General features: G+C 39.5%; 2 protein-coding genes across 3 annotated transcripts; one reads left to right on the top strand and one right to left on the bottom strand.

Moving 5' to 3' along the window:
* Window positions 1–2,361: 2,361 nt before the first annotated feature.
* rab17 (RAB17, member RAS oncogene family) lies at window positions 2,362–18,639 on the top strand. The gene is made up of 6 exons (XM_008114594.3): window positions 2,362–2,838; window positions 7,515–7,692; window positions 9,520–9,671; window positions 11,876–12,001; window positions 13,399–13,492; window positions 17,004–18,639. Exons 2-6 carry the CDS (start codon window positions 7,518–7,520, stop codon window positions 17,123–17,125), a joined length of 669 nt encoding a protein of 222 aa, XP_008112801.1. The 5' UTR covers window positions 2,362–2,838; window positions 7,515–7,517; the 3' UTR covers window positions 17,126–18,639.
* A 13,427-nt stretch (window positions 18,640–32,066) lies between these two features.
* Window positions 32,067–118,660, bottom strand: mlph (melanophilin). Of its 2 annotated transcripts, XM_008114600.3 has the most exons (17): window positions 118,410–118,660; window positions 105,710–105,837; window positions 89,139–89,360; window positions 87,309–87,448; window positions 79,410–79,448; window positions 76,257–76,351; window positions 74,721–74,846; window positions 72,949–73,150; window positions 68,759–68,922; window positions 58,223–58,306; window positions 54,313–54,504; window positions 43,436–43,588; window positions 42,929–43,021; window positions 38,187–38,279; window positions 37,042–37,099; window positions 35,202–35,299; window positions 32,067–34,166 (listed from the first exon to the last, which is right to left on the bottom strand). In XM_008114600.3, exons 2-17 carry the CDS (start codon window positions 105,817–105,819, stop codon window positions 34,140–34,142), a joined length of 1,896 nt encoding a protein of 631 aa, XP_008112807.1. In that variant the 5' UTR covers window positions 105,820–105,837; window positions 118,410–118,660; the 3' UTR covers window positions 32,067–34,139. The 2 variants fall into 2 exon arrangements, with proteins under 2 accessions (XP_008112807.1, XP_008112816.1); XM_008114609.3 differs by lacking the exon at window positions 58,223–58,306.
* Between the last annotated feature and the right edge of the window lie 13,100 nt (window positions 118,661–131,760).

Raw genomic sequence — 131,760 nt, forward strand, 5'->3', positions numbered from 1 at the left:
TGACATTGATTTTTAAATTTTTAATTGACATTTTATTCAAAAAGGGAGCTAGTGCCCAAGTGATAAAAAGTTATCCTTTTGAGAACCAAAGACATGATATAATTGGCTACGTCTCATGTTGCTTCATAATAATTTTGTGAGATTTGGATTCTGGACTTTGTGATTTTGGCCCAACTCTTTCTAAAGGTTACGGAAAGGAAGGACTAGGACTTTTGTAAACGGGACATTAGATCATGCAAATAGGGGCATTTTTTTCCATCGCCCCCAGCCTGGATTTTGCCAGATTTGAGAAGCGGCAGGAGGCTTTTCAACGTGTGTTACTAACAAATTTTGAGCTGTTCAACGAGTCGGTGTAAAAGGGGAATTGAGTAAGTTTAACACTGCAGCAGGACTGGAGTGGAAGATTGCATTGCAGCAAGTGGATACACGATTGTTAAATCGTTTGCGGAAAGGAAAAGAAAAAGATGCGGAGAAGAAAGATTTTGTTGGATTTCAAGACAGATGAGTGTGTTGTCAAAGGCACAGCCTCTGAGGAGGCCTGCCTTGGATGTGGGCGAAACGACTAGAGAGAGTGCTTCAAGAGCCATACAGCCTGGAAGGATGAGTATTTCCCTCCCCTTCTTTTCCCTCTCATTGTTTTTTGCTACAGGTCCTGAACTCCTGTATGGGATAAACCCAGAAGTCTATGAGACATGTTTATTGAGAGGCCTGGGAGGGCCTATAGGTGTTGCTGAGTGCTAAGGCTGTGATGGAGTGTGGCATCAGGCTGGAGGCTGTAAGGGCTGACCAACTCAACAACATACAATTTTCTATTTTGACCCAACTCTCCTGGATAGGACCTTTTGTAATGGGACATTGCAAATAATTCGGATTTTTGACGGATTTGAGAGACAATGAGGGACTTTTTCATATGCCATCTAACAACCTTGCTTTTTAAGCCAAAAGGAGGATATAGCACGGAGGCAATGTGACAAAGAATAAAATAAGTTAACCATTGCAGCAGGACCAGAGTAAAAAGGATTACTGCAGATCGCGAAAGAAGGCCCATGGAGGAATCATTTCTCAAGAGGCCATGGAGGGGTCGTTTGGGAGCTGAATAGTGGCCTACCTGCCCCACCCGTGGAGAGACAAGGGATTTCAACAAGATTGGCTGAGACAAAAGTGATGCCGAACAGGATGATCGACAGATGGGTAATCCGTTCCCCCTCCCCCATTCTCTCTCACTGTCTTCCTGCTTTCTTTTTCAGCTTTTTTTTTTTTTTTGGACTCCTGTTCCTAAATTGGAGATCCATAAGGCATTGTTACTGAGAGGCCTGTTTTCCAAAAATGGAGATCCATAAGGCATTATTACTGGAAGGCCTGTTTTGGAATCCAAAACAGTTTAAGTCTACCCCACCCACACGCTGGGTATACTAAGTATGACAGCTAAAGCCCTGTAAGAGATGGGAATTTTCTTTACAGACTTTTTCTTTACACAGAGACAATTCTTAGAGACTAGAGACTTGATTGGACAAAGAGACTTTCTTCAAATTAACTGAACATTATTCCTTTGATCAAGGAAGAGGAAACACATCCCCAGTTTGACTTTATGCCAAAGACTGAAAAGACCTGAAAGTTGGACATGTATGTGAATGGCCACCTCTGGCCATAGCAACAAATCCATCATCGGAAGAAGCCAAATGACTGGGCTAGATCAGAATTCTACTGTGGACTATGTCCTTTCTAAAACCTGATTAATATTTTTAATCCTCATGTGTTGTTTACCTCTGGTGATGAAACTATGTACAAATGCTATTCTGCGCTCATTTTCCACTGAAAAGATAGCTTGGCTGCAAGCTAGAAGGGATTGGAGGGACCCATAAGTCTGCTCATTTAGTTTGCTTCAGCTTTTGTATACACGCTTCGCAAAAAAAAAAAATGGGGGAATAAGGCAGGAATGAAGGGGTAGGAGGAAATGGCCATATAAGGAGGTACGAGCAGGCCAGGAACACAGCCGATGGGTTAACACATGGTTTCCCTGAAATCATGTGTTTTGAGAGAAACGAAAGTAATGAAATGTAATACTGCACCACAAATATGCACCAATGGTTTGATATGTGGGCGGTCGTAAACTGAACCCACTGAATTGTATAAATAGACACTCGACCCTGTCTGCGGGGTTCTCCCTTTTCAGCATCTAGTTGTGCGTGGGATGAACCTCTGCAGCTGCAGGAAACTTTTAGTAAACTGCTTTCTTTGGAAAAAACCTCCAGTTGTCTGTCTCCTACTTCCACTGCGTCCGCACAGACACACAAGCCGAGAAGAGGGGAAGTCTGGTTTCCGCTACAACCCTGCATAGATTCCTTTCAAATATTTAGGCTAAGCAGTGATATCAGTATCAGTGAAAAACAAATGCTAAAGGTGCTCTACACATAACTGTATTTTAAAAAAGATAGGATTGTGAGGCAGTGCCTAGGACGAGTATGAAAAGGAACAGGAGTTTTTCTCTGCTGTGTAGTACCTGTGTTATTTTAGGAGAAGAAACACCCACCCCTTCTGTCAATCTCAGTTCAGTCTTAATCCCTGTGTTTTATGGTTCTCCATTCTTTGCAGCACAATTTGAAAAGTGATTGTCCAAGAGGGAAATAAGTGGACCTTGAACTGCAGATCGACTTCCTGATTTTTTAAATAGGTTGAGTTGGTCTGGAAAGCTGCAAGAAGGCTCTTCCTTGATGGGAGGGGAGACAGATGCCTCACTTGCATTGTATTGTCTCTGTGCCCTTCCTTGCTTACTACTTAATAAATAAACCGTAGCCAATTTCTTCTGAAGAAGAGAGGACAACAGAAACATTTCAAAAGGTAAGATCTTTAGTAGAAGAAACAGTAAAAACTGCTGTACAGTGACCCATGTTAGGAGAGGAATTGGCTAATATTTAACTTAGAAAACCACTGCCAGAACCCATGGGTGAGTGTGCAGTTGGAGAAAAACAGCCTTGCTTTAGTGCTCGCTTAAGATAGCTTTACAAAACAGCAAAAGTACATAATATATCCAGGCCTTATAGAATCACAGTGATTTTGTGATATGAGCGATTGTTTTAAAACTGCTGGTTTGCCACTAATGGAAGTATTGGCCAGAGTCTTATCCAATTCCATTTATTTCCTACTGAAATCAATGGAATTTATTTACATCAGTGTTTGGCTCCCCATTTAACAAATAAATCAACTCTGAGTCTACCAATCGAATTCAAACCATTTTTTCTATAAGGTGTATTGAGGCTCAAGATCTAGCAAAGCAATTACAGTACAGTCTCACTTATCCAAGCTAAACGGGCCAACAGAAGCTTGGATAAGCGAATATCTTGGATAATGAGGGATTAAGGAAAAGCCTATTAAACATCAAATTAGGTTATGATTTTACAAATTAAGCACCAAAACATCATGTTATACAACAAATTTGTCAGAAAAAGTAATTCAATACACAGTGATGTTATGTTGTAATTACTGTATTTATGAATTTAGCACCAAAATATCATGATATATTGAAAACATTGACTACAAAAATGGCTTGGATAATCCAGAGGCTTGGATAAGCGAGGCTTGGATAAGTGAGACTCTACTGTACTTGTTTTTGGTTAGTTAACTATTATACTGCATTGAACTGGTGTTTTCAAAACCAAAGATGCAAGAAGATGGTGTAGGGCTAGGGACCAGCATTTAATGTAGCAGTATAGCCAGTGTTGTGTGTTTTCCGGGCTGTATGGCCATATTCCAGAAACATTCTCTCCTGACGTTTCGCTCACATCTGTGGCAGACATCCTCAGAGGTTGTGAGATACCTCATAACCTCTGAGGATGCCTGCCACAGATGTGGGCAAAACGTCAGAAGAGAATGCTTCTGGAACATGGCCATACAGACCGGAAAACACACAACAACCCTGTGATTCCGTCCATGAAAGCCTTTGACAGCAGTATAGCCAGTGCTAGTAGACCCTTTCCTCCAAAGAAAGTACCCCACAACCCTCCATGGGACACTGAACACGGTTGCAGCAACTGAAATAAGCTCAAAACAAATAGGGAAAGTGTAAATGTTAAAACAGGCCTTCCTTTAAATATTTCTGGCCTTGTTTCCCAATTGAGACTAAGAAGCCAGGAGATTATAAGTTACCGAAGTTTATTGCTGCAGCACAAAACTAACAGGTGCTCTCTGAAACAGCCAGATGTACCATACACAGAGAAAAGAAAATTGTTGCAATTTATAGCTCACAGACAGTGACACAGAAACAAATTGACATACTTTTTTTATTAGGCCCATCTCTCAGCTCCTCCCAGTTCCACCTCCTGGTCTTATCCCTCCTAGTTGATGCACTGAGCATGACCAAGATTCTTCAGCCTGAGCCCTAATGTCTATTCAGAGTTTGCAACTATTTTATCTTTATCTGTTACTTTCCCAAGTCGAATTTAGTATCTTTGTTTGTAAAGCAGACGTCTCATTCTTAATTTTTCCTCCTCCCTTCTACTTGAATGAGCCCTGAATCACATTTCAAAATGGCAATTAATACAGAAATTATCCTTCTAACAATTAATAAAAATTATATTTCAGTCAGGTGACTTCAAAAGGAGGTAAGGGAAACTGAGGATGTTTTAAAAGCAGCTGAAAAAGTTATTTGGCAGATGAGTAATGAGGGCTGTTAGAGGGACAACCGAAATGTAAACTATACATATTAAAATATCATAAAACATTGAACATTGCATCAGTCCCATAGTCATTGTTCGTCCACTTCATTTGTACGTGTATCATGATAAAATAGATTGGGTAAAGGTAAAGGTTTTCCCCTGACACTAAGTCTAGTCGTGTCTGACTCTGGGGGTTGCTGCACATCTCCATTTCTAAGCTGAAGAGCCAGTGTTGTCTGTAGACACCTCCATGGTCATGTGGCCGGCATGACTGCATGGAGCACCGTTACCTTCCCACCAGAGCGGTACCTATTGATCTACTCACATTTGCATGTTTTTGAACTGCTAGGTTGGCAGAAGCTGGGGCTAACAGTGCGCACTCTCTTCACTCACCAGATTTGAACTGCCGACCTTTCTGTCGGCAAGTTCAGCAGCTCAGCGGTTTAACCCACTGCGCCACCACGACTTAGATGCACCCTAATGCAATATATTTAGTGATCAAGTGAACTATGAAAATCAAAGTAGGCATCTTCTGTCCCCCACGTTGTTCAGGTTATTCCTATCCTATTTCTCTTTTTTCAGCTTTCCCAGCAAAGAGTCTGTTTTCATACAAAAAGAGATCAGAGATTTTCTTACAGTTGCAGTACAGAAGACGTAAAGTGCAAAAGAGCTGTTCCTGGTTTCTGTTTCCTTGACCCCTTCTACACTGCCATATAACTCAGATTATTAGATCAGATAATCAACATTATCTGCTTTGAACTGGATTATATGAGTCTACACCACCATATAATCCAGGGCCCTTCCACATTGCCTCTATAGCCCAGGATCTGATCTCAGCATATCTATTTATCCCAGTTTATCTGATAGTGGGGACTCATTTCTTTCAATTTAAAGCAGATAATCTGGGATCAGATCCTGGGATAAAGGGCTGTGTGGAAGGGCCCTTAGTTCAAAGCAGATAATGTTGTAACTCAGCTGCAGCGGCCTGTATCACAGCAGGAGTTGGAGCCTGATTCAGAGTCTGATTCGGATTTTGGGCCCATCCAGGACTTGGATCAAAGCCCAATGCCTTTGCAGGTGCCTGAATGAATGGCGCCAGAGAATCCACTAATTGGCGAGCATTCCGATCCTCAGTCAAGGTTGGTTTTGCCAGATGTTGTTGATGCAGGGGAGGATGCTGCTTTTAATGGGAGATAATCTTTTGCGAAGGAAAGGAGTCAAAAGGAGGGTGTGAGACGGAGTCGACATTTGGCTCTCAGGCGCACTAATGACTAACTTTCCCATGTGAAGTTCTATGCGCCCCAACTCTCATTGACTTGTAGCCTTGAAAACTCTTTAAAGGTGCTTCACTCCCTGCTTTGGTTGCGGTGTCAACTTTGCCATTCTTGGAAGAAGAATCTATGTTCCTGCCTCTTGCTCCTTGCCTTGTTCCCATGCCTGGTTTTGGAATTTCCAGGCTGCGTTCGTGCTCAGTGACTCTCAAGCATATCTTGCTTTGTTAACCTCAAATCCATGACTCCTTGGTGATTACTTCCCTTGTGGATTACAGTTTGTGGGTCTGCAGCGTCTTGTTCTTGTACCTTGCAACTTCTGGCTGACCCAGTTTGGATGGGGTTACGGACTAACTCCAGCTTCTTGGCGGAGCTATCAAGTTCCCTTTGTGGATTGCAATATTGAAAGACTTTACTGGACTTGTGTTGAACAGTTATAGACTTTATATTGTGGACTAATTCCTTTATTGACTTTATGCTTTCTGCTTATATCTCCTTCAATAAACTGCTCTGCTTATGATTCTGGCTCCAGTGCGGTTTTCAGGGTGCTCTCGCTACCTTGGGGTGTAACAGATAATTCGGGTTTTATATGGTAGTGTAGAAAGGGCTCTTGGAGCAAGATATACCGAACCCACTCCCCATGTCAACAGAGGTATTGGAGGGAACCAAGGACAGAAGGGAGCAGTGCTGGGCAGTGGAGGTTACTGCATGGAAACAAACAGAGCATTATCCCATGACAGTTTATACTAAAACATTATAATTTTACAATTTTAAAAAGAAAAAAAATGAATTATTGGGGGAGAAACAGAAGATGACCTGAACGTATGTTACATAGCAGTAGCAAATGCATTCCTTTTATCATAACCCAGTAGAGCAGGGGTTCTCAAACTTTTTCAGCCTCAGAGACCTTTTTGCAGCACAAGTTTCTTGTGGAACCCTAAGAAATGTTATTATATTATATATTAAATTATATACAATGTGTGTGTATATATATTAGGCATGGGCAAATCTTTGAAGAACAATTTTGACCAACATAAACTTAACAGTATTTCAGTGGAGGACCCCAGGTGCCAACTAGTCCAACCCCCTTCTGCTATGCAGGAAAAGCACAATCAAAGCACTCCCAACAGATGTCCATCTAGCTTTTGTAATAATAATAATAATAATAATAATAATAATAATAATAATAATAATAATAATGCATTGTTTAAAATAATCTCTACTATAAACCAGCGGTCATATGGTAAATTGAGTAGAAATGCAGGTATATATAGCAATGAAGTGATTTGCACAAAAAATGTAAAAGCTAGCACATTTCTACAAGTGTATTTTAAGAGTGGAAGGTCTCTATTGTTAAACCATTTCAAAAAGAGGAACTCTTCCTCCTCTTGGGATAAGGTTTATTGCAAAGCTTCTTTATACTATAGTATAGTTTGATTCCTTTTATGTACACTTAAATTTAGTGAAATGTTTCCTTTTGCAACTACCTTCTCTTTGCTTCAGGTAACGTGAAATGCTGTCATCATAACATGATGAATATCATCAAATCATCCCTCTTTCCCTCCTCCACCCAATGTCTCTTTCTTTCTAGAAAATGACGCAGAGAAGAGTGCAGAATATGGAAGTCACTACCTGCCTGGATGCTCACAGCTCCAAAGACTCTTATGTTTTTAAAATAGTTCTTCTGGGTAGTTCCTCTGTAGGAAAATCAAGCTTAGCCTACCGTTATGTGAAAAAAGACTTCCGGGACTCTCTTCCTACAGTGGGATGTAAGTGAATTGACAATGTTGTATTAAAGGAAACATTTTGGCCCATGTCTGCATGATATAAAATGACCTAGAACCATTTTGCTTTTTCTGTCTTACCTAAATGATTTCCATGACGACCATACAGAATTTGCCCCTGGGACATGGGCACTGTTGCCTTTGTAAAAACTGTAGCAACAGAGTGACATCCAATGATACAGCCAATACAGTGCACACCTAAAACAGGGTCAGTGGAGGGCTGGGAGTGAGCCAGGACCAATCTATATGTGCCCCTACACAGGCTGTTGACAGGCAGCAGCTGGGTAGTCAAAGAATGGCATAAGGTACTCAAAAAGTCTCTGAAACACTTGTATAGGGTAAATGGTGAGTGGTATCTGGTCACACTCCTCAGTAGTTAACCACTAATGGTTCAAGATAATGGAAATCAGCAAGAATTGAATATGACAGGCATCTCAGGCTTGAACTAAAAGAAAAAAAATGGGTTTAAGATTGCAAGACATGTCAAGGCAACAAAGGAAAGCATGAAGAGCTTGTTAAAAGGACTTTGTTATACGGCTTATAGGGAAGAATGAAATAGCTAGAAGCCAAAACTGGGATGTCAGTGTCGACTTCCTCTACCCTATGAGTGAGATAGTCAATGTATGGAAAATTGAGAATCAGAGGTTTATAATAGAATTTACATTTTCAGAGGACTTTTCTTCAGCACATTATTTACGACCAATACAGTAGAGTCTCACTTATCCAACATAAACGGGCCGGCAGAATGTTGGACAAGCGAATATGTTGGATAATAAGGAGGGATTAAGGAAAAGCCTATTAAACATCAAATTAGGTTATGATTTTATAAATTAAGCACCAAAACATCATGTTATACAACAAATTTGACAGAAAAAGTAGTTGAATATGCAGTAATGCTATGTAGTAATTACTGTATTTACAAATTTAGCACCAAAATATCACGATGTATTGAAAACATTGACTACAAAAATGAGTTGGATAATCCAGAATGTTGGATAAGCGAGTGTTGGATAAGTGAGACTCTACTGTATATAGTATTGTTGTTTGAATGCTGGACTAGATATAAGCTTCAAAATTCTCTGGTCCACCACACTAGGTGACTTTGGGCAGATCACATCCTCGACATGTTGTTGTTTGCCTTCAAGTTATTTTGAATTTATGGTGTTCCTAAGGCAAACCTTTTATAGGTTTCTTTTGTTCAGAGTGGGTTTGCTGTTGCCTTCCCCTGTGAATGAAGCAGTGCAATTTGCCCAGGATCACCCAGTGGGTTTCCATGGCTATTCAGTGATTCAAAGCCCGGTCTCCAGAATTGTAGTGCAATCTTATTCTAAGTGTCAGAGGAAGACACTGTTAAACCTTCATTAAAGATTTTTTGCCAGGCAAAAAACTCTGGTAGCATATCTTGGAGTTAATGGCACATAACAAAAACATGTTCAACAGTTTTAAAAGAATATTTATTAAGTTCTGTAATTTAGCTATAATAATGTTTCTTAATATTTATATAGTGCTTCCAAATTATAAAAGCATAATCATGCTTTTATAATTGCAGCAACCTTTCAAAGATCACTACTATGTATTACAGATGTAGAGCTGAGGTTAAGAGAGACCAATAAAGAACCAGGGGAGAACCAGGGAATTTCTGATGCCGAGCTTCGTTTTCTAGCCCCCTTGTTATACCAGTGTAGTGTCCCACCTACGTCACCAGATATTTCCATAATGGTTCTTACTATGAGGCTGAATCAGCCTGAATTGTTGAATAGATGAAGACATCTTGTCTCTATTTGCTTACAGTTTGTAATCTCTTGCTTTTAGGTTCCTTCTTCACACAGACTCTAAGATTAGATAATTCTACCATTAAGTTGGAGATCTGGGACACCGCAGGACAAGAGAAGTACCATAGTGTTTGCCATCTGTATTACAGAGGTGCTAATGCTGCTATTCTGGTTTATGATATTACCAAGAAGGTAAGGTACAGATGTTCAGTATATGCTTTCACATAATTTTCCTTCCTTCTAAATGTTTACTATCTCTAAATGTGTTACTGTCTAAAATGTATTTTAGAATGTATTTTTCAAAAGGTCTTATTTTTACTCTTTTATTTATTTAATTTTTATGTGAATTTTATGCAATGTCTCCCAAAAATAGATTAAACCAAGTCAACCTGTAGTTCTGCAAGAAGTTATACTAACAGTACTTAACATACTAGATTGTCTATACTGACATATGGATTTGTTATCCCACTTGCTGCTGTCATCAACATTGAATCCTGATACATTTCCACAGCTGCCTGATGATGGCCTGTCCCATTCTCAACCTTACTGAGATCTCCATCTTGGCACTGTTGGCCATTGTATTAGATCACTACCTCAGACTGAAGATACTCTTAGGGCCTTTCCACACAGCCATATAACCCAGAATATTAAGGCAGATAATCGACAATATCTGCCTTGAACTGGATTATATGGCAGTGTGGACTCAGATAACCCAGTCAAAGCAAATATTGTGGATTATCTGCCTTGAAATTCTGGATTATATGGCAGAGTGGAAGGGCTCTTAGACTCCCTTACCTTGCCTTGATGCAAATCAAGGATGCACTGATAAAAAAAAGGGGGGGGCTCTTCTGATTATCTAGAGCAGTGGTTCCCAACTTTTTTTTTTACCAAGGACCACTTGACCAGGGACCACTTTGGCCAGGGACCACTTTCTATTGTTATGACCAAAAGAGTTACGAATCTGTTTTTGGTCAACTTTAGATTTGGTTTGGTTATTTGGGGTGGTGATTCAGAAAACTGTATTGGATAGACTGCATTAGATCTAGTTTCTGATACAGAGCATATGCCATCCAGTAGTCACCATCTGTTTGCCCATAGGAAACCATATTTAGTAATTATTTAGTTCTTGGGGACCACTGGTGGTCCATGGGCCATTGGTTGGGAACCAGTGGTCTAGGGATACCTCTTTCATAAAACTTAGGGTGACTCTACATTGGCAGATAAATCCAGCCACACACACCTGACCAAACATACTATGGTACCGCATTGGCATCCATACAGTCCAGCTGTGCAGTCACCGCATTGGCACCACTGGATTGTCACGTCATCTTCTGTACCACTGTTGCTGATGTAGGTCATGTGAGGGAATTGTGAGTGCTCTGTTATAACATCAGCAGAAGTACCTACACAAATAGGAAAGTTCTACCACCTTCTTCTGATAACGTGGCATCTCTATTGGGTACGCAAAATGATCAGAGAAGCTCACATGTAAGCTGGAAGGTGTCCAGAGGAGGGCAACTAAAATGATCAAAGTTCTGGAGACCAGGCCCTATGAGGAGCATCTTAAAGAACTTAAAGAAGGGCATGTTTAGCCTGCAAACGAGAAGGTTAAGAAGAGACATGATACCTATGTATAAATATGTGAAAGGGTATCATAAGGAAGAGGGAGCAGACTTGTTTTCTGCTGCCCTTGAAACAAGAACTCGGACCAATAGGTTTAAATTACAGGAAAGGAGATTCCACCTGAACATTAGGAAAACCTTCTTGACTGTATGAGCTGTTCAACAGTGGAACTTTTTGCCTCGGAGTGTGGCAGATGCTCCTTTCTTGGAAACTTTTAAACAGAGGCTGGATGGCCATCTGTCAGGGATACTTTGATTGTGCTTTCCTGCATGGCAGGGGGTTGGACTAGATGGCCCATGTGGTCTCTTCCAATTCTATTATTCTGTGATTCTATGTAGCCCTGAGGCCATTTTGGAGTAGTGACATGTTGGGCATGATCAATCTCTGAACACAGGAAAGAGTGATGTTGGAGCCATCCTATTGGGCTGTGAACCAGTTGGAATTAGACAAGCTGTTCAGACTTCTCTGAAGCCATGGGAAACTCTGGAGCTTCAACCAAACTCCACAAGATCCCCCAACTTTGTCTGAAGTGGAGCAAAGCTGAATTAATTCAGGATACTCACTGGAAGTAAATAAATGGCATGGGTACAGCCAGGAGTCAGTTCAATGTGAATCCAAGCTTTCATTCTTATGTAGACCACCTTTGAATACTCTGATTTTTTTAATCCTATGTGAGCATAAGAAGACAGCCTATCTATCTGTTAAATTCAGAAATCATACTTATATGATTCATCAAGTATACTAATAATTTTATATGCAATTTGCCTTTTCAGGAAAGTTTAGAGAAAGCAAAGGTATGGCTAAGGGAACTGGAAAAGGAATTCCTCCAGGATGAAATAATAATAGTTTTGGTTGGCAATAAGGTAGATCTTTCACCAGAAAGAGAGGTCACACTACAGGTAGGGGGTTGTTCTGTTTCTAAACGAATGCCTGATTTCTGTAAATATGTATCTATATGTATCTATGTTGACCAATGGGTGGTTTTGAAAATTTTTGTCTCTCGAAATGAACAATTCAAACAAAGGCTTTTAAATCCATTTGCCCCTATTGTTGGCTATAAGCCTATATAATATAACCTACTTATCTACAGTGGATAGGTTCCAAGACACCAACCCTATGGATATCTGAAACTGTGGATAATAGCAAACCCTGTATACTATGTTTGGGCTGAAAGCAAGCTATAGCATTACACAGATACTTCCCAGGGAGGGGGAAAAGTTTTTTGGAGTATGGTTAAAGAAAACCATGGACATCAAATCTGAGGATAAGGGGATTATACTATATTTTGTTTATAAACATATTTTCTCCTATGTGGAATAAAAAGTCAGTTGTTCAAAGAGTTTGAATAACGTTGTTGAAGGCTTTCATGGCCAGAATCACTGGGTTGTTGTGAGTTTTTCGGGCTGTATGGACATGTTTCAGAAGCATTCTCTCCTGGCATTTTGCCCACATCTATGGCAACCTCACAACCTCTGAGGATGCGTGCCATAGATGTGGGCAAAACGTCAGGAGAGAATGCTTCTGGAACATGGCCATACAGCCAGAAAAACTCACAACAACCCAGTTTGAACAGCATTAATTTGATAAAAAGGGTTTTAATAAACTAATAAAAACATACATTTAAAAATAAATAAAAATAAGAAAAATACAAACAAAAGGAAATAAAGGGAACAGGATTGAGTAGAGGACAAAGAAATTCAATCCCATGCAACGTTTAGAAGATTGGAAGGAAACAGTAAGACTACAAGGGATTGTTGATTAGTTTGTGTCTTTACCAAAATTATCTTGGAAAAATAATAAGTATTTGCCTTATTACAGCATTCATCTAATGCAGCCATAATCAATAATCATTTCAAAAGCGAACTAGCATAGTTTTTATCAGCTGCCTTGACAGGGATATTTAAATTACGAAAACGTATATGCCAACTACTTTGCTAACATAGCATTGTTTTACATATTAAAAACAAAAATACATATCTTACAGGGAAACAAGTTTTGTAATATGGAGCTAATACTTGGTCTTCCCAACTAGTGGCCTGCACATGTCAAGTAGAACACACTGCAGAAAGTTTATTTTCACCCTGGATTTGCTTTCTAAAAAACAAGGGATGGGACAGTTTCTAGAGGAGGAGGCATCTTGCAGCATGTGCCTTGTCTGAAAGACTTTGAGCCACAACAATTCCTACTTTGTACAACTGAATCGTCATAGATTTTTTTGCCAATTAAGATGTAACTGCATTATAATTTTCCTATATTATTCTAAAATCTTTAATGCCAACTTTTGCACTCTTGCCAGGAAGCAGAAGACTTTGCAAACACAAAAAGCATGTTGTATATGGAAACATCAGCAAAAACCAATCACCAAGTGACAGAACTCTTCACAGCCTTAGGTAAGTTTAACCCACACAGTTAAAAGTAAAATTAAGGTTATTATTTTGTTGATGTGTTAAGATAAACTGGAATAATCTACGATGGCCTGCCAGCCAGAATGCAGAATGGTACTTTTTTCCAAGGCTGGGCACTGGTAGTGAGTCAAAGCAGTGACAAGGTTTGGATGAGTTGGCATTGGGAGGAGAAGATTTCCAGCCCAGTCTGTCCTAATTCTCCAGTGTCTGGCTCCTGGTTGGCTTCTTACAGCCAGGGTGCTTTGAAATGGCTGGCTTGCTCCATAGGTTCAGTTGTTCTCAGCCAACCTTCCAAGATCATTCTGGCTCAGAGGACCGACCCAGAAACTGGGCATCCTGCTGCTAACTATGAAAGTAACATAGCCTCTGCAGTTGTGTCCGTTTCCTTCTGCTGTATGGTTCTGCCATGGCCTATAGCTGTGTAAGCTCCTCTGGCATAGTATACCAATACGATTTTGGCTTAGGACTCCACTTCTATGTATACTTACTAGGCCTGTGCGATCAATGAAAAAAAAAAATCAATATTCAATACTAAATTCGAAGGGGGACGGACAATGATTCATTTCTAAAGTGTTTCTAAAATAGCGTTAGAGGTTTGTATCATAACTATAATGATACAACTAATTTTAGTTACTTTTTCTTTAAGTAATTGCCGGGGGGGGGGGGGAGTTTCCAGGACTCCTTTCTCCCTCCTTTTTAGAGCTATCGGGATGAAATGTGTTACAATGGTATAGCACATTTACCACTGTTGCCCCCCCCCCCCCCCAGTTTCAGAACATTTAACTCATCTACTGATTTGGGGGAATTTAAAAAAGTTTTTATGAACAAAACTTTTATTTAAAAAACCAGTAGAGCTATTGATACAACATAACCGTCATTCCCCCCAAGTTTCAGAAAGATTTGCACATCCACTGATTTTTAGGGAATTTTAACCAACATAAACTTAGTAGTACTATTTCACTGGAATACCCCAGGGACCCAGTCAAATCACCCTCAATAGATGCCAAACCAGCCTTTAACTAATAATAATAATAAAAAAACAATAATATGAAACCTACTAGCTAAACTGGAGTTACTGCCTCTCGATTTTGCCTATCTCACAGGGTTGATTCAACTCCTAACAATCCCCTTTTATCTCAGAATCCCTTTAGAGAATGGACACTGGTTTTTTTCCCAACAAAACTTTCAGAGAGGAGGAGAAGGCACAAGGCAGTAAGCAGAATTCTAGGAAATATAGTTTGGGAAGGTGAGGAACTCTGTGGGAGAGAATTCAAAAGTCTCCGTTCTCAACTTCATTTCTCAGTGTGGTCTCTGCCTCTCCCTCTGGGCTGGCCATGTGCTGGAGGGGCTTCTTCCTTGCCTGGCCCTCCAGCCAGGCATTCCTCCCTCTCCTTTGTCACCCACTTTGGGGAAAGAGCAGGGCTTCTCCCTCAACTCCGGCCTCACCATCCTCCTCAAGGCCATTTGGGGAAACCAAACCCAGCTCTTTTGGGGCCACGATGGAGACTTGGAGCCATTTACGAGACTCACATAACTCTTCCAAAAGTCATCGTTCAGTGTTCTAAATCTTAAGTTTTTTGCGTGGCCACCCCGGCGTTTCTTAATATTGCTTTGAATCTTACGATCTGTGCAGTGGATACTAGAATAGGGCACTTACGCCAAACTATGATCATGTTGTTAGTTGCATTTGCACAATGACCCCAGAGATGTAGGAATGTTGCAATTCATCTTTAAATAAATATGTTTATGATGGTGTAAATACATAGACACAGAAGTGGAATCATACAGCATCCCCATCAAGGAGCTATCGGCCTCATTTATATGACACCCAGAAGGAAGTCCACAACTTTCCCAGACAATTGGTTCCATTATCAAAACAATCTTATTGGCAAACCACTATTTTTAAATGTTCAATCAAAATTTGCCCTCATGTAACATCAAGCCATTATACTTGAACAGGGTTATATGTCACATCTCAGTATTCTCTTGATCAGTTCTCTCAACCTCTCCTCATATGTTTTGTTCTCTATTGCTCTTATCATACTTGTTGCCTTTCTCTGAGTCTCCTCCAATATGTTTATATCCTTCTAATAGGGTACATAGAACTGAATGCAGCAGTTCAGATTAGGTTAGATCAATGCAGAATATAGTGGGACTATTACTTCTCTCAACTTGGACATTGTGCTTCTGTTAATGTAGGATAAAAGAGTGTTCCCCTTGTTTGCCACAGTATGCCTAACAGGGGTCAGCCTATCTATATATATAAAAGAGTGATGGCATCAGGGCAGCGGACAAAACAACAAAACTACAGGCCCCCCAACCTCGAAATTTGACAACACAACCCATCATCCATGCCTCTAGGTTGATACAACAAGAAGAAAAGAAAAATAAAGTCCTAATTAGAGAGAGAGGAGTAATTGCTTTTATCCAATTGCTGCCAGTTAGAAGGCTAAGCTCCTCCAACTTGGTCTCCTAGCAAAATAATAAAAACACTAAAAATTAATACAATAAAATACTATAATAACAGAAAATAACTAAAAATAATACAAGAAAATAATAAAATATAATAAATAAAAATATAACTTACAATAAAATTAATAAAAAAAATGCAAATAAAGTCAAATAAAAATTACACAACAATTTTCAACCAATACTACCACCACTTTGCCACAGCAACGCGTGGCCGGGCACAGCTAGTATTCTTATAAATCAGTGTCCCTACTTTGAGGAGGCCCTTATATCAGCCCCACCTCCTCCAGGGGCACATTTCCTAGAGATATGAGAAAGAGTTTTCTTGGTGGCTGTTTGCAGGCTGTGGAAGACATATGTATCCTATAGCTTCATTTATTTAGTGACATCTCCTGCAAGATGTGCTGTGACAGGCATCTGAAGGGCAAGTCCCTGCAGATGATATCATTGCAGTGCTCCCAGCTACAGGAAAATAGCTGATCCCCAGCTTTCGTACAACATGAAAATGTCTAAATTTGGATGTGTGTGTGTGTATGACACACACAGGTGGGTTTTTGGTCACTGCCTATTTGGAACAGAGTTCTATCCTCTATAATGAGCAAAAACATGAATTGCAATAGCCTAAACTCAATGTAATTCGCTAGTAGGTTTCCAGACCTAATTTTATTCCGACAAGGCATGTTACTTTAGCTGGGCTGTTGCGGGAGGGATTTAACAGGATGGGTGCTTTTATAATTTTTATGATTGTGTTTTTATTTTGCTTTAATTGTGTTTTAATTACAATTTTATTTCTGATTTTTAATTAGTGTTATAAGTGCCAGATTAATTAATAAGTTTTACAAATCCTGGAAACAAATTAATAGCCAGAAAAGGTGAGGTGGTAGGGATGGCAATAGGCCAGTGACAAGCTATCATCGCAGATAAGGGGTAGCTTGCACTTTGAATAGGAACTCAAATAATTTAACAAAATGGACTTAATCTGTTTTCAAAAAATGCAGAGAGATAACAGTTTTCCTCTTTTACAAAGCTCATGAACTGTTAAAACAAAGGCAACAGAAAGAGAAGTCCTTACATGCAACACACAGGAAGAAATCAAGCATTGATCTACAAGAGTCAACATTTAACAGCATAAAATGCTGTCAGAAATAAAGCCAAGCATTCTAACATGAGATGGTAAGCACTATTGGAGCTGCTGTGAAAATATAACATTTTTATTTAGATAATTAAGGCTTCCACCTGTAGAAGCATGTTACAGCCTAAATTCTGTTTGTTAGTCCCAACTGCAGTAATCCTGTCAAATCTAATTGTTGAATGTCATGTCAGCATGTAGGTAAATGCCATTAATTCAGTGGGTTCTCTATAATTGGGACTACCAATAAGCTCCAGGCTCCTATCATTTTCCTGTGCTCTTTGTAATATTAGATAGAGCATATTTAGCAATGGTAATGGACTGAGTTAGTACTTGTGTCAGGTTTTCCAATAGTCTAACTATTTGCTTCAAAGAAGAGTTTTATTATTCTCCAAATAGTACTTTATTTGTTAACAAATATTCATGACCTTCTTTGTCGGAACTAAATGATGTCTACAGAATAATCCTTACAAAAGGTCTGGCATACTGAGCTGTTCATAGATTTATCACCCATACCCGTAGCCTTTTATTTTATGTGAGAAGATTCAGTCTCCCAGTTTCATTTAAACCTAGGCATAAACACACTTTTATTACTTCCTCATTTTCCTGATTTCCCTTTGATATTCCCAGCCAAATAGTCTACTATAAACCTTATATATTTCAATATAGTATATATACAATGGTTGTGTGTCCCATATTGACATTTTTGGCATGACTTCAAAGTAGTCGCAATGACTTCTGAATCATCCATTAGTTATTCAGATGCATTATAATTTTTCAGAAAGAAACTGTAGAAAAAAAATGTATTATTTCCTAAGTATGTTTGGACTCATCAGTTCAGAGAAATCTAGTCCGTTAGGCTGCCTCAACATCTGATGCTGCGAAAACAGGCCAAGGGGAGTGTAATGGATCTTGTCTACCGTAAAGGGTTGGTGAGTGGCCTACCTTGCAGGGCTGGTGTGTGGCCATTTGCAGGCCTTGCTTGCAAAAGCTCAGCCAAGCAAGGGGGAGGAGCGATCATGCAGCCATTATTGCAAGTGCAGTCTGATTGGCTGATGCAAATGGGGAGAGTTGCTTAGCAACCAGAGATGGGCGGAGCCAAAGTGACAGTTGGAGCTAGGCAGTCAAGAGAATTGTTCTGTTCAGCTTGGAATCCAGTCAGAGAATTGGTTTTTGAAGTATGGAGATAGATATAAGTTTTGGGAACTGTGTTTTTTAAAGGAACCTCTTTGAGAAATATAGTTAAAAGCCTTCAGGAAAGGAAGGGCAGAGAACTATATTGTGACTCTATAGTCTAGAGTATTGGTGTTAAATCCCAGGAGAAGTGGATTTAAGAGTTTAAATTGCCCTGTTTCTGTTTCCTTTATGAAGGAACATATTTCACAGAATCCATGTTATAAAACCATCCTTTGTAAGAGAAGAGCCTAACTTGTTATTGAAACCACTATGCATCTTTACTGTTCAATGTTAATGAAACCGCTATGTTTCTTTACTATTCAAATACAAATAAACAACAACTTCTTGTTTTTCCTCACATGTGTCTCGTGTGACTCTCTCAATATTCTAACATAGAAGAGGCTCCTGAATAAAACATCGGTGGCAGCATTAATAGAGGTAGTGAGTTCAAATCCTCCATATTTTTGATGGCAGCAGAAATCAAAGCCTACGCAATTTTGGCAATTCTGAAAAATCCTCTAAAATTCATATATATTTGAAAGCAAATCCTTGATAGAGAGCATGGCCTGGATAAGGGAATTGATCAGCACCTTGTTATAGCAAGGCAGGGTACCCACGGCACTGAAAAAAGCAGTGGTCAGACCCCTGTTCAAAAAACAATCCCTTAAATCTACCAATCTGGACAACTATAGGCCAGTGGCAAATTTACCAGTTATTTGTAAGATCCTGGAACAAGTGGTGGCCAAACAACTCCAAGGATTTTTGGAGAACACTGACTTTCTAGACCAATTTCAATGGGATGAAAACAGCTTGGTCAACTTGTTAGATGATCTACCAAGACAGGAGGAGTGTGACCCTGCTGATCCTCCTAGACCTCTCAGTGGATTTCGATACCATCAACCATGGTACTCTTCTGGAGCGACTGGCAGGGATGGGATTAAGGGGCACTGTGTTGCAGTGGTTCTGGTCCTTCTTTACGGGCCGCCTCCAGAAGGTGGTGTTGGGGGAGTCCTGCTCGGCCCCATGGCCTGTGAATTGCAGGGCTCATCTTTATCCCCAGTGTTAACATCTATATGAAATCGCTGGGAGAAATCATCCAGAGTTTTGGAGTTCTGTACCATCTCTACACGGATGATGCCCAGCTCTACTACTCATTTACATCTGAGGCCAAGGAAGCAATTCTGCACCTAAACCGATATCTGAAGGTGGTAATGGACTGGATGAGGGCAAACAAATTGAAACCTAACCCAGATAAGATGGAGGTACTGCTGGTCTTACATAAGATCAATCTGGGAATACGGTCACAACTTGAGTTAGAAGGGGTTACACTCCCCCTGAAATCTCAGGTATACAGTTTGGGTGTGATTCTGGACTCAGCTTTAAGCCTGGAAGCTCAGGTGACAGCAGTGACCAGGACTGCCTTCGTACAATTAAAACTTGTGCGCCAGCTGTGTCCGTTCCTGGCCTAGTCACAGAGGTACATGCACTGTTTACATCCTGTTTGGACTACTGCAGTGTGCTCTACATAGGACTGCCCTTGAAAAATGTCGAGATACTTCAATTTGTTCAAAGAATGGCAGCCAGACTTCTCACCGGAGCTGATTCCAGGGAGCATACCACCCCTCTGCTGGTTTTAACCTATGAAGCCTTACATGGTTTTGGTCCAGGCTATTTGAGACACCATGTTCTACAATACTGACCGGGCAGACCACTTAGATCTAGAAAGGAGACTCTCATTTCCACTCAGCCCAGTAATACGTACGTTATGGTTAAAAATCTCTAGAGAAGGCACTTTTTTCCAGAGCAGCTCCGAAGTTATGGAATGAGCTGCTGGAAGAAATCAGATCAGCTCCCTCCCTGATGTCCTTTAGGAAAGGAGTGAAGACTTTCCTGTTCACAAAAGCTTTTAACTGATTTTTATTGAGTCCTGCATTTATGGGAATTGAGGTATTTTAATTTAATTGAATTTCAATTGGCTATAAGATGAATGATACTATGAAACATCCTTGTAACTTTTTATGGTTTTATGTTTGTTACAGTGCTTATTTTAATGATGTTGTGAGCCACATTGGGTCCATATGGAGAAAGGCAGCATAGAAATTCCTGAAGTAAATACATAAATATCCATTTCACTTTTTTAAAAAGGCATCAGAGGTCTCTTAACATCTAGAAGATCTAGAAGAGTTAAGCACAAGAGATCCACTGAAAGTGTTAGATCTGACCTCTGAGGATCCAGCTCTGTCCCTCTGTTGTTTCTACCATTGCCAATTCAGGTTTGTCTCAGGCCTTGAAGTTTCCAGGCTAAAACCTGAGACCGAGGGGTCAGCTCCTAGCAATGTGATTAAGGATATTAAATACCAACCACAGTGGCTTACAATTTGTCATTCAAACACACACATACCATATTTTCCTTTATGGAAATTGACAAAAATCCTACCTGAAGGGAATGTTCCCAGATCAAGATAAAATGAGAAGATTATTCCTCCTCACTTAGTGAAACAGGAAACAATACATTTTATCTAGTCTATTTGCTTCCAGTCCAAAGGTGGATACAGAATAAAGTGGAAGGTCTTCACAATACCTAGAAAATCCAATGGATTCTTTGCAAGTTGCAACAACCTTGCAGAGCTGAGGTTTTCTGAGATAAGCTGGAAATGTGCACACAGCCCTTTCTTCTTGCCCACAGATGGGTCTACCAAAAGTGGAGAATTTGTATCTTTGCCTTCCATCTTGAAATGATCCATGGAAACTGACAGGTCTAGTTGTTTCTCAGTGATGTTCGCTGCATGTCCTTTGATTAGCCTGACAGCTTCCCAACCTCAGTTATTTTCTTGGTTCCCTTCTCCCTGTAATGGCCTTTCAGCATCATTAATGTAAGAGGAGGGAAGCTCAACCTGCAGCCATCCTTAGACCCTACACTGCAGGCGACACTCAGCTTGATTACTTCTATGCAACACTAATGCCTGAGGAGCTGTAGTGCATAATGTTTCAGTTACAAGGCATGAGATGGAAGGAGGTAATCCACCCAGGAAAAATGAAGGCAGACAATCTGTGCAGCATGATTGATGAAGTATTGCTGCAGTTTGGATAAAGAAGTGAGAACAACAATCGAAAATGAAGTCCGATAAAGCCACAAACACAGAAAGGATGAGCTGTGTAGAGGTGGCTCTGAGTATCCCCAGTTGTGTGTCTTTGCTAATAGATAATATTATTAGGCAATGCTTCACATGCCTATAGTTCAAAAACAGGAAATGATTAGACCAAAAAAAGCCACACCCTCTCCCCTCTCCATTGCCAGAAAGGTCATGTGTTGAAGCTAGCTAATAGAGATAAGATGAACTCTAAAACCATTATTCTTAAGTACAAGATAGGTTCTTGGCATTCGTATGCATATGCTGTTCAGTGTTTTTGCTTTTATTAATATTTTTGCTTCTCTGTAAGCCCAAATAAATTATTTTTCTCTTGATCCAAGCAACACCTCTGTCAGTTTTTTGTTTTTGTTTTTTGCTGCCCTTGAATTTGGAGACTGCTTTCAATGCCAGATGGAAAAGAGAAGCGCCTTTGGTAATCAGAGAAAATTCTGAATGAACTTTTGCAGGTGATGTTTTAACATTTGTTTCAACTTGGACTCCATTTCTGAAACCAGACCAGAGGTAAAAGATGTTGTGTCATTGTCCATGAGGATGTGTTCAGACTCCAACAGCATTGACTGACTTCTTGGAAAATTGAAAGCGAACATGTGTAAATTTGAGCCTTTGCGCAGCTTGCCTACTTGCCTAATGGAATCTCAAGATTAGTTTGTGCCTTTCAGAAGAAACCCATATTGAAGAAAACTGATTATGATTTGGATCTATCCTTTCCCAGTTTTGAAATGGAAACTGTTTCTGTCTCCTTGGTGAATTCCCTGAATCTCTCAGTGACTATCAGTACTATCATCCACAATATAATTCTTGTTAGGATGTGTATGTCATACTACACATTTTTGTCTGAAAGCCCTGATCCGTAAGTCTTTGTCCTCTCTATAGAGGACTTTATCATACAAGGTATGATAATAGCAGTCATAACAACATATTTAAGTTAAACGTATCACATGACCCTGCTCCTTTCCCAGTTGGAGACATCCTGGAAAGTGTTTCTTTTACAAACACAAATAATCCACCGATGACTTCCTTTTGCAAAAGAAAGCCCCCCCCCTCCCGCCAACAGTCTTCTCCTGTTACAATTGTGATTCACCTGACTTATATGATCAGGTCTTCAGCCTAGCTTCCTGTGCCATCAGAGTTTTGGACTGAAACCCATACATCATTTGCTTTCAAGTTGATAGTTCGGGTTCTAGCCTTCAACTCTGGACGGTTTAGGACCAGGTTACCTTAGGGATCATGTGTTCTGGTTTAGGTCTCCCCCCAAATTAAGACCATGGACAGTATTTTTGTTTATGAGGCCAAGTTAGCACACGAGGCAATACTTTTTCTGTGGTAGTGCCATCTATTTTCCAGTTGAAATCTGCCAGCATGTCATTTTGAATGTCCTTCACTGGATGCTGAAGACAATTTTATTTCTATGAGCTTTTATGATGCAACTTTTAATTTTATTGCTGATATTTTAATATATAAAATATTTTGCTATTGTTGTTGTGTATGATTTGCTTTGTTATTACTGCATTTAGAAATTATTTGTTGTCTTTATTTATTAATGATGTTATATCATTGTATGGTTAAGTTATTCATGGTTCTGGATACTTTTAGCATAAGAGAGGTATATAAAACAAGAAGAAGAAAGAGAAGAAATTAGATTTCTGTAGACTTTCACCAAGTTCACATTCCATGACCCAAGTTAAAATTTACCCATTCTGACATATCCTCAGATTCAGATATAACACAAGTAGGATAACCCTCCAAGTGTTCTTGGACTGTATTTCCCAGAATTCTCCATCATTGGCTATGCTGGTTAAAGCTCCTGGGAGTTGCAGTCCAGCAATATTACTTTACCCAATTATATATATAACAAAAAGGAAATAATGTATAGGAGATGTAGGAGAAATGTGCTCAAAGGTCTATCTTGCAACAATGCCATATATGTAACTGAAAATATGCATATCTATTTACAACTGTTTACCCTTTTCCAAGTGTTTATACTTCCTAGCCTTTCTCTGTTGTCCCAGCTGTACCAGATTGTAGACTGGAATGAATCTTGTTACAACAGGGACCATTTATGTTTTGTAAAATGACACGTATGCACACTGGTAGAAATATAAATAATTAAAGAAATGAAAGGAATACGCCGAGAGAACATGAGTGATTTAATATATAAAGGAGGGCAAAAGGATATAAGATCTAATGGAATCTGTCAGTCAAACACTGTTCCTTTCTTTTGGTTTTAGCCATAAAAGAAAGAATGCAGCAAGGGACAGTGTTTTATTTGACTTCAAGGGGGACTAGAATAGTGTGTTTATGATGTTATTTCATGTCACCATGGCAAATGATTCATACATGTAGCGTATCAACCATCTTGGAGAGCAACATTATACTCTTCTATTGGGAAGCAAGCATGCAGGTGCCTATGGACAGATTTCTGGATGGTCTCTCCAGCTGCTCTTCTCCTTCCAAACCGTCCCACAGGTCGGATCCCCCGCCCAGTGTACCAGGAAGGATCAATGTCAGGATCTGGAAGGCAAGGCCCAGAAGAGATAATGAGGAGGCATTGTTTTTATTCCAGACATGGCTCTACTGCAGTCTAAAGCATGGATGGAGTCACTGAGGAAAGGCACATTTTAGTGAGTCAGCATTCGACCCTTTCAATAAGCACACATCCGTCACTTTTTGACAATTATTGTCTTGGGAGTAATCTGTCTTTCTGGTTAATTCCACAAAATTACCATTGGTGATGATACGATAACACTGGTGGTGATGATGGCTATGGTGTCAATGATTATAAGTGATGGCAAAAAAGTAACTAGTGAAGACAGAAGCTCAAATACATACTAGCAATTGGCACCTATGGCTATGGGAGGCAAGAAATTACGAGAGGCATAAAACAGCCTAAGATCTAAACTACATCCTACAAGTTTTGGAAGATCAGTAGGAATTCCCACAGTTGGGAGTGGGCCTCTGATAAAATGCCAAACTCTTGTCTTCAATTTTGTCTTGTCCTTCAATTCAATTTTGTTCATTCAGACCCTTTAACCTCCTCAAAAATGAATGTTACATGTGAGTTAGCTGAATTCCAGAGAAAACTGTTATTCTATGTTGTGTGGATTTGTACCCCACATGCTAGAAATTTTCATCAGAAATCAATCTAAAAGACATGGCTCGACTGTTCCATAGTAAGTACTGTACCTTAACTCTTATCAAAAAAGGAACCTTTGCCATCTCTGAGTAGAGCGACAAAAGGTAAAAGGATTGTCCTCGAAGAACTTAAAAGAAGCACCAGTCTCCTCTTCTCTCTTTGCCATGGCATCACTTCTGGACCTCTTGAAAGGGTGGCAGTGGCCGAGAGCAGTTGCCTTTCAGAGATAGCATTGGTGCCTATCTCTCTCCATGAAATGACCCTTGACTTCTCCACGGCTCATATCAAAAGCCATAATTTTGCCCCTAAAACCTGCCCTTGAATTATACATGAGTATATATGGTACTCTAAAGATCCAGAAAGCACACAGGCTCTACAGGTATATCTCCCCAATAATAGTAATAATTCCAGATACAGCATAACTGGCAGCATGCTTCGTCTTGCATACCTTCTAGCTTAGTCTACATAAAAGGAGAAATTACATTTCTGCAATTGCATCACTATTCTACTTTTATGAAAGATCTTATCCAGGTACTGTAATGGATGGAAAGTGTACATTTATTCTTGGATCATTTATTCTGGAAGACTTTTGAGGCAAATTCAGCCTCAGCACCGATCCCTTAAAGTCTGCATGGTGAGCCATAGGCCTGAAGGCAAAATCCTTCCCTCCAGGAGTCTCATCCTGTTTTTTTGGGGGGGAGTTCTCTAGAAGTCCATGCCCTCTTCTCAATTTCTGTGCTTTCCCCTCATATTCTAAAAATGCCTCTCCCAAGTTTTGTTACAATAAAAAAGCTTTGAACCCATATATACTGGACTTTTTTATCTCACTTCTGATAACAAAATTCATGCAATTTGCCCTCTCCCCATCCAATATCTTTAAAAAACCCTAAATTTGTCCCTATAACTGAAATAGGTGCCTAACCCTTGCCTTGAACTCTGCCTAAGACTCTGAAGGCACCATATTCTATTGGATCTTGGAAGCTCAGCAGAGTCATGGGAGGTTAGTATTTGATTGGGGACTGTCAAGGAATATCAGGTGCTGTAGGCTATATTTCAATGGAAAGCAATAGTAAAGCTCTCCTGAGCATGTCTTGCTTAGGGAAACAGCAAAATTCATGGAGTCAACAGGGATTTGCATGTGGCCAAGCAACATCAGACTGTGGTCAAGATGGCAAAAACAACTGATGAGCAAGAACAGTGTGCTTTTGCCTGAGCCTAATAGGGAAGGGCAAGATCCTATCCTTCTCCTCTCCCTGACCCCACATAGCACCCTGAGTAAATTGAGTGCAAGCTTCTTATGCACTTTGAACTAATTTTACATGAACCAAAGTAAACTGAGGACAAAGGAGGAAAGTGGGACGGGGATAGAGAAACTAGGCACTGAAAAAGTGGGATGATAGAAGATTGATGTGTTGACAGACCGTGCACAAAGAATCTGCAAACCTCACCTCCTCCAAGGTGAACTAAACCACCTAAACTGGGTTCTACAGGCCAATGGATACCCCATCATAGACATCAGAAGAGCTGCAAGGCCAAGAACAAGCCAGGAGAGTCAAGACAAAGATCCACCCAGAGGAAAGGTGTTCTTACCATACATCAAGGGAACCACTGACCGCATAGGCAAACTGATGAAGAAGCACAACCTACAAACTATCTACAGAACCACAAAGAAAATCCAACAAATGCTACGGTCAGCGAAGGACAAGAGGGATCCTCTCTCCTCTGCAGGAGTCTACCGGATACCATGCAGCTGTGGACAAGTATACATAGGGACCACCAAACGCAGCCCCCAAACACGAGTCAAAGAACATGAAAGGCACTGCAGACTAATTCAACCAGAGAAATCAGCCATAGCAGAGCACTTGATGAACCAGCCTGGACACAATATATTATTTGAGAACACAGAAATGCTAGACCACTCCAACAACTATCATGTCAGACTACACAGAGCAGCCATTGAAATCCACAAGCATGTGGACAACTTCAACAGAAAGGAAGAAACCATGAAAATGAACAAAATCTGGCTACCAGTATTAAAAAACTCTAAAATCAAAACAGTAGATGGGAACCAACACTCTGAGGGCAGAAGACAGCTAATGACTGAACAAAGGATGCCCCCAGGCAAGAGACAAAACCTTTCCAATGCTAATAGGGTGATTAACTGAAACATTAATACTGGCTTCCCAGTAACAAAGGACTCTTGCCACACCCTGGACTCTCCACAGATATATATTCTTTCCTTTCCTTTCCTTTCCGTAGTTTATCCATACCTCACAACCTCCGAGGATGCCTGCCATAGATGTGGGCGAAACGTCAGGAGAGAATACTTCTGGAAAATGGCCACACAGCCCGAAAGACATACAACAACCCTATGATAGAAGATTCATTAAGACTGTCCTTGTCCAATCAGGAGATTGACCTGAAAGTACAAGGCTGTGCCACATTTAGCTTTCCAACACTGTAAACACACACATGTTTTGTTCAACAGTAACCTAACCCCGTGTTATTTCTTGATCACTTTTAAGACACATGTTTTGTTTACACCCTAGCATGGAATGCTTGACCAATAGGAACATACTTCTAATTTCAGTGGATTCATCCAGGTTTCGACTTTCAGTGTCCGGGAATACTAGGTGGTCCAGCAGCAAGCACAGGAGGCAGACAATGAGCAGCCTCATTCCTTTCAAGTTCTTTCCCTCCTCAAATGTCTTGTGGCTTATGACCAAAGGAAGTGGACACTTAGCTGTAGGTACAGGGATAAAAAGAAGGAAAGAGTTTTTAGTAAAGGTCAGCAGCCACAATCAAAAATAAAATTAAAAATGTCACCTCTACAGAAATACAAGAAATGTGTAAGATTATTTTTAAGAAATGAATGGAAGATGTGAAAGATGCATTTCAAGAAATGTTAGGTTTCCTGAAAAATTACACTAATAGTCAAACCTAGATTTTATCATTACAATCATACAGATCCTTCTTATATTGGTTAATGAAGCTGATAACCATCTGAATTACCAGTGTCAGTATAAACAAAATAAATTACTATCAATTTTTCTTCTGTGGAATTATTTGTGGATCTTTCAGTTTAAATGCTCAGCCTAGGAGCAGGTAGATACAACTAATTGGTTTTAAAAATTGCATTGGTGCATCATACACTTAAAACATCATACACTGCTACTAATACTACATTCTAGGAATAATACTGTACCTATATTATAACTATAAATGGAGCCCCCAGTGGCACAACAGATTAAACCATTAAGCTCCTGAACTTGCTGACCAAAAAGTCAGCAGTTCAAATCTGGGAAGTGGGATGAGCTCCCGTTGTTAGCCCCAGCTTCTGCCAACCTAGCAGTTCGAAAACATGCAAATGTGAGTAGATCAATAGGTAATGCTCCGGCGGGAAGGTAATGGTGCTCTAGACAGTCATGCCAACTTTGGAGGTGTCTACAGACAATGCCGGCTCTTCGGCTTAGGCACTATTTGTATTACACATAACAAGGGTACCAACTCTACAAAGAAGGTTGTTTTGCCTTCTCTACTGGGGCATCACCAAACTACCTTCATAGCATTGAGCAGTTAATGTGGTGTCACACTGCATTAATTCTACAGTGTAGATGCACCCAGAATCAAAGAAACCAGGACCTTGAGTTGCTGTGCATCATTTGGGCTGTATGGCCATGTTCCAGAAGCTTTCTCTCCTGACGTTTCACCCACATCTGTGGCAGGCATCCTCAGAGGTACCTCACAACCTCTGAAGATACCTGCCACAGATGTGGGTGAAACATCAGAAGAGAAAACTTCTGGAACATGGACATACAGCCTGAAAAACACGCAGCAACCCAGTGATTCCGGTCATGAAAGCCTTTGACAATACCAGGACTTTGAGTTTGCAAGATTTTAATCGGGCTGTTATTAACTGGGTGCCTTAGAGTTTTCTTATTCATAAAGTTGCTATAAGTTGAAACTAACTTGACAACATGTAATAAGAACAGCAAAATATGCACTTACCATACGAATGTACTTTTATAGGACTGTTTTGTATAAACTGGAATCCCAAAAAGATAGGTTTCTCAATTGTGCGAAAAAAGCTCTGGGACAAGCAGGTATGTACGTCTGCATGTATGTATATATTGTACAGTTATTTTATATGCCTCCTACTTTCAATATCATCATCATCATCATCATCATCATCAACAACAACAACAACAACAGAAGAGCAGTATATAAATTAATTAATAAAATAAATAAACAGCAACCAGGCTTCTCAGTGCCAATCCTGAAAACAATTATGATGTAATTGAAAACATAGCTAAGTCTCACCTACAGAATTAGAGGCAAATCAAGCCATAACTTAGCTAGCTGCTGTTTTCCAGCAGTCCAATAAATGGATAACTAGCAAAATGGTCATCTATCTTAATCTTTTGCACTGTGGATGCTCATCGATATCTATAGTTAAAACGATGGTATATAATCCTAAATGATTTTTCATTTGGGAATCCTGCAGTTTTCTGCAGGTGCTGGACAATTAAAAGTTCCCTTGCTTTCCTGGCATAAACACAAATTTGTTTCAAAAATAAGTTCTCTGAACATTGACCAAAATGCTCAAATAACTACTTAGGAAATCTTTTGACTTGCATTACTTTAGCAAACCATGGTCAGCATACATTAAACAGCTGCAGACACAAAAATGGGAAAACTCATGCATGCACACAAACAGCCAATTTGATGCAAATTGATCTGGAAATGGAATAGGCTCTGCTTTAGAAAGGTCCCAATATTACTTGGATGAGGCTAGAGGTGCCATGCATACTAGGTGCTCTATTCAGCCTTGCTTGCACCCACTTATAGAAAGATGGACAGAACTAATAGAGTGAACTGAAGAAAAATACTTACTTTTTTTCTGTGCGGGAGAACAGGAGAGTGACACGGTTTTCTGTCCTTTCAGTGAGAGGACTCAGTCTGAGTTCTTTGCCTTTTTATCCCTTGCCTTTGTCCCTGTACGGTCGCCCATGACATCAGCAGTGGGACATGGCACCTCAACAGCATTATATCCCCTCCCATTACGAATTAACACTCACTTGTATCACCTCAAGCAAGGAGATTTTCATGACTCAGTGTATTTTCTTGCTTTGAGCAAATTAGATTGCTTGGAACTAGACTGGCCATTTTCCTTATTATTTTGCACTTTTCCATATCATTCCTACATATTGTAAAAATATAAACTTGAAAATGGTTTTAATCAGTTACAAGTTCAGATTTTTAATTCCTGCCTGTTTCTTCACACTGACACTGCTTCCATTCCAATAATCTCACATAATATATTTCATTCACGTGCCTTTTTATCTATCTATCTATGAATGATCTATCTATTTATCAATCAATTGATCGATCTATCTCTTACCTGCCTGTTGACATCAATCTATTGACGATTGCTGGTTTGCAAATATGTATATTTTCCTATTTGTGACTGTTGCAATTTCATTTTTCTATTTCTCATCTATCTATCTATCATCTATCTATTTCTGTGGTTTATTCATTCAGTCACTTCTGACTCTTCGTGACCTCATGGATCAGCCCATGCCAGAGCCCCCTGTTGGCTGTCCCCACCCCCAGTTCCTTCAAAGTCAAGCCAGTCCTTTCAAGGATACTATCCATCCACCTTGCCCTTGGTAGGCCCCTCTTCCCATTTCCTTCCATTTCCCCCAGCATCATGCTCTTTTCCAAGCTTTCCTGTCTTCTCATTATGTGGCCAAAGTACTTCATGTTTACCTCTATTGTCCTTCCCTCCATTGAGCAGTCAGGCTTTATTTCCTGGAGCTTGAACTGGTTGGATCTTCTTGCGGTCCAAGGCACTCTCAGGATTTTCCTCCAGCACCAGAGTTCAAAAGCGTCTATCTTCCTTCACTCACCCTTCCTTATGGTCCAGCTCTCGCATCCATAGGTTACTACGGGGAATACCACTGCTTTAACTATGGGGACCTTCGTTGCCAGTGTGATGTCTCTGCTCTTCACTATTTTATCAAGATTGGTCATTGCTCTCCTCCCAAGAAGTAATGTCTTCTGATTTCCTGGCTGCAGTAATCTTTGTGCCTAGAAATATAAAGTCTGTCACTGCCTCCATGTTATCTCCCTCGATTTGCCAGTTATCAATCAGTCTGGTTGCTATAATCTTGGTTTTCTTGATGTTTAACTACAACCCAGCTTTTGCATTTTCTTCTTTCACCTTGGTTATAAGGCTCCTCAGCTCCTCCTTGCTTTAATCTATCTCTATCTATGAATAAATATAGAGAACAAACTGGCAGATATTAATAATTTTTCACTAGAATAAGTTAAGTAATTTTGGACACTATATTTGTGTGTACCATTCTTACAGCTGTTTCAGAATGTACAGCTTTCCCTCCCAGTGGAGTTGTGCTTCACCAGGGAGCTAATAAATCCACGTACATTTTTTTTAAAGAATTAGCAAAAATGCCTTCATGGGAAATGTTTTGGGGCATGGAAAGAGGGATGCTTTACTTGTGACTATCCATCACTAAGCAGTTGTTAGACTAGATATTTGAGTACAATAGGACTCCCTTATACATGGAGTGGTATCCAGTTTCCATTAATCATGTGTCCCCCCCCCCCCCCCCAAAAACTCGGTAATTAAATATTATAGCATTTGTTGTTAGGACACTGAAACCATGTATACAAAGCCACTTTACGCCTCGTCCAGAACTGCTGACTTAGACAGCCGCTTTCAAAGTTCCCAGCTGAGATTTTGCCACAAGCTTTGTCTCTGAATTGTGACAACATGAGCACTGAAGACCTGATTCATGCAATGTAGACACTCCTTAATCATGTTTTAAACGATTTACATTAATTAAGAATGTAAAGTGATTTTTTTTGTTTTCTTCTATAACTATACAAAATATCTCTCTGTGAAGAGAGCATGTGAGCTGTGTATTGGGGGTTATCCTTGGCTTTGTGTATATGTGTGATGCAGCAGCAAAGAACATAAATGTGGCGTTTGTTTCCAAAAGGTACCAAATTAAAAAAAGGAAATATGAGTGGCACATTGTTGTCTAGGATATAATATTATGTACTGATCAAAACTATCAAAATGTATCAGATCATTTCAGTACAGGGCGTGGGAAATTGAATTTTATAGCAAAGAAATGTATATCCTCAGCACGTTTTCCCTTGATTCCTATAGGCTATGGATCTCCTTCCAACTCTTATGATTTTATGGTTCAATGGGCCTATTCTATTGAGAATACCATAATTCATAATGTTAGCAATTTAGGCGTGGGTGCATTACTGTAAATACTTGTCAAAAATAGAAGCATGAAATAGAAATTGGCTTCTGTTAGTAACAACCTTGAAGTCAGATTTCTAAATATTTCCTAAATGTGAATATTTTAGTAAGTTGTGTATTTACCAAAAACAGAAATATAGTAACAATGTCTGAAAATCATTTTTAAAAGAATATAATTTAGAAATATGGCAATTAGTCAGATGTAGAATTTAATGAATTTTATTGCAGTTCTAGATCTAAACATACATACATACGTGCATACATATACATACATACATATATACATTAGGATAGAAAGCAACAGTGCTATTTGATGCATGGTACAATTTTTGAGGAGACAAAATTGCACCTTTATACTCTGTTCATAATCATTAGTCAGTCTATTTAAGTTGAAGACACCTGAGCGAGAATATGGTGAACTAATTCCAACTAAGGCAGACTCACGTTGCCCGTGTGCAAGCTAGAGAGGGCTTTTCTACTTGTAAAGATTATGTAGACGAGGGCATTTCAGCAGTTATAACTGGTTACGTTACATGGCAAACAACACTTGCTGAAATCCACTTTTCCACACAACCATTAAAGTTATAGTTTTCAGTTTGGCAACTTTAAAGCAGGCTTACTGAATAAACAGAACATACATAAATCTTTCAGTGGGTCTACTCCTGCTGGGACTTACAACTGGATTTTGACCAAGGGTTCTATTACTGATTTGACATAGTGATTAGCTCATGAATACTGCCTATTTTCATGGCTAAAATATGCCTTATTATTCTGCATGGTGTGCTAACCCGATAGGGGAGGAGACTCCACCTTGCTATGTGACCACAGTTATAGCGTTATGCTCCCAATTTTATTTCCTATGGTTCCATCCTATGGAGTCCTGGAAGTTTAAGGGATGGTTCTTTAGAATCCTCAGTCAGAAAATTCTCCTCTGGGACCACCAAACCCTAGCATTGGAGAAGCTGCTCTTCCCTACCCAACATCTTCTGAATACATGATACTATAAATTAGAAGGAAGTACTAGATCAGTGTTTCTCAACCTGTGTGTCCCCAGATGTTTCGGCCTTCAACTCCCAGAAATCCTAATAGCTGGTAAACTGGCTGGGATTTCTGGGAGTTGTAGGCCAAAAACATCTGGGGACCCACAGGTTGAGAACCACTGTACTAGATAAAAGAAATCCACCAAGGTTGCTTAGAGTGAGGTCAGTAACAGCTAGGAACATAAGAAACTCCCTTGTCAAACTAAACCAGTTTTTCTTGTAGTCCATTATTGGGGCTGTGACTGTTCACGTTTGCCAAGGAAGAGCTGAGTGGTTCCCATCACATGTATTTTATTTTTAACGAAATGCCAGAGGTTTTATTTATGTTTATCCACTGAACTATGGTCCTTATAGAACTGTTATCTTCTTCTTTACCTCTCATTTAGTCATCACTATCTTTGCAAAATAGTTTTTACTATTTTGAGGTGAATTCTGAGAAGGTGTCTTCTCTCAGAACATGTGTATAAAACTACTTCCTGTTTCCTGGCATATCCCAAAGCAACAAAGAGTTTTGTAAAAGTCTACCGGGTTAGGATACTATGTTTACTGCAGCGTAAGCTTTCATGGTCTAGAATCCAGGATCCCATGTATTGGGAGCACTTAACAAAAATTGTACTATAATAATATTTTAATCTTCAGGATGTCATAGAACTCTTTTTCCAATTAAAATATGTGGTTTTAATTAATGGGAAAACACAGAGGATATTTAAACCCACGAAGAACTGAAAAGCAGCTATACCTACAAGTGATTGTTTTGTTTCTTAGTTCAGTGTACTAAACTAACAGATACCCTCACCCGCTCCAGCATCTGCCTGGCCATTGCAGATCAGCATTAAATTCTGGACTGTTCAAAGCAGTGCAAATAGCAGAAACAACACATTGGACCAACTGGTCTACATAATATGACTTCAATCCACTTGTCCAGATAAATCATAATATGGACACATAGCACATGAAAAAAACACTTTAGCTACAACTCCTATTTAACAGATGTGGGTCAGTAAGTTTGACCCTAAAGAAGAAATTTCTTATAACTATGCTGGGTTCTGATGTGGTTGTAAAAAAATGGGATCAAAACCTCCAATAAACATTGCTTAGGGAATTATTTTCAAGAGTAGTTTGCTTCTTTTCTCTGTTTCTTGGTGTAGATCGGGAAGCAGAGTGGAGGCAAGAAAAAGGGGATGAAACCTTCAGAGTGAAGCCTATTTCATTAAACTTGGAAGACCTTTACTGTTTTCAAGACCGATGGGTCATCACAGGTTTCTGTAAAGTATCAAACATCAATATGAGTCTTTTTGCAATCAAAACAGAAGTATCATACTAAAATTAACTCCTCCACCCCACATTTCCCCATACTCATCATAGCGTACGGTGCTAAGATTATAAATTTTCAGGGAAGAGTGAACATGGTGACAAAAACCAGGTTTCTGTGTGATGTTCCCATGCCTAATTTAGTGTCATAACTCTCAAGGATTCGTAAGCATGTGACTAGGACGTTTAGCCTCAAATCAATTGACTCAAAAATACTAGTCCTCAAGACAGCTAGAAGGGCTGCAAATGGCAGCAAGACAAAACAGTTGATATTGATAAAATGTAGATTTGGAAACTCTCTCCATGATCAATTTCATAATGAACATTAAACACTGAACACCTTAAAACATTCAAATGTTATCATTTCCACACCAATCTTTACTCCCACATGGACAGCATCCTCATCACCTTTTCCTTCACCGATCACCGAACTGAAGGATCATCCCCATGTTGCCACTCATTGCCCCTTGCTAAATACCAAGCTTCCTCCAAACATCTGGACATTGTGATCATGTCTGTGGAGATCACAAGAAGGCTCCAATGTAATCCGCAAGAAGAAGGGTGTCTCTGGACTACCTCCTTCCTGCTCATAAGGGAATCTGTTTATGACCTCAGCAGACTCAACAAGGAAAGGCCAGGCAATCGCAAGGAGCTTTGTGGCTGATGAGGCATGGCAGCAACAACACACAGGTTTTACAGTTTTAGCCTGGCTGGACATCTGACATGCTTCAGACAGGACCTTACCAATTTTGAACTGTCTACATGTTTATGGGTGACTATAAAATTTTAAAAACCCTACCAAACCTTCTTCTTCCTTCTAGTCATATTAGGGCACTTAGAGGCTTGTGATTTTTTTATGAACTACACTAACTTTCATTATTTGGACTGTTATTTTCTGCTTATGAAAGACACTGATTTATTTCTTGTCTATCTGCCATTCTGTTCTTAGTCAGCATAAAAATAAAGATTGGCTTTTGGAATACTTGCCGAAAAGATGCGATCAGCTTTTCTGTTTCTTCCATTGGGGTTTCGTTGTGTCAGAGACCCTCTGTAATAGGAGTTCCGAGCAAAAGATTCAGCATTATCTGATAAAATGAACAACAAAGACATTTATTATGACAGGATATATTCATGGATCTTAATTACTTCAGAAGTGTTCCTCCAACTCTCTCAACCATCCCTTTGCTCCAGACTCTGTTTGACAAAGTTTAGTATTCTTGCAAAAGCCCAAAATAGAGCCCACAAGCCTAAAGATTGCCCATCCTTGGAGTAAAAAAGGTGCTTCTTTTAACATACCAACAGGTATTCATGAACCTTTTATGTTGCCACAGAATACTAAATAACAGTCTTCCTAGGTTCAACATTTTTGTCTCTTTCATAGAATCATAGAGTTGGAAGAAACCTCATGGGCCATCCAGTCCAAGCCCCTGCCAAGAAGCAGGAAAATCCCCAACAGATGGCCATCCAGCCTCTGCTTAAAACCCTCCAAAGAAGGAGCCTCCACCACACTCCAAGGCAGATAGTTCCACTGCTGAACAGCTCTCACAGTTTGGAAGTTCTTCCTAATGTTCAGGTGGAATCTCCTGATCTCTTGTTTCTCAGAGCTCCTTAGTACTTCTCCCGCACCAAGGAAAGGGTGACAAAAGAAATGTCCCCAGATTATTACAATTTTATCCTCTTGTCATTAGACATTGAAAAGTCCACTCCAGCCCAGGCCCCACTATTTTATGTTCTTTTAAAGCATAGGATGGTTTATTCTTTGGCCAAATAGAAAAGAGATCTTGAAAAACCTAGATCCAAAAATGAGCCCTTCATCAATTATATCAAATGGGAGGATGACTGCTTTCCCCTATTTTCCACTATCAGTTGCAATACAAATAGTTTATAAATAGTTTAACTGGTCTTCAGCCACCTATGGACACACCCCAAAGACAACAGAGATGGAAGACAATCGTCCTCGAACTACGAGGGATCGCCTAGGTAAGTAAATGTTATTTAATCATACTTGGCACAAGCATTTTAAGTGTTCAACTTTCTTAATGTAAAGGGATCTTGTTCATCTGCTGATGGAGATTTCAGTCTATGAAAGCTTCTGCTTCCAGTTCAAAGATGGTATATACTTATATTCCACACTAACACAGTCTTTTAAGAAATGTGAGGAAATATTGTTTACTACATTTCTTTATGTGGTTATGATCTGTAGTACTGGTGGTCCCTGTTTCTTCACAGACCAACAACAGACTCTAGCCCAGGGGTCCTCAAACCTTTTCAGCCGTGTAATCCGTTTTGAAACAAAAGTTTCTCGTGGAACCCCAAGAAATGTTTACATATTATATTATATATAATGCATATATATCACGCATGAGCTGGGTCAGTGGCAGACAGATGGAGTGTGTTTGTGTGAACCACGTCACACAGTGCGCTCTCTCTCTCTCTTTATACAGACACACACACACACACAATATTTAAAATGAAGAACAATTTTAACCAACATAAACTTATCAGTATTTCAGTGGAAGATCCCCAGGCCCATCTAGTTCAAACCCCTTCTGTGATGCAGGAAAAATACAAACACCCTCAACATAATAATAATAATAATAATAATAATAATAATAATAATAATAATAATAATAATAGCAGAAACCCCAGAGGAAGTGGGGTGTGGGGTACCTGCAGGGCCCCTAAGCACCTCTCACGGCGCCCCAAGGGTTTCCTGGAGTACAATTTGAGAACCACTGCTCTAACCCAACCCAATTGTATGAGTGAACAGAAAGCTTTCTCCAAAATACAATACTTTCTCCAATACATAAAGGAGCATGTGCTTTACTTGAAATTTCAAGCGAAGAGGTGAATTTTCTTCTCAACACATGTGGCATAGCCATTACCTGAAAGGAGAAAAAAAGTGGTATATGTATATATCAATATACAAAAAAGATTAATCCCATCATTCCTTCAGCATGATTTATTTGATATACATACTGGCCACAGCTTCAAATTTTCATTCATGAATCTGCCTCTCCATCTCACCAAATATTTACTTATATAAGAATAAACATCACTGAAATATGAACATAATTAGAAATGTTTAAAAGACTCATTGTTCTCCCCACTCCTCTTTACTGTTTATCCCCAAATGTTTTCAAAATGTTACAAGACTTAAAAAAGTACAACTAGCATGCTGGCACTGAGTCTAGCTTTGATAATTAGTAATAAATGATGAAACAGCAGGTTGTAGCCATAAGAATTGTATTAGCAATTCTTCAACACATTTTGTTCTGTGGAACTTTTTCATGCTGCTTTTCACTGCCTGTGGTCCACAGTTCCAATATGCAAAGCATAGTCGAGAGGACAGTACAGAAACATTTGAGCTAATTAAGCAAAAACATGCATACGATTTCAACATTCATTTCGATTCATGTAGTAAAGATTTTGAACCATAATTTTGCATCTGTTTCGTTCATGACTCATTGTCAAAATTATGGCAGCAGTTAGCAATAGGCCTAAATCTGTGTTGACTGTGATTAACTTAAATAATGCTTGTATGTAAGTTGACTGCATCTATAAGTTGCGGGAAGGTTTGGATAAGTTAGAGGTTATGAAATGGAGAGAAGGGAAAATGCAAGCACTGAATCATGGGGCCAGATGTTCCTGGCCATTGCACCCATCCAACAATTAAAAAAAAAATGAAATGGCAAAGATGAATCAATTGTGTATTTTCATTCATGGTGGAAGAAAGGTTCTTGTTTGTTAAGTGGTTCCTAATTAGATTTCAGAAGAAAGAAAACATTAGCTTAGAAGACTAAACCACATAGAGAGGAATTAGTCATTTCCTTCTAAATGATCCTGGTCTAAAATATGCTCACATCTTTGTACTACATTTCAACTAGAAGCCAATAAAGAAACCAGAAATGCTTCTCGTCTTCACAACACTCTGGACTTGGCATATCCCCCCTCACATGTCTACGCACTCACTTTGAAGTCATCAGATGAAGCTGTAACCGGAGAGTCTGAGCTCTGATCATCTGGAGAGTTATAAGAATTCCTGGTAGGCTGGAGTGTAAACACCTTGGGGGTGGAATAAAGAAAAAACATTGGTCTGGTTGGCTGTCCTGAAAACCACTAACAAGGAGATGCTGAAATGTTACAGCACATCTGCTTCCCACAGCCCAAATTATATGAAGATGTTCTGTGCCTTCCAGAGAGTCCATAGCTAGGCTATGGAGTCTCTTCTATGGAGTATCCATAGCTTCTAGTCCGTAACATCCATCCATAGCATGCAAAAGTAATAAACTATGCCATTAAAAATGGGAAAGGCTGAACTAAAATGATGAAATGAACTATTTTAGTTTAGATAAGCCAATCATTATAGTATATGATGTGGGGAAAGGGATGAGTCTCCTCCTTTGGAGGCTTTGAAACAGTTTAGACAGCTAACTTTAAGCTGTGTTTGGAAGTAGTGATGCGTTGGCTGTGAGCGAGTAGACTAAAAGTGAATCCCGCAAAAACTGAAATACTCTGGCCCGGCCAGCCACCAGAGTTAATCCAGTCACTGCCTGATTTTGATGGGGAAGTTCTGGTTCTGTCTGCTACTGTTAAAAGCCTTGGGGTTGTGTTGGACTCATCGCTGACAATGGAGTCCCAGATCACTGCCATAAGTAAGCAGGCCTTTTTTCATCTTCGCCAGGCAAGGAAATTGGCATCCTACCTTTCGACAGAAGCATTGGCAACAGTAATCCATGCAACAGTCACCATTAGGTTGGATTATTGTAACACCTTATATGCTGGCCTTCCGAAGACAAAAACCCAGAAGATCCGAATGGTCCAAAATGCGGTGGCCAGGCTGCTAGAAGGATAATCTATAAGATCCCATATTACACCGATTCTGAAACAACTGCATTGGCTACCAATAGAACATCGGATCTCTTACAAGATACTGATCCTGACATTTAAAGCTCAAAATGGCCAAGGACCATTATATCTTAGGGACCGCCTCATTCCTTTTCTCCATCAGTAGTCACCTCGATCCTCCCAGGAAAATCTCCTATACATACCGGGCCCTAGGGAGGTACACCTGGAAGCTGCAAGGCGTAGAGCCTTTTCGGCCTATGCTCCAATTCTGTGGAACTCATTGCCTCCATATGTTAGAGCAGGGGTCCCCAAACTTTTTAAACTGAGGGCCAGTTCACGGTCCCTCAGACAGTTGAAGGGCTAGATCAGGGGTCCCCAAACCTTTTAAACAGGGGGCCAGTTCACAATTCTTCGGACCGTTGGAGGGCTGGACTATAGTTGGCCACCAAGCAATAATAATAATAATAATAATAATAATAATAATAATAATAATAATAATAATAATAATAATAATACATCACACGGTCCTAGACACTTGGGAAGTATTCGACTTGTGATTTTGTTATATGAAATCCAACATATCTATCTTGTTTGCTGTTTCATACAATAAAATAATAATAATAATAATAATGAATAATAAAAACAACAACAATAATAATAAGAAAAAAGAGGGTTGGAAGAGACCCCTTGGGCCATTGAGTCCAATCCCCTTCTGCCTTTGTGCACTAAAAGCACAAGCAAAGCACCCCTGACAGATGGCCACCCAGCCTCAATGTTAATAATAATAATAATAATAATAATAATAATAATAATAATAATAATAATAATAATAATAATAATAATGGTTGTAAGAGAAGAAGAGGCCCCTTGGGTCATTTAGTCTAACCCCCTTCTGCCCTTGTGCCGTGGGGGCCGGATAAATAGCTTCAATGGGCCGCATCCGGCCCCTGGGCCTTAGTTTGGGGACCCCTGTGTTAGAGCAATGTCAGAGTTGCGACCTTTTGTAAAAGCGCTCAAGACTTGGCTGTTTGGTTGTGTATTTAAGTAATCAGATCTAATTTGCCAAATAGTCACTGTTGAATGTTTTTATGCTGAATGTTTTTATATTGTAGAATGATATTTTAAATTGTAAGTCACTCGGAGCACTCTGGTGGAGAGCGACTAATTAAGAAATAAAGTGAAGTGAAGTGAACTTTCACAGTGCTTGACTGGGTATTCCTGTATGGCAGAAAGGAGTTGGAATGGATGGCCCTTGTTGTTTCTTCCAACTCCATGATTCTTTTGAAAGTGTTATAGAATATCCACTCTCTACTGCATGTACACGTCTATGCTACTCTTTTAATAGATCATTCCTAGAATGAACTCATGGGAATCCTGATCTCTGAACAACATTTTAAATGCTTTAAAAGCAATGGGTCAGAAGTATCAATATTTATGGCTTTCACTTCTGTTTTCCAATCCTGGACCCCAAAACCTCGTGAAATCTCCACATACTCTCAGAGGTAGTATGGTGTGTATTACAATTTAAAGTAGATGTATTATGACCAGAATCCTGTATGAAATTTGCACATACATAAGAACTATAACTATGGTGCAATGCAATGAATTCCAGCTCAAACACCACCCCTCTCTGCTTATTATGGAAGTAGCCATTGTGATGGGTGGAGGCCAGTTCTTGTCACTCAGGAAAGAACTGACTTCTGAATTCACCCTGTCCTATGAGTGGTCTCCAATGTAACACGCAGAAAGACTCTTATCAGTTGTCCTCATAACAGAGATTAATGTTGAGTGGGACCATCAGCCAGTTGCTTCCCGGACAATGGGAACAGACTCCTTCTAGGTTGTAGCAACTGTTCCCCAATAAAATGGAGACTAGAGGATTATTATTATTATTTGCTTATTATGTTTATTTATTTACCACTTTTTCTCTCCACAAGGAGACTCAAAGGTCCTTATATAGCCACTAAAATATGGGGCTATGTAGGGACTGTGACTACAGCTAGTCACAAGGGTGTAGCTCCAGGTTATGCATTCATTATCAGTTCTTGGAAGTTTTCAGATACAAAGCAGGCTCACACAGGCAAATCCTTGGAAAGATTTTATTGATCCTTCTTACCAAGTAGAAAAAGAAGCTAGTTCCGACTAAATCCCGGCAAAACACTATTACAGTAGAGTCTCACTTATCCAACACTCGCTTATCCAACGTTCTGGATTATCCAACGCATTTTTGTAGTCAATGTTTTGAATATATCATGATATTTTGGTGCTAAATTCATAAATACAGTAATTACTACATAACATTATTGAACTACTTTTTCTGCCAAATTTGTTGTCTAACATGATGTTTTGGTGCTTAATTTGCAAAATCATAACCTAATTTGATGTTTAATAGGCTTTTCCTTAATGCCTCCTTATTATCCAACATATTCGCTTATCCAACATTCTGCCGGCCCGTTTATGTTGGATAAGTGAGACTCTACTGTATATCAAAACCACCACCACACCCTTCCACTCTATACCTAATGGCTAACATTCCATTCCCAGACAGAGCAAGCAACAAATCATGGTTTCCCTCCCAGACCAGATGGTCCTTAGCAGTAAAGCCCATTTCAATTTACTCCCATTTCAATTAACTGGCATGGTGTGAACAGTTCAGCTTGTTGGGAATAGCTGAGACGGGCACATCCTGACATTCATAGCTGCTATAAAGGGTTCTGTTCAAAAGTTTTAAAAAACCCAGAAGGTAAAGTGCAGTTTACCGAGATCCAGTGTAGGCCATGTGAAAGCCCTGACTCTCAAGCAGTTGCCCATGTATAATCTAAAACAATACATTCTTTCTCCCTGAGTCTCTATTTCCCTCCCTCCTACCCACCCTTCCTTCATTCCCTTTTTTCATCCCTCCCATCAACCCTTCCTTTCCTCCCTTTAATTTCCACAACATTTTTTTTCTAGATTTTTCTTTCTGTTACTGCATTAAGGTATCATCTAAAAGCATTAAATGGTCAGAAATAGCACATTAGTCTTAACAAACTCAGTTGGAATTTACACCAAATTCAAAGGGATTTCCTGCCTAATAAATTGTATGCTCTTAACTGCAAACATACAAAGTACCAATGAATAAAACGTCTAGAAGGAGTTCTACACTAACTGATAATGAAAGGCTGATCTGGCGTCCTGGATCAAGATTGACCCTGCCTGGTAGTCTAATTGGGACTTCCAGAACTAAGTCAGAGGTGACGGAGAATTCCAACTGTCCAGCTGTTCCACAGGAATATGTGGCTGGACAGCCATCCTATGGGGCCCTCCTACCATTTGTGTAGGCTAGGGAAAAGCCACTCCCTCTTTCCCCCATTCCATTCAGTGAGCAGATGATCCAGCTGACACGAGAAACAGTGTCAACAGGGAACTGTCATCCTGCATTCCCAGACAACCTGAGCCTGAGGAACACAGGATGGCAATGAAGACAACTCCTGCCAGTTCCACATAGAAACCAGCCCAGTTCTCTTGACTGCCCTTAACTAGGGGGAGAACCTAAATCCTTGAGCAGGATTCAAATTTCTCCATGAATTAACATAACTAAGGATATATCCATGTTAAGGCAGCCTTGTCCTGATGTTAAGCTACATCGGCCTTGTTTAGCCTACACAGGGCTGATTTGGATACATACTGATCTATGTAGTCAGTGTGAATGTGCCCCCAGCTTCCTCAGTTGAAGTCTACTAAAGTTATTCTACCAACTTCATTCTCTTGGTTGCTAAGATGCAACAAGATGACTGCAAAATAGGTATGGGAAGCTTCTATTCACTACAATTCCTAGTTTTCATGAATAATCATGACTGTTACTTGTAAAATCTCTGTTTACTCACCTGGCTGCTTGATTTCTTCTTGGACTTTTCTACTGGTTTAACGGTCAGACCAGCAGCACTAAGAGCTGCTATTCGGGTTTCTATATCAGACACCTTGAGAACAAAAAACTCATGTCATTCCTTGATAAAGGAAATTATGCTAGCATAATGGCAATATAGAGACAAAATTCATGGCCTGATTCTTTAGCCATTGAAATAAAAACAGCAACGAGTGTCGTAGCAGCAAAAGAAGCATTCTGTAACCAGTGAGTGGGGTAAACATGCTAGGCTTTGCCTACTAACCCTAGTCTCTAGACATTCTGAAAGCCTCCCCTCTTTAAATGAACTGAATCCAAATTTTAAATGGTTGTAGGCTGGAAGCTGGAACACAATCCTGAACATGTAGGCACTTTCTGATTCTCCCTTTACCTCTCCCCAGTCTTGGAAGCAACAAGTCATTGTTGTAATTTTTGAGTCCCTACATTTCTAGTAAAAAAATAATTTTGTCAGAAAAAAAATAAGGATTACCTCACTCTCAGTGTGTTGTACGTCAGCCATTGCGGAAGCCACTTTGTCTTCCAGTTCAGACAGCTCTGAATCGGTGGTTATACTGTGGCGAGTATGGTCCAGTGCTCTCAGCTTCTTCTCTAGCTCATATGTCTTTTCAGGAAGAAAATACACCTAAAAGGAATAGTGCAAGTCATCTTCCAGCTCATGGGATTCCATAGCACCCTTTCAAAGCTTGTCTTTTTCTTCCAAGTATGAGCAGAATAAAGAAGATTTCTGGTGATAAGATATCAGGGTTTTTTTTAGAGTACACCTTAAGGTTGAAACTTTCTAAGTAATAGCTGGATGGTTTACTACTCGACATAGCCAGAGGTAATTTAAAGAAGTTCCCCAAAACTTGGGAATCAGCTGTGCGAGCAACTAGAAGAAGTATGGCAACAAATGAGAACTTCAACAATTAAAAAGACACCTCTTGGAGTTTTTAGATAACTTAAAAATAAAAAATATCAAAAATATTTGAAAAACCATTATTTTTTAGTGCTGTGAAATCCTAGTGAGAAGAATCTTGGACTGATGGGAACCTCTATGCAAAAATCATATGGGGCTGTTTTGCAAGAAAATAAAAATTTCTGAACAGGAATTAACATTTCTGCATTGAAATGTTTTCCATCAACAAAATGTTTTTTCTGCAGAAAACAATCACATGCAAATATTGTGCTGCTGAGTTGTGAATTGCCAACTGTCTTCAAAAACTATGTGTTTTGGAAGATTTTCTCACACTAGGATTAAAATGGCTGAAATTACTCATTGCTGCTTTTATGAAAAAAATTAGTGAAGAATTACATCAATGCAAACCGCAATTACCAAAATAAACCAGTAATTTGGAACCACAGTCTATCATGTACTACAGTGACTTAATTTGTTGTCTAGACATCTTATTGACTTCTTTGTAAAAGGTCTTCCCAATGTCTTTTTTTCCACTGTGAAAGATGTTTCATTAATACAGATACCATTTCCCCCCAAAAAATTCCACAGTTGATAACAGCCCGGACCAAGTTCCTAAAAGGCAAGTTAACAACTTTAGAATAGAGAAATGTGCTTCCACAGTAGCAACAAAAGAAGAAATCATCTGTAGTCTTGCTTTGGGACCTGCATTGCATGGAGAAGACGTGAGGCTCTTGGTCAAACTTTTGAACTCTAGAAGATTCTTAAGCTCTACAGGCACAGAATCCAGACATGCGGTGTACAGAAACCATAAACAATCATAAAAATGAGTAGAGAAAGAGAATTTTAAACACAGAATAACACACAGCAACAGAACAATTAAAAAGTCATAATCATAAAGTGGACTTATAGAGCTGTGGGGCTAAACAGCATTTTTAAACTACTTAAGGCAGTGGTTCTTAACCTGGGGTTCCCAGATGTTTTTGGCCTACAACTCCCAGAAATCCCAGTCAGTTTATCAGCTGTTAGGATTTCTGGGATTTGAAAGCCAAAAACATCTGGGGACCACAGCTTGAGAACCACTGACTTAAGGAAAGGCAAAGATTCAGCTAGTTCAACCTTCCTAGAGACTGGGTTCTCCAAATACAATGTTGCATATGGGAAAGAAGAAATCCTATGTTATGAATTGTGAAGGATGAGGTGATCTCCCATTATTTTGGTACCAAGCAGTATGGTATTGTTTAGGCAAGAATGGCTATTTTGAATCAAGCTCAGAAACTCAAAAGAAGAAGGCATATTTGCGTCTCCATTTCCTTGAGTTTGTCTTCAAAAAACTGAATTACTAACCGAAGAAACATCAGCAATAATTACAGAAATTGATCTACTGTAATAACTAGCTTCAAAAAGTAAATTTGCAGATTTTTTATTTCGTGCCAAAAGGTAGCGATCAGGAGGACCTATTACTGCACAGACACAAGATCTTTTTCAAATCTATCACCTCCACTGGCTGCTGATTAGCTAGCTACCGAGCATGATTCAAAGTGCTGACTTTAGCCTATAAAGCTCTAAACGGTTCCGGCCCAGCTTACTTGTCCGAACGTGTCTCCTGCTATGACCTACCACATAATTTAAGATCTTCAGGGGAGGCCCTGCTTTCAGTCCCACCAGTCTCACTGGTGCGGTTGGCAGGGACGAGAGACAGGGCCTTCTCAGCGGTAGCTCCTCGGCTGTGGAACTCCCTCCCTAGTGTCATCCGGCAGGTTCCATCCCTTTTGAGTTTTAGAAAGAAAGTGAAGACCTGGCTATGCAAGCAAATGTTCAAAGAATAAGGTTTGTTGGCTTCGACTTGGTCTGGACTAAGGTTTATGTACAATGTTTTTTAGATGAATGGCTCAAGTATTTGGTATTGTTTTAAATCTGTATTTAACTGCTTATGTTTTCTTTTGTATTGTTGTGTATTGGCATCGAATTCTGCCAGTTTTGTAAGCTGCCCTGGGTCCCTTCAGGTGAGAAGGGTGGGATAGAAATGATGGAAATAAATAAATAAATAAATAAATAAATAAATAAATAAATCTCACAAGGTTGCAGAGTGATGTAGAGAGTATTTCAAAATGGATTGGGAGGAACCAATCTTCCATGGTGTGATGAGTGGTGTGCAGCCTTTTCCAAATATAAGTATCATAGTAATAAGGTGCGATGGGAACAGTATGCATCCCATCTGAAAGCACTATGCATTCAGTCATTAAAAAAAACAAAGGCTGCATACTGATTGAAACAGGAGTATTTCCTAATGTGATAAGATCCTTAGTGCTTCACATGCAAATGAACAGATAGATCACCAAATTTGTAGGGAATGTTTGATATAATTGGACTTTAAATACAAGCCATGTGGCATACATACAATTCACTGGGCATGAAGAGAGCACCCCAATTATTTTTTCTATTTATGAATATAGAATATTATGATTCATATAGAATAGTGTGATTGCTCCTTCAGTGTGAGGAACTTTATGGCGCCCAGTGAGACAAGCACACATCTTCCAATGTGGCAAAAACTGAACTATCATTGATAATGGTTAATCATTCAGCTGAATAAACTGAACGATCATTGATGATGGTTCAGCTGAACAACTCAGTCTCTAAACAGTAGTTCAGTGTAAATTTTACAAAACATATATTTTCTATGCTACTCCTTAAAAGGAGTGAAATCCCTGCAGTGCTCCCTTGGACATTTCTTTCTCAAGGAAACACAAAGCATGAGCCATAATAATGCACTGCACCAGGACCAAAAGCACCACATTGCAAGGATTTAAATCACTTCACATATATTATCTTCCAGTAGCCACATGAAGAAAGGTAACAATATTGTGTCCATGTAATGAAGGGTGAGGTAGCTGCCAAGGGTTCCATAAGATCACCTAACAAGTTAGTGACTGGAGTAATATTAGAACTCCAAACTTTCTATCTTAGCCTCTGCAGAATTATTGTCTCCTCCTTTTCTCTCTTGCTTAGTTCTATCCTATGGTAAGACTGTCACTAAAATGAATTGGGTGGCTATAATTCTTGAACCATTTAGATGCAATATTTGCTTTCATTCATGGAAGATCAAGGCAGCTTGCAATGGGAGGGGGAGCTGAATGACACCTTTATTTTGTTGATAGATCAAAGATGTAATTTAAATGGAAACTAGGGAGTTCTTTTTCAAACACCCTGTACTTCCAAGACATATGCTGCTTGCTAGTACTTCACAGGTTCTGGGCAACTTCTTCCTGTTTTTCAAGTGCCAAGGTGACCAAATCATCACCTTAATGCCATTTTCAATGAGTCCTGTAGGTGTCTCTATTGGTGTTAATGGCTCTTCAAGGACTTAGCCAGTGATGCCACAATGAGCATTAGCGAGTGACCTCAGCATGACAAAGAACATTTTAATTTGTGTGCAGTGCACTGAAAATGGGGGGGGGGGGGCATGCAGGGAAGGATTGGGGGCGCAGAAGCCATAATTAAGGAGCCTTCATTGTCCACAGAAGAATTTTAGACTCAAAGAGGACAAACTTTGATCCTGGACAATGCTTCACAGAATATACATGTGACACAAAGGCACCATCTCAAAATACAAGTGAAGAGCTCTCATTATACAGTGTCTTCTGCACAGCGACATGAGAACCTTTTCATGCCATTTCACGTTAATGGGATCACTTTTATTTGGGTCAGTTCTCAAATCCATTCACAAGAACACTAGACTGGGTGCAAGGAAACAAGGCAGGCATAGGGAGAACAGAGTTTGAGTAAAATGGGTTGTATTGTCATGTGTATCCATACATTTCAAATACATATTCAACATGTCATCATAATGTTCAAATATTGAATTTTTCTATATACTTCTGTGTTAAAAATGTCATATTTTGATTTTAAGATAAGAACCGCATCGGGTCTGTTTGAGATCGGCCTCTCTTCCTTTTTCCTTCCATTCTCCCCAGCATCATTATCTTCTCCAAGCTTTCCTGTCTTCTCATTATGTGGCCAAAGTACTTCATCTTTGCCTTCAGTGAGCAGTCGAGCTTTATTTCCTGGAGTATGGACTGGTTGGATCTTCTTTGGGTCCAAGGCACTCTCAGAATTTTCCTCCAACACTACAGTTCAAAAGCATCTATCTTCCTTCGCTCAGCCTTCCTTATGGTCCAGCTCTTGCATCCATAGGTTACTATGGGGAATACCACTGCTTTAACTATGTGTACTTTGTTGTCAGTGTGATGTCTTTACTCTTCACTATTTCATCGAGATTGGTCATTGCTCTCCTCCCAAGAAATAAACGTCTTCTGATTTCCTGGCTGCAGTCTCTGTCTGCAGTAATCTTTGCGTCTAGAAATACAAAGTCTGTCACTGCCTCCACATTTTTCCCTTTATTTGCCAGTTATCAATCAGTCTGGTTACCATAATCTTGGTTTTCTTGATGTTTAACTGAAACCCAGATTTTCTGAAACTCCCTACCTTTCTCCATTATCCAGTGGATATTGGCAATGTGGTCTCTCATTCCTCTGCCTTTTCTAAACCCAACTTGTTCACAATAGGAATATGAAATTTATTTTCTGTGCAGAAATGTTATGTTTGGCACAGAAAAGTCTGGGTTCATATGAAGGAAATGTATGCAAAAATGTTATTGAAATCCTCCCCACAGCTATAAGTACAAAGTACAAAGATTCTCATATTTCTAGGATTTTCTGAAAACTTGGGAATCCAGTTCTGACTATTTTGGAATATTTTCCAATTTCACTGCAATTCTAACCCTCACTTGCATTTGAACTCTGTACAGTGGGTATGAATTCTGAATTTGAATTCAAAATTGAAGTAAAGTATCAGTGATGGAAAAAGGTGAGGGATGAACCATGCATGCCTCCCCTTTGCTCTCTTTCCTAAACTGGACCAACCCAAAGCTTATAAAAGTTGATCATTTTTGCTGCTCTTTCACAACTTCTTCAGCATGAAACTTTTTCATTGACAGTGGTCGTTCATGCCATATGCATTCTCTGCACCACGGATTTGCATGTGGGGAGAGTACAAAAAGCTAAGCATCACCCATTCTGTATCTCTGCATTTCATTTTTTCTGCTTAAGTGTAGTATCTTACATTTGTCCTTGTTGATATTCATTTTGTTAGTCTTGGCCCAGTTCTCTAATCTGTTAAGGTCATTTTTAATTCTGATCCCTCTTAATTTGATGTCATCTGCAAACTTGATCAGCCCTCTAAATCTTCATCTAAGTCATTAAAAAAGGGTTTGACAGCACCAGACCTTGCAGCAATCCACTAGTGACTTTTTTCCAGGATGAAGTGGAACCATTGGTGAGCACCCTTTGGGTTTGATCACTCAATAAATTATAGATCCACCTAATGGTAGCATTGCCTAACCCATATTTGACTAGTTTGCTTGCAAGGTCATGGGGGACTCTGTTGAAGGCCTTACTGAAATCAAGATGTGCTATATCCACAGCATTCGCTGCATCTACCAAGCTTGTAACTCTATCGAAAAAAGAGATCTGATTAGTCTGGAATGACTTGGTTTTGAGAAATCCATGTTGCCCTTTAGTAATCACAGCATTTCTTTCTAAGTGATTGCAGACTACCTCCTTAATTATCTTTCCTGGTATTGATGTCAGGCTGACTGGACGGTAATTATTTGGGTCCTTTTTTTCCTCTTCTTGAAGATAGGGACAACATTTGCCCTCCTCCAGTCTGCTGGGATTTCTCCCGTTCTCCAAAAATTCTCAAAGATTATCATCAGCAGTTCTGAAATGTCTTCTGCTAGTTCCTTCAATACTCTTGGATATAGTTCCTCTGGCCCTGAAGACTTGAATTCATTTAGAGTAGCCAGGTATTTCTGGAATACTTCTTTACCTATTTTGGGTTGTATTTTCCCTATTACCTCATCCACTCTGTATTGCTCAGGTTGAACACCAATCTCCTTTTGGGAGAAGACAGAGGCAAAGAAGGCATTGAGTAGCTCTGCCTTTTCCCTATCCCGTTAGCATTTTACCACCTTCTCCACACAGAGGCCCTACCGTTTCCTTTTTCTTCCTTTTTCTACTGATATAGCTAAAGAACCCCTTTTTATTGGTTTTAATCTGAGCTCATTTTGTACCTTAGCCTTATGAACCTTTTCCCTACATATGTTGGTTATTTGTTAGAATTCCTATTCGATGATTTCCCCCCTTTTCCATTTCTTGTGCAAGTCTCTTTTAAATCTTAGCTCAGTTAAAAGTTCTTTGGACTATCATGTCAGATTACACAGAGAAGCCATTGAAATCCACAAGCATGTGGACAACTTCAACAGAAAGGAGGAAACCATGAAAATGAACAAAATCTGGCTACCAGTATTAAAAAACTCTAAAACCAAAACAGTAGATGGGAAGCAACACTCTGAGGGCAGAGGAGCCCCAAGGACGGCTAATGATTGAACAAAGGATGCCCCCCCCAGGCAAGAGACAAACCTTTCCCATGCTAATTAGGGTGATTAACTGAAACATTAACGCTGGCTTCCAACTGACAAGGGACTCTTGTCACACCCTGGACTCTACAGATATATATTTCTTCCTTTCCTTGCCTAGTTTATCCATGCCTCACAACCTCTGAGGATGCCTGCCATAGATGTGGGCAAAACATCAGGAGAGAATACTTCTGGAACATGGCCACACAGCCCAAAAGACATACAACAACCCTGTGATCCCGGCCATGAAAGCCTTCGTCAACACATCCATTCTAATTGTTTTACACGTCTCCTATTTTTTTTCTTAGCTGGGACTGTTTGCAATTGTGCCTTCAGTATCTCACTTTTAAGAAACTCCAATACATCCTTAACTCTCTTCTTTTTAGTACTCCTGTCCATGGAATCAAACTCAATATTTCCTTAAAATTTTCTGAAGCCAGCTCTCCTAAAAGTCTAGAATGTGTGTTTGACTTCTCTTAGTTTCACCCTTCCTTTGTATCACAAACTCCAGGAGCACATGGCCAACTCCCACCTAAGGATCCCACCACTCCCACTGGATTGACCAGATCCTCACTGTTGGTTAGGATCAGATCCAGAATAGCTGATCTCCCTTGTTGGCTCTTCTACCTTCTGGACAATAAAATTTTCTGTAAGACAAGTGAGGAATTTGTTGGATTTTGTATTTTTGGCAAAGTTTGTTTTCCAACAAATATCAGTGTAGTTGAAATCCCACATTACTACTATAGCTCTTCTTTCTGCATGTTTGGTCATCTGGTCTAAGAAGACTTCAGCCTTAAACCCAAGCCTCAAGCAGAGAGATCAGTTCCTTAGACACCAGAACAACCCCAAAGCCCTAGCAACACACTCACCACCTTATAAACAAGTACCAAGCCTTTGAACAACAATAGACAAACAGACATTCAGCTTTTTACTGCACTTTAAAAGAGAAAGATGGCTCCCTGCTTACTTCTTCTCTGGCCGCTGGCTCCGCCTCCAGAAAGGATCTTTTTTGGTCAGTTGTTGCCAAGTCAATTTTTATCACAACAGACTTGACATTAAGATTCTCCTTCCCCTACAACAGGTATCACTTTAGACTTGCTTGCACTGGACTATATCTGCCATTTCAAATGTCATGCAGCTGGGAGAAATCCTTTTGGCATTCTTTGTAATCTATATCTGTTTCATTCATACTGAAAATCCAGAGAAGACTAAGACATTTGCTAACAAATAGCAAAATACGTTAAAATGTGAAGAAAATTAGATTCTGGTTCTTGTGGATCCCTTTGGATCATGTTTCAGTTATCCAGAATTCTGCACAAAATTTGATATATCTTACACTTGTGGGAAACTAGACTTGTGATCTAGGTATCCAGGCCCTGAAGATGATATGCTGACTAGCCTCCCTCAATACATTTTGTGGAAGAAGCCATGGTGGGGAAGTGGCAGCACATCACCCTGGCATCTTTAGACAGACAGAGCAGGATATAAATATTCTAATAAGTCAGTCAATCAATCTATCTATCAATCAATACTTAGTTCGGATGGTCAATTCTGTTCACCTGAGTCATTTTGGTCCTGGGAGTTGTATGCGTGTGTGCATTGTGGTCAGAAACATTTTTGAAACATGTAGGTTCTCGAAGATCTCTTACCTCCGTCCCCACAAATGTGGACAAATAATGAAAAAAACCTTAATGAGGGCAATGCATCTACTATCCTTTAAATGAAGATGAAAGTAACTTTTCACACACTGAGATAAGCAACCTAGTTCAAGATCTGCTCTTGAACACTAAAGCTTCAAAAGAGGCTTCAGGATGTTCAGTCAGAAGAATAAAATAAAAGATTTACAAAGAGGCCATTAGAAACTCGAAGGAATGCAAATCTCACTATTTCATATTCAGAGAAACTAAAAGGTGCTCTCAGTAAACAAGGCACAAGCTCTTCTGTTCTTTTATATTTGAATCTTTTATGAAAGAGATCAGCCAAAACACATGTCCACTGATTCTTGGAATCAGGAGTGGAAATGCCCCATTAATCAATGCTCAAAGAGTGTGTTCTTTGTAATGGAAAGTTACATTTGTTTTGCAAAGGGTTTAAAGATGAAGAAAATGATTTTCCCATTTAAGCTAATGGATTTGGCAAGGCTTAAAATATAGAACTCCTTTCACTGACTATCCAGCCTTTTTTATAAGCCATGCTGGAAGAATGAATAATTTAAGATCAATGTATCATTTCTTTTGTTCTTCATTTTGAGAAAGTCGATAATACAGACCCGCACAAACACACATATAATTGGATGCATATTTTTTCAGCAGGCCCATTGAGTGCAATTACTGTCAAATAAGTGGGTTTACAATTAGATTCTCACCTCTTTTACTGACATAGGGAAGAAAGTTTGAAGACCCGTGCATGAGAGCATTCTGATATGAAACTGGTTGAGAAGCAGCTTTATCGCAGATCTCACCTGTTTTCTCTATATTAATATTCATGATTTGCTTGGAAAATAGTTTTGGTACATGCATTGCAACACTTACTGATTCTGCTCCTTGAAATTTAACAACAAGGAGGTCTGGATCCAATAAAGATCTAAGTGCTAGAGCATGTGTGTTCAATATTTTTTCTTCATTCTGTTTCTACAATGAAAAGATTCCCTTTTCTCTGCTGCTTTTTTACTTTACATGTGTTTGAAGCAAAAAGCTTGCATGGGGCAATTTTTTCAAGGAAAAAAACAGTATTTTTGAAAATTAAATAGACATATCCCAGTCCCATGGAACTTGATTCTCTCTGCTCCTTGGCACAAAGTTGTTGTTATCTCAAAGCTACCTAGCATTACATCTTGACATATGAGTGGATTCTTATGGCATATTATTCACAATCTCCATATTTCATTGTACACAAACAACTGTATGGATAATTTCACCAATGAAAGAAGAGATAGGTAGCCAGGAGGAAACTATTCCAGGCATTTGCTCCAGGCTACCCTCTCACCTTTAGAAAAAGGCGAGAGTGGGAAGGATCCATGAGAACCAGTTAAGAGAGGACCTCTTCTGAGCATGCTCCAGCTGAAATGTTCCTCACTTCTGTCATTCGCCCTTCCATCAACAAGTGTTCTTAAGTTGTCCTTCTCCATAGTGGCTTTTATTAATATTTAACTCTTATCCCCAAACGGTAATAAACAAAAACAAACATACAAATATTATTGCCTTCAAGGGACCACATTAAGGGTATATAAATACACTCCAAAGAAAACAGTAACATTGCTAGCTGAGTTAATATAGGCATACAGCACTACAGATTATGAAAGCTTGAACAGACTTTCTGTAATGTAAGCAAAATCTCTGCATAATCTCTGCATGGCCTGCATAAATAGGGGTATAGCATCTAGATCCAGGGAAGTCATGCTACCCCTCTATTCTACCTTGATCAGACCACACCTGGAATACTGTGTCCAATTCTGGGCACCACAGTTGAAGGGAGATGTTGACAAGCTGGAATGTGTCCAGAGGAGAGCAACTAAAATGATCAAAGGTCTGGAGAACAAGCCCTATGAGGAGCGGCTTAAAGAACTAGGCATGTTTAGCCTGCAGAAGAGAAGGCTAAGAGGAGACATGATAGCCATGTACAAATATGTGAGGGGAAGTCATAGGGAGGAGGCAGCAAGCTTGTTTTCTGCTGCCCTGCAGACTAGGACGCGGAACAATGGCTTCAAACTACAGGAAAGGAGATTCCACCTGAACATCAGGAAGAACTTCCTCACCGTGAGAGAGAGCTGTTCAACAGTGGAACTCTCTCCCCCGGACTGTGGTTGAGGCTCCTTCTCTGGAGGCTTTTAAACAGAGGCTGGATGGCCATCTGTCAGTGGTGCTTTGAATGCAATTTCCTGCTTCTTGGCAGGGGGTTGGACTGGATGGCCCCATGAGGTCTCTTCCAACTCTACTATTATATGATTCTATTATTCTAAATGCAAGAAAGCCAATACCTTCTTTGTACCAGTAGGCTGGTCATCACTGGATGAACTCATAACCTGTTTGTGTTGTTCAGTCTTCTTTTCTTCTTCATCCTCATCAGAAGAAATGCCTTTGTCACTAATATTTCTTGCCAGTTGTTCCAGTTTTCTCTTCAGCTCCTTCTCTTCTACACTAGGATCAGTATGAGAGTCAGAACCCTCAGGCTAACAGAATAAAAGCAAGAATTAGGTACTCATACGATCAAGTTTGTTTCATCTAAGTATTTGAATATTTCAGTGGGTGCATTCATATGTATCTCTTCATTTTTTTTTTGCCTAATTGGTACTCATCCTAATTCAAAACCATGAAATAACTAACTAGCACACTCTAAAGTTGTTTAGAATTGATAATCCACCAACCTGGATTTCACCAATTTTCTTTCTGAATCCCAGCAATTCATTCAAGTGGAAACCAGAAAATGAGTGTATAAACATGGATATCTTTTAAAAGCTAACTCTGTTACAAGGCGAAGAATGGAAGCAATGGGATCATTCCTATCCCTGTTCATGTAGGCATGGACTTCTAGACAGAAACAGGATGACACATGTTCAAGTTGGTGCAAGTCATTAAGCAATCCCCATGATCTGCTCATATCTTACATAGACTGTGGGCATAAGGGTTGTGTTCTTCTTAGTAAAGGTCTCACTGTTATCACAATCTCCTTCGAGCATGTAAGAACATTTCCCATAAAGAAACGTTCACCTCTCCCAATGCCAATTCATCTCTGGTTGCTGATGACCTTGGATGGATGAGGGTCAGGTACATATGCAACTAGCCTCCCCTCTCTAAGAATATTTGAGATGCGCAAATATAATTGAATGAGCAGGTGTTGGAGATATTTCAATTGCCACAATTCTGTCCTTGGCATTTAGGCTGGACTAAATAGGAGCAATCACATCGGTAAAGAACATCTAAACTAATTACTGCAGACTAGTGAGGATTTCCCTTCCCAAACTACTCAAAACAGCTTTACCGGCTGACAAATGTAATCATCAGGTCTTGTTGCCAACATCCTTATAACAGAAAAGGTTTTCATATCTCTACATTACATTCAAAGATGTCCATCACCCATCTTCGTCATTATTACCACTGCAGGCATATTCCCAGCTCTAGAGAATCAAAGAATCACTGCAGCTCCATGTCTAAGAAGGGGATATTCAGGAGCAAACATGGCAACTATTCACATTCACAAGGTAGAACTGGGTTTCAACATGTTTGCAAGGTTTTTTGTTTTTGTTTTGTTACAGCAGAATGCCTTCATGAGCAATCCCAAAACATCTGGATCTATCAGTCTATCCAACAGCTCCTTCGCACACAACATAAAAGTTCAGCAGCAACCCTGCAGTCAAAAGTGTCATACAAAGAAATATCTGTGCTTGTCTGGGGGTGGGGGATCTCATCTGAATGGTTTTTAGTAGATGAAATGCAAAAGCTGGATAATACCACACACACACACACACACACACACACACACACACACACACACAAATAATCTAAAGAGCCACTGCAGATAAGTGTTCAAAATTCATTATTCCAAATATACATGAGGATAAATTCAAAGGCACCAGTTAGCAAAAATTATATCCTGTAGTTAGAGGAAGTATTTTTTCTCTAAGGAATACCCCTAACATTATAGTGTCATCAGTATACATAGATCCTAAAAGCCTGCTCAGAGAGCAACCGAAACACAGTGATATTTTCCGTTCCTTTACCGTTATCTGGATCACTTGTGACCCCTTTCCACCCAAAAATTTTTATGTGACCCTAGGCTTACAGGCATATAAAATAGGCACAAAACCAAAACATTTACTGATAATAAATCAGCATTTCCAAGGGTTGCTAAACAGGCTGATTTTTCTTTTTGTGGAGTACAATTCAAGCATTGTCTGCAAGAATTACTGTAAATACTGCACATTTTAAATGTGTGACACTCAGAAACCTTTTACAGTTAGCAATTTTTTGTGACCCCAATATTGAGCTAAAGAGACCCCATTTGATATCGGGGCCCATAGCTTAAGAAGAAATTATCTAGATCACCTCAAAAGCTTATCTGGAGAGTTGAAGTAATTATGTCTAGATTGCCAATACTTGTGCTTTAGCAGAGAAAGAGGAAAAGTAGAAGCAGTGAAAGAAGCAACAGTAATAGAAGTTTTGGAGATCATTTTCTTTTCTTTTCTTTTCTTCTCCCCTCTCCCCGCCCACCTGCATTGCTTCCAGAACAGAAAGGCAGAGATGCCCTTCCAGCCAGTTAGCAAAGGAAAATTACAACATCTTAACTGTTGATGGCCAAACTGGCCATTGCATCTCACTCTGAGGCTCACTTACATATTAAGGGAGTTGAGGAACCATAAACAGTTTGAGAAATATTGCCTTTTATCAACCCTATCTAGAAATAGAGAAAACTGATCACATAGAGCTTTGTATCTATGCTCACACAGCTAAAGCTCATTTGTACACCTTCCCTGCCAACATGAGGACGTTGGTAGTGAGCTGGGACTTGGAATATAGTATACAACAACAACACCTGAATAGGGATATTATCTATTTTCCAATTACTGTACTGGATTCTATTTCTATTTTAAGGAAAACAGAACAAAATGTCTGGTTAAAACAGCTGTACCGGTTTTGTAGTCAGGCTTTTCCTCTGATATACATGTTTTCATATTTGTCCTTCTGTTCCCTGCCCAGAAATCCTCCAAGTAATTTTATAAGATGCTTGTGCAGACTGAAGATGCACTGAAATTGGTCCCAATCTTTCACTGCTCTGTATTTCAAAATCCTCTATGTACGTAAGTATGGGGGAGCTATGAGCACACGCTTTCCAGTGCTTATTGGAAGGAAACCTCCAGTTCACAGAAAGGATGAGGTCCAAGCTGTGAAGATCTCCCCCCTATGTTCTGCTTCACTCTCCTCATTTTATATAAATAAGGAGGATTCTGGAGCATTTTAGCTGATGTACCATTTCAATATACTGTACATTCACTTCAGTAGCTCTAAATATTTTTCTCTCTCTCATACACACATTTATGTATTCTATGATTACATCATATTTAATTCTTATACTTTGTCTAACTGTTGTGATTTTAGACTGCATACAGTGATGATTGTTCTTATATTCATTTGCTTACATTCACTATATATTTCTGTATTTTTATATACATTGCTTTTTTACAAACTGGATTCAAGTCAATTAGACAGTCTAAAGAAAATGTGTCAGCTCTTTTAAAAAGCCTTAATTAAACTGGGACCCATACAAAGCAAATAGAAAGAAAAGAGAAGGTTCTGTATGCCTATATGTTTTCCTTTCTTTCTTCTTTTTCAATTTTCCAAGATGTTCTTATATTGCCCCAGTACTAAATAATGTCTGGTCATGCCTCTTAAGTCCAGTTCTTATATTATTCTTATACTAGATGAAAGCAGGACAAAATTAGATTCCTTAGTTATGGTATGCATATTCCACTGAAATGCTTCTTCACAGAGTAGGAACTGCAAATATTAAAGTGCAAGGGAAAATCTTGGAAATAAATTCTTTTCTCATGTTTCCCCATCACGTGAAACTGACGTATTGATGTCAACATCTGGTCCCTGCAGTGTGCCATGAGGTTAACCCATGCTTTCTATGGAATAGACCGAAGGCAGACAAATGGGACAGGAAAATCATTTGGCACAAGGACCTGAGGTCCCTTGCGTTTTTACAATGTTAGATAATCATGACCAGCATATAGTGATGAGCTTTTGGTAATAAAATGTAGCTCCCTTTCAGCATCAACAGCGTATGTCTTCTTATCTGATGGTCACAGCATTCAAAACACATCACAGTATTTCCCTTTATATAATAATCGGACTGGCAATCTCTGAAAATGTCTGCATTCCTGATATTACCTCTTCTGAGTGAACCAGGATCTTTTCCTCAAGACGGTTCAGCATGCGTTCAATAGCAGACATACGTTTGTTGAGGTCAAGTATCTATGAGAGAGGAAAGAAGACAGCATAGAACAGAGCCTGCCACCATAGGTTTCTCAGACGTTAAGGAAAATGTTCAGAAAAAGTTCCCATCACCATTACCATTGCAATAAGCAGACCCCCAATTTCAACCCAGCAACAAAAGCAGCTGCATGCTAATTTTAAATTATTAGGAAATAGTAAAACAAGTCTCACAAGATTAATGGAATAGCAGATTAAAAAGAAAAAGATTTGAATTTTGTTTTGTTTTTTGTATCTTTTAAATATTCTACCCCCAGCACAATTGCTCATATGAACTAACAGGTAGTCTTTTCAACAAATTCAAATTCTAGTTTGGCAGTGAATGCTCATATTTTAGGGATATAATTCCCCATTTGGGAGATGGGAGAAGCAATGCTGGCTTTCTGATACAACTACATGTCACAAATAGTAAAACACCCAATACTGTAAATGCACAAATGAAATTACTGGTTTCATTAATACCAAATTATTCTGAAACAATAATTTCAACCTCTTAACATGGTGGTCAGAAACTTAATTCTTACCACACCACTGGGAAATAGTAAAAAAAGGACTACTATTTATCCCTTGGGGACTTTTCAATTGTATAAGTTCATTTTGATTACCTACCTGGTGTCCATATTATAGACGACTGATGAACCTGATTAGGAAATTGGTCATTTACAGTGTTTTATGGAAATGTTTAAGAGAGAACATACTAGCAACTTAGGAATAGTATGCGTAAATATGATATAGATATAGATTTCTGTTTCAGAATACGTATAAATATTTTGTGTCATAGTAAGTGCAGAGCAGCATATATTTAAAAGTGATTAAGGGGAGAACAAGTTAATGGACTTGTGCCACCAGAATGTTAACAATAAAGTTATTTATTTTCAAGGACTGAATTCACAGGCTATACAAATGTAACTATATTTCTGATATTTTATGAAGTATTGGTTATATGTAAATCAGAATGCATCTCTTTCTCAGAATGTAGACAACAGATATCAAATCAAATTGTAAATTATGAAGGCAAAATCCAATAAAATGGCAACTGGCACCAGTTTAGTAAATTGCTGATACCAACACCAATTCCATTAAGTTGAGATGTTCAACTATATTTTAACATGGTAATCATTAACATTTCTAAGTCCACAGTCATTCAAGATCTGAGGCTAATCTCTTTTTCAGATCTTCTTACACAGGATCTTGAACATTTTGGATAAACAAAGTAAGTGCAGAAGTAGGTTGATGACAGCAAACACTAATAGCTCTAAATTGAACTACATAAACAGAAAAAGAACAAACTTCTTTGCAAAGGCTTTGCTGCCCTGCTAAGTGAAACAACAAAAATAAATAAATTCCAGATTGTTGGTATTATGGTTCATGACAGTCAGATAACATTGTTGTGGTGCCATAAATACTGCAGACATCATCCTGGCAAAATAATCTTTAAAAATGCCATAAAATGTAAAACATGCTAACCAATAAATTGAACAATACTCATGTATTCGAGCAGAATTCAAAACAATCTTAACAGACTAGAGAGATGGGCCGAAACTAACAAAATGAAGTTCAACAGGGACAAATGCATGATACTTCACTTCGGCAGGAAAAATGGAATGCAAAGATACAGAATGGGGGACGATGCCTGGCTCGACAGCAGTACGTGTGAAAAAGACCTTGGAATCCTTGTGGACAACAAGTTAAACGTGAGCGAACAATGTCATGCAATGGCTTAAAAAGCTAATGGAATTTTGGCCTGCATAAATAGGAGTCTAGTGTCTAGATGCAGGGAAGTCATGCTACCCCTCTATTCTGCCTTGGACAGACCACACCTGGAGTACTGTGCCCAATTCAAGGGAGATGTTGACAAGCTGGAATAAGTCCAGAGGAGGGAGACTAAAATGATCAAGGATCTGGAGAACAAGCCCTATGAGGAGCGGCTTAAAGAACTGGGCATGTTTAGCCTGCAGAAGAGAAGGCTGAGAGGAGACATGATAACCATGTATAAATACGTGAGGGGAAGTCATAAGGAGGAGGGAGCAAGCTTGTTTTCTGCTGCCCTGGAGACTAGGATGCGGAACAATGGCTTCAAACTACAGGGCAGGAGATTCCACCTGAATATTAGGAAGAACTTCCTCACTGTGAGAGCTGTTCAGCAGTGGAACTCTCTCCCCCGGGCCGTGGTGGAGGCTCCTTCTTTGGAGGCTTTTAAGCAGAGGCTGGATGGCCATCTGTCAGGGGTGCTTTGAATGCAATTTCCTGCTTCTTGGCAGGGGGTTGGCCTGGATGGTCTGTGAGGTCTCTTTCAACTCTACTATTATATGATTCTATTATTCTATGTGCTATAAAAATAAGTTATCTGAGAGGCTATTGGCTAAATTTTATTTTGACAAATATTTCACTGAACTTGCTGAAACTATGGCTATTTTCTCAATTTTTTCTAAATATTAAATATATCAATATTTATCAATATTTTGTCAGACTACTTACATAGATACCAGTCAGTTTTAATCATTGATTTTAAACTTGTGTCTTGTAATAATTGTTCTGTGTATTTTAATATATGTATTTGGCAGAAATACATTTTACAGTAGAGTTTCACTTATCCAACACTCGCTTATCCAACATTCTGGATTATCCAACGCATTTTTGGAGTCAATGTTTTCAGTATATCGTGATATTTTGGTGCTAAATTCATAAATACAGTAATTACTACATAGCATTACTGCGTATTGAACTACTTTTCCTGCCAAATTTGTTGTCTAACATGATGTTTTGGTGCTTCATTTGTACAATCATAACTTAATTTGATGTTTAATAGGCTTTTCCTTAATGCCTCCTTATTATCCAACGTATTCGCTTATCCAACATTCTGCCGGCCCATTTATGTTGGATAAGTGAGACTCTACTGTAATATGTGTCTTTTATATAATGAGTATGAGTTTTTAACTGCCTCGAGCCACAAGGAGAGGTGGGTAAGAAATAAAATTGTTGTTGTTGTTATTATTATTTGTATGTGTGTATATATAAATGTAGCTTAGTTCTAGTGTACAGGGTGTATCTGTGTAGCTTTGATACTTTTATATATCTAAAATGTCTGTGTTTTTTATTTTGTGTTTTTCTAGAATGAATTTTTTTCTTTTATCTGGACTGTGATACTTTGCATAAAGCTCTGGCTTCTTCCCCTATTTTTCTTTGAAATAAAAATTGTAGCACAGTGGAATTTCCTGTGGCATTAAAATCCTGCTCTGAACACTGATCTAAACCATGCAGGAAACCAACTCTGAGGCTCTTTTTCCATGCAAAACTGGAAAATCTTCCTTCGGTCAAGGGGGTTATATGGACACCCAGTGCCAAATACCGCCCCAAGTGCTTTAGCTAGACTATGAGTGTGGTGGCAATAATACAGTTACCCACACTAAATGTCAATAAAAACTGCAAAGGCAGAGCCACTTCTATTGCAAGAGTAACTGGATTACCACTTTACCTCTGCCCAATTCATTAGACCTTCATATCTGTATTTCTGTAGCTAAAACAGGGTTGGTTCTTCCCTCATAAACTCCAATTATGAGGCTTAATGAGTACATGACGAAAACTGGCTAAAGCATACAGGCAAAAGCCTTTTCTTTCTTGACATTTACAACATGGATACAAGGCTCACACGAACCCTAATGGAAAATGCCACATCCTTGCTTTAGAAGCATTCACTAGAATGTTAATGGTGAAAACACAACCTATTAACTTTGTTTGTTCTTTTTTGCCTAAATAACTTTTAAAATGTAGTCTCATATCTGGATGCTGTGAGTCATTGCCATAACTTCTTGCGGAAGAAATCTGGACACATCTATTTTTAACTATTAGAAGGATGCCCAATGGCTTCTAGAATGGAGCTTCAGAAGAGGTGCTCGCTCTTTTGTTTTTCCTGAGTTAACTTTTTGGTGTCATCAGTTGTTTTCAAAAGTCTCTGGAGTTTCATGACAGCCCCCCTGCCCAGACCATACAGAAGTCTTTGCACACTTAGTGTGTTGTATTTGTGGGGATGGGGCCATGTACTCTAATGAACATCAGAACCTGTTCTGTATTGAAATACTGTACTAGGTTAGCCAGGGCAGGGGCAGTCTAGTTGAAAGCAAAGAAGATAGAAAATCAATAAACCGAATAAATGGGTTTTGGATGACAATTGTTTATATTTGTCATTGCTGCAGCATAACCCTCAAGACTATTTTAATTGCTATGCAATTTATACATGCAGATAATGTGGAGGAGGCCCACAGGAATATGGACATATCTATCAGGGGGCTTTGCTTGCTGAATTTATTTATATACTTCCTTCACCAACTGGAAGGTACTTCCAGTACAACAGAAATTTTATTTGAGGAAGCTTTTTTATCAGAGAAAATTACAGCAAAAATACAGCAACATCCACTATGTATGCCTCTGCATCTCATTTTAGGGCCTGGGTGCAGGTGGGCTTTCAATAAACATGGTCCTGAGCAATTCGGAATGCAGTCCCACACTGCCCCTGGTGGTGCAGTGGGTTAAACCACTGAGCTGCTGAACTTACTGACCGAAAGGTTGGCGGTTCGAATCCAGGGAGCGGGGTGAGCTCCTGCTGTTAGCTCCAGCTTCTGCCAACCTAGCAGTTCGAAAATATACGAATGTGAGTAGATCAATGGGTACCGCTCCGGTGGGAAGGTAATGGCGCTGCATGCAGTCATGCCGGCCACATGTCTTAGGAGGTGTCTACGGACAACTCCCAGAGTAGGACACAACTAGACTTAACATCAGGGGAAATCCTTTACCTTTACCTACTTTAATTTGCCCTGGAAATGCAATGACAATGTTATTCTATCTAGGCATCTCAGGGGAAAAAGGTATGGTTGATGGTATTGTAGGCTGCTGTACAAAAAAAACCTCAAGAAGGTTGCACTTCCCTGTTCCTGTCGCAATTCATTTCCCAGTTGTTTGCATGCCAAAACCAGGCCACAAACCAGATTGGATAAAATCCAGAAGTAATTTTAAAATGGACAAATAATTGTTCATTTTTCATTACAAATGCTACGTTTGGAAGATAAACAGGTACGTTATGCTGAATCAATGATTTTTTTCTAAGAGGCTCCAAACCTGTGTATAAAGAGTTAATTGATTGATATTTATTTTGCTATAGAGTGGCTAGGAAAAATCATTTCATTCAGCAGGTGAATGAATAGTTAGTGACAGGCAGGTCCGTAGCCAGAAAAAAATGGGGGGGGGGGGTGAACCCCTAACCCCCGCCCCAGGCTACAGGCCTGTCAATATCTGCTTGAGATAGTGCCTGGAGGGACTCTTAATTTTTTGCATCTCATAGACTTAGCATGGGGATTTGGTTAACCAGTTAAAATTCATGAGTAAACCAGGTTTTTTTTAACCTGAAAATTTTCGGGGGGGGGGGGGGAATTGGATGGATCATGTTTATATTGCAATTATTGCTGCTCCCAGCAGGTCACAGAGCTCCATATGAACTCCTGGCTGACTCATACAATCACAGAGTTGAAAGACACCTCAGTGGACATTTAGTCCAACCCCCTGCCAAGAAGCAGGAAAATTGCATTCAAAGCATCCTCGACAGATGGCCATCCAGCCTCTGTTTAAAAGCCTCCAAAGAAGGAGCTTCCACTACAGTCTGGGGCAGAGAGTTCCATTGCTGAACAGCTCTCACAGTTAGGAAGTTCTTCCTAATATTCAGGTGATATCTCCTTTCCAATACTCTTGGATGTAGTTGGGGACTTGAATTTGTTTAGAGCAGCCAGGTATTCCTGGACTTCTTTCTCTATTTGGAGTTGGATTTCCCCTAATCCTTCATCCACTTCATTTTGCTGAGGTTGAGGATGGCTTTCTTTTTGTGAGAAGACCGAGGCAAAGAAGGTATTTAGTAGTTCTGCCCTTTTTCTATCCCCTGTCAGCATTGCTCCATCTTCTCCTCTCAGAGGCCCTATTGCCTCTTTGTTCTTTCTTTTTCTACCGAAGTAAGAAGCCATTTTGGAATTTAGCCTTGCAAACCTTTTCTCTACAGGAGTTGGTTATTCTTTGGTGATTTCTCCCCTTTTCCACTTCTTGTGCATGTCTCTTCTGAGTGTGAGCCCAATTAAATGTTCTTGGGACATCCATTCTGGCTTCTTTGCACTTGTCTTATTTTTTCTCTTAGTTGACACTGTTTGCAATTATGCCTTGAATATTTCACTCTTGAAAAACTCCCATCCATCTGTAACTCCCTTGTCTTTTAGTATCCACGGAATGCCGCCCAGTATTTTCTTCATTTTTCAGAAGTCAGCTCTCCTGAAGTCCAGGATGAGAATTTGACTTGACTTAGTTTCGGCCTTCTTTTGTATAGCAAACCACTGGAGCACATGGTCACTTGCCCCTAAGGATTCGACCACTTTTACTGCATTAATCAGATCCTCCATATTTGTTAGGATGAGATTGAGAGTAACCGATCTCCTTGTTGCTTCTTCTACCTTCTAGACCATAAAACTGTCTGCAAGGCAAGCAAGGAATTTGTTGGACTTTGTACTCTTGGCCGAGTTTGTTTTCCAGCAAATATCGGGATAGCTGTAATCACCCATGACTACTATATATCTTCTTTGTGCCTGTATGGTCAATTGTTAACAGAAGGCTTTGTCAAGTTCTTCAGACTGGCTCGTAGGTCTGTAATAGACACTCATGACGAGATCTTTTTGAGTCCCTGCTCCCTGGAATCTTATCCAGATGCTTTCAAGCTGGTTTCCCAGATTGCAGTCTTGCATCTCTTCTGCAGCGTAACTATTTATAGTCATGCTTCTTTGTAGTCATGCAGGCTCTTCTGCTAATGTCTGAATGGGGAACTCATGATGACCAGAAGTTCACATGGAGCTCTGCAGGCTGTTGGGAACTGTTTGGTAACTGCAAAACACAGGAGACGAGGTGATGGATTTGGTTTCAGTCCGGCAAGACTGTGTAGATACCATCCCACCACTGCAGTGGATCTGGAAAGGTGTGTGAGGCAACCTGCATGACCATTTGGAGAATTTTGCTCCAGAGTGGCACTGGATTTACCAGCCAGTATAGACTCGCCCTGTGAACGAATCCTGGTATTACTGAGAGACTTGAGGAGGGAACGTATGAAGAAAGAGATATTTCATTAATTAATTAATTAATTAATTAATTAATTTTTGGGTAAAGCTCAGAAACTTGAAAATATTTTATAATCTGAGACGCAAGGCGTTCATTTTGAGATGCCTTGTTATGTGGCACAGAGATAACTAAGGGAAGCCAAAAGAAAGACTGTAAAACGATAGGCTTCTGGAAAGATGGGAGGGTCTGTAAATGAATGAAAGGTGGTTAAAAAGGAGTGCCAAAGAAGTAAAATTTGAAAGCTACAGAGAGTTTCTCAGTTATAAAGGGAAAATGCTCTTTTTGTTCAGTTTTTGCTGGTACAAAAAAAAATCAGTTTGAAAGTAACCGATGGTTGTGTGCTCCATTCCTGGCAAAAGAGAAGCAGAAGTACAGAACAGGATTTCTGTTCCACAAATGAATTTATAGCCAAAGAAGGATATATTATATGGGATACACAAGTTTGGTCAATTTCCTTTCAAATAAAACTCCAAAGAGGAAAAAGGGATTAGAACTGGGATCATGGCATAACAAGTGTTCCCATATCACAGTCCAGATGAAACTCCATACCCTCAGCTTTCATTAGCCCCAGCTGGGAAACTCTGTTTGACACTAAGTTGAAGACTGAATTTTCCTTTCCATTTTTTGACCTCAGAATAGGGTTTGTCTTTATTGTCTTTCTAAATCAAAATAACAGGAATTTCCCATGGAAATTAAAGAGATCATAAGACAATAAGAAAATCCCTAGGGCATGGAGATGCCTTGTTTTAATGTGTTTGTGGGGGTGTGACATTTCCAAAGCCCCCTTCCCCCCCAAATAGAAATGTATACTCACTTTTGAGTTTAAAAGAAGCATGAAACAATTACATTTTGAAACCCTCAGTGGGTTTGAAGGGTAAGAAGAACTGGTCTCAAGATCCCAATAGTTTGCCTATGCCTTCCCCATTTGAAAACAACTGTGGGAAAGTATTAGACTGTGCTAGTGTCAGAGGCCAACAAATAAATATTGTACGAAACCTTATACAGATCCTAATTCTGAGATTTCACTCATACTTGTGTTGTAGACAACAAATCCATTACACTACTTTTGAAAGACAACCAAACTTGTCCATGAAGGCTCACTTATGATGATGATGTATTAGTTGTACATCTGAGTTTTTAAAAGAGACAATTTGATCCTTTTCCCCCAAAGGAGAAAAAAAACAATTTGAATAACTTTAAGGAAAATATTGTTTATCAAATCTAAATAGTGATAGTTCTATGATAAACACTGTTGGTGTATCTGCAGCTAGACAGCAACTGCACAGAACACTATCTGCAGGACTGGCAAAGACATAGCTGAGCCATAGTGTTCTAAGTCTGTGATGTTGCAACATTCTGGGACTTGACATTAGGACCCTGGAATTAGTTCTCTTTGCTTCAAAGTCAACCATCACCAAACACTTGGAGATTAGCAAAGCAGTGCTGGCCTTATACTCTCTACTGGTTCAAACTGTAAGGTGCAACTGAAACTGTTGGTTCGATGAGTAATACATCAAGGTCCAGACTGCCATATATGGTCAGTGAATACTCATATAATGCAGTTTATATATATGTATATATCTATAAAAGGGTAATAAAATTTCGGCCTAGGACAAAACAACAAAACTACACATCCCAGAAACACTAAACTTGGCAGCACAACCCCTCATCCATGCCTCTACGTTCATACAACAAAAAGAAAAGAAAAATAAAGTCCTAATTAGAGGGAAAGGAATACAGTAGAGTTTCACTTATCCAACACTCGCTTATCCAACGTTCTGGATTATCCAACGCATTTTTGTAGTCAATGTTTTCAATATGTTGTGATATTTTGGTGCTAAATTCGTAAATACAGTAAATACTACATAGCATTACTATGTATTGAACTACTTTTTCTGTCAAATGTGTTGTATAACATGATGTTTTGGTGCTTAATTTGTAAAATCATAACTTAATTTGAAGTTTAATAGGCTTTTCCTTAACCCCTCCTTATTATCCAACATATCTGCTTATGCAACATTCTGCTGGCCCATTTATGTTGGATAAGTGAGACTCTACTGTAATTGTTTTTATCCAGTTGCTGCCAGTTAGAAGGCTAAGCTCCGTCAGGGGAAAACCTTTACCCTTTACTTTAACTACCACCAATACCTCAATACTTTATTTCCCATACCACCATACTTCGCCACAGCAACGCGTGGCCGGGCATAGCTAGTACTTATATATATGTTTGTGCTGACTGTTAGTTAGGAGAGAAGCCTGAAATTGTATTTTTTCCTATGTAGTTAGGCACTAGATACTTTGCTATTAAGGATGCAGCTGAAGTAAATAAAGAAGTTATTTTTAAAATGAGTGCCCTGTTTAAAGTATCACAGAAATGATTTGCTAGTCCTAGATGGTTCAAGGAGAGTCAGTGCACCTTTGGGGGGGGGGGGGGGGGACTTCAGAGGGGCAATCCATAAAATTCATAAAATTGGGAAGCAGGTTTGAGACCTACCAAAATGGCATAGAAAATTGGTGCATGTCATCCTAGGACCACATTTTACTTATGTGGTGTAAACTAAACATTTCTTATCAAGACACGAGACCTAACCAAAAAGACATCCCTAACATAGCAATTACTTGTATTGGTTTGTCTTAGACTGGATGTACACTGTCATATAATCCAGTATCAGATTCCAGATTATCTGCTTTGAACTGGATTGTATGAGTCTACACTGCAGTATAATCCAGTTCAAAGCAGACAATCTGGGATCAGAGAGATATTGGATTATATGACTGTGCAGAAGGAGCTTTAGGCTACCTAATTTGTGTTATCTGCAACCTCATTTCCCCAGCGTGACTGGGACTGGTGCCTTATAAGTGCTCCTTCTGCACTTATACAACAGTTTCTTGTTTTCATGGAAACCTGCAAGAGGCCAGCACCACAGAGCATTGCTTTGACTAAACACTGGCCTGGACTGCATGAGTGAAACATCTAGAGCAGAGTTTTCCAAACTGTGTATAGTGACATGTTAGTGTTTGGGCTGCAGTGTGTAGGCATGTTGCATGACGTGACAAGAAACCTCAGAGTTTATGTGAAATAAGCAATAAATCGCATATTTTAAAATATAAATGAAAGATTTTCATTTCTCCCAATATATTTTGTTATTAGAACGTATGTATGTGTCTCTTAACTCCTATAAGGGGTTGGTTTGATCTCCAGTGTCCTAATAAGAAAGCTCTGATCTTGAGTTTACTCACTAGGAAATTACAAGAGTGGCCCCACATCAGTAGTAGGATGCCTGGTCTTTGGTCTACCTGACTTCCAGAGTGATTTAGGTTCTCCTGGGATGAGGCCCGGCTCCTGCGTTTTGTGTGGTGTGGAGGATAGGCAAGGGACTTGTGGGCTCCTTTCACATCTTCATCAGAGGTGTCCATATCACCAGAGTACTGGGATGGCTGCTGCTCATTCCATGGGTTGCCTTTGGGAACAAAAAGGATTGATCAAAATTCACAGCAGTGTTTGCAGGCTTCAAAACTAATAGCACATATTTCAGGACAACTTGAGGGAATGAAACAGAATGGAATAAAATGTTTTGGCAATTAGAGAAACCACTGAAACATATTGTTCAGCCAATTGCTGAGCTTCATATGAGATGTGAAACAATGTTGAAGAAGTGTCGCAACTCACTTTGAATTTTTTAAAAAGGGCTTTTTAAGCAAAACAAAAAAACACACACATACAAAACCCCAAGACAAAGCATGTAGAACCAAAAGGAACTGATTCAATACAACTAAGGGTGCATCTACACTGTAGAATTGAATAGGTGTTGACATCACTTTAACTGAATGGCTTAATGCCATTGGAACTGTAATTTGGAGAGGCACTAACACTCTTTGGCCTAAGTCTGTGAAAGCTTTGATTCCATAGCATTGAGCTATGGCAGTTAAAGTGGGTGTCAAGCTGCATTAATTTTACAGTGTAGATGCACTCTAAGACTTTGCTCCTTTTTCAGTCCAGAAGGAAATCTAAATGGGGCAATGGAAAGCCATGATTTTTAAATGTATCTAAGGAGGAATTACAAGGTTCGCTTCAGGCTCAGCATTATTTATTTATTTATTTATTTATTTATTTATTTATTTATTTAACTTAGGTAAAGGTAAAGGTTTTCCCCTGGCATTAAGTCTACTTGTGTCTGACTCTGTGGGTTGGTGCTCATCTCCCTTTCTAAGCCAAAGAGCTGACATTATCCATAGACACCTCCATGGTCATGTGGTCGACATGACTGCATGGAGTGCCGTTACCTTCCTGCCGGAGTGGTACCTATTGATCTACTCACAGTTGCATGTTTTCAAACTACTAGGTTGGCAGAAGCTGGGACTAACAGCGGGAGCTCATTTTGCTCCTCAAATTCGAACTGCCGACCTTTCGGTCAGCAAGTTCAGCAGCTTAGCGGTTTAACCAGCTGCACCACCGGGCTATATTGCACTTCCATCCCACTTTTCTGACCCCTGGGGGGACTCCTAAATGGTTACCAACATAATCAGTGAGAATGCTGCACTGAGGGAAGGGAGTAAGAAAAACTGCTCCCTCCTCACCACCAACTGTAGTTTCCTCAAATAAGAAACTCTAATATGCATTTCATAGTAAATAAAGTGTGTGTTCTAGGATAGTAGATGGCTTTCAATGAGAAAGCAGTTGAATCGCCTCTCCCAGTGCCATAGTCCCAATCTGAATGAGAAATCCCACCATGCTTTAAGAGAAATGTTTACAGATGTGACATCTAATTGCAGATCTCTGTCATCACATCTACAATTGACACTCCACATTTGCTAGTGTTAAAAGTACAGAACCTCTGCAAAAGTGGAAAAATGCAAATTTAAAAATCTGCTAACACTTAGTCCCCTGGGGATATAGGGCGGGACACAAAGAAATTATTATTATTATTATTATTATTATTATTATTATTATTATTATTATTATTATTATTTCTCTAGAAATCCCTAGATTTGTGTGCCTAAATCATGCTGGCTCTTCTGTTATTATTTATCACCTTGAAATTGTCCTGTGTTGGGTAGGACATAATTTAAATAAATAAATGAAAATAACATAGATGAAATTGTTTTAAATCCATTTCTGTGATCAGCCCATTCAATTACTTTGGGCCACTGTTATAATCCCTTGATAATACCTTTAGCCAATTCACTTAATTACTCTCCTATGGTACTTTACATATCTTGAGGGATTCAGATATTACAGTTTTGATGTACTGTAGTAATCCAGGCAAAAATTACAGACATGACTGGAAAGGATGTTCTCCATAGAGGTATGACTCTAGAAATGTGGAATAATCAAACCTGTGTTTGATCCATTGCTTGTTAAGTACTTTGATCACCAGGTCTGGAGCTTTGTCTATATTTGTCTAGCCACTGTTTAAAATCTGCCAGAATCATTAGCATCTTGCTAAAAAAAACTAAGAACATACTGAACAAAATTTGAGGCATTTCAGGTACTGTACCTAATCTTTGCATCCTGCACTTTCCAGTTTCATTACCTTGTTGAGAGAAAGCACATTAGGGATAATGTTGTTTCCAGTAATCCCATTAGCTAGATATTTATAGAATCTGCAAGATACTGAACCCTATGACACACTGCAAACTTCTGGGGAAATTGGACTTGAATTCATTGGATAAGAAGTATTGGCAGAAAAGATAACAACGAAAAGGTCACCAAAACCCATACCTCTGGCAAATAATGTAAAAATAAGGACAAGAGAGGGGTATCTTTGTTGTAACACACGATGCACGACATCTAATCCAATTGTCTATATCACTGCTCCCAAATTGGCTCCCCTTAGCATTTCTGATCATCCATTTACATGGATCTGTTAGCAACAATGTGCAGCATTTACAACAGAACCTGCTGAAAATCCTTAAACTGTGCTCCCACAAAAATTAAAATCCATCTGTTTAGCAAATGTTATGATTCAGATATTAGTGCTGGAAATGTGAAGTTCATGACGGGTCTTATTACCATATGTGGTGGACCTGTAAAATGGTCAAAAATATCTGGATATAAATTAATGGGGTAAATCAACATCAAGACAGAACTTACATTGTTAGGATTATTGAATGTTAAAAAGGGAACCCAGGAGATGAATGTAGGAAATATGAAGAGCAGCAAAAAATTTATATGTTCAAAAGTAAAAAAATTACAGAGTTATCAACTGTAGATAACCAGACAGTCAAAATGTGGAAAATAATAGGAATGGACAAATTAAGAATGTTGTTGAAACTTTTTTTTATATTGTCAGAAGTGACTTGAGAACATACTGCAAGTTGCTTCTGGTGTGAAAGAATTGGCCATCTACAGAGGTGTTGCCCAGGGGATGCCCGGATGTGGTAGCTGGGAGGCTTCTCTCATGTCCTCGCAAGCTAGAGCTGACAGACAGGAGCTCACCCTGTCTAGCGGATTCGAACCAGCAACCTTCAGGTCAGCAACCCAACCTTCAGGTTATCAATTCAGCCAGCACAAGGGTTTAACCCATTGCACCACTGCGGCTCCTATCCTGTGGCAACATAAGAATGGAAACCATTTTATCCATATATGTTGGAGAGAAAGGGAAAGACTTTACGTACAGCTTTGGAGACATAAAATGTTGGGACATCCACTTGTAAATGTTAAAACCAGTAGAAGTAAATAATTTACTGAATATAAAATGGAAGAAAAAACATTAAATTTATTGAGAAACCAACAAAAGAGAAGCTGGAAAACCACTATTGTATGTATTTATGTATATGTCGGTAGTTTTAGAGTTGTTGGTAGAGATGTATGTTGGGCAGTTGTTGCCTACATATTATCTATGTTTATGTATTTATAAACATTTTTTTTCTTTCTTTCTGTGTGCTTTTTGTTGTTAAAGGTCTTAATTAAAAATATTCAAAAAAAGGGTTTAGATGCCAAGAAATGATAAGGTAGAGGCAGGTTCCCAAACGCAACAGCAAGGGGATGGGTAGAGCTAGTGCAATTTGAACAAGTCTAAGGAATGCTAAGGAAGGAAGAAACAAATGTTGGGGTTTCTCAGATAGGGCCAAGTTTGTGATACACTGTGGAACCTCGATTTAAGAGCATCCCAACCTAAGACCAAATGGGCCAACCATCGCTTGGCCCATTTCGCTTTGACATAAAAGAAGCATTTTGAGTTAAGAGCTAACACCAGGGGGAGTGCTGGCACAAGAGTACAGGGCTTTAGGACTTCAAGGGAGCAGCCTCCGTGCCACATGCTCTTGTCCACTTTTATGTGGTTTTATGTTTTTAATGCACTGTTTTTGGAAGCCACCCGAGGTCCCGCTCTGGGAGAAAAGTGGCATAACATAAAATAAAATGTAACATATAATAATAAAATAAAATATAAAATTAAAATAAATTATTCTGAGAAAATACAGATGAAAGTGTTCCTTTGATTGTTTTGCTAAATATGAACTGTAATCAGGTCAGGGCAACCTACCAGCCTTGGAGGTCCTTTCCAGATTTTTAGTATGTGAGTTCACTGTAAATCGGACCTCTGTAGTGAATTCCTGCTCAGGTGCAGATGTCTTCTGCCCCTGTTCCTGCAAGATGTGGTGGAACATGGAAGCCAGGTCAGCTTCAGCAACCATTGACTCCTTCTGTGTTGCCTCTTCCTCAGCCCCTGGAAATTCTTCAAAGGTCTAAGAAGGGAGAAGATCTGTCAGCATTGGTAAGCAAGTCGTTCATTAACTCACTTGCTCTCATCCTCTTCATAAAAACATCCACAGACTTTTTAATGGAAGTACCAAGATGTCAGCCACAGATGCAAAAGTACCAAGATGCCAGCCACAGATAAAGGAGAAACATCAGGGGAAAATACTGCTAGAACACGGAAATATAGCCCGGAAACCACACAGCATGCCAGTGATCCTGGCCGTGAAAACCTTTGACAATACAAAAGTACCAACAGCTTTCCAGACTCATTAATAATTTTTTTCTAGAGTGAATTTTATTTTAAACAGTTGTGGAAAAGTACATCAATAGCGGAACATCATGTTTTCTCACACTGCATGATTGCAACCATGTTAAATTCTGTGGTTTGGTACGTAAACACACTTGCTAGACATTAAGCTTCTTATGTCATAATTGTTACATTTTGCAGGAGGGCATTGGCACTGGACCCAACCTTTGTTGACATTAGGGATGAGATAGGGAACAGGTTGGTTTACAAATCTGAGCTTCCTCAACAAATATGTAAATAGAAAAACAAAAAACTAGATATACTTATCTACTCAAAGTATCTGCCAATATTTTCTGCCATCAAAATTGTGTACAGTGTGTGCTTTTTAGAAAACATCCACATAAAATATAATACATATTAATGAAAATAAATGGCAAAAAAATGCATTGTTATAGAAAAAACTCTGAAATGGGTATATTAGGCCATACTGTGCATAAAAATCCATATATTAAGAGGAATGTCTACAACGTATAAACATTTTGTTTCTTTTTTAAAAAAAATGTAAACTCATGCAAAAAAAAAAAAGGTAAAATCAATTCAAAAAAGGAAAAATGAGATACGGAGGGTAAATCTGCCTTGTAGAATTAGTAAAGTTTGACCACACTTTAACTGCCATAGCTCAGTGCTATGGAATCCTGGGAGGTCCCTTCTACACTGCCATATAAAATCCTGATTATCTGCTTTGAACAGGATTATATGGCAGTGTAGAAGGGGACGGATTTCTAGTTTTGGAAATGAACCAGCAGTCTCTGCCAGAGAAACCTTGTAAGACTACAGTTCCCAGTATTCCATAACACTGATCCATTTCACTTAAAGTGGGGTCAAAGTGCACTAACTCCACACCATCAGAAAAACTGAAACTTCTAGATTCATCAGTCCTTTCATACAATCTTGATTCAGATTTAGCTCTGAAAATTTAACACCCTTGAAAATTCTGGATATTTTTACTGTTTTCAGTGAAATGTGGATGTATAACTGGAGCAGTGTTATCCACAAATCAAATGGAATAAATTGAGGAAAAGGCAGAAAGTAATAAGGTACAAACAATAATTGTCTATATTAATTAATGGTACCCTTGTTCTCTCACTAGCTGGACTCTTTCTTAGCTTTTGTTAATATATTCATGAAGGGTCAAACATTCTTGCGCAACAAAGTAAGCTAGCAAATGCCAAGCTCTGAAAAGAAAAAGCAAAGGAGAAGAAGTGCGAAGGCTTAAATAAAGCTGCAGAAGGAAACACCACCAGCAATACCTCGAGGCCTTCGTTCCCAGAGCCCGGAGAGAGCTGCACAGACTGACGGCGCGATTGAGCAGAATATTCTGAGTCCAGTTCAAAATCAAAGGGATGGACAGACAGCAGACGCTTTGTCCTGCGCATCTTTGAAAGCACAGAGTGTAAGAAAAGCATCCAGATTTCATGATAAATACAACTGGCTGCAAACATTTTCAGAAAGTGTTCAAAATTATGGCATCAAGTTAGATACAGTAGAGTCTCACTTATCTAACCTTCGCTCATCCAACATTCAGTGTTATCTAACGCAGACTGCCTCCTATCCAGATCCACAGCTGTTTCTCTAGGCAGGCAAGGATCACAGATTATTTAAAAACCTTCACAGGACTGAACTTTTTACAGATTTAACTTCCGACAATATTGTTATTGTAAGTTCATTTTATGCAATTATATCTTTATTTGTAGTCAATTTTTAGTAGTCAATGTTTTCAATACATTGTGATGTTTTGGTTTTAAATTCGTAAATACAGTAATTATTACATAACGTTGCCATGTATTGAACTGCTTTTTCTGTTGATTTGTTGTAAAACATTATGTTTTGGTGCTTAATTTGTAAAATCATATCGTAATTTGATGTTTAATAAGCTTTCCCCTAATCCCTCCGTTTTATCCAACATTTTCACTTATACAATGTTCTGCCGGCCCGTTTATGTTGGATAAGCAAGACTCTTCTGTATTTGCTGTTTTTCTCATTCATGAACCACTATAACAGCTGAGAAGCATTGTATATGCATTTACATCGAAAATATACAAGCGCGACGATGAAAATAATTTAGCTCCTAGTTGCCACACAAAAACTGAAACAAAAGGGAGCAACAAGAATTCTGGTTCAGAATTTAACATTTCAAGTTTGAAACAACAACTTATTCAAATTTCAGTCTCCTGATATAAAAAGTGAAAGGTAGGGTTGAAGTTCAAGATATCAATTTCTGGTTGTTAAAATTTTTACGCTCAGGGTTTTTTTTTTCTTTCTTTTTGCTCTTTTAACCTTCCAACATTTCAAAAATCTTATATAGTGTCCTTATATTGTATGAGTCTGGATATCCATTGGTATACTACTCAAAGTTTTCAAACTTGGGCAGTACAGTAATTCCATGAATGAATGAATCAGAGAGTTTAAGGTATCAGTGAGAAATTTCGTTTTTAAACTAAAGACCATGTTCTAAGCCATCTAATTACAGTACTTATTATGCTTCTGATAAAATGACTCAATGGGAAACAAGATGTATATCCAAAACCAACATTCAATAAAATACCTCTTTGCAGATGTAGAGAAAATAGTGCTTTATCGTAACGCAGCATGATTCAATGATATGTATCTACATTCATCAACCTATCAATTGGCCCACCACTTTTATGGCTTTTGCTTTCATGTTCTGGATTATTCATAAACTTGTCCTTAGCTAGCTTGACTTCTGCAAATGTGGGGGGGGGGGGGCAACTGTATAGATGTATCATTAATATATAGGAAAAAATATTTTTGGTCAGCATGCTTACTCTAGCACAGCGCTCAGCTTCAGCACTATCTAGGACATCATTGGCCTCATCAGCCCCACTGTCTTCTTCTTCTTCATTGTAGAGATGGCAGTCATCTGAAAGACACATGCACTTATGAATGACTAATATTTTTAACTTTTTTTTAAAAAACCAAAGACTTCTTGCACATACTAATGTTGCACCAGAAATGTGTTTCTGGAAATGAAGGTGGGGAAGCTGAAAGAAAAACATTTACCTACACAAAATCCATGATTTTTGTACAATGCCCCTCCCATATACATTTGTTCCAAACCATTTCCTAAAATGCTCTGAAATGTGTCCAAACATAGTGCAAAATTCTTAACTCTGTGTTAATTCCTGACCAGATTTCCCAAGTGGAAGCCCATTTTTCAGATGGGAAAAGGCTGTTTAACAGTCAATATTATTTCCATCCCTACATGTACTATAACAACAACAACAACAGCAACAACTTTATTTATATACTGCTCTATCTCCTCGAGAGGACTCAGGGCGGTTTCCAACATGTATGCAAAAACAGTCAATTGTCAAAACAACATAGAACAACTTACACAGCAAACATAATAAACACATCATAACAAGGCAAAACAATTAAAATAGACATAGTTACAGTCAGAACATTTCATCAAGGGATCGGGAACCAGTAGTCAGGGTGAGGATGACCATACAGCCATACATGAGGAATGGCTAGGAAGCAGAAGTCAGGAACAAAAAAATAGAAATTGTAGAAGGAAAAAAGCAGTAGAATTTTTCAAGGCACCCAAGTAGAATTAAGGAAGTAAATGCTCACACAGTTTACTTTTTCAGTTTTATTAGATGAAATTATAAATGATTATTTTAAATTATTTTTCTTATTTTGGGTCTCCCCATCTCAAGTTGTTTTGAGAAAAAACACAGAACGTTTGCATGAAAATATCTGTTAGTGGTCCTATGAATGAAAACATACTTGGCAAAACAACTTGCAGGGGGCAGAGAACAAATAAGACTGTGAGTATCCTTAACAACCTTGGTTGAGATTAATACTTTCTAATTTTTTAACAATGGTTGTTAAGCATCACTACAAATATGCACAACAATGTTCATTAAGTAATTCCCAGATAATACTCCCTTGGTTCCCACTCTGGGAGAAAGATGGCTTACAAGTGCACTTTTTTGTGTGTGTCAGGAGCCACTTGAGAAACTGCAAGTCGCTTCTAGGATGAGAGAATTGGCTGTCTGCAAGGACGTTGCCCAGGGGACGTCCAGATGTTTTGATGTTTTACTATCCTTATGGAAGGCTTCTCTCATGTCCCCATATGGCGAGCTCATCTGTGCTCTCCCCGGATTCGAACCAGCAACCTTCAGGTCAGTAATGCAACCTTCAGGTTAGCAATCCTGCTGACACAAGGGTTAAACCCATTGGGCACTAAAAAATAAACTGATTAGTTTTGTTACTTTGCAGGTTTAATAGATTTATATTTTTATTTAATTATTTAAACTTTGTGAGTTGTTATGATTGGTCATAGATGTTTTATTCACGGGGCTATTTGTTCATTTTGTATTTTGATGGCATTGTATGTTTGCCATCCTTTGCTGGAAACCGCCCTGAGTTCCCTCGGGGATGTAGGGAAGGTTATAAATAAAGAAGTTGTTGTTACAAATATATCATTACAAATATACATTAAAATATCCAGAGTTAAAACATAAAACACAGACACCCAAAACCAAGAAAGATGCTAATAATGTTTCACAATTTAGTACTTCAGGCTTAATTACAATTTTAAGCAGTTTTCTGGGCATAAGTTATATTGACTTCTGTCATCCTTTCTTCTAATCGCATAGGTTCAACTTGTAAAATGTACTGAACTTTAACAGATTATCTTTATCCAGCAATGTCAGCTTTATCTTCTAATTAGAAATGCAGACATTCTGGCCCCATCCCCCAAATGTTATGACTTAAATAGCCAGGATTAAACTGGAGCCCAATCAAAGAAGAAAAAAATCACCATTCTAGCTTTGATTAGTTTCTTCACCATGTATCTTGGATATTCTCTGGGCCTCAGAGGGAGGCAAATGGAACCCCCTTCCCCAGCCAAATGTTGCCAAGAAAACTCTATGATAGGGTTGCCTTGGTGCTGTCCTAAGTTGGAAATGACTTGAAGGCACACAACAACAGCAGCAGCAGCAAAACACTTTCTTCCTACAGTAGATCATTTTTTTCTGTCTGTCTAGGCAGACATGAATTAACCATTTAATACAGTGTTGCACTATGTTAACATAGTTGGGAAAGGCCTGGATCCTTTTCCTCAATTTAGGGGCAAATAGAAAAGTTGGGTTGGTTTCTGACTGCCATCCTACAGTACCCTGTCTCCCCAGGTCCCATATGTTGTGGCATTCCCCTGCTGTCACGAAACAGTGCCTACTTTTTCCACATTACCCTGTTTCCCCTAAAATAGGACATCCCCAGAAAATAAGACCTAATACAGGTTTTGCTGAATTGCTAAATATAAGGCCTCCCCTGAAAGTAAGACCTAGCAAAGTTTTTGTTTGGAAGCATGCCCAATGAACAGAACACCAGAGCATGCAGGATCGGTAAATGTACGTACCATAAAGTTTTGTACATGGAAATATTGGTAGTAATAAGAAATTCTTGATAGGATTCACAGTTTGGTTATGCTGGTTTATGATGACAACTACTGTACAGTATATAATAAATGTTCATTTTGTTGTTCAACAATAAATGTGAATTCTTCTTCATGGAAAAATAAGACATCCCCTGAAAATAAGACCTAGCGCATCTTTGGGAGCACTTTGGGAGCACTAGAAGGTGGGAGTGGCGAGAGGATGGGGATTTTCTCTCTCCCCTCTCCGACATCAGAGTGAGAGTAATGAGGAAATTGTATGTGCTGCCATGACACAGAAGGCAGCACATAAAGGTTGCCTGCCCAGGTGTGTCAAACTGTGTTCGTCACCTCCCGGTGGTGAGGACTCCCCCCTAAATCCATGGCAGCCGAGGGGGTCTTTGTGTGTATTCCTGTTGGATCCAATCAGGAGTCTGGCATGCTGGATTGGGGTTGAACAAATGGGACCCAGATCTCAAAAGACTTGTTTCATACATTCTACAGAGTTTATTGTTATTGTTGAAAAACAACTTACTGTTGATGTCTGGCAAACTATACACTCTGTCACGAAGACCTAGAATAAGAAGCAGTTTGTGAGTAAAATTAATTCAGTTAAGCTACATATTTGTTGTATTTATAATTTTTACTTTACTTGGTATAATACATTTAAAGTATTTAACTTCAAAACATCGGTGATAATGTGAAATTACAATCAATACATCAACAGCCACTATACAAATAGACCAAGGACAACACAGTTTGAACATCCTTAATCCAAAATGCTTGGCACCAGATGTGTTTTAAATTTCTGACTTTCTTTTTGACTTTGGAATGCCTGTATTTATCTATATTCACACAAGAAGGTATCTTGGACATGGAGCCAAATTCTAAACATGAAATTCATGGGTGTTTCATATAGTGTGAACATCATTTTATATACCATATGTGTAATAATTTTGTGCATGAAACAAAGTCTATGTACAGCAAACTATCAGAAAGCAAAAGTATCAGTATCTCAGTTACTCATGTACACAATTTTGGAGTATTTCGGATTTCTGGATAAGGGATGATCAACCTGTATCAGTTATTGGCCAGGAAAGGCCTGCGTGAGTGGTTTAAGAGTCAACACAGCTACATGTGAGACAGAATGTTTGCAACCATGTAAAGGGCAACATTCTAATGGTTGTGTGACAGTCAATAAAGCCTCCAAGAAAGATCTCAAAAGTCAGCTGGACACATGACAGAAGGCAGACTGATGGGTAACCCAATGCGTTAAGGGCTTCATATGTCACAGCTTTATTTGATTAGTTTCTTAAGTAGGTTTTTCCTCTAATATATTTTGCTATCAGTACAGCCACAATCTTATTATGGAATGACCATTAGGACCACCACAGTTTCACCTTGAAAAATTAAACATGCATCATGGTATGTTCCATTATCCAAGTGGTCATGGACTAACACTACTGTATGAACAACAGGCAGATGATGTTGTCCAGGCCAGAACAGAGTATGGAAATGAGGGTGAATTACTTACACATTCATCTGGCGATTATTTCAATTTTGTATGAAACCAACTGTATTAATGCACATATTATAAATTGCAATAGATTTTTTTGAAACTGGACTGTAAACAACTGTCAATGAGTCTTACTTATTTTGCGTGAAATCTAGCTTTAAATAAGTATGCCGGAATCAAAGAGTTCTCTGTAAGCTACCTAAAGCTTTAAAATTTGTCAGGATCTAATGAAGTTTCACAATACTATACTAATAATATAATAATATTAATTATATATTATATTTTATATGTAATATTACTAATAATATTACCATATAATGATATAGTACAATATAGTAATTTAATGCTTATATTATGCTATGCTAATAATATATTGTATATACATTTGATTTGTAAGCTGCTCTGAGTCCCCTTCAGGGTGAGAAGAGCAGATATAAATGTAGTAAATAAACAATAAATAAATGGCACTTCCCTCTTGAGCTTGCTCCGTGTAGCTGCTTGGAGTGGTGGCAGGCCTTAAAGGCCCAGAACAATAGTACCTCTCTGGTACTGGATTTTTTCACTGATAAAATTAACGGGAGACACTTTCACAGAACTAATGAAACAGGTAAAAACAAGTAACTAACTAGCCAATACAGAGCCTTGGCAAGAAATACAGTCTAATTCTGCAGTATTCCCACCATAGTGAGAATGCCATCTGTTTCACACATTTGGAAATTAATTATAATTTGGTTTGTACAGCCAGGAAGTTTTAACTTAGTAGCACAGCAAGGATTCTCCTTGAAGTTCTTCTGTCTCCAAAGCCAAATTTTTGATTCCATTTGTTCTGTTATGTCCTAATTCTATCCAGCTCCATTGAATCCTCTGTACTCTTTTTGAGAAGTCTATAACTGCCTTTGGTCTAAGAACACATTGTTCTTTCTTCTTGGGCGTCCCTCACACTTGTCAGTCTTCGTGAAACTCCAAAAATAACCTGCAGTCCACACAGTTTCCAAGTCTGTTCCTTGTAATTGTTTCCGAACGTGATTTTCTACTCCAGCCTGTTGCCCATTTCATGTTTCAGTGGCTACAGTACCCAGATACTGTGCTTTTTGATGCAATTTATCTTGCTGCTAATGTTTTTCTGGAGATCAGACAACCTTTGTATCCAGAGGAAAATATTCACTCCCTTGTAAAACACCCACTGAACCCAAAGGCAGTTTTCATACATAATGATATACCATGAGCTCCTTATATCCATTTTTGTTGTCTTGCATGGTCCAAAATAAGTGTAAATCCTGAGTCCTGTGACAGCCGTCAAGTAGGAAACACAAGGGTCAAGCAGGAAACCTAGAGGACTGGAAAGCTATTGCCAAGGACCATTATAAACCACCTCTTCAAGATTTTAGGAACAACTAAGCCTCCATTTATCATCCTTATCCTCACCACAAGCACCCAATGGACATGAGTCCAACTGTATTTGAAAACATCAGCCATAAACTCTCTGCTGATAACTGAGCCCTCAAGAGTGCCTCAGCAGATTGAGACCTCAGCTGCATTTTGATTTGTTTCCAAAGCCGGGTGATCGTAGCATTTTTCCAACTGCATGTGGCCAAGAAGGAAGTTAAGTCATTTGGATTCTCCTTAAGTTGAAGCCAAGTAATTTTATGCACTTACGCTCTGTTCCTTTTCCTTTCCACTCCTACACATTTATCCATTTTTCCATCCACCCATTCACCCACTCATCCTTCAGCCTGAAGGACACCATTGTCACCACCAGCCTCTCTGTTTTCTTTGGGCATAGCTTCCTATCTGTCTGGATATTTTATATAAATGATACCATTTTACTCTGCTACTGTGCATATATAATAGGAGTTGAGTACCTATGGAGTTTGGTATACACAGAGGGCCAAGCCTCAGCAGATACCAAGCCCCGATTCTTCTCCCTTTGACCCATGCTAGTTCCCGTATGTAAAGGACAGAACTATACAAGGCCATGTGTAGAGAACTGATATAATAACCAAGCTGTTTTTCTTCTTCGATTTGTGTGTACACACATATAGGTAAAGGTTTTCCCCTGACATTAAGTCGAGTTGTGTCCAACTCTGGGGTTTGGTTCTCATCTCCATTTCTAAGCCGAAGTGCTGGCGTTGTCCGTAGATACCTCCAAGGTCATGTGGCCAGCATGACTGCATGGAGCGCCATTACCTTCCCGCCAGAGCAGTACCTATTGATCTACTCACATTTGCATGTTTTCAAACTGCTAGGCTGGCAGGTGCACATACATACCAAGGATAAAATTCAAAAAGTCTGTAATTTTAGACATATATACTTGTCTGAACATTCAGAAGCAGTAGTTCCCCACTTTGTTCAAACTTAATGCACACCTTCTGTGTGCATGGCAACTCTGGCAAAGTCTTGTGTTTATTATTATAAGTCTATTTATGCATGTTAGTGTGAATGTCTGAACAAAGACATGTGGCAGCACTTAAAGTACTATTACGTAATTTTTAAAGGGAGTAACAATGGAGGATGCTCACCAATAGTCATAATTCTACTCTGAAAGAATAAGAGATCTATACATGAATCTTCCTTAACAATATCTGGTTTGTAGTCACGAACTCAAAAATTTCCAATACAATCTTTTCCAGAGAGAGTAAAGTGCCTTAGGCCCCTTTCACACAGCTGTAAATCCAAATTGAACTGGATTATATGGCAGTGTGGTCTTAGATAATCCAGTTCAAAGCAGATATTGTGAATTATCTGCCTTGATATTCTGGATTATATGGCTCTGGGGAAGGACCCTCTGTAACAGCAGCTTCCTGTCCCTTAGAAATCTGCAAACCTGCCTAATGCTGCCATCTATCGGTCAGGTATTATTTTGCCATTTGGCTTAAACAACTTGAAGAAAGGTGAGTGCATGGGGAGGATTCTTCTTCGTATTCTCATCTAACGTATAATTTCTGTTGCCTCTGTAGGTTTTAAAGTAGGTTTCACCAATGTTTTCAAAAACAATGAAGCAGTGGATAAAGACCAGCTGCTTGATGCCACTGAAGATCTACCTAGCTTAGCATCCTACTTCTATTCTAGTTGCTTGCTGGAAGTCTACTAGCTGTTTCTCCTATTCCAATCTGTGGAATCGTGTAGTCTCACTGTTGTTGGACTACAATTCCCTTTAGGCCCAGCTAGCACAACTAGTGATGAAGAATGCTGGGAGATGAAGTGTGCTATATCCAGAGGGAGACATGATCCACAACTATAACATGACATCTGCAGCATCCAGCAAAGAATAATTCAGTAAGGTTGCAGTCTCCATCTAAATGCAGAATGTCCAGCTATAATTTTTGTATTGTACTTTGCTCTTTCTCACATTTCTTTCTTGTGTAAACTTCCAGCCTGATAAAAGAGTTATTGAAGAATTATTTTGCTTGGTCCAAATAAAAGTTTTGTCAAAATTTGGGGCATGACTTCTTTTATTCATTTAGAGTTTCTGGACAATTACTCTACAATACAGGCTCCAGAACATATTTGGTAAGGCAAACTATGCCTTTGTGCTGTCAGGATGGCCAAATGTTTTCATTACACAGTGGCTCCCCAAAGCTTTAAAGAGGTAGCCTGCTGTGTGAGTATCTAACAGATGCAATCAAAACATGGAGACAAACCAAGAAAACAACACAATAACCACAAACAGATGGTGTAACCAACAAAAAAACTTTGGACAATACTGGGGAATGCTTCTCTGAGAGATGCTGGAGGTCATTGTGTCCCTTGCAAGCCAGAGGAAGTAAGTATTTTCCAACTAAAATTGATATATTGGATTAGACCCAAAGAACTTTTAAGTGGGAGGATAAATGCCATGAGTAATGCTTCCCAAATGTCTGTGCAACAGTTCACAAAAGTGCTAAACAGGTAGCTTTGATAGCATTCTTGCTTACAAAAAGGGAGTGCAAACTACAATCTTTGAGAGAGAGAGAAGCCAAATTTACCAGAGAGGTCCATTTAGGCTGTCCCATGGTAATAATCCATGATTTTCCAGAAGATCTTCCTCTCACTTTTGTCTTCAGGTCTAAGGGCAGCTGGTGGCTTCCATGTCTACTGGGTGATGATTCTGTCCTCTAGGTTTTATCTCTGTCTTCTAGTGATCTATCTAGTTTTGAACCACTTTTAGGAGTGGGATTCAGTACCTTGGATAGCTTTACTGAAATGTGGACTTCACCCCAACTGACACACTGACACTGAGGCTGGATGACTGAAAGCATTCACTGACACACTGGCATGGAAAACACCAGCCATCACCAATCCGATCTCTCATCTTTTTACATTTGGGAATAGAGCAGAATTTTCAGTCAGGATCATTGTACTGGGAAAGATAGGTTTCACCATGAAAATTCCCCAACCCTAGCCATAATTACTACTTTTCCCATTAGCAAAAAATCACATGCATAGCTGTGCTGTAAGCATCACTTACATGTTCTGCAGTAGGGATGCAGCACTTTGGGAATGAGCACTTATTGTTGGGAAAATGGCATGGAAAGGAAAAAAAATCTTAAAAACAACACAAATCCACCACTGAATACATGGTGGCTGCTATTTGCTAAATTTTACACAGATAGGAGGTTTATTTTGATTACAGATATATGTCAAGTCACTTAATCTGGATGTAAAGTACCAGATTCACACATTATGCAAATCTTACAAGTGAGAGACAACAATAAGAAAACCATATCCTGCCCTCTCCCCAAAGAGACTTCGGATGGCTGTATAATTGTTGGGAGAGATAAAAATTCAGTGATGGAGATGGATTCTTATCCCTACTGCCCAGTTCACTTCTTTGGTCTCATTATTGTGGAGAACAAAGGTATTCAGGTTTTGAATCATGACAAAAATATGCAAAAGCTCTTGACCTTATGGCTACATGATCTTTGTCACTGAATGTTTTAAGACAGTTTTTATTTCATTGCTGATTTTGTGTCATTATGTCTTAACTAGCCTGCAGAAGAGAAGGTTGAGACAAGATAACTGTGTATAAATATGTGAAAGGGTGTCATAAGGAAGAGGGAGCAGTCTTGTTTTCTGCTGCCCTTCAAACTAGGACTAGGAGCAGTGGATTCAAATTACAGGAAAAGAGATTCCACTTGAACATTAGGAAGAATGTCCTGACCGTATGAGCTGTTCAACAGTGGAACTCTCTGCCTCGAAGTGTGGTGGAAGCTCCTTCCTTGGAAACTTTTAAACAGAGGCTGGATGGCCATATGTCGGGGATACTTGAATTGTACTTTTTCTGCATGGCAGGGGGTTGGACTGGATGCCCCATGTGGTCTCCTCCAACTCTATGATTCTATGATTCTATGACTAATAATTTTATTTTGGCCTATTTCTATTTTTTAATAGATTTTAATGAATTTTTTTGTTTGTTTTCATACACAAAGTACATGTTTATTAATGCAGGCCATCAGGTTAAGATGTTTTTCACAAGATTCAGACTGGCTGTGATACTACCACAATCCTTCTTGCTTGAAATAAAATATTTTTAGCAACAACAATATAATGGGCCCTTGGTGTTCACTAGAGTTTGGTTCCAGGACCCACAGCAGATACAAAATGTGTAGATACCTGAGTCCATGATATATGTAGTAAAATGGTGGATGTAGAATTTATGGATATGGAGATTTGACTGTACTTTATTTGCATTCTAATCATTTAGTTTCATTTCATTTTATAATGATATAACCGTGTCCATATCTGTAAATATAATAAACGCAAACAGATGAACGGGAAAGCATGGAGGTCTAGTGCTGCCCCCATATTCTTTGTATTATGACTCACTTAATCCAGATATAATCAAGATTATTAAATCATATAGTCCATATTATCTGCTTTGAGCAGGATTACATGAGTCTACACTGCCATATAATCCAGTTGCAAGCAAATAATCTGGATTTTATATGGTAGTGTAGAAGGGGTCTGGGTCACAAATAATATGTCTGCAGGAATTTTCAAATAGGTATTTGGTAGTGTTTTAGAAGAATGTCAGAGAACATAGATATGCTTTCATCCAGATGAGGAAAAAACAATAAATGTGTGAACACACGCACAAAGAAAAAAGAAAAACTGGTGGGAAAGTTACAAACGGAAGATTATGACATTTCAATCCCACTCTCAAAAAAAAAGTAATTAATGAGTAAGGACTGTTGCACAATAAAAGCTACAGCTGGAAGCACGCAGGAACAGCTGTAGAGTTTCAGATTGAGAACTATGATTTTTAGCTTTGACTATGTTTTAATGGATTTTAACTGTGAATTTTGATGCTGTTATGTTTCATTCTGTTTTAATGTTTGCATATTTGTATATTTTAAATTATGCGGTCATACTTTTAATGGTAAGCCGCTTTGAGTCTCCTTTGGGAGAGATAAAGCGGGGTATAAATAAACATAATTATAATAACTAAATAACTCAATAATCTTTCTTCAAATATAGAAAATGATAGTCAAATCTAAACAGTTAACGTATCAATGATGACCTTACAACATACAAGAAACTGATTGATACTAGCAGTTGCAACCAATGGTCCAGTCATCAAGATTGTGGCTATATTAACATTATATTAATGTTAAAATGACAGCAGTTTACTTTTAGGAGGTAACCTCTAATTTTAGTCTTAATAAAAAGGGCAAACAGCTCATTGCAGTTTTTCCAAACCACTCAGTGGTGGTGATTAATTCCTAAGAACCCAAGCATTGGGAAGCAGGCCAGTTGGAAAACCACTCTCTGGCTTGGAAGCCACATCACTAATTCCAAATGTGTGGGAATAGACTTTAGTTAGTCAGAAATGATGATTGCGATGTATTCTGACAGTTAAATCAGCATCCAGTATTATACAGAATCATCAGAGAACTCTATAGAAGATCGAGAAGATTTCACCAAAGCCCCTGTCCATACCCAGTGAGGAAGGTTTCGTTTTCTGTCCACTCGGTGCCATCCTGCCATAGAGCGATCGCATCACCTTAGCACTCCCAAATCGCTTAAAACGAGATCTCACATGCTCATAATACCATTCCAGAGATCCAGTCTTCACAACCCTGTAAAAAGACAATAACATTTCCATGGCTTTATCAACACATTACTCATTTCAACAACCTTCAAGAGTAGAAGTAGCAGTGGATCAGACTGCCATAACACATGAAGACCAACAATGTGATGCTCTAAAGGTGCCATTTTCATGCTTGAGAATACTCTGTACATGAGTGATGTAGAAAAAAGATTTTAGGATAAAGCAAGGATAGACAACCAAATCTTCTCAACTGGAGATAATGCGAATGGTACTGAGCCAAAATGGGGGGTCAGTTTTGCAAAAAGCTTCACTGGAGACTGAAATTATGCCTTCCCTTTAATGATTATTCAGAGATCTTTTTAAAAAGCCTGTTCAACTCTTATAGCAATCAACACCTGGCTAAACCAGTAGACCAGTGGTTCTCAACCTGCAATCCCCAGATGTTTTTGGCCTACAACTCTCTGAAATCCCAGCCAGTTTACCAGCTGTTAGGCTTTCTGGGAGTTGAAGGCCAAAAACATCTGGGGACCCCAGGTTGAGAACCACTGCAGTAGAAGAACTATCACCATGAGAATCACTTATCCCCAATGAACCTTGTAACACCACAGGGTGAGCCTTGTAAGTAACATCCCCATATCTAGTACTCAAACGTGAGGAAGGAAATTGAGGGCAGGGACAGTGTCCTGTTTGTCTTTCATGAAGAGCCTTAAGACACTGTGGTAAGTAAATAAAACTGCTTTACTTCAGCAAAACATAAAGTACAGCACACTCAGTGGTATAATGCAAAAGAAAGCCAGGAAGTCTTACTTCAGACAAAGAAACAGCAATAAATCCAGAGCAGGCAAACTGAGAGCGAAGGCATTAGATTTAGTTTGTTACCAGCAAGAGCTGGCTGCACCTGCTTTGGCTTTTATAGCCCTGGCTCCTCTCACAGCTGCTAGGGCAGTTCCTAATTACTCAGCTGCATTTCTGGCAGCTAATCTAGCTGAACAATGTCTCTGCTCAAAGTCACAGTGTCTGTGAAACATTCATTTTTGAACTCCATGAACTAAGAGTGAAATTAAACTGATGTTACGTCACCATTCCTTCCTCTTCATGACAGACAATTGAAATTGAAAAGGTTCTACAAGATAACATCCCTCTTTCCTATCTACTCTAATTAGCTTTCAATTTCTATTTTATATATATATAGAAGTACTGGTGGCACAGTGTGTTAAAGCGCTGAGCTGCTGAACTTGTGGACCAAAAGGTCCAGGTTCAAATTCCGGGAGAGGAATGAGCACCTGCTGTTAGCACCAGCTCCTGCCAACCTAGCAGTTCGAAAACATGCAAATGTGAGTAGATCAATAGGGACTGCTCCAGCGGGAAGGTAACGGCGCTCCATGCAGTCATGCCGGCCACATGACCTGGAGATATCTATGGACAACGCCGGGTCTTCAGCTTAGAAATGGAGATGAGCACCAACCCCCAGAGTCGGTCACGACTGGACTTAATGTCAGGGGAAACCTTTACCTTTAGAAGTACAGACCTTTTGGTAATTCACATAAAATAATGAAAGTACAACAGTCAGCATGTTATTTGTAGAGTTATTTTAATAAACCTGAAACCTGTATCGCATGAGGAGTTCCAGCCTGGTGTGTTAAAAACACAAGGTGGCTCCCATTCTAGTGTCTAGTTTGGCTACACACTATTTTGATTCATTTGCTGGGCTCACCTACCTGGACAAGCGACACGGATCACACACCCAACCTTGCTCCTTTTTATTGAAGCTGCTGCAACTTTTACATGTATGTAAATGGCAGTCCAAGCACTGACGTTTGCTGTTCACCAGGAATTTGAAGGGTTGCAGACAGTGAATGCAGTGAGTCTCATTTAGGTGGGACTGAGCTGACAATAGCTCTCGCTTTGTGCTTTCTTTTTCAAGCTTGCCTTTCAAATCCCTGTAGAAAAAAATAAAAATATTTAATACACCAACATATTACATTTATTATGGAAGAAGAAAATTCAACTAATTGGAACACAATTGAATTATTCGCTTCTCAAAATGTTTAAATATAACATGGTAAAGATTGAGCTCTCCACATTTGCAGGTTTAACTTTTGTGGATTGTATGATTTGTGGATCTGATCAACCGATCTCTTTAGAAATCACTAGGTCCTCCAGAGAGACCACAGAGTTGCCCTGGTAGACCTAGAGATTCCTAGAGAATTGTTCTCTCAGGTTACAAAAAAAATAGCAGCTTTTCTATTTGTGGTTTATCCATTTTTGAAGGAGCCCTGTGCCACTAAGCCAGTGGAATTACTGTATTGTACTGCTGAATGGTTGAACAGAACATTTCAGATTTTCATCCAACTCAAAAGAAAACAGGATCTTTGAGGTCTGATGGCTCCAAGGCTGCCACAACTTGCATCAGGAGGTTTGAAGGCCTTCTGAGGACTAGAAAAGGGAAGACCATGGAGATAAAAGTGTGGCTGAGGAGCTCCTTGCAGGTATAGTAAGGCCTTCAAAGCAGCAGACTCCAAGCTGATCAGAGGTCCTCACTGGTGAAGAAAGGGACCCTGCCTAATTCTAACCCCTCCCAGAAAGTGTAATTTAGAGGCAACACTGTTCTGTGACCTCATCTGAGATCTCAGCAGTTAACTTTATCAGCACTATACATTCTTTTTGCATTTTTATTTTGTTAAGAAAATACCTCTCCCTTTAGTTCCAAAAAAATCCTGGGAAAGTCTACAGTTACATGCTAATTTATTTATGGATAAAATAACATGCCCGCCATTGCTCTCATAGCTAAAACAATCTAAAATTTATCCCTGACCACGTGATGCCTCTTCCAATTTTATTTAATTTCATATTTTATTTTTAATCTTGCATTCCTTCTGGAAGTTTGTCAGGCTTGGGCTTTTATCTAAAACATTATAGAAAAAAGTTATGAATCTGAGCAGTGAAGCAACTGAGAAAACCTCTCGCTTTGGGTCTGGCAGATTTTTGTACACTGAGTTCTTAAACTGATCAGGCGCCAGTGGTGACTGTGTGGGAACAGAGTCACGGCTTATTGGCAAACCATTATGGAATTCAGTCAAAACCCACATTCATTGTTTAGCTTAGCGACCCAGAAAAACACTACTGCTTTTCATATATCTGTATCTGTCTGAATGATGCAACAGTACATCACCGTCAGTCATATATTTTAAAACCACCATTCTGAAGTACAGGCAGAGGGTCTCTTGGGAATTAGTCTCATGTTCTTCTCATGCACTAATACTTAATATCTTAAAGTTGCACTGTTCAAATCATTGCATAAATATGTTTTTGTAATTCTCTACCCTATGAAGTAAGTTAATGCATTACATTCAGATTGTTGATCTTTACACTTGTAGTTATTTATATGTATTCATGTGCATACTCTGCCTATGTGCACACAAACATATAAAGCTAATCCTTAGGCTCATATCCTGTACAGGAATTTGCCAGTTTGTATGTGTATGTGTAGGGCTAAACTGAGGGCCACACATAAGGCAATCTGCATATCTTCTCACATGTAGCCTCTGTTAAAAGTGGGCTTTCAGCCAATGCAGCTCTGCTACCAACAGAGTTCTGTTTGGTGCTGTTGAGTGCCTTCAAGGGTGCTTCCAGACAGAACTAAATCACGGATTTTAAACTGGGGCAAAAAATCCCAGGACTTCAGATGAGGTCCACATACAGACCTGTTAGTCCTGGCATTTCTGCCTCCGTTGTCCAGACTTGCTGCTTTGTTCCAAAATTTAGAGGCTCCCAAGATGGCCGACGTGGGACTTCCGCTGGAAACCTCAGAAGCTTCTTTTTTAAAAAAAAGCAGATGCAGATATATGGCTATGGGGATATACGGATATGTGGATCTCTGCAAAAGTTCTGTTCTTTGTCCTGGCCAGAAAAACTGTGCCCTCCAAACATTTCATGAAGTATCTCCCACACAAACAAACCTCATGGGGTATCACCACTACTGCCCAAGTCAGCAGTACACAATCAAACAGGAACACATATTTTTAAGCCAGAACTTTATCATTATTGACTATTTTTAGAGCCTGGCTGCCTGACCATCTGTCCAGACAGATTTGGTTGTCTACTTGTGGCATCAAACAATAGGGTGCTGTTCCTGGGTTATACATGGCTGTTCCTATTAGCCACCTGCATGACTTTCGCTCTCGGTATTTACATTGCTCTCCAGCACATCCATGTCCCAACAGCCAGTACTAAGTTTTTGCCATTTACTAAACTGTACACATGTTGCCAGCATACATCCAGTGAGGAACCAACATATAACCTTGCAACATCATCCTGTTATTCCCTGGCACAAGTATACCATGAAACTTGTCTGCACAAATGTCCATCCAACAAGGTTTAAGTAATTATAGTAATGATGGTATTCTGTTCCTGGTTTGAATGTGTCTGTTCCTGTTTCATTGTGTACTACCTACTGTGAAAGTACTTGTTGGACCCCAGGAACTTCATTTTTCTGCCACAAACTTCATTAAACAGGTGAAGGACAAAGTTCCTCTTCCCTGGACAAAGTTTTTGCCTTCTACTCAAGTATCACCTCATTTTTAGGACCTGGCCAATCAGAAACAAACATCTAAAACCCAGGAATAATCCCAGATTTAAAAAATTCTGTGATTTCCAATTGCAGGGACATACAGACATGCAAAGATCTGGATATTCAGCTAAAAACCGTGATATTCCCGCACCTGGAAATCTCGTGGTTTAATTTTTATTTTATTTTTTTGCCTTTTGTAGCAATTACTTTCGGGTTTACAGGGAATGGCATCTGGCCACCCTCCTGAATTCTGTGGGAGCTCCTGGGATAAAGGTACTGTTTGGATGGGCCCCAAGTCCTTTCCAACCCATGGCAACCCTATCAAAGAATTTTCTGGGGCTATGAATGGGTGCCTTGCCCAAGGTCTCCAAATAAAATTCCATGGCTGAATGGAAAATAGTACATGCCCCAATAAACATATTAAGCAGATTTCATAATAGTCTCTTAGCCAGAGCATTTCCTGAACTATACAGTGAAAATATAACCTGCCCAATTGTGTTGCTTAACATATAGAGAAAATTCCCCCTCTCCAAGCCAAATTAGACAGATGGAACCATGTGGGAGCCAAGTGTCTTCTGTCTCTTAGACCAGATAGGAGAAGGTATGTATACTCTGGGGCCCACAGGTGGCAAAACCCATTTTTCTCCACCATATTCTGCCAAATCCTCCCACATTCCTCCAATCGAAAGGAGAGAAATGCCTGGGAAAGATCAATCCTGTGAGTTTCTAAGGGATTCAGGGAGTTGTGTATTTGCTTAAAACAGTCACTATCCCCTCCCCAAAAGGCATGAACAAACCTACAAGCCATTTATTACCTGAAGTGACCTTTGGTTGCAATTTTCAGACAAAAGTCGGGTGGTGCTGCCGGGCACAAAGCTAAAAGCTGGCCTCTGGTGCAGTTGTCTGTCTGCCCTTAGAGACTAACAAGGTTATTGTGACAGCCAGTGGATGAGAAAAATTGTCTCCAGGACAAATAATCATGAAAACTGGCACAGTTCCTAGAATTCTCTGAATGGGTTGTCTTGTTTTATTTATCTATTTGTTAAAATACTGATATCATGAGATACTTTATGTCTTACTTTGTTGGCTTAATACACTTATCCCAAACAATATTAAAAGATCTCAAGATGGCACAGAAATAAAATCAGTTTAAACAATTCAAAATAATAAAATATGTAAAAGAGTAAATGACTATGAAACAATTTAACAAGTGAAAACGCCCATAATTTCTAACTACAGACAGACTCCAAGTTATGAACACCTGACTTACAAATGACTCATGGTATGGGGATAAGAACACGAACTGAGAGAAATCTACCCATAGGAAGGGGAGTTTACTCCTGAAAGAGTTATCATGGGGAAATCTCCACTGAAGATTTCTCACCAATCCTTGTTTCCACAACAAACCTGTTCTGACTTACAAATTCAACTTAAGAGCAAACCTACAGAACCTATCTTGTACATAACTTGGGGGCTGATTGTATTTGTTATGTAGTTAGGAATAGAAAACCAGATAGAAAGGCTGAGATGGACACTTGCCACTTCATCACATGTATGGAAATCTACTGAAATTCTACTGAGCCATCCCCTTAAGGCACTGCAACTTACTGTGTTCATCACGTGGCTTTGGTTTCAAATGTAGGCAAGAACATTCTTTCCATTTCTAAAGCATTTGAAAGAGCTATCTTTTCCTACATTTCCTGAGCTGGTTGACAAGTGACATTTTAGTGAATTATCTGGATATACATATATACATATATATAATCCAGGCCATTCAAATAAATAAACATATTTTATCAGAAACACACATTAACAGAAACAGTATACATGCTTACTCTGTTTCCCCGAAAATAAGACAGTGTCTTATATTAATTTTTGCTCCTAAAGATGTGCTAGGTCTTATTTTCAGGGGATGTCTTATTTTTCCATGAAGAAGAATTCACATTTATTGTTGAACCAAAAAAAATGAACATTTATTATATACTGTACAGTAGTTGTCATCACAAACTAGCATGACCAGACAAACTGAAATCCTATCAAGAATTTCTTGTTACTACTATTTCCATGTACAACAATCTATGGTACGTACATTTACCGATCCTGCACGCTCTGGTGTTGTTTGGCGGGCATGCTTCCAAACAAAAACTTTGCTAGCTCTTACTTTTGGAGGAGGCCTCATATTTAGCAATTCAGTAAAACCTCTAGTAGGTCTTATTTTTAGGGATATCTTATTTTCAGGGAAATAGGGTAGATATCTTTCCCTCCCTCTCTCCATTCCTCCTCTCCTTTTTATTTCCTTTCCCTTCTTCCCTCTCTCCTTTTCGCCCTCCCTCTCCTTTTTTGTTCTCTCCCTTTCCTCTCTTCTCCCTCCCTTCCTTCCTTCCTTCCTTACCTAAGGCTGTCTCTTCCCCCAACCCTCTTCCTACTCCTTTTCTCAAGAAGAAAAGCGTGTAACATGAAAACCCACCCATCCCCATCCAGAAGGAAAAAAAGGAAAAAAGAAAAAAAGAAAAGAAAGAAGAGGCGACCATCGCTGACCACTATTTCCTCCTCCTCCTTTGGGAGCCTGGCTGCGAGTTAACCAGGGTTCCTTGCACTCTCACTCCACTTATCCTTCCTTCTCTCCTTCCCTCCTTCTTCCAACACGAGGAAGGAGAGAAAGAGAGAGGGAGAGGAGGATTGCCGGAATGACTGCGAAGGGAAAGCCCCCAGTTGCCTCCTTCCCTCCTCTTTCGGTTGACAACAAGGGCCATCCACTCCAACCCCTTCTTTCTGCCATGTAGCAAAAGCACAATCAAAGCACCCCCAACAGATGGCCACTCTGCCTCTTAATAATAATAATAATAATAATATTTCTAGGTGCAAAGATTACTGCAGACACAAACTGCAGCCAAGAAATCAGAACACATGGGTGGTATCCTTGAAGTGACTGGCTTGACCCTGAAGGAGCTGGGGGTGGCCATGGTCGACAGGGAGCTCTGGTGTGGGCTGGTCCATAAAGTCACGAAGAGTTGGAAACGACTGAACATATAAACAACAAAAATAATAAAGAAAATGTGTACCTAGTTTGCAAGTGTTATTTGCTGTTTAACTGTATAGTCCTTACTTTGAAAATAGTTGTTTGGTGACAAAACCTAAGTTAAATTGATGGAACTCTACAAGATATTCAATCATTGAGAAACTAGAGCAAAATGTGCTATAGCATGATGTCCCTCCTGCAAAGACAAAGTTTTTGCAGTTTAATAAACGTCTCCCATGTACTTATGATAGAACCAATTATGAAATGGCATTTATAACCCAAAAACAAAAATCATAGTTCAGGAGAGGAGGTGTTTCTTTTCACAAAGAAATCGGGGAAGGAACAGTGGGTGGGAACAACTCTCTACAATGTGATGGCAAACTCCTGAATAAAATGGATTGTTTGCTAGTGTGTGATGGAGGTAGGAAAATCATCCATCTAATTTTAAAACTCAGTATGTCTGAGCTAAATGGTTAACCTACTCTTTCACACACTTGATCTGTTCAGTGAGATGAGGTTCTTAATCTCAATATCATGTTGTTGTTGTTGTTGTTGTTATGTATTTATACCCTGCACATACATAAAAAACCACATAGCATCTCTTGGTTTGGTCTTTAAAACTTTCTTCTTTAAAAGCCTGCCTGAAAGTAAATGTCTTAGCCTGCTGCCAGAAGGAGAGTAAGAAGGGGGCCATTCTGGGCAGGGAAGTTGGAACAGTCACCAAGAAGGCCATCTCTCACATCCCCACCAACTAAGCTTGTGGTGCTGATGGGACTGAGAAAATTATCTCTCTTGAGGATCTAAGGGCCTGGGTAGGTTTGAATAAGTAAATAGGATCTGCCAAATAGAACAATGATCCTTCTTGAATTACCACAACTCCATCCCATGGCATCAAGGAGGTTGTAGTATCGCCAGAGATCAGGGGTACCAGAGGGGAATTCTCGGGCTGAGAGTTGAAAATGCCTTTTCTTAAACTGTAAACCACAGAATTCCACAGGATTCAGCCATGTCACTTAAAGTGCAACCATAGTGCTATAACTGGGCAGAGCTGATTATAGGAGAAATAGTAGGTTCCTCCTGCTACCGTATCTGCTGGCCAGTGAGGGTGGGGAGGACTTGCTGTAGCTTTCCCACTTCTTTTGTTAAGATTTTCCAAAACAAAACAAAGATCCTTTAACTAGTATTTCTATACAGTAGAACAGATTTCACCAAGCATTAAGTTCCCATTGCTGCGAACTAACCTTGCAGATCTCCCTCAGGCCAAACTAATTTATACAGCTAACTGGAAATATCCTGCAATTGCTACAATACATGGTCATACCTAAACAATCACTTGCTTGTTTGGCTATAGAGTAAACTGAATGTTGCACTCTGTTCAGGATTTTTGCAATACAAAATTTGAAAAGAGTTACCACAACAAGGAACTTGGTGTAAGAAATACATTTCCTTCTTTGACAGCTCCAGATTAAAAGGTTTTTGGGAATAAAGACACTGCTTCGCCTCCTTGCTGTCCCGACGCTATTGCCAAATCTTTATGCTCTACAACACTTAAGATAACAAAGATAAAATATGAACTTAATGAATATGTGAGCTATTTCTGATAAAACTAAATGCCACAGATAATTAAGACTTGCATAAAATATTTCACATGGAAATAATATTTCCTGGTCCCCAATGAAAACAGGAAAGTTTTAGTCTGTAAGAGAATGAAGAGGAAAAATCTATTTGTAGCCAGACTTCAGACATGAATGGATACTAATCAAAGGGAAAGCCTTTGCGCCGGTCATATTAGTACAAGATCTGCCACTTATTTGATAGTGCTCTATTTGCTTTCAGTTCAGCGACACACCATACTATTTGCCTTTGGGGCTATGATTAGTAAGTGTAATGTTTGATTTGAAGGACGGGCCCTTAAAGGCTTATTTCCATGTAGGCTGGAAAATTTTCACATACAGAATAACTCTTGTGGTACTTTAAAACTGAGATGTTGTCTATTTCTCTTTTTGAAGATGTCTGGAAACATGATTAGGACTGGACCTTCTACAGATACTAACAAAAAGGCGCTGACCTCAGCTAGGGATGGTAGTAAATTATTAAGTGTTATTAAATTATTATTGAGTGTGCTTGTACTGAGTATCTGTATATATAGAAGAAAAAGCCTGGGACATATGGGAAGTGTTCAAGAGCTATATAGGTTCAATCAGATTTTATTTGGTCTATGACTGCCTCATCACACTAGAGCATGAATCCACTTTGAATCCGGTTTCTGCCTCCTGCAGAATTCTGGGGTTTATAGTTTGGTGAGGCCCAGGACCTGTCTAGCTTGGCTGTTTAAAGCCCTGTCTCTAAAGTGGATTTAAAGTAGGACCAAGCTCTTGTGTGATGAGGTCCTAAGTCACAGAATTGCCTAACTAGCCAATTTCTTTTTCTATTTTCAAAAAAGTGATTTGAACCAAACTTAAGGTCTAAACTTCTGTACAGGATTAATTTTCAACTTGTAGAAGCTATAGATAAAGGTAAAGGTTTTCCCTTGACATTAAGTCTAGTCAAGTCTGATTCTGGGGGTAGTGCTCATTTCCATTTCTAAGGCGAAGAGCCACTGTTGTCCCTAGAGGCCTCCTAGGTCATGTGGCTGGCATGACTGCATGGAGTGCCATTACCTTCCCTGCTGAAGCGGTACTTATTGATCTGCTCACATTTGCAAGTTTTTGAACTGCTAGGTTAGAAGATGGAGCTAACAATGGGAGCTCACCCTGTCCCGCAGATTCAAACCGCCGACCTTCCTTTCAGTAAGTTCTGCAGCATAGCGGTTTAACCCACTGCGCCACCACAGCTATAACACAAAAAAATTCACAGCTATAAATCCATTTAGTTTAACAAAGTTTTCCAAAGGCTGTGGAAATACAGGTGAAGCAGGGTATGAAAAAGGACAGAAACACTGCTAGGAGGGAAAATGGGAAAACCTTTGGGCTCATTAGAAAAATGTCCCATGAGGTACAATTACTCCAGACAAAGCTGGGTTAGGGAACTGCACCTTTTTCCCATTATTACTTTTTCAGGAGTGATTTCCCTTTCCAGGGGGTAGATTTCTCTCACTTCCTGTTGTCTCGCCCCCGTTATGAGAATAAATAAATACATGTATAAATCAGATGTTTGTAACTCGGGGAATGCCTATACTAACAGATACTGTAAAGCTATCTAAACAACTTTCTCAACATATAGCCACGGCGGACAGAGGCGGTTCAACCACCAGGCCAACTAGGCAGTTGCCTGTGGCGCCATCTTGTTGGGGGCGCCATCGAGGCAACTCCTGTCTCCTCCGGCCTGCCTCCGCAAGGTATTGAACCGCTTTTTCTGTTGATTTGTTGTAAAACATGATGTTTTAGTGCTTAATTTGTAAAATCTTAATGTAATTTGATGTTTAATAGGCTTTTCCTTAATCCCTCCTTATTATCAAACATTTTCGCTTATTTTTCAGTGATTGGGTTTTTTTATTTGGGGGGGGGCGCCAAAATTCTGTTCGCCTGCACTTGAAAAATACCTAGGGCCGGCTCTGAAGGCGGAAGACTTCATTATGTTTTGTTTATCCTACCTTCCCTTTGGGAACTTGGGTGATGGGCACAATCTTCCATTTGTTCTGACAATATCCCCATATAGTAGATCATACTGAGAAGATGACTGGTCTAAAGCCACGAGTAAATCAAATGTCTGAGTGACAATGTGACCCTTCCTTGTTATTGTTCTATCTCAAAGATAATTATCTCAAAGATAATTAATCCTGTGGCTTTTCACCTGGAGTTGCCACATACGTGGCGGCAGGTCTACCCATGTTCCATTGCTGTTTGCTTAAACCTGCTTGCACTTCAATGAGGTGCCAGCCAAGGAAAGACAAGCCCGTTCCCATCATGGTGAGGGCGGACACCCATTTTGAGATCCAGACTATCCTTGATTCTCAGAAATACCATGGGAAAATACAGTATTTAGTACAATGGAAGTTAGGCACGCTGCACCCCAAATGGGTCAATGTCAAACACATACCAGCACCCAGACTTATCATCACAAGCCTAGAGGTTGTTCTCTCTTGTTGGTCTGTTCCCTGCAGGTGGCACCCTTCTTTCAGGTGGGGAGTAATATCAGGGATGCCAACTCAGGTGTGAGAAGAATCAACTGACTGGTCATCCTGACATGAAAGACCAAGGATGGAGGAAAGGGAGGGAGATACAAGGAGAGAAGCTGGAAGAGAGATAAGGGCCACCTGGCCTGGCTATTATGGGAACCTGGAAGCTGGGGATGTTGGAATATAATCTGGTCGGGGGAGGGTAAGAGTTTTACTAGAGTATATAGTGGGTGGTATAGAATAGATTGGTAGAACTCGTTTTTTTAAATTCTGGCAAGAAGGAAAATAAAGACTTGTTTCCAGTGACTACATTGTGATGTGTTATACTTCCAAAATTTTCCAAGATCTTACAATCAGGCCATGTTTGGAAGACATTCTAGATCACCAGGTATTTTTAAAAGGTTATTGGATGTCCATTTTTCGTTCAAATGGATCTTGACTGGGAGCTTCTCTGCAAAATACAATTCTGATATTTGAACTGAGGGGGAATATATCACGGGGGGTAAATGCAGGTTGGCACATAAACTTAAATACACTGGCCAGCATCCTGTTAATGATGTGTGCAGGGATGATGGACGTAATTTGTCAGACATGTACACTGGCCTTTGATACACATATTTACACAATGTTGGTGTTCTGCATAGGGAATAGATAACATAATTTAATTGGCAGACCTTTATACTACAATATTGCTGGCATGCTTCCCCCTAAACTACTGTAAGGTTTCTTTGGAAGACATAATAAACTCATAGAGAGGATATCACTATCCCTCCATTTAACATATCTCTATGGTATGCTAGGACCAGAAGTCAGGTAATTTAATGGTGTTCAGTCATATCCACAATTTTATGGTTGTTGTTGTGACTCAGCCTTTGCCTTTGTGTGACTCTGATGAGGATTCTGGGATGCAAGTGCATAATGATGGGATTTAGATTCAGGATGAGTTTCAAGATGACTCTGATGGGAATTATGGGATTCAGGTGCAGAGTGTTCCTGCTGTGGGAGATGAAGAGCAGGGAGTTTTTCCCATGGGAAGAAATTAGGTTGTTTCTGATGATGTTTTTCAGGTGCAAGAAACAGAAGGGGAGAGTAGCTCTGATAACACTAACGAGCTCAGTGGCCTTGACGGCCTTGACAATGAGGCCGCTGAGCTCGATTGCGCTAGTTGGCTGGAATTTCGGGGGGTGCGTAGAAGCCTCCGAATAGCAAATAAGAGGGAGGTCAAAGGGCAAAGAAATGCCTTCATGTTATGCTATTAAAACAGTCTGCTGAAAGAGAGATCTTTGTCAAAAGCAACTTCTTAGCTAGAGTCAAGAACCAAATCTGTTTCCTGTATCAAGTCTGCATTCCTGTATTACCTCATAGCCTGGATATATTCTCATTGCTGGGACTTTGGCTTCCTTTGAAAGGACCTTGTTTCATGCCTATGCTTCTATGGATTTGATGATTACAGCCTTGTTTTGTAACTATATTTTGGAACTGAACTTTTACCTTTTATGAACTATTTTACTGTCTATTTCCTAATAAACTACAAAAGACTACATTCTGTGTGCAGTCTGGTGTCTTTAGCAAGGTGAAGCTAACCTGAGGTGCAACAGTTATTGTAGTCCAGCTGGAAATGTTTCCCCCACAGAAACAGGGGTCTGTCTAGAAGCTGTCACTAGGGGGAGTTTGTTTCTCCACATACCTGCTGATGTAGATGTTTGACCGAATTCTTGCATTCATAGTCAAAAATAAGGAGGGCAACAGCCTGCACCAAGAGTTATTATCACAGTGAATCTTCCTACACTGAACAGGAAGGTTTGAGGGCAGACAAGTAACTGTATTTCGCTGAATGTGAGAAAGTCAACATTGGAAGGTCAGAAGTAGCCTCTCCATAATTACAATTAAAAGCACTTGAACAGGATTTCTCAGCACCTATATTGGCCTAAGATTTGGAAACAATGTTACCTTTTCTATCTCAAATATAAACTGAGATATCACATTGGTAATAGAAACTGGGCAGCATTCAATGTCAGACAGTTCATTTGCCTTTGCTCTCCAAATGCAGAATATCCGGCAAGCTATCGCTACAGTTCTGATAACAAGTGCATTAAAAGTTTTAATGGAACTTCTAGAAATGTCTTATACTAAAACTGGAATTATCTAGACAAATGACAATTTCTGCAACTTGAATTCTTAAAAATAGTATCCCAGAATAAATGCAAAAAAGACTAATTGTAAAGTAGGCATTTAAAATAAAAAGGTACAAAAGTTCCACTGATAGCTCTATCCAAAGGACAACACACATTTTGCATCGTCTATTGGTTCTTGTGCTATAAGATGTGTGGAAGGAAGCCATTTTTAAATCATGATATTTTTCTCTTGCACCACTAAATGTAGCTAAGAACAATTAAATTCTATAACATATACTATAATATTCAAAACACAGATTGCAATAAACCAGCATATTATCCAGTGTTTTATCTGTATTTTGCTTCTACCCTACTCTAATCTAGATATTGGGAGAACAATTGAATATCTATTAATCATTGATCGGTTTTTCATACCACTGAATGCCCAAATGCACAGACAATGCCAGAAATACAGCTTAACGGAGTAACATTAGAAAATGTTGACCATTTTTGCTACCTTGGCAGCCACCTCTGCACAAAAATCAACATTGACGCTGAAATACAACACCGCCTAAGCTCTGTCAGTGCAGCATTTTTCCAAATGAAGCAGAGAATGGATTGGAACATTCGTAGGGATACCAAAGTGCTTGTTTATAAAGCTATTGTCCTCCTAACCCTATTATACGCCTGCGAAACATGGACTGAAACATGGACTGTCTACAAACATCACACTCAACTCCTGGAAGGATTCTATCAGTGTTGCCTCCGAAAAATCCTGCAAATTTCTTGGGAAGACAGGCTGACAAATGTCAGTGTGTGTGATGACTCATGGGCCATGTAGTCCCGTTCCTAGTGCTGTTGTGACAGATGAAGAGGAAAACTTGGGTTTTCCACCATTTCAGCCAGAAAGGGAACTTTCCCAGCCTGAATTAGAGCCCTTGCACCTGCAGGAGGTTTGTATTCCAGAAATCTGCCAAACAAGCCCTGAGTCAAAATCTCCCCCATTTTCTCGCCGTAATTATTATCTACAACAAAAAGGAGTTCAGCAGGCTAATCGCCGAAGCCTGAGAATCGCAGCAAAGCATTCTGATGATTAAGCCTGCTTCCATGAGAAAATTTAGGGAGTCATACATCTGGACACAGAGATTGACTTTCGTTTCTGGTTTCCCCAGAGAAGTGTTCTCTGGTGGGAAACGAGGCCCTATTTAGATTCCTTGCCCCTTTTGGAATCTTGCGGAGTCAATTCGTCAGCTACTGGAGTAGCGTGTGTGGACAGCTACTCCGTTTCCAAGCCTCGTTCCTGTTTCCAAGCCTTGTTCCTGTTTCCAAGCCTCCGTTCCCAGCCTTGTTTACTTCCACGGATCTTGCCTTGCTTTCCGGACCTTGCCAAGTAAATTCCACGGATCTTGTTTTTGCTCCTCGTTTCTTGTTGCCTTGTTCAAGCCTTGTGTTCCAAGCATCAAGTTATTTCCTAGCCTTGCTCAAGTTTCATGGACTAAAGGACCTTGTCATCTCCCCTCACTTCGCTTGGCGAAGTGAGTGTTTCGGTTATTGGATTACAACTTTGGACCTTAATATTTCATATTGGACATTGTTTCTTTGGACTAATTTTGACCTTCCCTGAAAGGTCTATTCCTGAACTATTTCCTACACTTGCTTTTATTAACCTTATATATTTCCTTAATAAAGATATTAGTTAGATTCTGGCCTCTGTGTATGGTTATTGGTGCTCTGCAGCCTGGGTCGTGACAGTGTGGTGGAAGAAGCAAAGATCACCAGCATTGAAGCGATGCTCCTACGCCATCAACTCTGCTGGACTGGCCACGTTGTCCGAATGCCCGATCACCATCTCCCAAAGCAATTACTATACTCCCAACTCAAGAATGGAAAACAGGATGTTGGTGGACAGGAAAAGAGATTTGAAGATGGGCTTAAAACTAACCTTAAAAACTGTGGCATAGACACTGAGAACTGGGAAGCCCTGGCCCTTGAGCGCTCTAGCTGGAGGTCAGCTGTGACCAGCAGTGCTGTGGAATTTGAAGAGGCACAAATGGAGGGCGAAAGGGAGAAGCATGCCAAGATGAAGGCCCGTCAAGCCAACCCTGACTGGGACCACCTTTCCTCTGGAAACCACTGTCCTCACTGTGGAAGAACATGCGGGTCAAGAATAGGGCTCCACAGTCACCTACGCATCCACCGCCAAGACACTAAACTTGGAAGGTCATCATACCCGAACAACGAGGGATTGCTTAAATAAGCACAAACAGGAAGATTTGGTTTCTCTCTTCATCCCTACTCTTCACTTGCCTTTCTGATCTTAGATGTTCTTCAAACCGATGGTAGACACATATAAGGGTCCCCTTGGATGGAATGGCCCGGTGGCCATCAAGTTCTATAAATAACTCCCCTGACCCAGTTACGTGTGGGGGTTTTCCCTTCTAAAACTCATATATCTAAAACATATAACTGAATAATAACATGTTCTCTTCTTGCATATTAGGAAGAAAGCAGAAAGAACAATATACAAATGCAGTAAACTTTGATACACAAACTCGTCAAGCATATTTTGTAAGGAAAGGAACATGAATGGAGATGGGCTTAGAATTATTGAAACAGACCCTTTGGGATGGATAAATTGAATTAACTTCAATTTTTAGGTTTACTTTTTTTAGTGACAGATGAGGCGGCTTAAAAATGAACAGGTATGTGTACACAACAGCTTCTGGTCATTCTGTTTTCAAAATTATGCTTGAAACGTGATGCCATCATTGTTTCATATCAAAATGATAATTCTGCTATCTTTTCATTACAAGTTTTTTTGGGATGATCTAAGAATCTCTATTTCATTCCCTCTACCCTAACATCCTTGCTGTTGGTCTGTTATCTTTCATCACCAATAGGGCATACTTCTTTCTAAATCAAATCTGTTTGTTGCCACACTTCCCTTGATTTCATCCCATGCCTTTTATTTATTATCCATCAACATCTTAACCAGGCCCCTACCTTCTGCATTGCCTCCAACTAAAAGCAACAACCAAAGATAAACAAAAAGAACATCACTCCTGGGAGGTTTTTCAAATATAGGGTCTATATAGGGTTAAAGAGTAGAGGGGTACAATCCTTCTCAGTTCTGTTAGATATCACCATTCTGTCAAAATAATGCCATCACTGGACAATATCTGAAGTGTCCAACTGTCCATATAACTAGAGATCCTGCAATTGGAAAACATTGAGGCTTCTCAACTAAGACCTTCCTCATTCAGTTCCAACTCCTTTCCCAAAACTTTATGGATGTTAGTTAAGTCCAGACTTTGCAAAAGCTCATCAGTACTCCCAAAAGTACAAATGGAGAGATCTATTCTCATGCTAACTGAACACTGATGTAAAAATCGTCAACCTTTTAGTTATTAAGTGCAAAAAACCTAGGAGATTCTGTTTGCATAGCTGCGTTTTCCACTATAGTCTTGAAGAAGTCAAAGACCAAATTTATGGATCCAGCATTATATACAAAATGGAGACGTATCAATGTGCAGTATTTAACTAGGCCATTTCCAGAACCTCGTGCTCCAATCCTACTTTTCTGGGCTTTTTTCCCCATACACTGCAACTACTTATGTTATAAAATATGTTTGATTATTCAAATTCATTTACACTTCAATAAAACTGCCTTTTTACAATTTGAACCATTTCCATAATGACCTAATTTAGACTACCATATATAGTCGTATATAAGTCGACTTCATGTATAAGTGTAGGGCAGATTTTGGGAGCCAAAATTATTAATTGTGCTAAGATGCATAGATAAGTTGGATGTCATTTCAAAAGAGAAAATGCCAATGAAACTCGGGGGTCAGCTGGCCTGGGCCATTGCCACCACCAGGAATTCAAGAAGGTCAGAAGTGAAACCGTGACAGAGAGAGAAGGAATCAGTGTCTCCTTTACATTCCACTAGGATGGACTAAGCTCTCTCCTTTCCTTTTTGACCTCATTTTTTTTGTCAATTTCTGACTAAAACGACTAGGCTTATACATGAGTATATACATCCCACAATCTTTCTTTATCTTTGAGGAAAATAAAAGGGAGGTCCATGGTTTTCCAAGTTCGCTTAGCTCAAACAGTATCTAAAAGACTTTCCAGAAGAGCTTCAACAGTTAAATGAGCTGTTGGAATTTAAAACCATCTGAAAACCTATCTCTTCCAGCAGGCCTACTCAGCCAGCTTTAATCATGAATTATAAAATCGTGTCTTCTGCTCTAACCTTTGCTCTGTGTATTTCAATATGTATTTTGTAGAAATATGTTTTAATACATGTATTTTATATAACCATTATGGGTTTTTAGCTATGTTGTAACCCTTGAGTCATGAGGAGTGGTGGGTAAATAATAATAATAATAATAATAATAATAATAATAATAATAATAATAATAATAATAATAATGAAACCATGTCTCCATGTGTCAGGTACTCACTCTAAACGTTCTTCTTCCTTTTTGCGCAGATTGATATCCCGTTGAATAACTTCCCAAACATGTTTGGCCTCTTCATCTGTCAGTTTGGAAAGATCTAGTTTTCTTCCCATTTTTAGAAAGATGAATACCTGAAAATCAAGAAAAGAAATAAAGCAATTTGTGTGAAACAATTCTTAATTGAAAGTAGTCATCCATTTGGCAATGTTTATTTTTCCTTCAGTACTATATTTATCTTTGCCAGGAAGGTTTTTCAGTATTTGAATATATCCTGTATCATAATGTTTTATGAGAAGGTCATTGCCATTCATTATAGTAGGAACTCCATAAACATGCTTGTGTTATTTGCTCAGAATAAGCAGATTTTTTTCTCTGTAACAAATGACAGTGAGAAACCTCTATGTTTTTCTATATCAGTAGTTCCCAAACTTTGATCCTCTGGGTGTTTTGGATGTCAGCTCCTAGAAGCCCCAACCAGTTGGTCAACAATCATGAATTTTTGAGACCTGAAGTTCGGAACATTTGGAAAACCAAAGTTTGTGAACAATGGTAGTAGACATGTACGGGAAATAAAAGTTTTAGTAGTGTGCAATGGCATTATCAGTCCAGAGTGTTGTCACTATGTATATCAATAAGTTTTCTCATAATTCCTGATATATGTTCATCATGGGCATACATATTATTTTGAGGAATTCTCTGTCTTCAATATTTAGAACAGCTTTGATGTGGAATTGCTTAATTTCCTTCCTGTTTTACCTATATAAATGGACAATTGCATCGTCTTTTAAAACAGGGATGAGAACATGTGGCCCTTGAGGTGTTTTCGGTCTACAGCTCCCATAACACCTCAGTATTGGCTATACTGGCAAGGGCTCTTAGGAGCTGTAGGACAAAAACATCTCGGGGCCCACAGGTTTCCTACTTTGTTTAAAAATAATAAAAAACAGGAGTGGAAGATGCCCCCTCTCAAATTTACCTAGTAGATTTCCATGGGTGAGTGGAGTTTCAAATCCTGGTACTCAAGTTGTAGTCCAATGATGAAAACTTCTTGGCTTTTCTAACACCTAATAATACTGCATCATTGAGAGCTATGCACATAGCCAAAGGTTTTAAGCACTGAAGACGAAAACATCTTGGGACAAGGATAACTAAAAAACTGCTTTCTCCCATATGTACTTGCATGAGATCCCTTTGATATGTCTTCCTCTGAATACCTCTGACCAGTAGTGAGAGCGTTTTTGGCACAGGCATCTAGGTAATAGAAGGGCCTGGTTCCATCTTTATGATTTTCTCAAATGTCCTTTTATTCATCTGACCTTTAAAAACAATTTCTAGTGTGAGTCATATGTATTTTAACTAGATTCAAATGTTTAATTTTTTAAATGTTTCATGCTGCATCTTCTACAGCATAAAAACAATAAATGCTTTATTTGCGGACTTCTATAAGAATCCAGTTTTCTGATTACTAGACAGGCTTAAAACTGTGTAGGATTATTTCCCTAGAAGTAAAAAAAAAAAAAAAAGCCTGGATATTTCTTCAACAGGAAGTTCACTAGTAAAATAAACGTCATGAGGCTGCCAAAGAAGAGGCAAAGGATTTGCCAAGACAGTCTGCTGATGCTACAAACCAGAAATATCCAGGCTTTTTTTTTTTTTTGCTCAGTGTAGTTCATGCAGAAACCTTCCTTTTTAGCCCCGTCTTTTTTCCAAAGGCAGAACGGGAGGGAAAAAGTCATGGTGGGTTGAGACATATATATGTCGGGACACTTAATGTGTCCGAATCTAAGTCGTTATCAACAAACAAAAATACAGTTTCATTTAAACTGAGCCCAATTACAGTAGGTTCATGCATTACATAAGGCACATGTGACAAAAGCAATGTCTGCAGGCCAAATGTGGACTATCATATCATTTTATGTGGTACTCCAGATGCTGGACTAAACTCCTGTATTTCTCATCATTAGACATCATGACTAGAGCTAATGGGAGTGGTCATACAGTAACATCCCTAAAGGATGCAGTTTGTTCTGTTTAGTCAGGATAATGGGGTTTGGATTTAGATATAAGGCTTGTTGATATGGTAACTTGACTTTAAAATGTCCTTTAATCTTTCCCTAGTCTCTTAGCTACAGGTGCTTTTGGGTAGCAATCCCCATTATCCCCAGTCTTCTTGGCAGATAATCATAAGTGATGGAAGTTACTATTCAATAACATCTGGGGACCCAAATTGGGGGAACCACTATGTAAATAAATTATAGTTGGCCCTCTGTATCCATTGATTCTCTGTCCAAAGATTCAACAGCTCTTCAAAGGTAACCATGAGGCTGATGTGGCAGATGATGAAAATGGTTTCGACACCCCTGATATAAGGAATCCCATCTGGGATCATTCACATAATATGATTTTCATATAATATCTGGAACCCTTCCCCCTGGGTGGCATTTCACTGAAATTTGTCCAGTCTCTCACTTCTTGGTCACTTGCTGCCCCACAGATAAGAGAACAACAAAAGGGAAGATTCACATATTGGGCCACAGTATGCCTTTGCCGAGGTCCAAACAGTACCCCACTCCCTGGGTGCTGAATCTGATGGGAAGACCAACTGTGCAAACATCTGTCTCTGCCAAGAAACGAGTCCACACATTGCTTCTGTTTGCCTAGAAAGGAATCTGTTTTCTTTCTCATTGGACAGAAATGCTACTGTGTCTACTGACAAAAGATTTTATTCCCTTTCTCAGTATGTAGAAGCACTGTCAGATTACATAGCTCCACCTTTCTGGATTAACTCCTTTCTTGGAAAAGGGACATATATAACACCCATCAGATTTGGCACCCAGGGAGGGGGTTGCTTTCAGGAGACAAGAGTTGGCAACCTGAACCCCCTTGCCTCGCCTTTCTCCACAGAGTGGGTCTTTGTGTAAACGTAAAGCTGTGTAACACAAACTTGTGTTATATTTGGGCCAACTGTATTGTATAAGAAAAGGGGTTAATGGTTTCATCCCTCCTTTCTGGAATATAATATAAACAATGCAGAAGGAAATAACATATTTATTTTTCCACTGTAATCAAACATAATGTTTTTCTTACTAACAAAGAGAAACAAATGGTTTTTGTTTTAGAAGGAAGAAAGGAAGATGAATGGGTATAGAAAATGTAATTGGTAGCTGCCATGTCACATAATTAGAACACAAACAATATTATATTGCTTTTCCTCCCTTGTTGTTTGCGAAGTCATACTTTGGGGGTATCCTTAAATCTGCATCTTACCCGGATGTGTCACACTTAAGAATATGTGTAATCTCCTCTCACATGAAAAACTCAAGACTCAGAATCAATTTGAGAGTTTCGATACAATAACCCCAATGGGGTGAACAGAAGTTATTTTTGACTCACCATTCAACTAGTTTGCTTTATGTCTGTGTATTGGTTTGCTTTATTTCTGTGTTTATACTGTATGTTCTTTGTGTTGTCATTTGTAAGGATTTTTGTTGTACTATAGTAGTGTTAAAAAACAGTAGATTTTTTTAAAAGTATAACTTTACAATTTGTTTGCCCATTTTATCATAGCTGTATTATGGTTTATCTTTTCTTTCAATAAAAATTAGTATTAAAAACAACAACTAGGAGTGTCTACTCTGATCAGAGGAATACTCTAAAGATCCCATATGAGCTTGAAAGCTAAGAAGGATCAGTCCTGATTAGTACCTGGAGAAGAGACCACCAAGGAATACCAAGTGCTGAAGAGGTTGTGTTTCAGAAGAAGAAACTGGCAGGACCACCTCTAAGAATTCCTTTCCCAAGAAAAGCCTATGAAATGAATGGAGTTGCCATAAATCATTAAGCAACTTAAAATTTCATTGTCAAACACTCTGGTCAGAATTGTCACTACGGACCCCATAACATGAGGAGAGGGAAAGTGGAGGACATTGTGGGACAGTGTAGCAAACTGTCTTACTCTGTTCCCTCCATCTTCTGCCATCCCACGTCCTTTCTCCATAGAGGTCTGTCTTTCCCCCTGCTTTGTGTCAAAAGGCACTCTGAGCTCCATTTCTCTAGATTGCTGAAACGGAGCCCCACAGAGTCATGCCAAAAGTTGCCTTGAGTTGTGTGATGGACTTTGTGGGACTCCCATTCTGGCAGCGTAGAGGAACAGGGAGAAGATGCAGAGAAGACTGAGGAAATCTATATTATCTCAAACATGTTATACAACTCCTCTTCCCACTCCTTATTATTGATCATGCTGATTGATGCTTCTGGGAGGAATAACCAGATACAGTAGAGTCTCACTTATCCAACACTCGCTTATCCAACATTCTAGATTATCCAACGCATTTTTGTAGTCAATGTTTTCAATACATCGTGATATTTTAGTGCTAAATTCGTAAATACAGTAATTACTACATAGCATTACTGGATACTGAACTACTTTTTCTGTTAAATTTGTAGTTAAACATGATGTTTGGGTGCTTCATTTGTAAAATCATAACCTAATTTGATGTGTAATAGGCTTTTCCTTAATCCCTCCTTATTATCCAACATATTTGCTTATCCAACGTTCTGCCGGCCTGTTTATGTTGGATAAGTGAGACTCTACTGTATATGCAAAATCCCGGGAAGAAAAACAGCCTCAACCCTCCTTACACACAAACTCACTCACTCTCCCCCCCCCTCCTCTCACACACACAGCATTGACAAGTTTTTCTTCCCATCCCTAATTTGTTTCATACATTATTCTTTTTAGAAATGTATTGGTGGTCCTGAAACAGAGGTTGGACGGCAATGACTAGGGTTTTAGCATTGTATTTCTGCCTGGAAGTGGGTTGGACTAGAGAGGCCTTATAGTTCCTTACAGCTTTATGAGTCTATGGTACTATTAAAATATGGCCCCTTTGCTTCCTTAACATTTACTGTATATCAGTAGTTCCCAATCTATACTTCTCCAGGTGTATGGGCCTTTAACTCCCAAGAGCTCCACTCAGCTTGGCCAACTGTCTAGTACTCTGAGAGCTGAAACCCAAAACACTTGGAAGACCAAATGTTGTAACTATTTTTAACCAGATTACTGCAACATTCTCTACATGGGGTTGCCTTTGAAGACTGTTTGGAAGCTTCAATTGGTACAACTGGCAGCAGCCAGATTGCTCACTGGAGTTGCGTACAGGGAGCATACAACCCCTCTGCTGCGTCAGCTCCACTGGCTGCCAGTCTGCTACCAAGCAATTCAAAGTGCTGGCTTTAGCCTATAAAGTTCTACACAGTTCTGGCCTGGTCTAACTGTCCAAACGTATCTCCCCCTATGAACCACCTCAGAGTTTAAGATCTTCTGAGGTGACCCTGCTCTCGATCCCACATCCCTCACAAGTGCGATTGATGGGGACGAGAGACAGGGCCTCCTCACTGGTGGCCCCTGGGCTGTTGAACTCCCTCCCTAGAGATATTAGATCAGCCCCTTTCCTCCTGGCCTTTAGAAATAGAATAAAAACTTGGCTTTGGGAGCAGGTCTTTGATAAATAGCACAGTGCAATAATTTTACCTGGAAATCGTGCAATGGATTATGGAACGGCTGTAGACTTTGTATTTGGATGACACGTGTTTATATTGGAATGTATTTTAATTATGTTTTATGTTTGTTTCAATTTTAATAATTCTATTTCATGTTTGTATTTTATATCCAAGACACTGCACAAGTTCCGTTTGTAAGCCACCTTGAGTTCCTTTTGGGATAGAGAAAGGAGGGATATAAATATGGCAAATAAATAAATAAATTCAGTGAAAGAGTTTCTGTCACTAAAAAGAAAAACACTCAAAATATTCAGTGTTTTATTTTCCCATAAGAAAGGAAAATGAGGAATTCCACGTCAAAGTAGCATTTGTTGCATTTGCAAGTATGACGTTTACAGTGAAATAAAACAAAACACATGCTCTTTCCCCCTCCCTGAGGCTACAGAATGGAGCTGTAAAAGAAGGATCCTCTGAAGCAGGTCTACACAATGTGTAGCCCTCCAGGTGTTCAGGACTCTAACCCCCAGAAGCTCTAGCCAGCTTGTCTAATGGTCAGGAATTCTGGAAGCTGAAGTCCAAAACACCTGGAGGGCCATAGGTTATGTAGGTCTGCCCCAGGAAGCATGAATGAAAAGCAAAAACTAAACCAATGTCTCAGCACCTTCAGCAGACTGACCTACCATCAGCCCACATACAGAATATCAGCTCACGAGGCAACTGCCTCATTGCCCTTATGAGTCCTTCTCTCTCTCTCTCTCTCTCGCTCTCTCTTTTCAGAAACCTTTAGTCATGAAGATCTTTCTGTAAGATTAATATCAATTACGTTCCATTAATAAAAGATACCAAGATTTAACACTTTTGTGTTGGACTATCACCCTGGATACCAAGTTTCGAATCCCTCCTTGGCTGTGAAAACTCTTTGAGTGATCCTGGCCAAGTCACACACTCTCAGCCTCAGATGAAAGCAACGGCAAGGCATCTCTGAACAAATATTGCCTAGAAACCCAGTGATAGCCTTGCCTTAGGACTTCCAATACAACAACAAATGTTTAATTACAAAACAAATGTTCAATTACGCATGGTTGACTGAGAAAGTGATCAAGAAACACTCTACTCAGCATCTAGATGGAGAGTCTTTATTCTTCTGTAAATATCCTTTAATTACTACTCTTCTTTCCCTCTTGTCATAACACAACCATGCATCTTCTTGGTGAATTTTCAGTGTGAGACTCTGCTTAGACATTTTTCAAAACAGAACTCGCCTGTCAACTACAGGGTAAAACTTTGATAAGCTAAGAAACCAATGAAGCATCAACTTTTGCCAACTGGTTTGAAAGTAGTTTTGCATCAGTGAGCCCAAACAGTACATCAATAAATTTTCACAACAAAGAGACTTATGAAAGACCTTTATGGTTGCCAGACCAATTATCTCCAAACAAATATATAGCAGGCATTTTCCCTCTCTCTTCTGGTGTGCCGTCTGTATTTAAAAGGTAAATGAAAAAGTAAATACTGGACTTCTGACACCCACCACAGCGTAGGAATACTGAGGATGAAACTAAATAAGTAAATATAGCATGTTGTAACTTTAATGTCTTCATCTTTTAAAATCTGCAGAATTCCACAAAATACAAGCATTTATGAATAGATTAAGGATAAATTGAAAGGAATCACTTCTCATGGTAACACTGGATATTTGAAGTAATCTTATCAAACATATATTTTCCTACTCAATCAAAATTGCTAAGACATAGAAATCCTTTTAATGGAATTTTAAAACTTCAAATGAGGAGCATTCAGCCAACACCCAAGAAGAACACCCTTATATAAGAAGGAAAATGAATTCAGCATGACTATCAGCTGATTTCCTGTCCATTTTTTTCTCCAGTTTAAAAACAAGCCTGCAGTTTATAGAGGCAATAAAATTGGGATCAGATAATCTTCGTCTAACAAAACGTTTCTTTTTTTTTAAATCTGAGTATGCCTGTGTTATATGAGTAAAGGTGGCTGATCAGCCCCATTCAGGTTACTATATTTAAGTACAGTAGAGTCTCACTTATCCAACACTTGCTTATCCAACGTTCTGGATTATCCAACACATTTTTGTAGTCAATGTTTTCAATATATCATGATATTTTGGTGCTAAATTAGTAAATACAGTAATTACTACATAGCATTACTGCGTATTGAACTACATTTCTGTAAAATTTGTTGTATAACATGATGTTTTGGTGCTTAATTTGTAAAATCATAACCTAATTTGATGTTTAATAGGCTTTTCCTTAATCCCTGCTTATTATCCAACATATTCGCTTATCCAACGTTCTGCCGGCCCATTTATGTTGGATAAGTGAGACTCTACTGTACTGTATATACTGTTTGAAAATCAACCTATGTTGAAAATCAACTTATCTACGGGTCCATGTATATACTGGATCTTAACTTTTATCAAAAAAAGGAAACATTCTCTTCTCTGAGCAGAGTGGCAAAAGACAAGAGGTTAGCACTGTAAATCCTGGGGAAACCTAAAAGCAATTAATTACCTCTACTCAGCACTGTGACTCCACTTCTAGGTGGGAAAACGGCAGGGCTGGCCCCTTCCCCACTCCACAGAATGACCTTGAAATTAATCATCGGTCATATCTAAATCCAAATTGTTCAAGCCCTTGACTTGTACATAAGGTTGACTTATACATGAGTATAAGTGGAGGAAGCCAAGCAATGTGCTGCAATTCCAATCAACCCTAAGTAACCTAACAAATGGAGAAGGATAATAGGTGTCACGGTCCAGTAATGTCTTGAACATGTGAAATAAATTTCCCAACAAGAAACACCCCTCTGGTTATGTCAAATGGGATAGGCGGCAGTTGCAGTCTAATGCACTGAGATGAGACCAAATTATGGTCTAAGGTTTAATCATTTTACCAGTTTAATTTGGGCTCTAAGTCTTCTTATGTGAAAGAATCATGAATCCCTGGACAGTTGGAGGGAGAGGGCAGGCATTTACTAATTGGCATATTTTAGGAAATGACCAGAATAAGGCAATAAAAGTGTGGGATGGCTACTGAATATATTGTTTTGTTCAATACTTGCAAGTTCTTCAATGGTATGGGAAGTTTATTTCACATGTTCAAGACATTGTTGGACTGCGAAACCTAAGAACTGGAGGCTTGCCAATGCCATTTATCAATTCCTGCACAACACCTTAATTTATGAAGTGAGTCAATGGGAAGGATAAAAAATTGTGTTTTCCCATTTTGGCAGGAGTCTTGCGCCCTTATTCCAAGTGAATGAGAGGCCTGGCTGTAGTTGCATTTACATCCTACTTGTCTTTCAATTGGTTTAATGTGGCGTAGATGGCTCTATTCCTTCCCATCCTTCCCTCACAACAAAAATCCCGTAGAATAAGTCAAGCTGAAAAAATGTGACTCTCCTGAATGTTGGTGTTCGTGGCTCAGTGGGGAAATTGAAATTGGGTCCCCCAAATCCTAGTCCCACACTCCATAATGTTTGCTTGCTTGTCTAAGGTCACTTATTGAGTTCATGAGAGAATGAAGATTTCAAAAGAAATTTCTTGAGCCACCACTTGACTTCCTCCACACTACAGTATAATATAGTATAGGCATGGGCTAACTAAGGCCTGGGGGGCGGATCAATCCCCTGGGTGCCTACCTCAGGCCCTCTTCATTTTCCCTGTCCTTTTAGCAAAAAGGACGGGGGAGGAAGGCAAGGAGCAGCTGAGAGCCCTCTGGAGCACTCTCAGCAACCATGTGTCTCGCCTGTCTCCCAAGATAAGGATGGTGCGAGCGGCCCTGTACTTAGGGCAGGAGGATGGCTTGAGGAAGGCACGCAGTGGTTCAGAGCCCTCTGGAGCACTCTCGAACGTTGCCTATCTTGCCCTTCTCCTGGCATAATGCTGAGAGGACAGCCTGAAGATCGAGAGAAGTGTATTGGGGAGGAGGGTTGGGGCAATCGTTTTCATCTCGGCATAAGGATGGGTGAGCATCCCTGTCCTTATGCCAGGAGGACAATCTGAGGATGACCTGGGCCCTTGCTCCATAATCTCCCGGTCCCTCCCTCTCTCAGGCCCTTCCTGGGCCTGTCCCACCCAGTGTGTGCTGGGCCACCCTCCCACCTGGCCCAGCCCGGCCCTCCTGGCCAAGCCCACAATATGGCACCAAGGCAAAAAAAAAGTTTGCCCATGCCTGGTATAGTACATCCAATTAATGAGTAAGAATTGCTTCATGAGTAATTCTAGCGAAACTCTTGAATATGTGAACATGGTAAGCCTGAGCTTTTACTACCTATCCTAAAGATATTAATCCACATAATGTAAACTTTGTGAGCCTGATAAAACAGGCTGCACCTTGGTATTGACAGGTGAAAGATATGCTTCTGATTGATCTGCATCTGGCCACATGGAGCAGTAACATCAGGCATAACCCCACATAGAAGGAGACCAACACACACACACACACAACATATAGAAGGAAGACACAGAAATAATAGGTTCAGGACTGCACAGGAGCTCAAAGTACCCTACATTTTGCTTCCAGTTCAGAATCATGCAAGAAGTATGGGTGGGGTTGAAAATGTGTTGCCTGTGGACAAATGAGTCACATGTAGTCAAGGCCTTGTGTGTACTTATGAGTCCCACTAATATTGGGAGACTTTTTCTAAGTGAACTCCAACCTTAGCAAAAATATTAATTTGTATGTTCTGTTTTTAAATGGCAGAGGTTAAACAGAAGAAAGACAGTGACAAACTAAGTTAGTATGGGAATTCTGACACTCCACATGTAAAAGCAGCGTTTAAACCTGAAAGCTACCTGATTAGGTAGATTAGTTCAAGTAATAACCTGGATTTCTCACATTTCTCAGGCTGCCATGGCTCAATGTTACGGAATCCTGGTATATGTAGTTTGGTGAAGCACAGCATGTAAAGTGGTATTGAGACTCTCATGCTTTTTAAATAATATAAATTTAATATTTTAATAATGATAAATTCCATATTATAATATAATAGGTATGTTTAGCCTATGGAATCCCCAAGAAAGCCTCAGAACATCAGATGATTAATTTTAAAAACATTCAAATTGATTCAAGTCCATTCTGAATTGCCAATCTTACCTAACAAGCAAGAGTTCGCAGAAGCTGGATTGAGCGACATATTAGTTATGGATTATTTTCCTTGTTCCTGGGCTCTAAATATATCTGAAAAATTGGCCAGCTTTCTAAGATGGGCCTTCTACAGTATTTCATAAGAGTACTATCTAAGTTGATACTGCTCACATGGAGCTGAAAACTAAGGCCCCTTCTACACTGCCATATAATCCAGATTATCTGCTTTTAACTGGATTATATGAGTCAAATCTGGATTTTATATGGCAGTGTAAAAGGGGCCTAATTCTCCAGTCTGATCAGTTGTCAAGATCACATCCTTGAGAATTGGGATGCAAACACAGGCAGAAATATATCAACATCTGTTCACAAAGCCCCACCAATACTGCTATTTGAAACTGCATTATATGGTCAGTGCAGATGGTGGCCAAAGACTTTCTTTCCAGAAATGCCATTTGAGAAGGGTGTTATGTTAACAACCTTGGGGTTTATCGAGCAGTAAGAAATCAGTAGTATTATTCCAAACAATAATACAGCGTTTCTCAACCTGGGGTTCGGGACCTCTTGGGGGGTCGTGAGGGGGGTTCAGAGGGGTCAGCAAAGTATTTCTGTTCGTCATGGGGGTTCTGTATGGGAAGTCCGGCCCAATTTGATCGTTGGTGGGGTTCAAGGGGCTCTTTGATTGTAGGTGAACTATAAATCCCAGTAACTACAACTCCCAAATGCCAAGGTCTATTTTCCCCAAACTCCACCAGTGTTCAAATTTGGAGATATTGAGTATTTGTGCCAAGTTTGGTCCAGATTCATCATTGTTTGAGTCCACAGTGCTCTCTGGATGTAGGTGAATGACAACTTCCAAACTCAAGTTCAATGCTCATCAAACCCTTCCAGTATTTCCTATTGGTCATGGGTTCTGTGTGCCAAGTTTAGTTCAATTCCATCATTGGTGGAGTTCAGAATACTCTTTGATTCTAAGTGAACTATAAATCCCAGCAACTACAATTCCCAAATGACAAAATCATCCCTGCAACCCCAAGAGTATTCAAATTTGGACGTATGGGGTATTTGTGCCAAATTTGTTCCAGTGAATGAAAATACATCCTGCATATCATATATTTACATTATGATTCATAACAGTAGCAAAATGACAGTTATGAAGTACAGTAGAGTCTCGCTTATCCAAGCTTCTGGATAATCCAAGCCATTTTTGTAGTCAATGTTTTCAATATATCGTGATATTTTGGTGCTAAATTCGTAAATACAGTAATTACAACATAACATTATTACTGTGTACTGAACTACCTTTTCTGTCAAATTTGTTGTATAACATGATGTTTTGGTGCTTAATTTGTAAAATCATAACCTAATTTGATGTTTAATAGGCTTTTCCTTAATCCCTCCTTATTATCCAAGATATTCGCTTATCCAAGCTTCTGCCGGCCCGTTTTGCTTGGATAAGTGAGACTCTACTGTAACAACAAAACTAATTTTATGGTTGAGGGTCACCACCACATGAGGAACTGTATTAAGGGGTTGCAGCATTAGGAAGGTTGAAAACCAGTGCAATAATATGGTAGAGTGTGAATACATTATAAATCCCCTGAAGGGATGGAACTATAAGGCTGGATCCACACTGCCATATAATGCGATTTGAAACTGCATGATATAGTTCCAAACTGCATCATTCAACAGTGTAGAGCTAGCCTAAAAGCTGCAAAACAAGTCTTCTTTTTCCTCCAGGAACAGCCATCTCCGTTCATGCCTATCCATTATCTTAAACCAGAAATCTGTCCTCAAACGTACCAATATGAAAAGACCTTTCGAAGCCTGTCACATGCAAAGCCCTGCCTATGCAATTGTTACAGAAAGGTGGCAGACAATCCAAGTGAAGCCCTCCAGTGACCTGGGTGCACACTTTTTCCTCAGGAGTGAAATAAACTTCAGCCAGACCACCTGGAGAGCCACCTGGGCTGCCCTCCACAAGCCAATCCCAGTGGCCAAGCCTGTGGGCACCCTCCCCTGGGCCAGCTTGCCCTTTAAACACTCGCACACACCAAGCAGGCAGAAGCACTTGTTGTTACCTTGGCAGGGCGCAGGCTGGCTGGGCGCTGCTGCTCAGAGCTGCCTCTCTTTCCCGGTGGGACTCCTGTTCTAGAGGGTGCTGTAAATATGTCTTTGTCACATGCTTTCAATGCTGGGCTCCCATCCTCTCTCTCCTTTAGCCTAAGGGGAGCCAGAACAAACCACCTAATCGGTACACAGCGATCACATGGCCCGATTAGGGCTTGTCTCAGAGTTAACTTCCTGGGGAGTTTTCCTGCAGCAGCAGCAACAGAAGAACAAGCTGCACAAGCTGCAAAAGGAAGAGCAGAGCTGCCTGGCTGCTCCTAAAGTGCCCTTCACAGCAGTCACCCAGTCAGACCACTCTGCCTTCCAAAAGAAAGAAGTCTGTTGTCAAGCTTGCAAAGGCCATTTGTGTCATCCAAAGGAGGCAGTTGGTTTGTGTGTACTGCAAAAGGCTGACTAGTTGCTGTTCTTTTCTAATTAGAAGGGGAACTTGAAAAACTCATTAATGGCAAGCGGGGAATCTGTAGAGTTAGAAGAGACCACCAGGGCTATCCAGTCCAATCCCATCCTGCCATGTAGGAATACACAATCCAAGCAGCCCTGACAGATGGCCATGAAACTTTTGCTTTAAAAACTCCTAGAGATGGAGACTCCACCAGATTCCAAAGCACTTTGTCCCAGTGAAGAAGCGGGCTACAAATAACGAACTATCTATATATCTTCTATCTTCTATTCACATAATAAAAGTGAAAAATGTGAATGTGTGTATGTGGCAAAGGTGTTCACTTACACCAGTGGTTCCCAAACTTATTTAGCCTACCGTCCCCTTTCCAGAAAAAAATATTACTCGGCACCCCCTGGAAATTAATTTTTAAAATTTTAATAGCAATTAAACAGAAAGATATATGTACAGTAGAGTCTCACTTATCCAACAATCACTTATCAAACATTCTGGATTATCCAACGCATTTTTGCAGTCAATGATTTCAATAAATCGTGATATTTTGGTGCTAAATTCGTAAATACAGTAATTTCTACATAGCATTACTGCATACTGAACTACTTTTTCTGTCAAATTTGTAGTTAAACATGATGTTTGGTTGCTTCATTTGTAAAATCATAACCTAATTTGATGTGTAATAGGCTTTTCCTTAATCCCTCCTTATTATCCAACATATTCGCTTATCCAGCGTTATGCTGGCCCATTTATGTTGGATAAGTGAGACTCTACTGTATTAATGTTTCTACCTTGTTTTGTAACATATAGTAAATAAAAATGTAAATTAGAAACATTGAAGTTTGAAATTATGAAACTATTTTTTGAACTCAGAATAGAAAGGTAATACAAAAAAAATGCACCTGTGGCCATCACGCCCCCCTGGATTGCTGCAGTGCCCACCACGGGGCGGTAATGCCCACTTTGGGAATCACTGACTTATACAGACAGCCTCCCACTTCCACAAATAGCTATAGTTCCCACTGAGCAGGAGACACCAATGGCTCTCCCACCACTGACATGTAGGTTATAGTGAGCACCATGAACATGTAACCCAAACCCTGTCAGTGTCCACCACAAACACCATTCTGCCCCCCACTAAAGTGAAGGCTTTCATGCGGGGACAATTTTATCCTAAATGTTCTGGTTTTTTTCCCTCCAGAATGGACATGCCAGGGTTCCTTAATTTGCATGACCCTGCCCACCTCCTCTCCCTTAATTCTTTCCTTCCCTTTCCTATGGTACACAGTTAACAGAGGAATGGATCAGCAACTGAAGAAGAGGTTTGGGGGGAATTCACCATGTACTTGACCTACATCCAGAGAGCACTGTGAATCCAACCAATGATGGATCTGAACCAAACTTGCCACGGATAATGGGACTTAGTACCTTCACTATGTGTGGAACCCCCACACATAATGGACTGGGACCAAACTTGGCACAAAGAAGCCCCATGACCAGCTGAACATATTGCAGGGGTTAGTGGGAACAGACCTTGATTTTGGGAGTTATAGTTCACCTACATCCAGAGAAACTGTGACCCCAACTGACAATGGACTGGGACTAAACTTATCACATAGAAGCCCATTACCATACTGCAGGGGTTTAGTGGAATGGACCTTGGTTTTGGGAGTTGTAGTTCACTTGCATCCAGAAAACACTGAACCCAGCTGATGTCAGATCTGGATCAAACTTGGCACACAGATTCAACATGGCCAACTGTGCATACAGGCCTGGTTTGGGAGTGGCTGATCATAGATCTGGGTGTTGTAGTTCACCCATATTCAGAGAGCCCTGAACCCAGCTGACGACAGATCTGGACTAAACTTGGCACACAGACCCAACATGGCCAACTGCGAATACTGGCAGAGTATACTGGCCCTGGGAATCTGGAGTTGTAATTCACCCTTTTTCAGACAGCACTGGACCCAATCAATGATGGATCTGGACTAAGTTCAGTGATATTATCTAACATCCCAAAACAATAACTTCTTCTAATAACCCGGGCACCACTGGGTCCCCGAGCTAGCGAAAATACAAAAATTCACTTTGGAGAGAAATGCCAGTAGACTTATGCACTCTCTGGCTGGATCTACACTACTCTATAGATTACCTGCTTTGAACTGGATTATATGAGTGTACACTACACCGGAGCCCCTGGTGGTGCAGCATGTTAAACTGCCGAGCTGCTGAACTTGCTGATTAAAAGGTCGGTGGTTCAAATCCAGAAAGCGGGGTAAGCTCCCTCTGTTAGCCCCAGCCTTGCCAACCTAGCAGTTCGAAAACATGCTAATCAGTAGATCAATAGGTACCACTTCGGCAGGAAGGTAATGGCGCTTCATGTAGTCATGCCAGCCCCATAAACTTGGAGGCGTCTACAGACAACACCGGCTCTTTGGCCTAAAAATGGAGATGAGCACCAACCTCCAGAGTCGGACATGACTAGACTTAATGTCTGGGGAAAGCCTATACCTTTACCTACATTGCCAAATAATCTGGAATCAGCTCCTGGGATATAAGGCAGTATATATCCCCCCTCTCTCTCTCCTCAAAATAAAATCTTGAGATCTCTCAATGAAAGTGTTGCAGGGTACATTCAAGAGAGCACACATGCACACACTGCTTACTTTATGTATGAAAGTCTCTGCCACATGGTGATATTTGTTGACTGATGTGTGAAGTTGCGTGCCTTCAAGTCTTTTCCAGCCTATGGCGATCCTATCGCGGGGGTTTCTTGGTAAGATTTGTTTAAAGGGGGATTGTCCTTGCCTTCTTCCTCTGAGATTTAGACCTTTTCTGCACCACCATATAATTCAGATTATCAAAGCAGATCATACACATTAATTGCTTTGAACTGGATTATGTGAGTCTGCAGTGCCATATAATCCAGTTCAAAACAGAAAATCTAGATTTTATATGGTACTGTAGAAGGGGCCTGAGAGAATGGAACTTGCCCAGGATCATATAGGGGGTTTCTATGGCCAAGCAGGGATTTGAAGCCTAGTAGAAAATAAATGTCAGTACTTTGCTTAGTACTGAGTCACGTTTTGTACAGCCACACCTAAGTCTCTTTAGGTGTGAAAGAAAAACAAATGACAATTAATTTAAAGTTATAGTGAATCAGAAAAGTAGGGAGGAGGACAGAGGTATGATCAGCTGTTTTCTGAATAAATCAAAGAGGGCTGAACCTGAGGTGGTTATTTATGTCCATGGGCAACGTATTCCTCTGGAGAACAAAATTTTGCTTCCCTCCCGCACCTGAAATGCCTCTACTCCCTGAGCAAACATACATTGACAAATGACTTCATACTTGAAATTCCTTTGTGTGGAGTTGCACTTTGCTTCAGGGAGAGAGACTTCACTACTCAAACCTTGCCTACCTTATCGGTAGTTCCTCTTAGGGCCCTTCTACACAGCCATATAACCCAGAAGATCAAGGCAGAAAATCCCACAATATCTGCTTTGGATTGAATTATCTGAGTCCACACTGCCATATATTCCAGTTCAAAGCAGAAAATGTGGGATTTTATTCAGTTGGGTGGAAGGGGCCTTAGTTGCTGTTAGTGGCCATTTGTTTGTACCAACTTGGTTCAAGTGCTTGACATTTGATGTTACTAGTTTTTTAATTTTCATACTAGCTTGAGGACCTGGCGGTGCCTGGGTTATTAGAAGAAGGCATGGTTTGTTTTGGGATGTTAGACAATATCACTGAAGTTTAGTCCAAATCCGTCATTGGCTAGGTTCAGTGTTATCCGAATAAGGGTGAACTACAACTCCCTGATCCGAGGTCAATAACCCTGAAATCAAGCCTGTATTCACAGTTGGCCATGTTGGGTCTCTGTGCCAAGTTTGGGCCAGATCTGACGGTGGCTGGAGTCAGTGCTTTCTGCATGCAGGTGAACTATAACTCCCAAAATCAAGGTCCATTCCCAGTAAGACCTGCAGTATATTCAGTTAGTCATGGGACTTCTCTGTGCCAAGTTTGGTCCCAGTCTATTGTTGGTAGGGGTCACAGTGTCAGTGAAGTACTGTAAGTCCCACTATCTGTAGCAAGTTGGGTCCAGATCCATTGTTGGTTTGGTTGACAGTGCTCTATGGATGTAGGTTAAGTACAACGATTGTAAATCATTGTGAAGTGTCCCCAAACCTCTTGTTCAGTTGCTGATCAGTTCTTCTGTTTGCTGTGTGTCATAGGAAAGGGTAGGAAAGGGTTGCTGTAGAGGCAGTGAGCAGGGTCGAGCAAATTAAGGAAGCCTGTGATGTCCATTCTGGAAGAAAAACAGAACATCTTGGATGAAATTATTCCTGCATGAAAGCCTTCACTTGGCAGAATGGTGTTTGTGGAGGACATTGGCAGGGTTTGGGCTACATGTTCATGGCATAGACTATAACCTGCAGTGTTCCTTGGAGGGAGAGCCATTGGTGTCTCCTGCTCAATGGGAACTATAGCTGTTTGTGGAGGCGGGAGGCTGTCTGAGTAAGTGGGCACCTCCGTCATATATACTCATACACATTTTTTCACTTTTATTATGTGTATAGATGTGTATAGATACAGTAAGGGTGAGGGAAGTGCAGCTCTCAAAATGTTCCCATCACTCCTAGCCAACTTAGCTAGTTGTGAAAGATGGTGAGTGATCTCACACCCCCTATCCTATAAAAGAAGTGTAAAAGAAATGAAAGCAACACATTTAGACATGTAAACTTGTGCTTATTCTAATTTGCATCCTTGCAAGGGGGTGAGGAGGGAGCAAGCCACACTGGGTAACCTTATTAGAAGGGGTGATACCGACTGTGGGGATTGGTAAATAGGTGGACAAAGCAGGAGTAATGCTGAACAACCATGTTCCCTTAGCTCACTGACGGCTAGTAGGGAAGAAATTGATGTTTTAATAGCAGTTCAGCATGCTTTCATGCTCCTTCCTTGAGTTGAATGATTTTAGCTATCACAAGAACCACAAGTTTGGAGCCTGGCATGTCAAGCCCCCAAAAGATGGAATGAGACACAAACAGAATGAAGGGAAAGATCAGAGGTTTTTATTCTTCTTCGGCAAAAAGAGGATGTCAGCAGAGTCTGTGCTCAAAAGTCTGTGCTCAAAGGGCAATAGCAAACACATAGGTTTATTTATAGAACTTTGACAGTTATTCAAAACAAATAGACCTTGTTGCACACCCTCTTGATTGGTCCAAGTTGGTGTCGGCTGGGACCCACTGCCTAATACAACCAGGAGTGCCGACCGTAGTCACTGCTGAAGTCTAGCGGCTGTTCTTGGTCCACACAGGGCAAGGGTGTGGGCGGAATGGCATATGGCTGTCTTGGAGGTAATGGGACTTGATGACCCTGTTCCTGTCTGGCCAGGTCAAAGCAATGGGATCTGACTAATTGTACAATGGGTGTGGAAAGTGTTGGCAAATTTTGAGTGGGATCCACGGGGAGTCCAATTTGACAACTGGAATAAGGAAATGTTCCCAGGAAAATATTAAGATGAAATTGTTAGGCAATTCTCCCAAAATAGCAGAGCATCCAAACATACAAACAGGATACTTAATTGAGCAGTCAGCTCACAGCAAGTGGAAAGGTCAAGTGTTGTGTGGCTGCAAAAGAATGTTTGAGCTCAGCAGGCAAAGATGCAGAGTTCAATCTCTAAAGTTACCAAAAGGGTTCATTCACAAATAAGAACTACATTCTTTGATAGGAAATAATTGGGTCTAAGCTTCTCTCTAACTCCACAACTTATAACAGTGGTTCTCAATCTAGGGGTCCCCAGATGTTTTAGCCTACAACTCCCAGAAATCTCAGCCAGTTTACCAGGTGGAGAACCACTGACTTATAAGTTCCAAAACAAGAGGAACAACCTCCAAACACTACATGTCTTCAAACTCACAGAGAGGTCTGAATGCAAAGATAAAAACCAGAAGTCTTAAACAAAGGCATGCAACTTGAAGAGTATCAGTTCTACACCACCAATCAGGATGAGAGCAGAAAGAGAGAGAGAACAAATAGACACATTCAAACTGACATTCAGGAACCAGTGGAGAAGGGATTCCCTCAGCCTATTCTAAATCTAACTAACTGTTCCTCATTGAGGATTACAGACTTGGGCAGTGTGGGATTGAATTCCAACAGAAATCTGGAAAGAATACTCTGGCAAATCCCAAATCCATTACATGTCTCTCAGGGCATTGATAAATAAACAAATGTATTAATGCTCTGACCAATGGTCATATGTATTGACACCAACAGAAACAACATCTAACAAGCATCTATACAAAATACTGTAAAATCCAACAGTTAAAAGCAGGATGCAAGCAGGATAAAACAGAGCGTGCAAAATATACAGCGACGCAAGTGCAATGTGCATTAGGAACTGCACTTTCACCAGTGAGAAGTGAGTATGAAATATCAGTCATATTAAAAACTTAAGTAAGAACCCCTTAGGGGTAATCAACTCCATTCAGGCCAGATAAAAGCATCCCTGGCACAGTCGACAGCGATGTCCTCAATCAGTCTTGCCCTGATTTTATTTGCTGCCAGGGTAAAGCGAGAAATCTTATAAGTGATTTTCGAGTTGGAATCTGATAAAAGGTAGATCTTTGCTGCAACTGTATTCAATTGTAGGTACCATAGAATAGGCCCTAAGAATTTATTTCTTGGTGAAGAGTATATGGAGCAGGAGAACAAGTAGTGGAGCAAATCCTCAATTTCTGGGACCTCGTAAACACATAACCGAAAAGCCAAAGGAGTGCCCGAGTATCATCCAGCATTACTGAGGGCATGCTTTGGAATCCTAGGTCTGTAAAAGCTTGTCTGAGTTTAGGAAATGTAAGGTTAGTTAGGTACACAGTTCTTTCATGGTCAAATTTGTACAAGTTGAACCATGTTGAGAATTTGGAGCTGTTAATAGCCTGTCTGCCCATTGGAATGCTTTGATTATAAATGTATTCATGCAGCTTCTCTCTTGAGTTCAAGATCGAAGGCTTATGAGACAGAATAGGGTATACTTCCAGCCAGGCCCGTAGCCAGGATTTTGTTTCGGAAGGGGCTGGGATTTTGGTTCGGGGGGGGGGGGGGGCTGAGTCTGAGCGGGAGAGGGTCTACCCCAGCAAACCTTTTGTATTGTTATCCCAGTACCCCCATGCATATGGGATATATTGAGCATGGTGATCAGATCATGATATGAATAAACATAACAGTTTAATTCATAAATGTAAGGCCTTCTCGTGGACCACCCTGAGAATTTGGAGGGGGGGCTGAAGCCCCTCAAGCCCCCCCCCCCCCCCCCCGGGCTACATGCCTGCTTCCAGCAATTTTTGATGTTTTGAGTTTTGCATAGCATAGCTTTGGGAAAACTCTAGCTGAGGATTCCTTTATGATTCTCCAGTAGTTGTATAGGGAAAAGTGAATGCGGGATCTTATGGAAAGTAGACCAACCTCTGCCTCTCAGGGCATTGTGAAAGGATTAAGATTATCTCTAGACTGAATGTTGAATCATGCCCTGAGCTGTATAAAACCCACATTGAACTGGATTATATGACAGTGTGAACACAGATAATCAATTTCAAAGCAGTTTTTGTGGATTATGCATATGTAGTAATCAAAAAAACCTTCTCAGTTTCACTTTCCAGTTAGTCTTGTCCTCTCCACCATATATAACTGCTCCTCAGAAGCAAAAATGACTGCTGTCTCCAGAAACAGCTACTTGTATTTTACCCACTGTATGCCAAAGCACGTGCTTGTGTGTGGTCTGCTTTGATTTGATATGGCCTTCCTGCTGCTGAATGGGCTAAGCATACGTTTTCAATTTTCCTGATCTTCCCTGCTCTCTTGCAAGTTTGCTGAACCCTTACTGCTGCAATCCCTAGGCAGCATCAGAAGCAAGGAACCAGACTTTAGAGGGGTCCTTGTAGGCATGTGCATGTGTTTATGTATGTTTGCGCACATATGTGCAAAATCTCAAGGTGCAGAAGGGTCAAGGGATATAGATATTTGAAGATTTTGGTATTTTACCTACAATATTGTGTATGATCTGGTACAAGGGAAGATCCATACAGATTGTACCATGAGTTACACCAGCTTTAGTGACACCATTGATTTTTCTAATGTTCATAAAGGAAATCTAACCACCCCACATCTGCATGAAATGGATGTTATCTGATAGGCATGAGCAAATTGGCAAATTCCTCTAAAGTTGAAACTAGAACGTTATGGGAGCCTCGAGCTACCACAAGGAACCGCAAGAGCTGGAGGGATCCTTATAGACCAGGGGTCCTCAAACTTTTTAAGCCGAGGGCCGGTCCACAATCCTTCAGACTGTTGAGGGGCCGGATTATCATTTGAAAAAAAAAAAAATCTCAGTTACCCTTGTTGTCTTATATGTGTTTTATTGTATCGAGAAATGAGAATTTTTGTTGTTATAAGAAATGTATGGAGTTGCTCAGAAACCTCTCAATAAAAATTAATTATAAAAAAGACAAAAAATACAAACAAATTCTGGTGCACACTGCACATGTCTTATTTGAAGTGCAAAAGCAACAACAACTACAAGAACAATGAAAGAACAATACAATATTTAAAAATAAAAATAATTTTAACCAACATACATTTATCAGGATTTCAATAGGAAGTGCTTCTGCTTTTGGCCAATGAGATAGTCAAGTTAATTAGGGTTGTGGTTGTTGTTGCTGTTGTTGTTGTGTGCCTTCAAGTCATTTCAGACTTTGGGCGAGCCTAGGTCTAAAATTTATTTATTTATTTACTGCATTTATTTACTACATTTGTATCACAGCCTTCTCACCCCAAAGGGGACTCAGAGTGGCTTACAAGTTATATGTACATACAATATATAATATTATTAGCATATCACAATATTAGCATTATATATTACTATATCGAACTATACCACTATACTGTAATATTATTAGTAATATTATACGTAATATAGAATATATAATTAATATTATTATATGGTATTATTATTAGTGTTATATTGTATTACATTATAATATTATTATCAATATTATATGTATATACAATATATTATATTATAAAACTGAGGGCGGGGGCCAGGTAAATGACCTCGGAGGGCCGCATCCGGCCCCCGGGCCTTAGTTTGGGGACCCCTGTTATAGACCATCTAGTTCAATTCCTGCTTTATATGAGAAAGTCAGACTAGAGCACTCCTAACTGATAGCCAGTAACCTCTACCAGAAGATCTCCAGCCCAGGAAAGTCCACCCAAACCTTTAGGTATTTGGCTGCATTGTCTAAGGAGTTTCTTTTAATATTCAGTTGGAATCTGAATTCCAGAGTACAAGTCTTTGCCCTTTTTGTTATGGCAGGATTTCAGGGACCTAAGGAATGCTGTGATTATTTTCTTTTTGCCAAGAAAAAGATATCATTTCCTCCAGCTTTTGTTCATATGACAAACTTTCCATCTACTTGACCATTTTCACTACCTTCCAGCTGGTCCTTTCAATGCTTTCCAGCTGGTCCACCAATCTAAAGTGAACGCATTAGTCCAAGTGAGGTCTGATTTGGGCAGAATAGAGTGAAGCGGTTACCTTTTATGATGTGGCAACTGTGGTTTTATTAATGTAGCCTAGCATTACAGTTGTTCTTTTTGTAGTTGCCAACTAGCATTCAGTTCATGAGAATGTAGCAAAAAATCTCCCTGGGGAAGAACAGGATACACATTTAATAAATAATAAAGGACGAAGAGGAGGAGGAAAAGGAGGAGGAAAAGAAAACATATTGGATCAGATCAAAATACTACTTAATAAGGCATTTTGTTCATACAGAGGTCAACCTGTTTCGTATGAGTTTAATTTTAGTGGAGTTTTTTCAAAGCCTAGAACTGTACCTTTGAAAATGTGTGCAAGAGAGAGAGAGAGAGAGAGAGAGAGAGAGAGAGAGAGAGAGAGAGAGAGAGAGAGAGAGAGAGAGAGAAAGAAAGAAAGTAGGATTGTGAGTTAAAAGAAAGTTATGTAGCTCTGTAGCTGGCCAAATAACTACCTTATCTCATTGTCATGGAGAACTTTGTTTCAACCCAGATTATGAGTCTATCAAGCATATTGTAATGTTATTGTTGTGTTACTGAGGTGTTCGTTTTCCTTTTCAGTTATGTGCCATTTGCACACTTAATAAGCATTTGCCTAAGTTAGAATTGAGCACCTTGTGACTTTCTAGATATTGTTGGACTATAACTCTCATAGCCCCTTTCTCCTCTCCATTGGCTATAATGGAAAGAACTGGTGATAGTTGCAAACAGAATACATAGTTGGGCTTCAGACAGAATTCTAGGGTATTTATCTCAAAGACTCCTTCTGGTTTGAGAAAGGATCATGGGTGAGCACCTCCTGAGTACAGTTTTCCCATTAGCAGGATATAGTATAACAATGCAAATCTAGTTCACATATCCAGTATACCTATCTTATATCGAGGGATATCTTGTCAAATATAAATTATGTCTAAGTCACTGCCACAATCCATCAAGATAGGACAGTATGCTTTCAAGTCATTTCTGGATTCTAGCAACCCTAAGGTGACTATATCATGGAATTTTCTTGGTAGAATTTGTTCAGAAAGAGTTGTCTTTGCCCAAGGTCATCTAGTGGACTTCCACGACTAAGTGGGGATTTGGGCCCTGATAGCCTAGTGTCCTAGTCCAACACTCAAACCACTACATCATGCTAGCTTGGTTGTAAGATGACTTTAAAATAATATAAGCTTAGATATATTCTTGTCAAATCCAAATGTCTTTTATTAATTAGGGCATGCATATTCCAAGGTATTTACAAATGTACTCTTTTATCATTTATTGCACTATCTTCTCTGTTATCAAGGCTAATCTGACATGTGTCACCATTTTCCTCTGCCTTTCCAAATCAAGAAAACATTTGCATGTTGCCTAGTAGTATTTTAATGGCAATTCTAGTGACATAACTATGGGCCCTTCTACACTGCCCTTTATCCTAGGATCTGATCCCAGATTATCTGATTTAAACTGGACTATCTGTGTCCCCACTGCCAGATAACCTGGGATAAATAATCTGTGATAGGATCCTGGGATATAAGGGCAGTGTGGAAGTCTCCTATATAACTATGGTTCAATACCTGAATATTTTACACTTCTGAAGTCAGCTGGAATCCACAAAATCTCACGAGCAAACAATACCAGTTCAATTCAAAGATGTTAATAGATTTACTCCTTCAATGAAGAACAAACTGGGGGTCCATCTAAACAATAGAACTGTTTCAATCCGATACTGCTTCAACTGCCATAGCTCAATGCTATGGAACCCCCACAGTTGTAGTTTAATGAGGCAATAGCACTCTTTCACAGAGAAGGCTAAAGATATTGTGAAACTACAACTCTCAGGATTTGATAGAATTGAGCTATGGCAATTAAAGTGGTCTTGAACTGCATTAATTCTACAGTGCAGATGTACTCTAATACAGTTCTCTCTTTGAAATCTAATATTTTAAATGCAAGGGTGAGTCAAAAAGTGTTGCCTCCTGTGTCATAAAAATATTATGAATGAACATGTAACAGAAGAAGTTGTTACAGATCATAGCCTGGACTCTATCCTCTACTCAAAACTACCGTCCAACATAGTCACCATCAATTTGAACACATTTGTGCCACCGTTTAACCCGAGCATCCAAACCATTTTGGAAAAATTCAGGGTCTTGCTTCGTGACCTATCATTTTAAAGCTGTTTAAGCATCATTCAAGTCATTGAATCTGAAACACGTAGGTTGTCTCTCAGAGGTTCAAACAGGTAAAAGTCAGAAGGGGCCAAATCAGTGCTGTAGGGTGGGTAAAGTACTACTGACCAGCCTATTTTTGTAATGAACTGGGTTGTGAAAAAGATGTGTGTGGGCATGCATTATCATGATGAAGCAGTGTTTTGGGACATGGTTCCACAATCAACAGCGGAACCTATGTAACCACACTTAAAAAACTTAAGGAGGCAATCAGAAAAAAGTCATGGAAAGGAAACATGAAATTATGTATACATTGAAACAACACAAATTGTGTACAGTATGCATTTAGATATGAAATACAAAACAATCCACAACCACAAAATGTTTTAACAGTGTATCTTGAGGTGAATTTCGTTGTTACTGAATTCCATTGCAAAACATTTTGAGCAAACAATGACAAAAGAAAAAGAAAGAATAAAAGAAGAAGAAATAGCATCTCCCTTCCTGGAAGGTTGTATATGAAGACTTCTTAGAAAACTAGGCAGATGCTACATAACAATATGTTTTAAAATCAACATCAGTATATTTTTAGATGTGCCCATGTGATCCAAACAATCACCACTTTGTTCTTCATGGCTGATTATTCAGTCATAAGTGGAGTTGAATCCAATAAAATTCTGCTCAACAAAAAGCCCCATGACTTCAGGCCAAATTAGATGAAATGTGTGGGGACTGTAATGAAATCTCCAGTCACGTCTGCTTTTAGTGAAAGTCAGAGGCAGCCGCTCTGAACCCAAACAACCGAGGACTTAGATATCTGAAGGATGAAGTTTGCAGCTAACATTCATCTGCTTGGTTTAAAGACCATAGACCCATGTGATTTTCATTGATTGAGTTGCAAAATACCAGGAAATGGCAGCTGCTATGGGCCACACCCATGACAAATGGACTATTTAGGCAGTAAAGAGAAGGGAAGGGTTGTTCTCATCTGTGTTATGATTGATTTCTCCTTTACTAATGGCTTGAGGTTCAATAATTATCAGTGATCAATGTGGAGTGCTATGTCCAATATATAACTTCAATAGAACAGACATATGAAATTATCATTGAAGTAACTATTCCACATTTTGTATACATGTGCCTTCAAGTGACATGTTGACTAATGA

This window comes from Anolis carolinensis, chromosome 1 (assembly GCF_035594765.1).
Source record: "Anolis carolinensis isolate JA03-04 chromosome 1, rAnoCar3.1.pri, whole genome shotgun sequence".
Classification (NCBI taxonomy): domain Eukaryota; kingdom Metazoa; phylum Chordata; class Lepidosauria; order Squamata; family Dactyloidae; genus Anolis; species Anolis carolinensis.

Coding starts and splice junctions, on each gene's coding strand:
- rab17 (XM_008114594.3), top strand. CDS start 7,518: ATGACGCAGAGAAGAGTGCAGAATATGGAAGTCACTACCTGCCTGGAT. Junction 12,002..13,398: donor AAAGAGAGGTCACACTACAG/GTAGGGGGTTGT, acceptor CACTCTTGCCAG/GAAGCAGAAGACTTTGCAAA. Junction 13,493..17,003: donor AGAACTCTTCACAGCCTTAG/GTAAGTTTAACC, acceptor TCTTTTACAAAG/CTCATGAACTGTTAAAACAA.
- mlph (XM_008114600.3), bottom strand. CDS start 105,819: ATGGGAAGAAAACTAGATCTTTCCAAACTGACAGATGAAGAGGCCAAA. Junction 76,352..79,409: donor TAGTTTGCCAGACATCAACA/GTAAGTTGTTTT, acceptor TGTGTCTTTCAG/ATGACTGCCATCTCTACAAT. Junction 34,167..35,201: donor AAGCTGATCGCATCTTTTCG/GCAAGTATTCCA, acceptor GATACTTTACAG/AAACCTGTGATGACCCATCG.